Below are 137,267 nucleotides of genomic sequence, written 5' to 3'. Positions count from 1 at the left end.
ACAGCGCGGTCCCTTTTCATGCCTCCCCCACATCCTACACACACTTGTGTTGCATTCTTTTTGGCTGTACGTTTTTGATTTGATTCATCTCCCCGATTAACTTACCTTCCTATATACCATCCCCCTTTATATGAATTAATAAAACATATCTTTTCTCCGCTTTTTGCAGCGTTTCTATGTGCCGCCCCATGTTGTTGATGCTCTTTCAATTTAGCCGTCAGTTTTCCACCTGGATGAATTTTGATGTAATTCTTGGTATCCCCCCCTCCCTCCTCCTCTTAGTGTGTCCTTGTCGTGCTGTCATCCGCCTCCTCTTCTTGTATGTAAAAGCACACAAGACTCCCCCGCACTAACAGTCGAATAGAGATGGTCGAGAGAATTCAAACAACTCATGAAAATGGAGCTTTGTGTAACCGTATTTATATAATATACGTATCTATAGGAACGAACCGGAAGCTCACAAAAACGAGATGTTATCAAGTCGGGATAAGCGATGATATGCCGAAAAAGAAGCCGACCAAAAAATAAAATAAAAAACCAGATGCGAATTAGTCGTTGCGGCGGAAAAGTAACGTCAAAGATTTCACGAATTTCATAAGACGTTCAACTTTTGATTTGGATGTTCTTTGTCATTTTCAAAATGGGCGCCGCTTTGAATTTATGTGTGTGTGTGTTGTAGGGAAAGCGCATGCCATTGGATATACACGTACAGATATATAAAGCCAATGATGTAGAGAGAGAGAAAAAATTCGAGACAGACGTCGTATATCCTTGGTAGAAAAAGGGGGAGAGGGGAAGAAAAAGAAAAAAAAACAAAACATGGAAACCATTTGGGTTTTCTGTCTGCGTTGGTGAATAAATTCCGCCCCTTGTCTCGCATCCCCCTTTTTTTATATATATTTTAACTAGTTAACTTTTATGTAATATTCTCAGATAACCGGCCACTTTGTGTGGCTGCATGTTTGTCTACGTTTCCTACACGCGCTTGTATCACGATACCCGCGGTATATTCCTTTAATGTCGCTATATAGCACATTGTCAGAGGGTCTTAAGCTAATTGTAGCCTATCCTATAATGCAAATGCCATTTTTGATTGCGTTTCACAATTAAAAGGGAAAATTGTCCGATTGGAGATGCGATATCGAATGATATAGCGTCTTGGATTTCCATGATCATCGCAAAAGGTTGATCGTTTTCTCAACTAAACTTAATTTGATTTTCAATTCCCCCCCTTTTTTTTTCTTAATTTAAAAATGTTTCATTTTTATGGCCATTGTAAAACTATTGACTAGTCGAAACACACACACAAAAGAAGGGAGGGGGGGTCTTGGCATATTTCTGCTGTGAAAAAATTATCATCATCTCTCCAAAAATATTTATATATATACACAGCAAAGAAAAAAATAGAGAATAAGCAGAGCATTTTTTTTATTTCCCTTTCTCCTATTTCTTGAAAATATATTCGGCTTCCCTTAGAAAAAAGAAAAACTTCTTTTTTTTTCTTACCTCGCGAGCTGCTCTGCGGGAGACCGATAAAGATAATTACAAGGCCGGAGACCACAGGTACTATAGGGTACGTGCGTCCAAGTATACACACACACACACACACAACAGGTATGAGCCTTGCTGTTGGTGCACAGAGAGCCGGCGGACGTTTGGTTAGTTAGTAAATTTAAGAAAAAAAATAAAATAAAAAAGGTAAATTCTATATAACGCATCGAGGGGTGGAGTTTCTGCCCCTACCCTCCTTTAAAAAATGTTCAACGAAATAAAAGATCAGCGATATGCTCACTTGACGTTAGCTCTGTGTATATTTATTGTAAATATACCTGTGCCCGCCAAAAGGTGGGGTGTCGGAGAAGAGAGGGTGAAAACAAAAGAATTTTGTGTCTGATTGTCGGCGTTATTCTTCGTCTTTGTTCCAGTGGAGAAAAAAAAAAAAACAGCTTTCAGAGCGGCTATGTGTGTACTGCAAAGTTGATTTCTATCCATTAAGTTTTTAGCCCCGTAATGAAAGGTTCTTCCACATCGTCAATATGCCTCAAACCGTTTCTTTTGAAACCAATCAGAAGGCCTTGATTTGTCCACAGACTGGCCGCCTCAACTGATAAGACAAATGTATTAAAAAAAAAAAAAACTTTATAAAGCTAAATCAATCAATAACAAGTTTTTGTTTCTCAAATTTTAAGGGCAAGTGCAACTACAAATTTATGAGTCATCGTCTTAGTTTGATTGGCTTTTTGTGTGTGTGTGAAATGCACAAGCTCCGGTTGTTTAATGTGATGTCGATTATTGGCCATGACAAAGCTCTTTCTTCTTTTTCTAAATGTTTCTTGATTGCGCGCGCATATATAGGTAAACGCCGATTGAATGCTCTATTATTTGTGTGTCTTGTAAATGCAGATTTGTCTGCCCTTACGGCAAAGAGACACACAAAAAAAAAAAAAGAATCACGACCGTCATCTCTTTCGATTCTCTTGAGTTTTGGGTTTCCCCCTTTATTGTTGTTAGCTATCGTTAGATCTTTTAAAGTATTTAAAAAAAAAAGTTCTTTTTTTTTTAATGTTTAATACGTAACAGTTTGCTGAGTTGCAGTTGTAATAAAACAAAAAGTTCTAGGACCCCAACTGGCAATCCTAAATTGGATCTCTTTTATTATTACGATCTCCTCTTTTTTGCTTGGGCCAACATTTTTTTTTTTTTAAACATACCATTAAAAATTTGTTAAATTTTTCATTCGTATTGTTATTACAATCCCTCGAAAGACATAAAAAAGAAAAACAGTTATCTTTGACGATCTTTGGCGGCCATTTCTGCTGTGTGGCCTAATTTTGGCTCACAAATCGTAACGACCATCAACGTAACCCTAACAGAAGAACCATAGTCCCTATTTTTTAATGCTCTAACAATCAGAATGGATCATCGACACCAAATGTTACGCGTCTCCCACTTTATTTTTCATTTGAATTCACGACAATATAAGAACTGAACATTTAATTATTATCAGGTAAGAAGAAAATTCAGGTATACACACACACACAAAAAACGGCCTAGTCACACAGACCTATCGAAATCGTTTGACGTTGTGCTATCATCCGCATCTCATTTATATTTTTCTCCATCCTTGTTTTGGTCTCTCTCGTGATGAGGCAATTTAACCCTCACCTGTTTCCCGCATCGGTCATATATCGGATATTCTCTCCGCACTCGGTGTGATTATTATTATTACCACGGTGTATAGCGTATATATATATACACACGCTGACTATTCCCCCCAACACGTAAATGTATGTGGTAGCCCATTGTTGATGATGGACGATGATGGAGCATAAAGTGTCACGCGTGCGTTCTCACACCTGTCGGGACGGGAATAAGCCAAAGCTTTTGCCACTGGCCAGATTTCGACTCTTTCTCTCCATGAATTTTTTAAACCGCGTGAGTGTCCAATATAAAAGAACGACGTTTGAATATACGACCCCTCCGGTCGCGTCTGGCATTCACACAATCCAACTGCAATATAGCAGCAAAAGACGTTGATGTTAGACTTGATAAAAAAGAAGAAATCCCTTCTAAAGCCAAACAGCAGCTGGCGCCATTTTCATTTTTTTTTCCTTTTATATCTGTCTTCCTTTTGCTTCGTTTCATGTCTAACACGCCATTTTTTTTTTTATGAAACGAAACAGCACATTTCACCTACAGGCGACAGCGATAGCCAACTGCTTCTGGAATTCATTCGACGTTGTCACCAAACTCCAATTTCACCTGATTAGCATTTCTAAAATGGACGCGGTTCGGATATAGAGTCATTAACCTATTTAAACAACACACTCGCCTTATATTTCTATTATCATATCATTTATATATATATATATATATAGGCTAAGCATTTTTTTTTTTTCTGCGCAATCATCAGACTTTTCAAATGGCCGCAAAAACAAGGAGCCGCAAGACATCCTCGCATCTGGGTGATATGACGATGAGAAGCCAACCAAAAAAAAAACTGGGATAGTTTAAATGCGAGGCGGCATAATAATAAACAAAAAAAAAATAAAAAAAGGTTGTTATCTTTCAGTGTCTCGTTTGAGATGACGGGCGAGAAAAAAGCAAACAGCTCTCTGGAGAAAGGATGTTGATGCCCGGTGTGTGTGTCTCCGATTGCTTTTTAATGGTGAGACACGGTTGACGCGTACGCGCCGTCTGTATACCCACATCTTCCTTTTTTGAATTTTTCTTTTGACGAGACGGACTCTTGTGTACACTGAAAAAAAAAATTAAAAAAAAATATAATGAGAAAGAAATGGATTTTTTTTTCGGCTTATCCCCCAATTGGCTACGAACAGAGTCGTCCTCCTTCAATTGATTTCACCGCGCCCATTCAAAAAGAAAAATATTTTTCTAAACATTAGGGACCTGTTATTGCGAAATGTCCGCTTTTTTCTATAATTTTTTTCCTCGTTTCCAATTTTACTAATGGCTTGGCGAAAAGTGGGTAAAGTCACGTCATCGATGTAACGGGGCCATCCGCCTCACCTCCCCCAAACCATTTTTCAAATCTCGTTTTTTTTTTTTTGGAGGGTCTTAATGATAGACACAAAATGTCGATGGCCTACATACATGTTTAACTGTAACATACGAGTCCAACCAGGAAAAAAAAAACAAAAACGGACCGGACCGGAAAATGACAATTTTCATAAATGAGCTGGACTTTAGAAATCCCCAGTTTGAACCTTTCCATTTAACCCTCGTTGCCAAGTTTGTTTTTTATTTTGCGCAAGTCTTCTCCATTTCCCACGTTAAAAACAAAATGTAAATGACTACACAGCTTCTCCGAAAAGGGGTTGTATGTATACGCAAAAGGCAAACACAACACATCTTTACGTGCATAATAGCGGGAATGCAAACGACTGGTAGTAGCTTTAGATGGCATGGCGAAAAACCACTATATCTTTTCTTGTGCCTTTGATGGCTCTGCCTTGATTTTCTCAGATACTGAGAAGCCAAGAAATAGACGAGGCAATACGTTTAACTGTTGAGCCATCACTGGTCTCCAGTCCGTTGCCCTTTTTAGAGTGCGTTTTATGGCGTCTATGCTGATGCGCTGGCCTGACAGAGAGTAGTTGTTCGCGCTGACCATTTCTCTTTGATCTACAACGTCGATAGCCTTCCGAACACGAACGAGAACCAAAAGCTATACACCGTTTCCTTGTAATAACACAGTTGTTTTGCTTTTTTTCTCTTCCTTTGCCTCTAAAATTCAAAATAAATTATGTAAATTTGAACTTTAAAAAAAAAAATCAACCCTCTCTTTGGAGTCTAACATTTTAAGCTAATGTTAATATACATATATATATATATATATTTTTTAACCTATAGTAATACGCTCTTTTACCTAGAGGTAGACGCCCCGAGGGTTTGTTAGAAAAAAAAAAGGGAAGATTTCGAGAAATAGAGAGAGAGAAATGAAAGAGGCGGAGATTTTTTTTTGGGGGGCTTTTGCTACATGGCCCACAAATATTGTGGTCGACCAAGAAGAAGAAGATGGTACATAACAAGGGGGGGGGGGACCAATTGGTTCTCGTCCCCCACTCTCAAAGAAGAAGATCAACACAAAAAAAGTTCTTCTTCTTTCCATACGAAATAGATGGGGGGGTTATAGTGCTCGGTTGAGCTGATAACAAAGAAATGTCTAAAAAAGAAAAACAGGGGGGGTTCAGAGTGGTTCAACAAGAAAAGTGGTCGATGAAATGATAAAAAAAAAAAAACGTACGATGGCTTTGCAAGTTTGTTTCTTCTTTGGTCGTGTTTGCGTTGAGGGATATATGGACATATACAGTACAGCGAGAACCACAAAAACCACTGGGCATCTCACCTCTGTCTATATGGGTGAATTATCAGTGAACCCCTCTCTACGGTATACACACCTTTATTCTACGAAGGTCAATAAATCGGACTGGAAACAAGAAAAGAAAAAAAAAAACTGGAAATAAAAGAGTTTCATCTCTTAAAATAGTTGGGAAAAAAAAAGAAGAAGAGACTCTGCTCTTTATCTTAAGTGAAAAAAAGAAAATGAGAATGAGAATTAATGAAGTCTGATTTCGTTTTATTATCATGGCATTTTATTTCGGTTGTGGGGCTTGATGTACACACGAATTAAAAAAAAATATAAAATAAAATCTTTTGTATTACCGGTAGGATGAGGTTTTCGTCGGAGACACAGTAGTCGGTCCTATCGTCAACGGGAGTCGTCATCACTCGTTTTCGGGGACTTGCTTTTGCTCTATTCCTAGAAATACATAATAAGAACATTAATTTTATTTTTTTCAAGTTGAAAAACGACTCGTGTGTAGTGGCATTTTTGATTGACTTTACGATGAATTCATCATTCCGTCTTACATTTTTTTTTCCGACTGAAGTTTTTGACCGGTTGATTAGCTTTTCATGATTTCCTGATCTCCGCGCCAAATTACTGCAAAGATTATTAATCTTCCCTTTTTTTTTTTGAACAGAATTTATTGTTAAATGAATAATGAAAAATTCAGTAGAAAACAAAACAAAAAAATTGGGACGAGAAATTCAAGTTTTTGCCACGTACATCTCAAGTCCTCGTCGTCGCCGTCACGAAATTAATGATTAGGAAAAAAGGAAAAAATAAGAAGAACAAGACAAAGAACACGAGAATAAATAAGACACACGATCGAATTACAAAAATGAAAAGTTCGAGTCACTAACGGAATAAATTATAACAGATGCTGGCTCCGGCCAACCGGTCGGCTATATTCCGAGATTGGATAAGAACAGCAAAAAAAAACTAAAACAAACTAAAACACGAATAAATACACATTTTTAATTAAAAAAACAGAAGAAGAAAAAGGGCTAGGAAAAAAGAAAACGCCGTGACCTTCGGCGTGCGGCGATTGGATGACGCATCGGACGCGCGTCCAACATTTTCGGTTGCATCCGGATATGCATGTCATAACAGCCTGGCCATCGGTGATAAAGCTTCACCTCTCAATTCCCAATTAACGTTATAGGATAATGTAATAATAAGAAAACTAATAAGGAAAAAGAAAATAACTCGCAGCGTGAATATATGAAGAGAAGCACATCAAATCATAATTATGTACACGTAGCTCTAGGGTACTAACTGACTCGTTCTATTAATGTGTACCTCATTTCAGAGACGAATCACGTGCAACTTCAAACTACTGCCACGCGTTCCCGAATAACCAAATAGACAATTTTATCTTTGACCATTTCAAATATTTTAAAAAAAAGGTCGACATACATCAGCTTTACGACTAATGCGTGAAGAGAGAATGAATTTGTTATTTTAAAAAATATATATTGAATCTACTTGGAGAAGAAAATCTTGTCCAATCTAAAAAAAAAAAATCATTGACAGAAGGTTTTCGTTTTTTTTTTGGCTGCATGTTGGAAATAAAGATGACGGCACACGGCGACTTGCAGCTGTTGCGGGAAAGCAAAAAAAAAAAAATATGCGATGAAGGTTGGATATAAAAACAAAAATGCATTAACCATGTACTACACAGCACATTCTTTATATGTTAAAATGTATCCGGCTCTCTACATGATGAGGGGAGAAAAGACACAGACAAGAGGCCTATGGGTAAAAGAAAAATGAATATTAAAAAGGCCAGGCACACAGAACAATTCATGTATTCAAATGTATATAGGAAACTAAAAGGGGACGGAAAGGATCGATGGGGAGACGATACGATGATGCATCGATTTGAATGGCTAATGAAACTATGAAAAATCATTCTGTTGCATATTCAGAGATTTTGTATTTTTTTGGTTTGAAACAGTTTGTTTTCCCTCTGTCGTGGAATGTTTCCGGTTTCCCAGAAGAAGAAAACATTCCGCCATTACACCAGCCAGTGGATGAAGAGAAGGAATCTCAATTGAATCATACAACCATCAAAATCTATACGTCGAACGGGTTCTCGAATTACCAAATACTAAGAACATTCACGAACACCCAGAAGCACAGCTCATAAATAATAATAATAAAAAAAATGAATAAATATTTTTGAAATTCTTGATGCCATCGTTGGTGAATCAAACAATCTAGCTCAGCAATATCTTTATCGAATTAACATCGTTGTGTGATGTTGGCCGTCCACCCGTGAAACACCGTGAACTGCTGGATTGCCCACCCCTCCCCACCCCTTTCTCTTTGAATGCATTACATACCACCGCAACTCACAAAAAGATTCCATAGCAATTGTCGAGTGTCCTCAGTTCAGAGTTAATAAGCCGTAAATAGTTCCTAATAAAAAAAAAAAATGAATATTTCACTGGTACAAAGTAAAAATTTAAAAATGAATCATTTCTCTCTCAAATTTAAATCAGTAAAAAAAAAAATATATTTAAATTTTATAACGTATACACATTTCGTGTCGTGTCAAGTTAGCAGATAAGAATCTATTCCTATATATCTGAAAATAGATTTCATCTTTTATTCTGTGTCTCTTTCTATACCTTTATCGCTCTGCATCTATGATGTTTTTGTGTGTGTGTGTTGAACCTGTTGGTTCACTACCGGAATCGACGTTGTGTAATATAACGTATACGTACGTCAATGTCTATACCCATCGGGCGGTCTATGAGGATGGATGGAGCCTGATCATCTCGGTGGCTCCGCACGAAAAGTAACAACAACAACCAAAGAAAAAAAAAACAGTAGTTTCAAAAATAGCCGAGAAAAATACGTGAGAGGTGCACCAACCGGTTGGGTTTGTCTGGATACATATATTTTATATATACACAGCGGTACGGGCAATCAAAATCCGGTAGCTCTGTACTACCGCTGCAAAAGCAGCTTCCTGTAAAGAAACGAAAACCTTTTGTGATGGTGGAAGGTAGTACACGATTTATTTTCTTTTTCTTTTATTTATTGTTTATTTATAGCTCTAGAAAAGGCAACATGTCAAAGAGCGAAAAAAAGAGATTGAAATGCGCATTTATTATGGCTGGTTTTGTTTTATTTACTATAATAATGATTCTTGACCTGAGCTTCAATGAATAGCAATCATCAGATCATCAGTCACGTCCAAACGCTTGTTCATGCCCAGTTTTCTTTTGCATTTCAGGGCGTGTTTGATGTGAGCACAAACAACAGCAAAATAAAAAAAGAGCTGAAACCTTCAATCTGCGCTAACCAGCAGGAAAATTTTGGATATACATAAAAATAAAAATAAAATAAAGCAAAAATAAATGGAAATTTGGACACTCACACACTTACACAGAAAAATGTCTAACCTTTTAAGAAACGAAACAAAAACTGTTTTTCGATATAAAATAACGGATACACACGAGATGCAGTCAAAGGACTCCCCGCCTCATTACGTATGCATCAGGTTTTCTTTTTTCTTCTTTTCCTTTTTTCTTTCCACCCTGCCTTGTTGCTATTCGGCAATCACCTCGTCCGTCGCTCTCTCTATTCGTCTATTCTTTCTCTCTTTTAAATGCCTTCCACTCGCTATACGTAGAATAATAAAATGCGCAACTCACTTATTGCCCCGGCATCCAAAAGCCCGGCTATATCCTTCCACTATATCTCTCCTCTTTTTCTCTCTTCTCTCAACGAGTGTATAATAAATTCATTTCTTTTTCGTTGGTTCCTTTCTTTTCTTCGACCCGCTTTTCATTCGCTTTCTTATAATATATAATAGGTTTTTTCTTACATTTCTTTTTCCTTACTTCGGCTGCTGCCCTCACCGCTGTCCCGCCACTCGTCGACTCGGGGTCCGCGGAAAAGAACACGCAGCCCGCGCTTAGCTTCTAACCACATGACGCATCAATTCTGCATCACCGGTTGTTGTATAGCGCGCGGCTGCTTGCCATTGCCTAAGAAGTGGGTATAGAGGAAGGGGAGGCTTTTGTTTTCTATTTTTGTTTTTGAAACGAACGAAAAATTCCAGCGTCATTCCTCGTTGCACCGAGCCAATGAAACACATGTATAAGCGGCAACTTTTAAATAAAAACTAAGGGATTACATGTAAAACAAAAACATTTTCTACAATATACGAAAAAAAAATGGAAAAAAGATTGGGCATGGATACGTTGCGCACCTGTTGCCGATCGAGTTTCACTTTTGGACTTTGGTTTTCCATTTCAAAACTGTCACTCCTCTTATTGCTTTCTGACTCTTATGCGCATAATAGAGTCTGCTATCCTTCTATCTCTCTCTTTTTTTTTTAGAGCTCTTGTCTTTTCGTCTTACCTGACCAGAGTATACAATTTCTCCCGCAAAGAAATTCTATAGGGTAAACAAAAAGTATGGCTTGTGTGTGTGTGTGTTACATTCACTAGAATCATCATTGGCGGGCGACGGGCCAGGCTGTATCATTACGATTCATCATGCCAACGCTAAAAACAAAAAGAGGATCGACTTTTATGATACGATGCGTCTTACAAGTAATAAATAACCAGGCCAGCAGATGAGAGGCTACATCGTTGCTGCCCCCCTCCTCCTCCCACACACGGAGACGGAGACAGCAAACAAACATCTTTTTCTTTCTTTTTTTTAAAGAAAAAAAATCTTGGCGAGTTATTGTGAAGAAAGAAAAAAAAAGAAGAAACTTAAAAGAAAGAGCCGCACACGGCGTGCGATGCGGTAATAATGGATTATTCCAAATCGTGCACCACCGCTGTAGGAGAACAAGATGGAGAGCGACCATCAAGATTCTTTTTTTTTCTTTCTTTCTTAAAATATTCATACGTTGAATATCCAGATGGGCGAGGGAACTATTCTTGAATCATAAATTGTCTTATGTTCATTTATTTTTAAAATTTTTACGATGGCTGGGCATATGGTAGAGGTCGCAGGTCAACTGATGCCCAGTTATAACCAACAAATAAAAGTTGCGTGTCTTGCCAATGTGGCGAAAAAATGGAATGAAAAAGAAAAAAAAAAATGAGAGCCTGCCCAATCATGTACAACCCACCGGAGAAGGTTAAAAGATATGTACGGGTGGGGTGAGCCCCCTGTCGTAACCGACGCCACACGCACAGTCTCGAAACCTCACAACGTGCCAGTAAGACGATGCCTCGTAACAACATCATTTTCTCCCTTCTTTCGTTTTGCTCGGCTGCTCTACGTTTGAATGAACGCGACTGCGTGTTATGCCAACTTGAATTGCCTCCCCTCATAGGTCGGGTTAGGCCGTGGTTTGCGGGGGTAAATGACTCGGCAACACGACGATGGCGGCCGGGACCTACAGCGAAATTCTCAACCAACAATTGTTGCCTTATGTGTGTCTGTGGCTCTGCGAGCTCGTTAACAAGCCATCCGCCATTTGAGGAGTCAAAAAAAAAAGAAGAAGATGGCGGGTATACGCATACAATTTTACAACAAGTTAAGAGAGAGTCATCTTTCTTCATCAACTGTTGAAACGAGATGGATGTATAGTAGTTCGCAGAACGGCCAACGCTGGTGTCGCCTAACAAGGACAACAACAACACGGAGGATGGAATAGCTAGAAAGAGACGGGAGTTGTAATATTATTTTTTAAAAAATGAGACCCAGAAGAGTCGACAGAAATACGGTCGGAAGAACGGAAAATGGCTGGCCATTGTTTTTTTTATTTCAGTTGTAAAACACGAGGACAAGTCACGCCTGAAAACAAAATCTGAGCAGATTGGCAGGACAAATTCCTTTACCAGCACAAGTACGTGCAATCATATCGTATATACTTGTACAGGTTTGTCGTGATTCCCTTTTTTTTTTTTTCTTTCGGTATTATTTACAGTACTGCAATGCATCAAATCGTCGTTCACGTTCATCTTTCATTCGCAACATCACGGCGAAGTTCGGAGTTTGTCTACGATTTCAATTTCACGCTTTTTTATATTTCCTCCGTCCTCAAAAGGAGGGAATTTTCTTGAGCCTGTTGTGTTATTATTTGCAGGCCAAGAAGGAGAGGGAGGTGATCCGTGTGATGGATGAACGACCGGTTTTCAACAAAAAAATAATAATAATAAAATCTTCTTTTGGTTCCGGAGATTCTCTTGAGTGTGTGTGTTTTAATTTTTTGTTTTTTGAAAGACAGACACGACGGGAAGCTTTTGTTCTTATCGCAAAGCCCAGCCAAAAAAATTGTTAAGGACGCCCAGCGGTGGTGGACCAGCCGAAAGTGCTGCTGATTTGCTCTGAGAGTGTGTGAGATGCGCGCACATTTTGAAATACAGCGTGGGAAGTATCCTTTGGCTGCAATCCCAAAAACAAAAACAACAAAAAAAGGCATCTTCAAAAAGGAAAGTTTTAGATGTGTAGACCATCAACAATCCAGTACAACGAATATCATACAACAACCATAAACCAACACCCAGAAAAAGAAAAGGCCATTTACCACCGTGCCCTTAAGAAACACATTTTATTTCTTTCATTTCACTTGGTTTTCGTTCACTCGTCAAGTTCAGATGAAGATTGTTGACAAAAAGGAGACATAGTTTTCGTCGTCTGCTCGTTTGTGGTGGTACACTACTCGTTGTTGATGATAGAATTTTTGGGTGTGAACACCACATTTTACGACGTGTGTGTGTCAATAGTTTTCACGCTAGCGGACGAGGACCATAGTTTAACAAACAAAAAATGAGACCACTGGTTGAAGCTTTGCCATAATGAGACACGACCGTGTTTGTAAAATGTAGCCGAAACGTATGCCCTCAAAACCAACAAACAAAACAGACGCAACAAAAAAATAAAATAAAATAAAAAGTAAACGCGGCTGAGATGTGTGGCATCGAATAGAAAAAACGGCAGGGAACCATTTTGTACAGATAACACGACGCGCGAGATTTTCATCAATCCATCATTCTTTCTCACGCGTTGTTGACTTGCCTCAACGCGGAGAAGTCTTGAACAACGCTTCGTTCTGGGTTCTTAACGCAGAACGGGTTTATTATTGTTGTTGGTGTGTCTTATCGTGTACTATCTGTGTGTGTGTGTGTGTAACGTCTGTGGATTTTTCGTGTACAGACAGCACACAGAGACAAAAGAGAAATGCCGTGAAGCACAAAATCAAGGATCCCGCGTGAGACTCTACGTTTTCGCTATTCGTGTAGACCGGTAGAAATGCAGACTTAAAAATAAACGAATCAAAATGAAGGAACAACGGAGGCACATATTGCACTTCATAGTCGGGATATGGATGTAATACAATATGTATAGACCTGTCGAGAAATTCGATTGGGCACGTAAAGCTATATACTAGAATAGAAGAGGAATGCAGTCAGAGTGCGTATAATGTATGCGTGAGCTGGGCTGCGCTGGCCTGTTGCTACTGATGCGATGATGATGATGATGACCTGCACGACGCATGCAAGCGCACTTTGAATGTGTAATTCAATATCGACGATGCGGAATATATAGACGATCAACTCTCGTTGCAAGAGGAGAAATATAATGACGGTTGGGCAAGAAGAGGAGGGCCATAAGTATCAGACAAAGAAACCCAGAAGGCGAATATAGAAAAAGATATCCGTGTAATTATTATTACCATTATATTTCATATGCACGTCAGTGATGTATATATATGTCCTGACTGGCTATTGGTCGAATCGTGTTTCCAACAGCAGTCAATAGCCAAGCCAGACTTTTTTTTTTTTTCTTCCTCTTCTTATTATGGAAATATTCGACAAACATTTGAATTTTTGGCCATTTCAAAGAAAGAAAAAACTAATTTCCAGGGGGAGTTCACGAATCATTTAATGGCGATGATTAGATTCCACGTAGACGTTATTCTTTTTTTTTTGCCGCTCGACTCCCGCAAGGTCGTGACTGTGGGGCTGCTGCCGATGTTAAAAAGGCACGCTGCGCTAAGATCGGCACAGGTATGTATTTTGGTCCGTGCGCGCGGCTGACACACGCCGCAGCGCAATAAATTTTGAAAAAGAAAAAAAAAAGGAATAGCGCGCGGTCGATCGGCCAACAATACAAAAATCTTTTCACTGTACGAACATTTTTATTCTTTATTTCTCACACGTAGGATGTGTTTTTTGTGGCTCATCTGGTGAGGCGGGGGGGAGGAGGAAATAAGAGGAGAAAATGAAGGTTCCAGGGGAATTTTCTCGCTGATGGATGTGACTTGAAAGGATGACATCAGAGACATGAATGGATGGGCTTTCGATCTTCGGTTCTTCCTTCCCATCTCTTTTTTTTTTTCATTTTGCATAACAGTAAACAAACCCTCGTCGTGAGAATTCGACAACAAACAAAAAAAAAGCGAACAAGACGAAGAAGAAAACGAACTCGTTGTCCCTTCTTAGCGGGACCGACAAATGGCGACCTGTATCTTGCCGTCATTTGTCATTTGCGCCGCAACATGCCCGCCAGGTTTACTTCCTCATGGACCTTTGCTACCTCCACTCCCTAATCCTCTTTTTCTAATCAGGCATTTCTGACGGGCCAGTCATAAATCACGACGAACACAGTCACGGATGTGATTTCTGTTTGGATTACATTTTTTTTTAACGTTCAGGAGTGGCAAACGCCATCTATGGAATACTCAGTAATACGTTATTTAAGAAATGAACAAATAAATTTGCATTTTACGTTTTATTCTTTGTGGGATTGTAGATTTCTTATTTTTTTTTTATGTGACGAGGGTTGTGGGGGGGGGGGGGACGACAGATAGAAGGACCAATTAGATTCTGATGCCATTATCACAGGCTTTTAATAATAATAATAATAATATAAGAAAGATGTAAGTTGATGTTTGGATTGCGCCGGGGCCTGGCGAAGTGACGAGAAACCCCCCAAAAATATCTACTGCAACATTGCGATGGCGAAAATAATTGGCAACAACATAAAAATGGCGAGGCGGAAACGATCGAAGGGAATGACGAGATTAAAGTGGGACAATAGAGGCGGAAGAGGAATTGACGTTCGCTTATTTTTAAAGAAAGAAAAAAGGAAAAAAGACGACTTGCGAACTTAGTCGAAGGTTATGTTCTGGTAATTCGTATTGGCAGCGGGAGCTTGACTCTTCAGACTTGACCAGTATTGAAGTATGGAAGATCGGAGTCGACCGTAAAATGACTCGGGATTCCCAACGTCTTCCTCTTCGAAATCAAAATCGGCCACTTCTATCCTCAAACTACAAATCAGTTATGAAATGAATAAAATGTAATCTAACTGAATCAAGAATAATGAAAGATCAAGAAGATTATTGGACGTACTTGCGGCGGGTGTAAAAGTAAAGTCCAATACCAAACGCAATGCTGACGATGGCGACACAGGCCGATGCGATTGGAACCACCACTAGTGAAAGTTGCGCTTTACGGTCAGCTAAAAACGGATTTTCCGGTGATACTGATCAGACTCTTCTGTGCCAACTGTTTTTAACGCGAAACGCAAATACCTTCATAAATGTTGACTTTAAGCGGAATCACTTGGTAAAAGACTTGATTATACAAAACGACGGGAAGGATGTATTGGCCTGGACTACTAAAGTAGTGCAACAATTGCACTTCGCAGTTGTTGGTTTTGATTGGCAGTTCACAGCTGGCATTAGCTAGAAAAAAATACAGTTTTATTACACAGAATTTCTTTGAGATAAAGTCGCCCTATTTTATTACTTGTTTCATTCATAAACCCGTCAAACGCCCAACAGTAGTAAAACGGAGCTGATCCATTACATGTTATGTTCATGTTCATGATGTCCCCGTGTTTCAGCCAGTTATTTCCGTGAATTGAGACATTGCTGACAGGATCTGCGATTTTGGAGGAGATGGAACTAAAACCTTATGGCTTTACAACAAACGTTAAACGTAACTTACCTCGAGCTTGCAGTTCCAACGTAAATAGAGCAACTTTGTAGCCGATGAAACGCTGATAATGAATATAGCCGGATCTACGTTTGCTCCGAGCGAGAGAAACGTTTCTTGATGGAGTTGTCGACGATGAAGTTTCGGGTGTCACTGTAGACAAGGTAGTTGGAACCGATGTCGATGTTGTAGTTGATGGTGGAGTCGTCGTCGTCGTTGTTGTTGTGGTTGTTGTTGTCGTCGTTGTAGTGGTAGTAGTCGTTGTCGTGCCTAAAGGAATAAATATGCATTAGATTCATTATTATTCTTTAAAAAATAATAAATAAAAATAAAAAAACAATTGCAGACATACTAGTTGTTGTTGGGACAGCAAATGTGGCATACACATCAACCATAACAGTATGATTTTTAACTTCTGTGAAGTTGAACTTTAAAACTGGTGTTTTCGTAGTACCATAATTGACATCATTCACAAACCAGTAAAATACTAGATCTTGGGCTTGACTGAGGAAGTCTTCAGGGTCATGAAATTTAACCACAAGTTGTGTTTCTTCCCCTGTTGAAACAAAGTGGGGTGACACATGCTGAGAAGAGTTTTTCTGGATGGCAGCTATATGTCCATTCAATGTTTCTGAAGAATAAATTTCTATTTATTAAGGGTGTCTGAAATCATACTTAATATAAATACCAGTAAGATCAAATTTGGTAGTAGCTGATCCTTGAGGCATGGGAAATATAAACTCTGTTTTATAAACAGTAACATCCATTCTGTAATATCCTTTTTTGTATTGCGAACTTGGGTAGCTGGTTGTAAAGTTGAATATTACAGCATTCAAGGTTTCTGTCTGCATTTAGATCAATAATTAGTATGCCAATCCATTAATGCTATCCTTACAAATTAGCTTACAGTAAATGACTGTCCAAGTTCATCATAAAATATACAATAGAAAGGACCAGACGGAACAACACCAGAAGGGTTGGACAACTTTACTGTGAAGGTTATATTAGCATCCAGAACAGCTGGACCATTGTTAATTAAATCTACTCTTAACCTGTAACCTGTAAATAACAAACATATCAGAAAAGTTTTTTATAGTTTTGAGTGACATTGGTTTACCATAGGCATCTGAGACCAAGGGGGATGAAAAGAAGTAAAACAAAATAAAATAATATGAACAAATATTCATTTTTTTTATTCGACAGGGAAAGTAAGAGAATCTTGTATATTGAATTTTATCCGTCACTGATTTCGCCTCCTTGTTGCGACAGTGTTTTTTTCTTACATCTATTTTTTAACGAAATTGGATCATTCAGCGCCATCTGGGGGTCATTTGCTTCTTCCTTTTAAAAATGCAAAAATATTTTGATCTATTACAAAAGATTAAAGAACACAAAAATCACAAAAAAGTGGAAATATTTGATTTTATTATGAAGACGTGCTCTCAAAGATGCGTGGTTCTCAATGTCAAAACTTTAGCTATGACCTAATGTTTTATCAACTACGTTAACTACATTCAAGGATGCATTGATTTTTTCGTCTGCCACCTCTTTGGCCGTAAAACGTGACACTCACCGAAGTAATTAACAAAAATGATCTCCACAAAAATGTTTTATTTGCGGTCTATTGCAAGGTATGCATAAATTTTCTCTTTATAATCTAGTTCAGTTAAATAATAATAAAAATATAGATCAAAGGTCGTAGTGTCCAGCAGCATTCGGTTCCGGACGTTAACTCAAGAAGCATCAGCCGAAAAAATACAAAGGATCGTTAGTGATATTTCGCAATTGACTCTCATCGAGGTTGCAGAACTAAATCAAGTCTTAAAAACAACCCTTAAAATCCCAGATGCCCCAGTTATGGCATATGGTGCAGGTCCTGCTGCTGCCCAAGCTCAACCAAAAGATGTAGCATTTTTTCAGATTGGTCATAGGCTAAACTCATGATACTGAATTTTTTTTGTAGGAGGAAGAAGAAGCACCCAAGGCAAAAGCTCAGACAATTTTTACAGTCAAGCTTACAAAGTATGATGAAACTAAGAAAATTGCCTTGATTAAGGAAATCAAAACTATTGTAGAAGGAATGAACCTTGTGCAAGTAAAGTACCAGATTTTATTTTCATAATACTAGTTGGGTAACAAAATTTTCTCCCTGAATAGGCCAAAAAGTTTGTGGAAACTCTCCCTGCAGTGGTGCGAGCAGATATTCCAAAAGAAGAGGCAGAAAAACTTTCAGCTACAATTGCAGCTGCTGGAGGTATTTGTGAGATTGTTTAATATGAGTATGTTTTGTAGTCAAAGCCAATAAAAAAATCTTAAAAACAATACATTTGAACAATTTAATAAAAATATCTCCCATTTATATATATTTCTTGAAGAATGATTTAACAAATGGAAAGTGAAAAAGGTTTATATTATCTTGTAACTTAGTTCAAACCCAGGTTGATTAATGACATGATCTGATTGAAATATCAAAATAAGTTGATTGGAAGGAGAAATCAACGTATCCGGCAAACTAAAACCGGAGTGAATCAACAGCGGCAAATCCGTCAGGGGATCCATTATCTGAAAAAAACAAACAAAAAAAAACGAATAGGTATTAAATATTTATTTTTCGATTGAGTTTGATCTAATCCAACCGTTAAGAAATCTCTTCCAGGTTCAGTCTGAAAAGATTCGAATGTAATTTCAATTCGCTTGTCACTTTCAGCTGTAATAACCCATCGACACTTGGCTGATGATGGATAGTGAGCAGGGAAATCTGGAGTTTCAATGATACCATCCGTGTACAGTACGCCTCCACACGCTGGAATAGGATCCGTAGAGTAGTACAGTGCAAACCCAGGAAAGTTTAAGCTATTGTCGGTAGTGAAGCGAACAGTTGCTGTATTGGAGGTAGTCGTGAAAATCTGACTCAAACTATCATTCCCAGAGAGTTCGACAATCAGCCGAGCTGAATTAGAGATTCCATCATAAATCTAAAGATATTTTAACACTTAGGCCGTTGACATTCAATTGCGAACAACTTAAAAAAATCTTTTCCTACAGAAACACGATCATAGCCATGCTCAGTACTGAACAACTTGTAGAATTGGAAAAGGATCCTGTGGGAAGATTGGACAAGAAAATGCCATTTGCAATTAAGCATGTCATCGTAGTTAGACGGATACTTCGGAGACGTGATGTTACCGAATGAATGGGTGACAAAACCACCGCAAACTATTACAGAATTAAAACAGTTAAAAAAACAAAGAACTCTAAGAACTAAATCCTTGAATGCTTACAGCTTGTCGTTTCCGTAACATTCAAACTTGTTTCAGATATGCTGGCCTTGTCTACGGTTGACGCCTCACAATCCCATAATAGCAAAACTACTATGATTCGAACGGCAATGCCAATTGCGCGCATTCTTGAACACTCGCCGAGAAACACCGGAATGCTCCCAAAAGGTTCACATGCTTGGCCATTAAGATAATAAAAAGACTCTTTGTTTAACGATAACAAGTTGACTAGGCGATAAAATTGATCCGCAGACGTCCAGATAGAGAAAAACATGGACATAAAAAGAAACACAGGGCAATACCGGCGGTAAATCGATCTTTCCGTTCAACCATTTTGTGGCTCTGATAAGAACCGTTGTCAAGTCAGAAAATAAAAAGTTACAATAAAGTTGAGTAAAATATGGGCGAGATGATCAGCCACCGAAACCGTAAAGAGTTCGGCCCTGTCGTTTGAGAGCGTAGACGACGTCCATGGCTGTCACCGTCTTTCTCTTGGCGTGCTCTGTATAGGTGACAGCATCTCGGATAACATTTTCAAGGAACACTTTCAGGACGCCTCGAGTCTCCTCGTAAATCAAGCCAGAGATACGCTTAACTCCACCACGACGGGCTAGACGACGGATGGCCGGCTTAGTGATACCTTGAATGTTGTCCCGCAGAACTTTGCGATGTCGCTTAGCGCCTCCTTTGCCGAGTCCTTTGCCTCCTTTGCCACGGCCAGTCATCTTGAAATGTGATGTTATCTAGAGCAAAGGTGAAAAGTGAATATGAGAAATGAGGGAAAATGGTCAGATTATATACATGGTAAGCCTAGCGGCACAGCATCGCAATTCTCTGCTAATTGCTTTCTAGGCCTTTCTACTGCCTCTAAAAAAAAAAAACACCTAGGGCAGGTAAAAATAAGGAGGTTAAGTAAGCAACATACTTGATTTCAAGGCGATCCATTTTCAAGGCAACAGTCATAATCCCTACCCTTTACTTCCTAATTCTTACTCTGCCTTCCTCACTGGCCGAGTGTTGCAAGAGCATTAAACTAGGTAATTAGGGTTCAGATTACGAGACTGTTTTATGCGATAACGTTAACAAAATTGAAGATGCTCCAAATTCTTCCAAAGTCGGATGCAAATTTCGGTTTCCTTATCTGAAACAAATGTGCAGGATCAATGGGGTAGCTCACTACAGAAGGTCTCGCGCTGTGTTTATGCTGTAATTTAGCCTTTAACAATGCACTGTTTTAGATAATGCCAGTCTCATAATTCTTTTGTCAAGGACCATCGCGATATAGTTTGGCGATGTTGCGTATTGTTTATCCGGGAGCTCGTAAATTTTGGCGAATGTAATTTGAATGCCGGAAACATTGCCACGTCAAGGGTGGGGTCTTACTACAACTGCCAGTATTCCAGACTTGAAATGATTTCACGTTTACTGTTGACCAAAAAGTTCTTCTTCCTTTAAGCGCCACAAGGAAGATACGATGCTGGCGTCAAGATAACTTGTTCAGTCTCAAGGCCGGCAAGTTGGTGGAGCCAAGCAAGACAAAGGCTCTCGTACATTGCGCCATTTGTGCGGAATTGAGATAAATCGCAGGAAGAAACACGTTTCGCTAATTGTTTTCGTATGTAAATTCGATTCTATCAATCCGAAATCTTTCCCGCAACAACTCCCGACGAGAAGCTTGATTCTCACAATCTCATCCTTCTCATTTGGGATTCAGAAAGGGGAAATGTATTCAGAAAGGCAAACGTATAGAAGACGACTATCGTTTAAAACGCTTTCACGCTCACGCTCTTCAAACCCAATAGATTGCGATTGAACCCGAAACGCTATTACGTTGTTAGTTTGTTTTTTGACGTGAATCCCAGGCATGAATGTTGGCTTGATGCATGCACAAATCTTGTTATTATCGTAAAAGGAGAAGCTTTTTATCACTTTTCTATCGTCTTTAAAAGGAAAAGAATGGTGGCATTAGAATTCCAGTGGCGAAACATAGGAGACACAGTTCTAGAACAGTCGACAATTGATTTTGATCGGCATAACCTTGAAAGTGTCATCTATTTACTCACCTGCATTTAAAGTTCCCGGAGCATGAGACGAAAAAGCAAACGGATCTAGCGGGCTTGTATCTGGGTGGAGTCGTTCATTGCCTTTTGGATGGCGTCCTCAAAAAGTAGAAGGAAGATTCCATAGTCGAGTTTCGGAAAGTCCGTCAAACGACCTTCGTTTCTTCTTTTGTTCTTTTTTTTTTCTTCTCGGCATTTTGGTTTGGCTCAATGCAAGATTACCGTCCAAAAGTGAATGTTATGGACGGATAATTAATCTTTCTATCCAATTCCCCACAAGGGGATCAATACAGAACAATGTCTATAGATACTTGGATATGCACCATGGCTTTTTTTGTAGTTAGTCAACAAGCAGATATTTTATTTTGAAAAAAAATAAAATAAAATAAATAAATCTTAAGCTTATGTGTAATAATGGCAAATGAAATGTAGATGCTGGATGCGGGAGGGTGTGTCCATTTTGGGCCATCCGAGTTTGCAGGCTTCTCGCCCGGAGCGAGGGAGCAGCTAGTCAGGATGCGAATGGGCCGTCTTTACACGCGCATCGCGGGTAAGAAACCTTGCCAAGGTTGTTTCCCATTCTTTTTGGCCATGTTTTAGCTTCGGCCGTGAAATCTGCTAGTCCGGGAAATTGGAAGACGAAATAAGACCGCCAATGCTACAATCGCGGCGTGTGCCCAGAGATGGCAAGTATATAAGGCAAGCGTGCGACTCTAGTCGACACTAGTTCTGCAGCTCCTGTTCAATTACGAGTAGCAAACATGAAAGTTTTGGTAAGCTTGCTTCTCCTATTCACTTTTAAAGAAGAAACAATAATCATTCATAATATTTTCAATCTCTTCAGATTCTTGCCCTGTTCTTGGCTTGCGCCTCTGCCCAGTATTTTCCGTATGGTTTTTACGGTGCTCCTGTTCCCGTTCCAACTGCAAGCCAATTTCACGCTCAGGATGCACTAGGTCAAGCTTCATATGGCTATGTTTACCCCGGACAGGCAGCCACTAACTACCGCGATGCTTTCGGTAACCAAGTCGGCTCTTATGCTTACATCAACCCCAACGGAAAGGAAGTCCGCGTCAGCTACGTCGCTGATAGACAGGGCTTCCGCGTTCTATCCAATGATCTGCCTCAATCTCCAGTGGATGAAGGCAAAGCGCCCGTTTTTGAAGGCAAAGCTCCCGTTTTTGAAGGCAAAGCTCCCGTTTTTGACGGTAAGGCACCCGAGCCCGTACAGGACACACCTGAAGTAGTTGCCGCTAAGGCCGAGTTCTTCAAGCTGTACAAGGAAGCTGAAGCTGCCGCAGAAGCCGCCCCAGCTGCCGAAGTCGCTCCCGTCGCTGATGCACCTGTTGCCGCAGTTGTCGAAGTCGCTCCCGTCGCTGACGCACCTGTTGCCGCAGTTGCCGAAGTCGCTCCCGTCGCTGAAGCCCCCGTTGCCCCAGTTGCTGAAGTCGCTCCCGTCGCTGACGCCCCTGTTGCCGCAGTTGCCGAAGTCGCTCCCGTCGCTGAAGCCCCCGTTGCCCCAGTTGTCGAAGTCGCTCCCGTCGCTGACGCACCTGTTGCCGTAGTTGCTGAAGTTGCTCCCGTTGTTGACGCCCCGGTTGCCCCAGTCGCACCAGTTGAAGACGCCCCAGTCGTTGTCGAAGAGAAAGTAGCTGCTGCTCCCGAGCCCGTTCAGGACACCCCTGAAGTCGTCGCGGCCAAGACTGAATTCTTCAAACTGTACAAGGAAGCCGCCGCTGCCGCTGACGCCGTTGATGAAGAAGGAAACCCCACTGCCGTTGAAACCCCCGTCGTGGTCGAGAGCGTACGCAGGAAGCGTCAAATTCCTTTCTTCCCCGCCGCTTTTCCCTACGCCCCGGCTGTTTACCCCGCTGCTCTCCCCGTTGTTAGGTACGTTGCTCCCGCTCCCTTGGTAGCCAAGACCACCTTCAAGACCGTCGCCGCTGAGGCTGATCCGTCCGCCAAGACCCCCGCTTCAACCACCAAGTTTGACTTGAAGGAAAAGAGCTACGACGTCGTTACTCCTCTGGCCTACCACCTGCCCTACGCTTACAATTATCACTTCGCGCCTGTTGCTGCCCCAGCCGCTGCCCCAGCCGCCGTTGAGAGCTCCCGCAAGAAGCGCCAGGTCGTCGCTGTTGTCGCCCCCAACCAGCAGTTCATTGATGACCTTAAATACAGCAGCGTTGATTTGAACCAGGACGGTCAACCCGACAAGGCTGTTGTCCCCGTTTACCCAACTTTCCACTACGCCACTGCTGCTTTTCCTACTCTGAAGTACGTCGCCCCTTCCGTCGTTGCTCCCTTTCCGTTCGTGGCTAAGACCACCGTGAAGGCCGTCACTGCTGAGGCTGATCCGTCCGCCAAGACCCCTGCTGCCACCACCAAGTTTGATTTGAAGGAAAAGAGCTACGATGTTGTTACTCCTCTGGCTTACCACCTTCCTTACGCTTATCCCTTTGTCGCTGCTGCACCCGCACCTGCTGCCGCCGCTCCCGTTGCCGTTGAGAGCTCACGCAAGAAGCGCCAGGTCACTGTCGTTCCCACCAGCCAGTTCTTCAGGGATTTTGCGTACAACAGCGTTGATTTGAACAAGGATGGTCAACCCGACAAGGCCGTTTACACCGCTCCCATTGCTTACTCAGCATTCTACCCCAATCCCTATCCCTACATTAACGGATTCTATGGTTGAATAGTTTTGTAACACGGCACTTAATCTGGACAATTAGAACGTACAAAACCTATACCCGAATATGATTATCAACCGAACATTTGACGTGTGCTGTTCACCTTGCAATTCTACCATTTAGTGTACATTGTTTCAATTTTGTTTTGTTTTTTTCAAGGAAAAAAAAGTCGGGGGTAGCTTGTTGAAATGTGGTTGTACATGCCAACAAGAATGAGCATCCATACAATTGTTAACATTACACAAAATCAAAGACATTGCATCTTGAATTTTATGGCAGATGAGAGGCAATAAATAATCGCACTGATGTGAGAAAAATTGGACGGCATTTTACACTTCCACCGTTACCAGTTCCACGTAAAAAGATCAACGCACGCAGAAATAACAGTGAACGGGTAATTGCCGTGAAATAAAACCGGTTTTGCTATTTTTTTTTTTTTTTCAGAACGAGAGCAATGGGCATTGTTCTGCAAACCAGTTTTCGTTAAGAGTCCCGTGATTCTTCGAACTGTATTCCAAAGTTCATTGTTCCTACAATGAAACACGACGAATAAAACATGCGCAGGAAGTGCAAAAAAAAATTGAACACTATTATTAGTGACGATCTAACGAACAAAAAATACCAGGAGCTTTACGTCTGTCTCAATCGCAATGTATTGGAACGGTAGCCACTTTGGCTTCATACAAAACACCCAGTAAGAGTCCTTGTTTACGTAGCACTCATTTGGAAACGGTGATTCGTAATTGTTTACAGGAGATAGAGTTTTTTTTTAAATCCTTGTTTCAATCAATCTTTTCGATTTTCAGGTACGTTTGTCTTGTTCTCATCAGTTGCTACTGATTCCTCTTAAAGGACTTCTGCTTAAATTGCAATAACATTCACGCTTAGCAAAGCTGCTAGCAATTATTGCGATGTAATATACGCAAGGAAAGGAGATTTTATTCGACTATGTTGATGAGTATAAGCGATGCCATATTAGGTCAATATTTAATGTAACGCCCAAATTCATGGATTAGCGAAGAAACATTTCAGTCAATACACTGAAGTCGTTGTCACTCGAAACGATAAGGCCATTGCCAACAAGACAGGGCGTTTCTTCTGCTCGAGCTATAAGCTCCAGCCAGGTAGTCCACTTGAAGGTTCATATCAAAGACGTTCAAAAGCAAAGCTCACTTGACGGTCAATACCTCCAGTTGGCAGTCTCAAGGATAGCCGTAGGGATTTATAGTTGCAAATCGCCACAAGAAACACCAGGTTATGATTTCATTACTCTGTTACGCGCTTCATATCTTCTTCAATTAAAGCTCTTTTCCGTCATCTAAATGCATCAGCAAGCAAATGCTCTCGTTCAATGACGTATAACACACCTCGTCTATGTCAGTTATATTAGAACAAAAACTATTTTCTTCTTCTTGTCTGGGATGCTCATAGGATTGAGGGGGTTTACCAGTTTACCATATCAGAACATATTAGAAAGATTTCAGAAATAAATGTTTAAAAAAATGATGACACAAACAAAAAGTGTCATACACAGTCATGGGTGTGGCTCACGAGAAGACAAAAGTAAAAGCGGGGAATTGTAAACGCAAAAATAAACAAAAACAAAAAAGGGCACGATAGCCACACATACTCCGGTTTTTCAAGGTTAATACGGATCCACCCAAGAACGTTACTCTGACCATGAAATCAACAAAACAAAAAGCGAAGTTCGTCTTCGTCAAACAAAACCGAATGTACCACGCCTAGTCCTTGTTTGAAAAATAAAGGAATAACGCTACATGTTTTCGTATAAAAAGACGATTGAGAATCAAACTCGGCACTTGGTTTGCAGCTTCTGTTCTATTCAAGCAGTCAAAATGAAAGTCTTGGTAAGCCATATTGTCTTTACTATAACTATACATGTATCATAAAATAACATTAGATAGACATCAAATCAAACTTTTTTTATTTGAATTTGTCGTTCCAGATCATTAGCGTCTTCTTGGCTTGTGCCTCTGCCCAGTACTATCCTACTGCCTACTATGGCTATCCCGGTTTCACTAGCCAATATCATGCCCAGGATGTTCTCGGACAGGCCACATATGGTTTCTCTCACCCTGGACAGTCTGCTTCCCATTTCCGTGACGCTGCCGGAAATCAAGTAGGATCTTACGCTTACATCAATCCAGATGGCAAACACGTCAGCGTATCGTACACAGCTGATCACCGAGGTTTCCGCGTTTTGTCCAACGACTTGCCTGTTGCTCCCGTTGCTCCCGTTGTCGAGCTCAAGTCTCCCGAACCCGTTCAGGACACCCCTGAAGTAGCTGCTGCCAAAGCTGAGCTCTTCCGGCTCCAGAAGGAAGCATCAACTGCCACATCCGCAAGCCGCAAGAAGCGCCAAGTTCCTTTCTACCCAGCTGCTTTGCCCTACACCGTGCCCTATGCCTCCGCTTACTACCCGACCGCTCTCCCGTACACTGTTCCCGCTCCTTTGGTAGCTAAGACCACCTACAAGACCGTCACGGCTGAAGCTGATTTGACTGCCAAGACTCCAGCTGACACCAACAAATTCGATCTGAAGGAAAAGAGCTATGATGTTGTTACTCCTTTGGCGTACCACACTCCTTACTTTTACTCTTATCCTTACTACCCCGCTGCTGCACCCGCTGCCGCTCCCGTTGCCGCCGAGAGCTCTCGCAAGAAGCGACAGGTTCCAGTTTTGCCTTACAGCACGGGTTTCTACCACCCCGGTGTCCAGTACGTCGCTCCCGCTCCTTTGGTAGCCAAGACTACATTGAAAACTGTCACTGCCGAGGCTGACTTGACTGCCAAGACTCCGGCTGATACTCACAAATTCGACTTGAAGGAAAAGAACATCGATGTTGTGACTCCTGTGGCGTATCCCACTGCTTACGGTTACACCTACCCTCGTGACTACTTTTTCTTCAACGGAGTCTATGGTTTTTAAATGTCGCTAGACGGACTTGATGTGCTGGACAACGTCAACAAGATCCCCTCCTGATTCCTGCGAAAATTAGATCTTTTGAATTGCTATTGTTTTGGTGTTTTGTTGATGGGATTCATTTTACAAACACGAAAACTAGTTTTTGCATTAATAATCAAATAAAATTGGTTTTCAAACAACAAAAAACGAAATGAAATCATTCAGCTTGCTGAACACAGCTTCTTTCAATTGATAAATCTAAGATACAGCTATGATTCTGGAAAATCACTCCTCGAATAGTTTAAAATCTACAAAATTTGTTAATCGGTAATCATTAACCTGTATTCGCCGAACACGAATTGGATTCTATGTATCCAAATTTTAAGATGAACAAGTTTTTCTCAATTGCAAACATAAAAAATGCGTGGCGACAACATTTCAATGTCATCACGTACATCTCACTCTGACATATTGCATACGATAGCCTCACAGGCGTAGCATTTCACTTGGAAACACGATATTCGTCGCAAGATATCTAAGAATCCTTCCTAAATTCGTTAACTTTGGGTTTTTGTTACGATTTGGTTGTGTTTATCCCAACGAAATAAACGTTAACGTGTCGAATCTTGTTGATAGCCCCTGTCATATGACTGGCTCCTTGGAGTTCCAGTTTGTTAGGACGAGAGAGTTGGCGATAAAACATCCTAAAACGGTATTAGGGTGGAGTTTTTTATTACCATAAAACATTCCCTTGTGCAGTAAATATAATTCTATTTACTGTACTGGTTTTAAATTGCCTTTCTTGGCAATCGAACTCCGTGAGCATGATCATGTTAAACTTAAGCTTGTGAAGATTGAATCAATAAGGAAGCCACTGTATGTAACTAATCAATATACACAAGGCATCTGGGTGTGGTCACCGCGAAAACCAGAAACGGGAACAGAGTGTTTATGCAGAGATGACTCCCAACCCATCACCCCAACTTTCAAGGTTATTTCAATTCTCTCGCAAAAGTGAACGCTGACCGTGAATTAAACAAATAAGGACACATTTAGACTTGTTCAGATTAAAGGGAGTAGTCTATCGCCCGTGGTCAAATTTCGCAAGAAATTTTAGTATAAAAAGACGGACACCAATTACATTCGGTACTTGGTCTTCTGTTCTGTCCTCTACGAGCATCAACATGAACGTCTTGGTAAAATCAACGCAAATTCTCATTTAAATAACAATCATTTTAACACACGATCGTGTACGTTTGCAGATCCTTAGCGTCTTCTTGGCTTGTGCCTCTGCCCAGTATTATCCTACTGGCTACTATGGCTATCCCGGTTTCACTAGCCAATATCATACCCAAGATGTTTTTGGACAGGCCGCTCACGGTTATGCTTATCCTGGACAGGCTGCGTCCAACTACCGAGATGCGTTCGGCAACCAAGTCGGCTCTTACGCTTACATCGGACCCCAAGGAAAGGAAGTTCGCGTTAACTACGTTGCCGATGCTCTCGGCTTCCGCGTTTTGTCCAACAACCTGCCTGTGGCTCCCGAAGATACCCCTGAAGTCGCTGCTGCTAAGGCTGACCACGTGAAATTGGTAAAAGAGGCCCTGGCCAAGAAAGCCGATGAGCCCACCAGCCGCACTAAGCGTCAGGCTCCTTTCTACCCGGCTGCTCTGCCCTACACCGCACCTTACTTTCCTTTCTATCAAAATGCATTGCCCGCTGTCCAGTACGCTGCCCCCGCTCCTTTGGTAGCTAAGACCACCTACAAGACGGTCACTGCTGAGGCTGATCTGACCGCCAAGACTCCAGCTGACACCAACAAATTCGATTTGAAGGAAAAGAGCTATGATGTTGTTACTCCATTGGCGTACCACACTCCATATTTCTACTCTTATCCTTTCTATCCTGCTGCTGCACCCGCTCCCGTTGCCACCGAGAGCTCCCGCAAGAAGCGTCAGGTTGTCGCTGTTCCCGCACCCACCCAGCAGTTCCTTGATGACCTCAAGTACAAGAGCGTTGACCTGAACCAGAATGGCATGCCCGACAATGCTGTTGTCCCAGTTGCTCCCGCTTTCCCTGCTCTCTCTTACCTGCCTTATTCAGGCTATGCTTACTCTACCTACTATCCGACCACCTACCCTTTCACCAACAAATTCTATTAGAAAAATGCAAACGGATTGACATTACGATTATCCAACAATTGTCGAGTAATAACTTTGTTGTTCCACATGTGTAGGGATGATGGCGGAAATTATGATTGGGAAATGATTACACTTTTGTTTTGTTTTTTTCTGGAAAGGAAATGTATTTTTCATTTGATTTTCAAAGAGCTATAAGGAAATGGAGTGGGTGATATTCGGTCCGATTTATAATGGGGAACCGTAATTTCTACAGTCTGCCAAGGAAAACATATTTAAGATAATGTCCGATGTTCAGTTTGAAGAAAACATTTGGGGTGATATTTCATTTGACACTTTTTCTAAGTCTACGGCCTACTGAGTCATGTAGCTTTTTAAAAAAATTGTTTTGTATAAACTGTAACTCAATTGTAGTTTAGTGTGTGTATGCGTACACTATTCGTAAATAGTATACGTTGCATATGTGCAAAAAGATATGCGGGTTTTGGAGAGGGTCATGGCTCGATAATTAGCTGCCTACCCCACTTTGTTGGAGGCGGAAGATTAACCAACAACTTAGAAGCTACCAGTTCTCTACCAAGTAAGCGGATTTGATCTTTATCATGTAGTGAATGATATACTACTAGATCGAGTAATATCTATGAGGTGTCGAGTTGTTGTGTAGGTGTCATACGTGTAGTATTGTTTTTTTCAGTGCGGTAGTGCCTGCGTGTCATATATATCTGGGCTTAATTTTTAAGTCTCAAAATTTGCTCAGAAAATTTACATCTTGAAATTAGCTAAAACCTGCACGTTGTGATCAAAATTTCCCTCTGAATGCGAAAAAAATATTATGTTTCTCATCAACCAGTTGTTTTTGAAATAAATGGGACTAACGCGTTGCTGGTGCGCCAGCACTGCCACTCCGATTTCTACGTTTATTTTTAAAACTATGAGCCTCACGTTAAAAAGAACTTGCGCATCGTGATTGTGATTTAATTTCAAATCGAAATCATGTATGTTTTACCAAATCTAAAATTTTGCCAAAAATGAAAAAGTGGGAAGGCTATAGCCTTCTCATTTTCGCCAAAATCTGAAAAAATCGACATCTCTTAGAATTCAATAAAAACACACACGTTATACTCAAAATTGAACGCTGATTTCGGCTGGAATATTAGTTTTCCCGTTAATTACTTCATTTTTGAATAAAAACACGAGCGTAGTAGTTATAGCGCAAAGGCCTTTTAAATTGTAATTACTCAATTAGTAGAAGTCCCACATAAAAACAATGGGTATTTTTGTGATCCTCGTTGAGTTTTGAATCTAATTCGCGAACAGTTTCCTATATTTTTTAGTATTTGAAAAAGAAAAGAAATAAAATCGGGCTTAATTTTCAAATCTCAAAATTTTGATATTGGGAATTTCATGAACGTGAGTCGCTTGATGCCGATGACCTCTTTACGTAGATGGCGGTACTATAAGGTAGACTGAAAGTTCTTTAGTTGGTTGCCTTTTCCCAAGATGGCGTGGAGGATGTATTCTTTGTTGGAAAAAAGGACGACTAACAATAGCCTGCGCGAGATAAATGTGAACAGAAATGAGAGAATTTTCCGTTTAGATTTTAGTTAACAGCTGCAGGACTTGTGCCGATGGGAAGCATCAAGCAGAGCGAAATAGATCGATTCTTACCCCTTAAGTCAATTAAAAATATTTTGCTCTTTTGCTGTCCCGCTTCTACTTCGACACAATTATTATGACAACAAATTCATTTGCATGAAATGATCGATGGAAAGCAATCAGCTCATTTAACCGACCCTTGTCGTCCGACAGGTGTTTGCTTAGCCTCCGTCCTTTGCGCAGATTAAATTTCAAAGTATTAATACAAATTTTGCGTGTCTCTTTCGGGCAGTCCCAAATCATCACTGAACGTTGCCAAATAAATGTACCAGTTAAATTAGCGCGCAACTCGTCGGCTGCTAAAAGTATAAAAAACAAAACAAAACATAAACAATAAAACAAAATAACAAAGAAAAACTAATCCCTGATGGGCTATATAATACATGTTTTGTTGTGTCTATCCAAATAATATGTGTAGCTGGTTACAGACTCAACTTGTTGTCCTCTTTTGTTGCTCTTTTGTTTTTGTTGTTTGCGTATATCGAGACAGTGAACCACGTCGCTGTTTTGTTATTGTGTGCTGCTGCGCGCGGTTTAGAGCTTATCTAATTTTCCCGTGGCGTTGAGTAGGCGTGTCGCCGTGTCTCATCCATCTCCAAAGTATTTAAAAGAGAAACACGAGAGAGTGAGTGAGATTGAGGGGGAACGGGAATAAGGAATCCAGCGCGCGCACATACGTATATGTAGCTCACTCAGCTGTGGTAGTATCCGTTCAAGACGTTCCACATCCCATGTATATATATGAACATCTAAATACATTACGAGCGTGCATAAAAGACGTGGCGTGAAGCAACTCAATTAAATCTCTTTTCTCTCTCTCTCTCTCGCCCCGTCGCTATTTCTCTCTTATAGGTATAGACTCTGGAGCTAAAGAGCGATGTGCGCACGATGCCGCCTCGCTTCATATATCCATGTATATATCATTGCCCTTTTCAACCCAAACTAGTCAAAATAATCATTTCAAAAAGGGAAGAATGAGGCATGGATGTAAAAATAATTTTTTCTTAAAAAACAAAATTATTAAAAGCCAAAAATATAAACATAAATAAACCTGTATGGCAACGATTGAATCATCCATTGGTCTTTCTTCTCTTATCTAACTTGAAACAACCCGAAAACCTAAAAAAAAAAAAAGAAATTAAAAAAAAAGAAGGAAAATAATCATAATAACAGTTCAACACTTATTTCGACAGGAATGCTAATTGAGTTGTTGGCCGTTTCAAAACCCAGGTGTGTGTAAGCTAAAGGGCTTTACAGGTACCACTGGAAAATGTGAAAGTTTTCCTCTCTTCTTTTTAAGGTGAGAATCAGTTTGAAATTGTTTTTTTTTTCTTTTTACCAAGAAAGAGAGGAGGAGCGCACAGCGGAGGATCCCGGTGTGTAACACAGACCAACTATATATGTAACATTGAGGGAGAGAGAGAGAGAAAGAGCCAGGAGGGGTCATCTCTTTTGGGTTATTCTTTCTTGTTACCTTGTAGTTAAGACAAGTCTTTTGACGCGGGCGGCAACAGCTTTTGTGTCTGCTGTTACGACCCCCGTAGTACAAAGAGCACAAAAGGAGTTTGCCTGATTGAAAAGAGTGCAAGGTTTTCCCTTTTTCTTTTTTTTTTTGTGTGTGGGCCCCCCGACTACTCGACTTGAAAGAGTCTCCCAACATTTTCTTAGTAAATCTTTCGCCTCTGCCTCTTTTTTTTTGTTACTTTGTGAACCAGCCTTTGATTGAATTGTTGTAAAAACATTTTGTTTCTTCCCTCTTCAATCTGCTCGTTTTTTAAATATTCTTTTATTGGCCCCCCTTTTTTGTTCTTCTTGGCCAACAACAGCACCGCCTCAAATCAATTGGAGTCGCTGCAGTTGGTTGCCTGCCGCCGCCGCTATATACAGTCATCCCGACCGATGATGGATCATCTTTTCTTTCAAACGTACAGAGAGACAAGAGACGCGAGCCCCAAATCCGTTTCGGTGGCTATTATTACATACAATATGTAGACAGTACGAGGCGTTTAAACTGCGTGACGAGTTTGCCGCCTACAATAAACGCCGACGTCGCCGCCGCCGCCGCCGCCAGCACCAACATTTCAATGTTCCCACAATATAATGCGTTACATTCCACCTAACTTTAAACTCATGTCGGTCTACATTTCTACCTTTAGCGTCTTTGAAATTTAGGAAGAGCAGAACAGCAGCCCGGCTAACCGATGAACGATAGGCGTATGAGGACGCCATGGAATTCTTCGGGTCGCCACTCACGTTCGCCCTTTTCTTTTGTTCTTGTGGGTTCGATTCTTTGTAAATATACGCTCTTTTCTATACTATCCTCGATCCCGCTCCCCACTTTTTTCTCCCCTCTCTAGACGATGGTGTATATTACTCGGTCGGTAGCGGAGAGGAATGTATTATACAAGATGTCATTTCAGGGTTCTCTAGAAGCTGAGCTCAGTGTAGGAAAATAAAAGGATCCAGGGGGTAGAATGAAACGGTTTTACTATAATTAATGGCGGCGTCGAAAAAAGAAAAAAAAAAAATTATATTCTCTTTTGCTTCTCTTTTGAGTTTCTTTTGATTTGAAATAAAAACGGACGAGTCAAAGAAGAAGAATGAAAGAGAAACATCCAACGTCCCTGCATAGCCTTTTGTATCCGTCTAAATGTCCCTGTATAATTTCAATTCACTGGCAATTTTCTCGTAATGGACAGAATTGGCTATATAATCTTTGATGAATAGCTATTCCACTATGTATACTATAATATGTGTGTCTGTAGGACAGGCTCGTGAATGAGTTAATAACGTTTGAGTTGTAGCCCATCTCGTCCTCTCTTGTGAGTCCTTAATATTTCACGGTAACGTGTACAACTATACGCATGCACTGTGCTATCCTTTATGCATATAAGTTTTGTATTATATTTGAGCCTGAAACGATTTATGAATACCTTGTTTTCCCAAAATGGAATACGTCGAAATTATTTTGTTATTATTATTATTATTACTCTAGATGTAGATGGCCCTTTTTGTATTATTCCTCATTCTTTTACTTCAAAGCCAGACACCGTTTTCTCTCTGTTATTTTATTAACAGTTTGGATTTATCATTCTTAAATTTTTTTATTTGGAAAAAGGAGGGATTGAGAAATGATTTAGTCAAGCTCTCGATCTCTCCATTGATGCTAGTTATTAATTTTCTGTCCAAATAAATACCGCGGCATATTTCTCTATTGAACAAAAGGTCGTGTAACGAATTTGTGGATGCTAAATATTTTTAAAAGAAAAGCTTAGTTCGATTCGTTTTCTATACACCGTGCGATGAGCTTTCACCGATGGTGTTCATATACGCAAGTTGGCCGCCATGGAGAATAGGACACGCAATATGTAATGCAAGGTAACTCTCGAGTCGGTGTGTGTGTCTAGCGTATTTAATAATTTAATAATAATAGCAGTTAATACTGCAGTGCTCCACGAACAAGAGAAAGAGGATGATGAAGTCATCTGCAGTGTGGTGCCCGCTCGGGTATCTCATTAAAGGAATTAATGAAGTTGTTGTTAGAAATCGTTTCGCATGAAAACCGCTGATTAAAAAAAAATGAAAAAGGGAAAATGAAATAGAAGAAGAGACGAAAAACGCAGGAGAATGGAAAGAGAAAAAAACATTTTGATGATAATAAAACAGTTGAGGCGAAGTGCGCCAGCTGCGTAAAGTTTCATGGAGGCTCAACATTGTAATTATAGCCCATGTTTTTCTTCTTTTTTCTTCTCGTTCTTTTTTTTTTGTTTTGTAATTAATTCCGTAAACCGGTAAATTAATTCATTCTTTCATTTTTCCTTCAAGGAGAGGAGAGAGAAAAGAGATAAGGTGGTACTCGTAATAAATAGGGCTACCATACACTTTTTACATAGGACAGAAAGAAAGGAATCAAGTCGGCGCCGTCTTTATCGTAAATCGACTGCTCCGCTTGCTGGATGGCTGAAGGCCCGCGAGTCCGCCATCAACGGTCGTCCGCTGCTATATAGTTCGAATCCCTTTTGTTGTCTCCTCCTCCTCCTGTCGGCGTGAATGGCCACACAATGGCGGACTACGGCACGCCGCGCAGTAAAATTTATTTTTTTAAAAGGGAGTTTTTCACTTGTTTTTTTTTTTTTGTTCCCCTTTTTTCTTGTTTCAACGACGACAATCAATCAATGGACTGCTTCGTTCACTGGCGAATAAAATGAAGCCATCAAAGCTGGTGGCTTTTTTTTTCTTTCTTTTCTCCACCCTTTATCTCGGCTTTGAATTCGGCCTCTTATACGCCATCAAAACATCATAAAAAAACACCAACAATAACAAGCGTGATAACAACGGCGACAAGAATGACTTATATATACAGAAGGGAATAACATTCACGCACTATAAAAAGATGATCTGCGGTGATTATCTCAGCCTGCAGTCCATTATGTATTGCCATTACGAGCCAGTTTTTCTTGTTCTTTTCATTTTGTTGCCGTGCTGACTCAAATGAAATCATTACGAGCACTCGAGAATGATGCATAGCAATCCAATGTAACGGATCTATTATGCAGAGTATTGTTTAATATCGCGTACTTGGTGCCTTCCTCCCATTGTGAATGTATTTCTTTAAATAGAAAATATGGCCGAAATCATCAGCGCCTAAAGCATCGCATTATTACATTCATTCAATGACAATAGTTTTTGTTGATTCGTGTGTTATTCAACAACATTGTCCCCCTTTTTTTTTAATCTGGGCTCGTCGTGTTAGAGAAAACAAAAATTCGCTTCTGATGAAGAAAGAGATGTCGAATTTCACACAATAATAATAGACGTAAGACAGTGTGCGATGTCTACGCTTCAGATTGTGCGCGCTGGCTGCCGGTTTACTTGCGCATTGAAGATGGATTGATTGTGTGAGTGGCCGTGTTGTGTTGGCCGTGTTACGAAGAGAAAAAAAAAAAGTGGGGAAAGTTAATAGGAAAAGACTGTAAAGAAAAGAAGAAGAGAAGAGCAGCCAGAGCTGTGATTATGTGAATCAGCAAGCCAAACGATTAATAATGGGTTGTGTGAGTTTGGACGTCATCCCCGACAACGAGCCGGTGACGGATGGCTGCCCCGTTACCATGATTCTCGTATATCCGGACAGGTATGTGTATACTCGTGTAACACATATACACACACATACGTGCTTCATACGGTTACACAGAGTACCTGTACACACATACAGGTAGGCAACGGCAGCATAGCAATTATTCAATAATCAGCTGACCCTTTTCTTTTCTCCTTCTTCTTCATTTCTTATTTCCGTTATCTAAACTTTTCCTTCATTTTTGTTGTTGTTGTTGTCGAGTTGGAAAGTTATTCTCCACCGGGCTTTTTTTTCTTTTTTTTCCGTCTATAATTATACACACCAGAGCTATATAGTCGTCTCAATATATAAACACAAGCAGCCAACACATCAACTCTGTACACACACACTGGTACACGGTCTGCTTAACGCTAAGGAAAAATGCAAGTCAATCATCAACAGCGACGAACGCACAAGTTTGGGAAGTGACGTGTGAAATCTTGTCGGACTGCCGTCGTTTCCCCCCGCACGGAATTTCAGTTCAAGTTTGGCTTCATTTTCAATGTGATGCATGGGCTTCATAATAGCAGGAAACGGACAATTGCTGTTTGTTTAGTTTTTGTTTTTGTTTTTTGTTTTTTTCAACAGTGTGAACAGAAGCAAAACAGAGCTCTTGTCTCGTGTATATGTTTGAGTCTTTTTAATTCTTTGTTTTCATTACTGGCCGCAGGACGAAACGCTCCACTGAATTTTTGATCCCCACGGCCCAGATGAATTGATTTATAATTCAACGAATTTAAATTTGCATATTCAAACTGGTCCGGGCAGCACGCGAGTGTATTGTTTGGTTTTTTTTTTTTTTTGTATGATGATATTTTAAAAAATCAAAAAAACAAACAAACGGAGATGGATAGAAAAGGGGGGGAGGGGGACTAACGGACGAGATGTGGAGGGGGATGGACCTGAAAGTATAGGGTGGAAGGGAAGGAGTTATTCGTGAGGTGTAGACAAACATTTATGGAAAAAAAAAAAAAAGAACTTTTGGTTTTTTAAATATACAACTTATTGCACCTTATAATATGTATGAGACATTGATATATAATTTATTTCATGTGGAATGCAATTTGACGAGATGAAAGGGGGAAACAATGAACATGAACAAAACAAAAAGGTAGAAGAAACAATTAACGTAGAGAACGATGCGTCGTAAAAATGCACACACACACACACACACACACAAAATTAGCGACAATTTGAAGACAAGAGACTCTCGATACTAAAGGAATGATTGCTAGTTGGTTTGGCTGATGCTTGCGGGGACGAGGACGCTGCCGCGTTAACGACAGGTGGGTTAAGCAACTCGACTGGGAAATGCCTGATGACCCTGTCATCCGACGATGAAGAAGACATGGACTGTTTTATATGTTGCTGTTGTTGAAAAATGTTCAACTTGAGAAGCGATTGGTTGAAATGCTGCGCGTTATCCTCGTTGGCGATATCGACGTCTCCGACGACGTCCACATCGACATTGTTGGCGCTGTCGCAGCTCATGGACGAATCATCACCGGATGAGTTACTGGCGTCCATTCCGGCCATCAAATTGCAGCTGGAAGCGTCGTGAGTTGCACTGCCCGAACCACCGCCACCTCCCAAATAGAACTTGCTTCCGTGTTTGCTTCCGCCAGCTGATTGACCCGACAGTTTGTTACGATGTTGAGTCTCCCACTCGGCTCGTAGACTGGCCATATCAACGTGAATGCCTTTCAGAGCTAATTTCTTTTGTTGCTTCTCCAACGATTTCAGCAGCTTCTTCTCCTTACGATCGCGCTCTTTCCGTTCCAGCTCCTCAGCCGGTATCGGCTCACCGGAACAAGTTTGCGGATGGGCGTTGTGAGCAGGCCGACCTGGCCCTTTCTTCGTGTGTTCCTTCTTGCGCCATTTGGCTCGGCGGTTTTGGAACCATACCTATTTCATTCGAAAGAGAATAATCGTTAGTCTGAGTTAAACATGCCTATACGTTTAGGATGAAGGGCAAGGCCTTTGGTTTTTTAGCAATAAATGTTCCACTGACATATCTGGACGTGAAAAAATCTCTTGGTATCGTGAAGAGACAAGTTTAGGCCTGGACTGATCGAAGGAAATCAAAGAAATGTTTATGAACTTACTGCAACTCGAGATTCCTTGAGGTCGAGTCTCATGGCTAGAGCCTCTCGCATGAAAACGTCGGGGTAATGACTGGCCTGAAACGCTCGTTCCAACTCTTCCAACTGCCAAGTGCTAAAGTTTGTCCGTGAGCGACGGCGTTTACCCGTTGGATCGTCCAAGTCGGGATCTGTACCCAAATGAAATCAACGTTATTATTCAAATTCAAAATTTCGCTTTTTTCGTGGGAAGCAGAATGCAAGACGTTTATTTCAGTTTCTTTGCTATAGTTCAATAATTCTTAATGCTTTTCAAGTTTCAGAAAGGTCATTAAAGCCGATAGGATAAAAGGGTTCACGTTTCAAAGACGTTTTCCTTGGATCGTTCACAAATTGATTAACTTTGTTCCAGCTCGTCGTTTCGTAAAAGGAATTTTACTCTTGTCAGCTATAAATTTAAAGTCGTGAACGATCCTGATGCAATCACGAACCAACTCATTCTTCCAAAGCCAATAACAGTCGTACATATATTTCCTCCTGAAGTCTATGTTCCCCAACCAAGAATGAATTCTTTTTACTTTGAATTCTATTTGCTCCCCCCGATTTCCATTTCGCCGCTTAAAATAAATAACTTCAATGACGACGATGACGCTGGAACTTCGTGATTATTCTCCGGTTGGAAGCATCGTGACGGAGCTATATAGATTCCTATACAGAGGGATCGTCAAACATTCAATAATTCATGCATAACTCCATCCCTTATTGAATTGGCAGCACGACGGAATAATTGAACTCCCAACAATTTAACGGCCGACTCCAAACGTTCCGTAAACAACTTAGGCCACGAGCCAAAAGGCCTATACACGTAACACCTGCACTGCTACACTGACCTGTTTTGTTGAGGTCGGTGTTTTCATCGAGGCTCGGTGAAGTGGGTGGAGTGTGCGGGAGTAGGCCGTTACTTCCTCGTTCACCACCGCGCTCCGTGACGCCACTGCCGGCGCTTCCGCATGCCGGCGATGGAAGTTGTTGCTGATGATGTTGTTGTTGTTTCTGTAACACCATGGGCTGCTGTTGCTGTTGATGATGCTGTTGCTGTTGATGCTGCTGCTGTTGGAATTGCGGTGGGTTGGCGTAGGGGAAAACGTTGTACGCCGACGGACGAGAGTTGACTGCACCCGTTCCCGACGGATGATGAATTCCGAACGGCAATAATGAGCTCAAATTAGGCCGACCGATGCCCAACATTCCTGCCTGAAACGACATCGATGACTGATTGGCCAGCATTCGTAATCCGCCTAATCCGCTGAGGCCGTTTAAAGTTCCAAACGGGCCGAAAGGAAACGCTCCGGCCATGGATAAAGCGGCAGCGGCTGCAGCGGCTGCTGCCGATGGTCGGTAAAGTAGCCCATTGGATGTTGTTAAACAAGGACTCTGTTGATGATCAGGAGCCGGCACGGCAACCGGAGGTGATGCTGCTACTCGACTGTTTCCATTGTTGTTGTTGTTGTTGTTGTTGTTAGCTGATTGTTCCCTCATCATCTTGTCCGATTGAACAATCATTTCTTCGAAAAGAAATGTTTGAACGGCTGGCAACTATCGAATGAACTGTGACTGTTTTTCTTCTCTTGGTTTCACTAGAACTTGTATAGGACACTGTTAAGATTTTGATTTAACTTGGATGAAAATCACTTGGCCAAACACTTCACTTTTTCCTGTGTGGCTGGAACTGATGTTGTCGAATCGATGGTTGCAATGTTTGTAACACACTTTGATGTGGCACCGCACAAACTCACGTTTGGATTAAGAACAGCACAAACACAGTTAGACTGAAATGAAAAAGTCTGTTGTAAAAACTTGTGAGTTGGAAGATGGTTGGTGTTATGTTTGTACTGGTGAGCATGGGGGGGATCAGACGTGCAGCCGGCTGGACGTCGCACGCATGAGTGCAGAGGCGGTGGCTGACTCGGCACTCTCCATCATCGTTTTCTCTACCTCCCTTTTTTTGTGTGCCTTAACACAACTATGGTGGCTGGTGGTCGTGAAGTTAACAGGCAGCAGAGAGGGGGAGGCGGCTGGATAGAGGAGGAACTCCACCTATCCAGCCACGAGGCTCCTCCTTTTTCAATTTGCATCCGACCAATCGGCGACCAGACGGCCCGATTGGGCGCGGGCTCTGTCCAGATTGAATCATTCGACAGCTACAAATAACAACAACAACAAGGACGTAGCGAGAAAAGTAAAAAAAAAAAAAATACGTATATGAAAATACTAACACAAGTTATCCTTGTCTCTATGTGTGTATCTGTAGCGATCGTCCATCAGTTTCAGCTTCCCCTTCCTATCTCATTTGATCATTTTCCATTTCGTATATATGTGAGCGCTTTCTTGTTCAGAGTGTGGCTCTTGAGTAAAAACCCTTTTTCTTTTCGCTACATCATCCGACCATTAGATTTATTCAATCTTTACGAAGAATAATCATTACAGGAGACCGCGAACATAATTTTATTTCTTAAAACAAATCAAGAAAGAAAAAGATGTCAAGCAATTTCTTCTGCGTAGTTGCAGCCTTTAGATATACAGTGCCAATACAAGACCCCCTGGTGGTGCCTAAGATCAATCCCGTGTCAAAGCCAAGGAACAAGGCCATTGCAGGTCCATACAGTCCGGAAGCAAAGAGACATCATTTTCCTTTTTAGCAGAAAGGAAAGTGCAATGTACCTGTGGACACGCACAGGTGTAGACTACGTATAGCACTTGAGAATGTAGACATGACGTCACCTGTCACAGCTGCGCCCATCTAGGCCCTTACGTCCAAGAGAATAAAACACGTTGAAGAGGATTCCGTATTATTTTTAATGGAGATAAACATTGGAATTAAATCTGGAAATACATTGAAGGGTTTTGTGTAAAAGAATATGTTGATGCAGCTAAACGTTGACGGAGATTGTCATAGGCGAGTGAACGTTGATAGGAAGTCGTCCAATTTCCTGGATACGATCGAAAATAGCTCATGAAAATAAACTTAAAAATTGAGACTGTCTTCGATGGGACGTGTTACTTTGTTATGACCGGATGATTATTCGAGCCCATTGATCAAATTCGTGGAGGCTCGAAGCGTCTAGACTTTTGTAGTACAACAAGCCAACCGTATACAAGTTCCCATAGTTTGTGTTAATAAATAACTCGATAGGACGTGTGTGACCTATGATTTTGGTTAAAAGTAAACACGAACGGACGATTGGCTCAGCCGCAAACAGCATAGTCCTAAAATACATAGTAGACGGCGTTATCTTCCCTTCTGTTATCGGCAATTTTATGCTATTAAGGCCGTTATAATGGAATGGGAATTTTATTTGCTCATCTCTTTTTTTTTCTCTCTCTCTCTCTTCAATAGACGATGGGAAAAGAGGAAGACTAAAACGAATGGAATGGAAGGATTTATAGAAAAAAAAAAAAAATACCCCATGGAGTTTGAGGTATTCCTCAAGTATAAGATGTGCGTTGTTACGACAAAGTCAGGTACGTATATATGAACGGTTCGGTTTGAGATATTTGTCCCCGTATACAAACCCAACCTATAATACAATATTGTGTAATGTCGTGTGCACTAACATAACGGACGATGATTTTACGCGCACGTCTGGGAGAAAAGTCAATTGCCGTGCAATCATTTGTGGGACTTACAAATTGGTTTGTTCTACAGCCGTTCCGTGCAAATATGTTTGACAGTCCAAATAAGTGCCAGCCAAGAAATTCGACGTTTCACAGTCGTTTTGTGCATTTTTCCCATCCATTCGTCAAACTGCAATTGGAGATGAGTATATGTTAAACACATTTTCTCCATGAGTTACGCAAAATTAACTAACCGCGGTTGCCAAAACAAAAATAAAACGAGAAGCGGACGCCTTGCAGGAAATGTGGCATCACTTAAACCAAATTTCGTTTGCCAAGTCGAGCGCTGCCATAACACTCGGGAACGTAAAAAAACAAAACAACGCGAAGATGAAAACGATTTTCTAGGCCTAGATGTTTATATATTCATACGCACTTTAAGACGTAAGAGGCTGTACGTATACCCGAATTGTCAAAAAATGTGAAGAAAACGGCTGTTCTCTCGGAAGAACATTTCTGTTTTGCCAACACACACACTTTCAGCATCAGGGAGCAGAGAAAAGCGCATTAGATTAGGACGCGTTTACATCAACATAAGCAGGTCATCTATTTGTTGATGGTGGTATTATTTCAATAGGTCACGTGCCATCGCCCTCTTTTTCTTTCTATGTAAGTATTATCTCCTATTCTTCTTCCTTTTGTCCTCTATTTATTATAACCACCCTTCTCTCTTCCGCAAATACAAAGAAGAAGAACAAAAAAAAAATGGGTGGCGTTTGTTGTTGTATATCGGCACGTGTCACGCGCACCGAGACGTCTGCTCCCGACCGGCGTCAACCTCACCCCCTGCCCGGCCACCCTGGCAAAAAAAAAGGGGGGAAAATCATGTCACGGATAAAAGGATTTACCTATACAGCACACCGCAGGATGACGGCAAGATGGATCCTCTTTATTCCCACACACAAGCTCGCCCCCTCTTTTCTCTCACTTATAAAAACAGCTATAGTGTCTCGGTTGTTGTTGTTGTATAGCTCAAATGTCATGGGATAATTCGTGGTGCAAAAGATGGCCAACCCTCTTTATGTATACACCACCCACTGTCCGTTTTTTGTGTGTGTGTGTCCCTTCCACGCTGTGTATTAGCCAACTCTGCGCACGTCTACACACAGAGGTAAGGATCAGTAGCGTGTCAGATGAAGCACAACTAATTAACCAGCCCCATATATAACACGGCCCTGTAGGGGGGGAGTGCCATATATAGCATAAAAAGTTCCAGGGATATATTAGACAAGAGGCTCTATGATTCGGATGTGACGACGAACAGAGCGGAAAAATAACCCCCCCACTTTTTTTCCCCCCATAGATCGGACGTCGATTCCATCCCGTTCTCATGCAATATAGCGTCTGCGGCGCGTGTGTGCGCGCAGATTACGCCTTGTATTACAAGTCGGCGTGATCATCAATCAACTCATTTGCATTATCAGGGCCCCAGGCGTGGATTAACTGGATAATTGGATGCTCTTTTCTTGTTTTTTTTTCTTCTCTTCCAATGGCCGTCTTGTTTAATACTTTTATTTGCAACTGTTTTTATTTATATTAGATTCTTATATAGCCATCGGTACAAAAGGAGCCGTATCATTAACATCCTCATCCCCACAGCATCGACATAAATATAGCTTTTACATGTGTATAGATATCCAATTATCCAATTATTAATATTACATCGATATTTTTCTTCATTGCCCAGGCATTCCTCGCATTCCATTTTAGACGCAGTCTATGTATATCGCCGTCCGTTTAGCGTATATTTAAATTCTCCCCGTTGTGATGGTTGTCATGTATATTTTTCGATTGGAAATTGATTGTGATAATGATGAGGACTAGGACGCGTAGACGTCCTGGAATGGGAAAAGAATTCCCAGGGTAAACAGTTTGTCTGGAAAAAAAAAGGGAACCGTGTGATCTATACGTTTTTGTTTTTTTCCAAATAGCGAAGCTGCTTATTTTCTTATTAAAATATTACGATGCATTTATTTTTGATTATTTATATGATTATGTATAATATATAAACATAGAGCGTATACGTATATAAATAGAAGAGAGGGAATAATATACATTAACACGCGGGCAGAGCTCCGCACTGCCTCTTCTCTTCGTTCCGGCACGTCCTTTGATGTATCAGCGGCGGCGTCGGAACCGATCGACGGGCGCGATGTTGGCGCGATAGTTGACTCATTTAAATGTAAATAGGCACCAGAAAAGCCCCTCCATGTTAGTAAAGAGGAGGAGGAGGATATAACACGAAGAAAAATCGAGGGGGGAGTGCGTATCAACCGAAAAAGGAAAGACCAAACAAAAAAAGGAGAATTGGAAGAGAGCTAACACACACACACGAAGGATATAGAAAATGTCTAGTGTTATTATTGATACGCTACACAAAAAGTAGAAGAGAGAAAGAAAAAAAAAATACAGCAGCAAAAAAAAAGGAGATATTCAAAATGTCCATTGGTGCGACGATTGTTGCCGGCTGTTAAACATCCGGTTTGATATAACTCTAGTGATCCGATATACATGTACAAATAGTGAGCGTCTGTGTTCTTATTTCTTTTCGATCTGGTTAGAATATGACACCAAAACATACAAGCGTCTCTTTTGATAAAAAAAAAAACAAAAAACAGACGCCAGGAAATAATGTATGCTGTATGCAAATATTTATTTCCGAACTAATGTTAGGATAAGAGAAAATATATCTGGACGATCTAAAAAAAAAGAGATGGGAGAAAATAGACAGTCGTTACGCAACGAATTTTCTATTGCACCAACTTCCGTGATTCGAATCGTGTTATCGATCGAACAGAAAAAGAGCATTTTAAGATTGAACAAAAAACACAAAACAATAAGGAAATGTGGAGCAACGTGATCGTCGCAGATCTCGGACCAATTGTTCCACCATTTTTTACTTTTTCCGATTAGAAAAATATATTGGTATTATGTGTAATAATAAGGAGCCATCTTTTCCCTCAAATCGATTCGATCGCGAGAACACGCACCCCCCCCCCTTCTCCGTCCTCCTGGAAAGTTTGAAGAAGAAGAAAAATTACATTCGTTTCTTCGCGTGTTTCATTGTCGTCTTTCGCATAATCAACTTCTTTTGTTTTTTTTTCATCATTCACTCTAATTGTGAAAGTTCCTCCATTCCCCCCGCTTATAAAACAGCGGATGATGAAGAAGAAAAAAAAGAAGAAAAACTTAAAAAAAACAAAAACAAAAAACAAAAACAGCGCAGGTCGCGGACTTTGCTGTGGCCTCTGCATATCATCGCAATCATCGCGTTTGGCTTGAAAGCCGTCCTACTTAATAACATAGACGTTGCTGCATATGTTTTGTACATTGCACTCGTGTTATAGGTCTTATATGTGTTAGTCGCCATTGCAGGAAAGGAAGTAAAGCTTTGCGTGACTGACTGATGAAAATAATCACCTGGCACTCAGAAGGGCCATTTTGTTCTCGGCTATTATTATATTATTATAGTAAACCGACTTCCTTTTTAACTGTTTGCGCAGAAATCTGATTCTCGGCTTTCCTTTTCCATATACGTCCAACGGTAAAGTAACCTAGACGTGTGCAATCACCTTCTTCATGGCCCATTTTTCACACTTAAGAGTTGAAAACAGTAACGCGATAAAATTGATGATGGTTGACGAAGAAAGGCAAAACATTGCGGGAAAATGTAACGGCCATATCAAACGCAGTTTTATAACAGCAAGTGACTCGAGAAATAAAAGGTGAGACTCAATTAAGGTGAAAACGCTAAAATGATGTGTCACTCATTAAAACTCAAATGAATTCGTGAGCGCACTTTAAGACCTTCGCAAAACTCTTAATTCCTCTATAAATATATTTGACTTCACATCCACCGGAGCAAAGGTGGGGCTCGTTGTTCGTCCAGAATGCAACCTACAATCAACTTTAAAAGAAACACGACTCCGCTCAGGTGGAGACTCCCATAGACATTGGCTAAGACTATATCACCTGGTCTATCTGAGGAGGCAGCAAGAAAAGAGAAAAGAAAACACCGAATAAAGAGAGAGAGAGAGGAATCTCCATTGGATTAACATAATTGTATGCTGCATTAACTCTATATATGCGTCTAGGATAAAAAATCGTGTTATAATAGACCCTAGTTCGGTACGTATTTATTATACACGGAGGGGAAAAGCTGAGAAAAGACTGAACATTCGAAAGGCATGCGTGTTGTCTTTATTGTGTTGTGTGTGTTTGTTGGGCTTGTGATTTATTTGCCACCACAAGTTGTGACATTTCTACATAGAAGATATACCGTCAAAAAGCATCGCAGCATTTATACAGACCAAAAAAAAAAGATAAAGAAAAGAAAGAAAGAAAAAAACATTCCTCCAACTGAAAGACACCAAAAAAATCGCCCTCAGGACAAAGTTGTAATTTCTTTTTTTTTCTCATCTGACGGAACTATTACAAACGAAATCTGTGAGCGCGAGAAGAAAAATAAAAAAAATAGGGAGAACTGGGCGCAGTTGGCGTTAGACAGGGGTAAAAATAGTTTAAATGAAAATAATCAAGAATCAGAATTGGGAGAGTGGCTGCTGCTGCTGTATATACACGCTGTCTAGTGATTTATGGTGCACCTGTGTCCGTACTAAACAGCGGCAGCAAAACAACATTCGTTCTCCTTCCCCGAACGTTGGATGGTAAAATATAGGTATACCGGCCATCCATCAGTTGGGACGGACAGAAGGGCAAGATCGAGATTGGACCCGTTTTGATGCTATATTCAATGCGCGATCTTGCGCTGTGAATTTGTTTGCATGGACATCCATTTCGATTCGGTTTTTAAATTTTTGGAGGACTTAATAGCAAAAATGGTGCGGGAAAAAAAATTAATGCATTTTCAGAAGAGAAAATGTTGAGAACAATTTCAAAGAGTCTTATATTTTTGTGTGTGAAAAGAAAAGAAAAAAATAATATTCATCCCGCGTCAGTCGGTTTAAGTGTTGATTGCTTCTCCAATTTGTTGAAAGACATTTTGTCTGGATGATCTGTAACTTGCACATCTAGTTATTTTCCCAATGATTTTTATTTTTTCAGCTACGTCACCCTCTCAAAAAATGATTTACTGCAATAATCACGAGGTTGGCGAACCTATGGGCGTCAAAAGAAAACAGTTCCATTTGAGGTTGAGAATCTCTCACAGCCTCGTCGTTGTCGTTCGACCGCAGAAACCACTGGAACCAGCAACAACAGCCAATCACCACCGATTAAAAAACATTACTCGATTTGCTGCGGGGAAAACCTTTCGGCATATGAAAATGTGTTCTTCTTTTTCTGTTTTTTTCCTGCATTTTTATTATTTATGTTGATGTTGCGGTAGTGGTGTCCGAAATCGTGAGAGAAATCGGACCGTGTCAGCTGGTCATCGTTCAGCAATCGCTTGCCGCAAAATGATATTAACAAGTTGCGTGTAGGCGCAGATGATAGAAAAGTGGGCAAATAAATTTTTTCTTTTTTTTCGGGAAGGATAAAATGTATATCTAAATACGAAGCGCGTTGATGGCGAGACAAGACACACAACAAAAGAGAGAGGAAGAAAATAAATCAATCACGGCAATCCTTTTGCTTTGCCCCTTTTCTTTTTGTTGTTGTTTTGCTTGCTGGCTATACATGTTGATATTCAAACTGCTGCCGGTAACTTTCCCGTTTGGTATATCAATCAGACATTATTCAAATTTCTTTAATGTCTATCATCATCACGGCGAATGGATAGGAAAAGAGAGAAACAACAAAATAACGAGGGAAGAATAAATATATCCCCCCCCCCTTGTGTTTACGTATATGTTCTATCCCGCAAGCCGCACTGGAATTTTTGAATATAATCAACTACAATTTTCAATATAGAAAAGTGTGTTGTTGCCCACGGTGATACAGTGTATACGCAAACACACTGTGAGGTGCAACTGTACATTATTCCGCTACATGTTTCAGCTGCCTTTGTGTGTGCTTAGATAACATGTACGAGTCTATTTCGAGAGAAACGCATCAATTGCCCGTCTGTTTCGATGCCTGCGCTATGTTAATTCAATCACGCCGTTCTCCCGTTTATATGTTGGTTTGCTCCTTTCAGCTGATTTTCTTCCAGCTTGGCATCTGTGTTATTAAATTTTCAAACAAAAAAGGGAAGAAAAAAACATTGTTTCATCATCGAGTGGTGGAAAGAAGCCAAATCAAAATAAGAGGGGGGAGAAAGAGAAGAAAAACCGGTCGGCAATTGAGAGGAAAATTCATTAAACAACAATCCAACTAACAAAAACGTGAAAAAAACAGAAAAGAATATTAAATAAGGAGTACGTACATATCTCGTGTCCGAGCGCAGGTAGTCCATCTGACGATATAATCACAGAGTATATAGCTGCACACTAGACGTCAGTAGACACACACACAGGTGTGTCCTGTATTATTATTATATACTGAAGGGGATAGAAAAAGAAAAAAGGCAACAACAATAGTTTTTCTCTTTTATATTGCTGTCTTGTCTGTATTATTTATTTGATTTCAATCATCACGAATGATTGTTTTTTTTTTCTTTTTCACCGCTGGGCGCAAAAATTTTTCTTTGATTAAAACAAGAAAAAATGGCCATTTCTTATTTTTCGTCCTCGTTTCGTGATATCCTTTCTGATTTTCAAATTTGCTTTTCAACTGTGTATCTACATTTTACAAATTTATTGATGCCAATGATTTACACAGCAGACACAGCCCGGGATCCAGTGCGAGATTCAAAATAGTCGTGTGCATTTTTTTTTTTGTTACAAACAACGAAGAAAAAAAAACAAGAAAAAAGAAAAGAAAAAACTATAGGTGTAAATGTATTTAGATCTAACCTATTTATACGTGTACTATGGTATAAATAAATATGACCACATAAATCTTGTTACTAGTCACGATCATCTCGACCGACTCACGATGATTCCAATCTCGGCTGCCATTCGCTTACGGTTGGGGTCTAGTGCGCTATTCATAGAAAAGAAAAAAACGTATAAGGAATGAAATGAAACTTTCCTTTCTCATTTCCTTATTCTTCTACTTGAATTATGACGGGACGACAACGACAACTTGCGCCATAGCGACGTGCGCTTTGAATATATTCTTAAATGTGGCCCCACTCGCCATCCTGGTCTTACTCTTCAGCTGGCACTCGCAAAGTGTTAAAGAAGTAAAGAGAATTTTTATGAAGAATTCCCATAGAGACCATTTTCAAAACTGCGCTCAGTTCGCTCGCGCGTTAATATCTCACACATGAAAAGTGGTGAACGGCGCTGCAAGGTGGCGGTTGACAAACTCCCGCGGCCAGCACGCATTACATGATTTACTGTTCACATGACACACACACACACACACAAAGCATTCCTGACGAAGAGGGGGGAAAGAAAATGTCCATGTCTTTCTATACGGCCGCACAGCAAAAAAGTTGACAATGTACTAAGAACGATAGGGGGGGGGTTATTACACAACGAAATAGTACGCGTCTCCATGTTGCAGTCATCCAAGTACTTCATCATAGCGGCAATAAAAAAATAATAAAGAAAAAAAAAAACATTTATTTTTATTTTTCTCTGGTGGGTGGAATGAAGATTTTTTCATTTATTTGTTAATTTGTTGCTATTCACAGACGTAGATTTCAGTCCATATATTCTATAAAGTGTGAAGCTTCTCTTTGAATGCAAGGAAGCCGAGTCAATCGGCGGACACGTAGGAATTTTCCTTCTTTTTCTTTTCTATCGCGTCGCGTTGTATAACGATGATGATGTCGGCTTGTGCGCTATCTGCTGCTGTGATTCATCGTAAACGGAGAAGCCCGAAGGTGTTTCATTTTGCCGCTGGCGTTTGTTTTAAGATCACGCCAACTAAAATGGGGGGAAATAAAACAAAAAACAAAAAACACGCAAACATGCGATGCAATGCTGATGTGGCTGTTACCCCTCGAGAGAAAGAGCCGCGCATCTAATAACAATCACCATGCATCTTGTTCCATCAAAATCAGTACGGACCTAGGTGTAAATTTTTCATGGCACCTTTCAACTAGTTAAAGCGCGGCTAAGAAAAAAAAAAAAGAAAAAGAGACTTCTACCCCAACAAAACCGAAACCCACCAAACAGAAATGGCGGTTCTTTCCCTCGAACTGATGGGGGCTCAGTCAAGTTTACACACGTTAGGAAAAAAAAAAGAATGCATCATCATCTTTTCGGGGTTTTTCTAGAGGGGGGAAGAGATAAAAAGAAATGATATCCACGGTGAAGAAAACATCACCGCCGTCAAGAGTTGGAGCCGCAAGGGTCTAGTGTCAATGATTCATCATCCGCAGTTGATGAGACAATTATCCATTAAATCAAGACGCGCGATATTTTGAATGAACGACATGCACACACACTCACACCTTTGAGCTACACGTCGACACGGGATGGACCGTAAAGGAGAAAAAAAAAATGTTTTGCGTATTGATGAGTTTCGAGAGCGCGGCGTTGTAGGAAGGACACACGCAAAACAAGGGAATGAGAGAGAGAAAAATAAAGAAGATATGAGAGGAGGTGCGATGAAGACGTGCCGGGAATGACAGGTCGTTCGTTACATGATGAGCCTCGTCTGCTCTTTTTTTCCAGGCCTTAGGCTTCATAGATGAATATGGCCGGTACTCGACTGCGGTCCCTTTAACTTTAACCTTTTTTTTTTCTAGACAGGCAGGAAGCCCTCCTCTTCCATCTGTATAAGGACGGACCAAACCCACACAACACGAGAGATATTTGATTATTTAAAGTGTGCTGTATAACAACCTTTTTTGGTGTTGCAGCCTGTGTATAATGGATTCCAGCGGTCTATCTTTCTTTTTATTCCGGAGAGAGGGGCCTCGTGTGTGCTGCGAGAAGAAACACATAAGAGGTAGGATCTTCATGGGAAGGCAGAGAAACATGGCAGGTTGGCGTTTGGTTATTGGTTGATATTATTTATGTGTATTATGCATACACAGACAACAACTCTCTCTGGCTTTTTAGGCCCTGCGGGCTATTCGACAGGGAGGAAACCTCGGTGTGTTTGTAAGCAATGTTGTAAATCTATATTTTCCATTTACTTCTTCGCAACGCCTACGCTAGTCGCCCAATTGATTGCGCCTTCTTTTTAACATCTTTCTCTCGTTCGTTTCGTGATCTAGTCGTATCGTATTTTCAGACCATTGGCGTTCTGATCGTAGCCCACGAGAAATACATCTATCTCTCTTCGTATTCGAATTGAATGTCTTTATTTTCCCACTTTTCAAAATGTAAGAAGAAATCAGTTTCATTTTGTATTTTTCTAAATACTTTGTTTCGTACAAGGGAACAAAGGACGTCTGGAATTTCGGAAGAGGAAATTCAATTCTTTTAATCACATTCAACATCCGTGTCTTGGAAGATGCAACTGGAATTTATTTATTTTTTTAAATATTAAAAGCCTCTTGAATATTTCATTCCCGCTACGAAATTCTGTACAAAATTTCTAATATATGAAAAGAAGATATCAAGACTGTTGCTGAGTTATAGACAACGAACGGTGCCATTACCAATAAAACAAAAATTCAATGCCAGAAAAGAAAAAAAAAAGGGGAATATTTTTCAATCCGAACGAAACGAGCGCTCGAGGATCGAGAGAAAAGATTTCATCAGGGCCTGAAAAGATTGATTTAACTGCCGCTATAAAATTTTTTGAAAATATACGACGAAATAATAAGAAAGACGCAAAATCATGCACGATAACAGAATTCTCTGATTGGCTATGCTATTGCTATGCGTAACATAAAAAAAATATATATAAATATATATTCAAAATAAATTGCTTTGAAAAAATAAAAAAAAATAAGAGCCAGTGATATTATTCAAACGGCGTCTGGATTGTACTCTAACAGGACGGGTCTATTGGAAACGAATCGGTGCCGTCCAATCAGACATCTGTATATACAAAAAAAAAAAACGAAATCAGTCGAACTACACCACAAGGTAGTGAATATCCATTCAAATGGGGATCCCCACATAGCGAGTAATAGTTATCCTAGTTAAGGAATCAAGTTGTAAATAAAAATGTTTGCTGCTAGTCATAAGGCTGCCCTCTTGCCTGTTCTATGATATAACATGTACAATAACATAGAGAGACACACAAAAGGACGCGCTTGATGTGGTTTGTTCATTGTTACACTCGACGGGTGGTTTGTCGGTGCACACACAAGTCGGAAAGCGCATACTGGGCCCTGCAATTTTTTCTGCATTTTTCTATACCAGCAGAGGAGGTCGATAGACGAACAAAAAGAGGGTATGGTTTGATGAGAGGGAGGGGGGGGGATCTTTTGGCGGTCCAGGAAGCAGATGGTGGCCGATCATGTTTCGCCACCCTCGTTGCACACGGCAATACGTTTTTGATAAATGTTGATAGCTGATTGTGTGCTAGCGTCTTTCCTCACTTATTCGAGTCAATGAGTTTTTATTATTATTGACACATTTACACTGGTTGGCTCCCCCCTTACGAATAATCAGCGTGTCCTTTTTAACTGCTGTTATACTCGACCGATTACACACACAATCTGTCAGTTGATTACTCCTTTAGATATTCCACCCTTTGCTCTTGAACTCACCTCACATTTGAAAAGCGCTAACGGGACTGACGTTTTTCAACTCCAACGTAGAAAAGGCCAACCCTCTCATGGACTGAACCAAGTGCGTGTGTCATTCAAAACAGAAGTCGGCCCGATTGGATTCGGCTTGTTATACGGCCTCCGTTAGGAAATCAAGTGACCGTGACTGACCACATATTTGTCCCAACATTATTCGGTGTTGATGGGATGAGTAATACGTAATCACTGATTTCTCTCGTTATAGCAGTTTTTATTACTCAATTTTCTAAGCCGTTTGTTTTGTGTTTTCTTTGTACGTTTGTGTGTGTGTGTGTGAGAGAGAAATAGACGGGGAATTCAACTGTGTCAGGTGATAAATCATAAAGAAGTAACTCATCTTCCTCAACTGATATATTTTGGCGCCCAGCAAAGCCAAACTCTTGACTGTATAATTTCTCCCAGAGTTTCTTGTTTTTCTCGGTTTTTATTTCTTGGCTCCCCTAGTCGGTGTTATAAACCATATAGATTGATAACCAATCCAATGTGTGGTAATACAGGGTGTAGAGTGAGACATTCCGCAGCCGAGATGTGATGTAAAAAAATGGACGAGATTTATATTCCTTATACCCCTCCATCCGATCGAAAAAACAACACAACACCTTTGCATTATTCCCTCCTTCCCCCCCTACACCGATATATACAACAACTCCACCCAGCAATCCGCACCGTGCCGTATGCCAGTTGTTGGACCCCCTCGATCATTCATTCAACAATCGGTCGTTAAGTGACCAATAGCGAAGAGAAAAGAATGTTGTGCGTGCCTGTGGCTGGATAACTTCCAAAATTTACGACGTCTAGCCCTTTTCATTTTCTATCTAAAAAGAAAAAAAAAACAGAACATTTTTGGTTAAGATTTCGTTAAATCTCCTCACCAAGAACAGATTTTGGATTATGTATGATACGCCCCCCCCACCCCCAAAATAAAAAAAATATATTTCAAATTTATGAATCATGAATTCAATCCTGACTTTGTGCTTTAAAAATGAATGTCTACATTGCAGAAAACGATGCATATTCGTGACCTATATAACTTATACCGTACGAAACGTCGTCCTATTCATTTCACTACAATATTAATCCACACACCGATGTAGCCTATACAACTAATTCACTTAAATTCTCTTATATTCAATGCCTTGGTTGGTTTTTCATGCGTTCCATTGGGCTTGACGATGAAATTAAATCAAAGAGTTTGGATAGAGGGGCCACGATGCAAATTGCTGGACAAGTGATGCGCTTTCGCTGCTGCAGTTCCATGGAAAAACTTAAGAAAAAGAAAAGGAAAACATACGAATAGAAAGAAATGGTGAAGAAGAGAAGAGAAACATCATGAAATATGCATGATGATGATGTTCTCTCTCTCTCACACTATAGGTCCTCCCCTCCCGTGGCGAGCTTTAGCACCTTGAGCTCGTTAAAAGACTTGGCTCTTACAGGTGCGAAAATGCTCACACACACACACACAGTGTGTCTGTGTTTGTGAGAGAGAAAGAGAAAAGGAACAAGGACAGAAGAAAAAAAACATCGCCCCACAAAAAAAAAAAAAGGCTCACACAAAAGAAAAGAAGAAAACTGTTAGGGGGATGAAGATGTTAAGAAGATACGCCGGGAGATGACACGAATTCCTGGAACCCCTACGAGAGCGCCAGCCCTAGATGTGTGCGCGCTCGCTCCAAGAGAGAGAAGAGAAAGATAACGTGTGTTTATATTCTAATTACGCTCCTTGTTGTATATATTTCACGTCAATTATTCGTTTCTTTTTCTTTCGATTTCCTCTGAAAGGGAAATGGAAATCCAAGTTGAAGATCTCAACAAAATAAAAAATGGGGAGAAAGAATCGATAACGCGCCCTAGCGTCGGAATGGAAGTTGAGCGCAGACGCGCCGGAATTCCTCCGCTTGAAACGTTCAAGTTCATCCAATCGGAGCGCGTGCGAAACTTTAATGGCGATCTTTAATGTATAATAAAAAGGATATCATTAGAACGTTAGTTCTCTTTTCTTTTCTTCTGTTCAAGGAGCAACATCTTCATTCAGTTGGGCTTATTCATTTAGGAACAATCCATTGCGCATTCATTCCTTCGTTTAAAAAAAACAAACAAATGACGCAATGCAATTGTCTTCACAATAATGACTTGCGACGGCCATTTGTTATGCGCGGTAATGAGGAGATAAAGCGCAACCCATCCGCTACATTAATGAATAATCATACAAAAACAATAATCGTAAATAAGCGGCCAGCGCTCAAGAGGCTCCAACAAGATTGTTGTTGTGTTATTTTTCATTTTTGCCCACGTTTTAACGCAGGAGAGCGAGGAATGTGTGTACATGAAAGATGAAGAGATCACCTGCTGCTGCTGCTGCTGCGCTACATTTTACTATACCCCCGGCCACTATACACAGACATCGAAAGAGAGGAGGGCACACAGGTATACTATAACATTTCTATTTGGCACGTCTAACCAATTTTTATTTTATATATACACCCACAAGAAGAAGAAGAAGAAAAAATAAAGTTTTCTGGTGGAGTAAAGAAGAAAATAATAAATAAATAAAGACGGAACTCGGCAGGATGGACTCATCACAGCAGGTGAGCTGACGCCTTTTCCCCCTCCATTTTCAGTTTCTTTTTTCTTTTTCTTGTTGTTTTCTAACGTCAGGTTAGAAACCGAACGAGAAAGAGAGGAATTCTCTTTTTCTTTTTTCCATCGCTTACAAACACTACGGAGAAGGGGGCCCCCCTTTAGGGGGTGGTGGGTTTGGTGTTGGGTCTTGTGATTTAATGCGGCGTACATAAAATATAAGACGTGGATGAGGAGCCTCGTTACACGCCGGATCGCGCCTCCTCTTTCCTTTTTTCTTTTTTGAAAAAAAAAATCCTATCGGTCGAGTCGGGCTCTATCAACTCAGCGGGAGTTTACAACACACACACACACACCGACACCCCCGCTAGCAGACGACGCCGGCCGCCTCCTCTCTTTTTGTACAACACATTCAAATCAAGTCATGATCTTCCTCCTTTCCTACCTTTACCTCCTCCTTTTTTTCATTCTTTTTAACTAAATATAAACTCTCTCTCTCTCTCCTCTGTATTTACCTCTTTTAGATACACACACAAGCCGAAAAAAAGAAAAGAGAGATAAACCTGTTGGTAAAAGAAGACATCAATTGACGTCATCTAACGAATAGAGAAGCCTTCGCTTTAACCACACGACACACACACAAGACACACCGTGCGTGCGCGCTACACACAGCATAGCTTCAAGCTTTTTTTCTTATTTTTTCAGAGCTGCAAAAGACGAATGGATATTATCTTGTTTTTCAATACAAGATCTCTATCATATGATTACCTGCGATTTTTCTTCGTTATTTGATTTTTTTTTTTAACTCTTAGAAGAAGCTCTGCCGCTGGCCATTCTGCTGCTGTTGCCACGGCAGCTTAAGAAGAAGAAGAAAAAAAAAGTGGGTTTTCCCTTCAATATACTAAATGGCCACAGTTCTTTTTTCAAAAAAAACACATCGAAACATCTAAATTTGACTCGTGTCTTTTTCACGGACACGCATCTGTTTATATATATAGATAGAAACCTCAACTGTGAGGTGGACTATAAATAAAAAGAAAGGGCAGGACATCTGTAGTTGAATCTTGGGAATATACGTTCAAATATACATATAAGAACGCACCGGACCGAAAGGTATCCCAGCGCAAGTTGACCATCAGTTTCTTGTGATAGGTCCATTTTCAAACAGTTGCATCAGACTAATGAAATGTCAGGATACATCAGGGGAAAAGGAAAAATAAAAGGCCGGAAATAAATGTATACAGCTTTTATACCGTATATACATAGTCAGGCACGGGTGGAATTATTGGGGACTGCAATCATCCGTCATCCATTGGAATATCCAGTAAATTGCAGGGCCGGTATATAAACTATACACAGACACACGTTGCCCAGCAGGGAGTATATACGTACATTGTCAGCACTTCCCTTTATTTTTTTGCTGCATGACGGGCGGGCCGCAATGATTTTTCCACGTGTATAGAATATAATAACAGCGTTCCAGGTCTTTTGCCTTTTTGTATCCATTAATCTTTTTTTTTTTTTATTTTTCTTTATATTTTTGCCATTGAAAATGTGAAAAGCAACAACAAAAAAAAAAAGGGAATTTGAAGTTTCCCAAGAACAACTGAATTTAACGCTTGAGCCGCTTGTTTTGGAACGTGGCCTGTTGATGATGCGGATGCCTTTAGCAATGTAACAAGCCAGCAAAAGAAGACACACATACTCCGCCTCCGCGTCTTCTTGAATTGCCCAGCCACGACAAGGGTTGTCTGAGAGGGCGTGAAATCAATTGTTACACACCGTCTACCTGCACGCAGTTCTTCTCTGTACATAACAAACAACACCTTTGGCTAAAGAGAAAAGCGGAATAAATGGACATGATCAACTCAATGTTTTGTCTCTCCACTGGAACCTTCTTGCTCAGTATAACGAGGTCTTGTTTATATACTATATAATAAAGAAATAGAAATTATAACCTGATTTTCATTTCGTATCCATTGTTTCCTTTATTCTTTTAAACAGTCCGCGTTTATAGTTTAACAATGTCTTTATTTCAAATGTCTTGGCTTATTATTGTTAATGTCAGGTTGTTGCTGTTGTTGTCGGAATTGAAGATGGGTTTTAGTTGCTGGTCCAGCCTCATCATTGCTATTTTTGTCGGTGGGGAAAAAAAGAGGAAAGATATAACAATAAAAAAAAAAAAAATGAAGCCCCAAACATTAAAAAAATAAATAGCCGACCGGCCCGGGACGACCTGTAATATATTTTCAGATAATTAAAGAGGGTCGTGACTTTCATGAACAAAAAAAAAACCAAAAACTATTTCCTTAGAAAAAAGTGTATGTCGAGTTGTTAAAAGCTTTCAGTTTGGCCAGCGCGTCAGGCGCATATAGAATTCTGAACGAAGACAAAGTCTAATTTAATGGAAACCTATCGCAGATTACGGCGTGATTGTGTCTGGATATACTGGAGAGCGACATGATGTAAACAAGGCACGTTCCAGAACAACCTCGTCCCCAAACATTTAAGCAGCACATCAGGATTATCATTTTATTTTTATTTTTTAAACAAGGATATCTTAAACGTTCAATAAAAATTTAACTTAAACGCTGAAGCTATAGATATTAGAGTCCCTGACATGCTGTCCATAATAAATTGGAATTGAATGGGTAGCAAAGATTTGCATGTGATGCCTCTTTGCTCCCGAGAGTACATCACATTTGGCATTTCGAATCGAATCGATGGCGATAACAAAGAATTTACCAACAAACAGACAATCCGAGGGCACGACAACATTTCGTCGACGCGCTCCTGCTGTGATGCCCAGATGCAAGCGATTCGAATCGATTTGAATCTTGCCCGATTTGCCCTCCCTCTCCAAACATCAGGTCCTTTTCATTTGCCCTGCCACACACTTGTAATTCCATGCGGCCCATATGATGCACAGCCCAACGCATTTCTCTCCTATTGGTTCATCTGTTCACAATTTTTAAACGTCTTTTATATTATTCATTCATTTTTTTTTCTCGATTTTAGAAAATGTTTTTTTTTCTAACCCTCTCCCCATTTTTGGTTAGCCCGTTTTATTATTCATCCGAGTCCTAGTGTGTTTATATGTATTTTATACATATATAGAGAAAGACAGTTACGACACGAAGAGCAGCAGGAGACGTTTTTTTTGTGTGTGGCTCGAACTATGCACACATATGTATAGAAATCCGGGATGCGCGCATAATTGTCACGGACTCGCGCTCTACAAAAAAAAAAAAAATTATGGAAAAAAAAAAAAAATAAGTTTCTCGTAGAGTTTCATGAATAAAAGTATGGCACTACATTGTTACACCACAGCAGCACAAGTTGGGCATTTGTATATATATACGTCAATACGATATAGACAAGTCCGTTGTTATTGTGTATTGCCAAAAGGGGATAAAAACGATCAACACCCCCGCAAAAAGCCATTTGTTGCATAGTCCTCCCCCCTAAAAAATAAAAAAATCAGTCTATAAAAAATAGTATAAACTCAGCCCCTCTATACACTCCTCTCTTATATATATGCATACACTTCTTTTTGATTGTATAAATGCTGATGTCGAAGGGGGCGATTGTCTCCTCTGGTTTGTGAATAATATTTCTTTTATTTATCTATTTTTTTTTACTAGAAAAAAAAAGAAAAAAGAAATTGATCAATGAGAATCGCAAAAAAAAAAAATGAAAATCGTGGAGGGAGTCCCTCCAGAAAAGGGCATCGAGGGGTGTCACAAAAAAAAAAAAAAGAACAAAGTCAAAAGATAGTTGAACCTTATCGTTGAGGACGACATATCCTGGTTCTGTCGTATACAAGAGAAGCTCTTTTTAAAGGAATATGGGCTGCGCATTACGTATGTATGAACCGTATATGTGACTCCTACATCGCAGTGTGTATAGTCAAATAAACCACCCTGAAAAAAGAAAAGAAAAAAAAAACCTTCACTCTGTTGTGTGTTATTTCTTGTCTCGAGAGATCGATAACGATCGTCATGATGACGACACGTCTATATACATACTATTTTATTTTTTAAAAGACCTCAGTTGTATAAATGTGCGGTAGTTTTTATTGGTCGTGTTTTTATATTGACTCGATCACCATCACTTTGAATAACGGATGGCACTTTGGCTTGCTATTCTCGTGAGAGAAGAATTCGAATAACAGGTTACGTAAGAACTGATATTTGTTTGGATGTTTTTTTGTGTTTTTTTTTTTTTTGAAATCATTCTCGTAAGCGAATTAGAAAACAAAAGATATTCGGGGAATGTGATGAGGACGGATAACGTGGTGTAATGATCGATTGAATATTGGTGTGAATGAAAAGAGTTGCGGCTAACCTTTAAGTCATGTCCTTAAATGGTTATACATCAATCCACCTATAGTCTTTTGGCTTTGGTAATAAAAAAAGAAGGGCCGGCAGAACCAGCAATCCCCTCCTCATCATTTTTCTTGATTGATTCGATTGACCTCTCTGTTAGCCTTTCTTCAATCCATCCCCCCCCAAAAAAAAAAAAAAAGGTCTTTTTATGATTTATAGGGACAGAATGGCGTACCGGCAAAGTTTGCACCGCAATTCTTTGAATTATATTTTTCTTAGTTACACCTGGACGAGCCCAATTATCACTTGCTGTTGTATTGTGAGGCTATACAATCGTGTCCTTATATTTTTGAGGCAAAAAACGAAATTTAATTCTCTGAAATAAATAAAAGGAATTGTATTATCTATAAGGAAAAGAATAATATGAGGAGTGAATTATATGAAAGAAGAAAGACAAAGTGTCTAACGGAAGGCCATCTGGTGCGCAGCCGCAAGTTTTCCCAACGATATTATATAACGTTCGCTATATACAATATAGACCTATATACTCATAGTCTCCTCCCACTGTTCATTCACTTTAGCCGCCATCTTTATAGTTAGCACACACATAGCAAACCAGAGTCAACTAGCGACAGATTGCCGACAATTAAAGCCAACAGCTTCATTAGCATACAGCCATTTACAGCCAAACTATTGTTGTTATTACAAATATAGTATATAGTTCGTAGAAAGGTCGCTGGACCAACTCTATTAATGGCTCCGCTTGACCATCTATCAGCAATGAACCGACCTTCCCCTCTCCCCCCCCTCCCAAACGTGTCCAAATTGACAATAAAAATGTCCTACAACTACTATTGATTTGTGTTGTATACATGTGAGGGGTATAATGATTATTAAGGTGTCTGTCTCTTGATATAAGTTATACTATAACCATAAATGACATATCTATTTAATGTAATATGAATGTGAATATTATTAGTTTTATTTCTCTGCCTGGTGACGTGGACGGAAGGGGGCGAGATAAGGGGGACGTTTCACACCGCCCTATGCGCTACCTATACATAAGACTGAACATGTCAACTGTGATGAATGTTCTTTTTTTTTTTTTGTTCCAACCAAAAAGATGGCGGACACAATCGTAATTTTTTTTTCTTTCTTCCTTACCAATGCGACAAATGTTTGTGTAGATATATAGTCGGATTGCTATTCATTGTACGTTCCCTCCTTAAAACTCCAGCTCGGCCGTATAGGAAATGATGAATAAGTTCTGACTGTATAGAGGGACACGCGAGAGCAAACCGGTACATCTAAGGGCTACATACTTTTAACACTTACCACACCTGTTTTTCGTTTGTGTTTTTAATGATTACACTTTTTCTTGTGTTCTATAGGGATGGGGAGGAGTGCCAACTGAAAGTCTAATTTCAAGCTCCGTTGAAGGCAGCCCGTCGCCTCGGTAAATGCGCATTTCAATCCATACGTTCCCGAGTGTTGAGGTTTTTTTTTTAACCTTAAGGATATAAGGCGTTTGTTAAAGGCTATGACATTCGCCTGCTTGATGGAGAGATTTTTTTTTGATTGAATTGTTGTGAATAACGGGACATTTTCTCTATGCAACAAGGTGGAGTTTTAGATTGTTGGCAACATTCGGTAAACGCGGACTTGCGTCAAACTGAAATGAGAGAAGCGCTGAAAAGCCGTCAGACGACGATCAAAAATAATTCGCGATGATGTATGGCTTTTATACGGTATAGAAACTCAATTCTGCTTGTTTTGCTGACTGCCGAAAAGAAATTGCTCACGTCACTAGTTGCAATTATAATGCGTCGACGTCGGCAACTCGTTCCCTAATGTCAAAAATTCCCCCAAAGTTCTTTTTTTGTTTTGTTTTCTTATTCCTAGAATTTTAGTCTACATATCTCCAAGTACAGTTTATTATATATATATCGTAGATACAGCTTTTATGGAAACCCTTTTACACATAACATAAAAGAAGGAGAGGGGGAGCCTTTTGTAAAGGTGTGAAAGTGGCTTGTTATGATGTCTGTATACAACTTAATGGACGACGTGTCTTCTTTTTAAGAGTCTCTCTCTCTCTCTCTCGGGATGCGTGTGTATTAAGCTCAACAATATTCGCTGGGATCCCATATATATATATACCACAGGAAAAGATGAACAGCGGAGAGGGTGTTATATATATACACAAGACAGATGGGGAGGAAAGGGATCGTTGTTTTTGCCAGACCACCGCCGGGGTTATAATGTACAAGTCCATCTGTCTGCGTGACAATAACATTAGGAGCTACTGAAATTCATCGATCGCCATCATCGCAATATTTGGCTGCTTTATATCATATAGACGTGGCAAGATTATCTATGTTTATTGATCGTATATAGGTCTAATCTATTTAATCATCAAAGTTTTCTTTCCATTTTTTGTTTGTTTTGTTACACCATTTCAGGCCCCAAAAAATAAAATAAAATAGCACGGACGAGTGAGCTTTTCCATTTGCCGGCCCGCCAATTTCAATGACTCTTGCTGGACATGAAAGAGATAGAAAAAAAGGGAATCGGTCGTGTGTTCTTGGCATTTCAACCCTCCTCGATTTGACGTCCGGTCTCTGCTGTTGTCGCCTTATTAGGACGCAGCCAACTGTAACGTCCTCCCAGTGTTTGCATCCTGTGGACGCCAGTTCATTTGGTCAGAATGAATAAACAAATAAAATGACGATAATGGTTTATTGTAATTAAACATATATATTAGAGAGAGAGAGAGAGGGACTGAAAGAGTCGATATATGGGCATATAAGAAAATTGTTTGGTTGAACTGGATTACGTGACCCGTGTCCCGTATTCGATTCGTGAAATTTCGATCCATATTTCATTTTCATTCATTCAAATTGGTTTTTCCCTGATCTCGTTCATTTGTTTTAATTTTTTTTTGGTAAGACCCCAAATTGGAACGTGCGAAACAAAAGGCAGAAAACAATCGAAATTCAAAAGGCCAAATGAAAAAAAAACAACAGAATAATGCGAAAGGAAACTTTCCATTTGACGCCATATTAAGTCAAAAGGAAACAAAAGGTGAAATATACAGATCGGACAATGTATCAGTGGTTCGCTTTAATATATACGTATAAAGTCGAAGAGTTAATTAGATGCACAGACGATCGAACCCGTACGTCCTACATATACACGTAATATTGATGACTAATTATTGGTAGACGCTCGCGTGCGCCATTCGTTTCATAAAGAATTTTGATATAAAATAAAAATACATATATTGCATAACCAAAAGAGAAAGAATTTTCCGCTGGTCAGAGTCTAACCTCTGGCAGTATTTAAATGATATGCAAACTATAATAAAATTAAGAAAAAAGAAATTCAGCTATATAGCGTAAAAAAGGAGAATTCATTTTAATAAATATTATCTTCCACGCGAGTTTACGTGTCATCATTCCATTTGGTTCACTAATTCCGTGACACTCTTGGAACCCTCCCTTTTCCATCTTCAAAAAAAAAAAATCAAAACAAAATTAGTTCTAGCGAAATATATTAAAGCTAATCCCGACCGAAAATTGGGAGGTACAATCCAATTTATCTGGAACGAGAAACCATTAAAACGCATTTCTATTTTTTTAAACTGCGCGTTTCTTTAAAACAAAAACAAAAAACATTTTTCGTTTTTCTTCTTAAAAAAAATGGGATCTTATTATACAATATAGAAATGGGAAAATTTAATAATTGCAACCAAATCGCATCCAATTCTCTTTTCCGCCTTGTAAATGCAGACGTCCAAAAATGGCATCCAGAATGCCCTTCCATCGTATGAAAAAAAAAAACAAATTTATGTCCGCTCCTCCCGGCACGCACAGCACGGACGGGCACGCACAATTTCAGCACGATTCAATCATGACGTACGCTTACACGCACAGTATATCCTTTTTTTTCGCGTTCCATGATGGCTCTATCTGCCGACAGCGTTTGGGTGTCTCCCCTTGGCAACGGAATAATTTAACGCAAAAAAAAATAAATAAATAAATTCTAAATGATAACCGAGAAAATTGGTATAATACAAAAACAAAAATAAAAGCAGTTAGGACAAGTTCGAGTCGATAACAAACCGATGATTAACTCGAAGAGGTGGGGAGAAAATTTAAATAAGGCGGATACACAAAAAAGTTTTGGATTGCAGGGTTGGTTTTTTCTTTTTAAAGGAGGGATTGGGATTTAATCAAATTGTTTTAATTTAATGACACGCCGGAAAATGTGAACGGACTTTGTTCCACAAAAAAACAAAAAAGGGAAAATACCTCCCCGAAGGTGAAGAGAAAAAAAAAAAACCCCAATTCCTTTGGTGTGAAGGATATGCGTGATGTACTTAACGTATACCGAGCGGCACATATATCAGCGCATCGTTGATGGAAATGAGTTATTACGAATACACACATACCTCGACCCCCCTCTTTCTTTTCCTGGACAAAGGATATTCAAACAAGTCCGGATGTAAGTCGAAAGTGGAAGACGAGTGAGGAAGGCCGACATATTCACGTACGGTAGTGGACTTCATTGCCACGTGTCCCCTAAGGTCATGAAATCATTAGCGATAAAGGATTTTGACTGATCGTGTGAGATTGAAATGATTTAAAATGTCTAGCTCTCGAGTTTCTTGCAAGGAAAAAAAAAACCTTTTTTTAATTTGATTTGTTTTTATTTCAACCAAGAGGAAATGGAGCGGAGTCGTTCGTGTTGACGAGCCGAGCAGCAGGACATCACCTGATTATTATTCATCACAACGTGAGCCAACAAACTCGGACGACAAAACTAAAGAAACTTAAAAAAAAAAAAAGCCAACAAACTCTTGCGTGGGAGGAACGACGTGCATTGCAACTGTGTCTTGTATGGTATTATATAATTATACATATGCAGCACGCACAAATAACACCATACCAACGTACCAGTACAAATATACCTGGAAGGTCCATGTCTATATGGCCGTACAGTGGCCTGACTTCCGCTAAAATCTTTCTCCCACCAAACGTATTTTTGTTCTAAATCTTCCGGACTGTTTTATTTTTCATGTCTTTCAATAGACTGTATGATATAGGGTTGCAGGAATGATATAATCAACACGCATAAGACCCAAAAACAAAAACCAACTGGATGTTTTCTGCGAAACTTTGAAATTATATATCAATTTCGTTTTCTATTTCATTTTTATAGTTTTACCTGGGCTGATGAAATAGACGTTCTCGTCTATCAGGGGGTCGGGGAAGATATGGGCATGCCATTATTAAAAAATTGCGTCTGGTTGCTGCTGGTGCTCCGAAAAAAATTTTAAAATTATGGATATGGTATTTTTATATGCGGAGATTCTGGGTGGAATGATTCAATCGCTGGACGGCCAAAATTTATTGCACGTATCTCCATTGTTGTTGTTGTTTTGTTTCCTTTGCTTTTGATTATACGTTGCCGAGAGGCAGAACAGCAAGGCCAGCCCACCATTCCCGTTTGGTACGATTGTGCGGGAAAGCTCCTCCCAAAACTGATGAGATACTTTCGGGAATTTCGATTTTTGTTTCAGATTGGAAAAGAAAACAAGTCAAGGTTTTCGGTTTTTAATTTTTTTTTAAAGACTAGATAGATAATATTTTGATTGAATTTTGCTGTAAAAGGATTTCGTGTAAACCACAATTTCAGAATGTGATGTTGCTATATACGAACATAAGTAAAACCAATACAACTTTATTTGGTATTAGCTAGACGCACATTTAAACAATAGTCCAACGAAGAACGTTGTATAGTCCCAAATCAAATCAATTGCAAGTGATACCCAAAAAAAAAAGAAAAGAAAGGCCAACGATAAAAGTCTATACATATCGATGAAATAAAAAGAAAGAGCGCGCTCTAAACCGAGAAGACGTTTGCCCTTTCGTTCACGATCGTTTCTTATTTTTTTTATTTTTTTTTTGCCGCAGCCTTTTATACACAATACACTTGTATATTATATTTGTCGCCAGAGAACGTACATACACAATCCTACATAATAATAATAAAGAGCCTAATAAAAATGGGCGCCCGCTCTATGTGTAACGTTCGCCTGCCTTTTGGTGGTGTTGATAGTGTGCTGGTAGTTTTTGGTGACGTGATGATTGGATGGGATTGGCTCGAGTAGGCATCCAGGGAACAATTGAGATGGCTCGTGCTCGCTGCAATCGTTTGTTCGCCTTCATTTTCTTCCACTCTATTTTATACCACTTTCAAATAGGGAAGAGACAGATACATAAGACTATACAACAAGAGCATGGAATCAAATATACAATCCCTTTTCCATCATTCCCTAGCGCGTCGACAAAATCCCTTTTGATTGTATACATATAGAAGAAACGCGTAGCAGCACGTAACAGAGACAGAATATCAGCACGAAAAGTCGACTGTGCCACAGCCGTCTCATAACTTTTTGTGACCGAGCTGCGTGATCGAGCGCCATTGTCAACCCTCTTTGATATTTTTTATATATTTTTTGTGTTTTGTTTTCGTAACGTTATACATCATGAAAAGAGAATGGAAGGAGGTGACAATATAGCTGAAAGCAGAACAACAGTGTTTGTACAAGGATGGAGTGGAGGAGGAGTAGAATCAGTGGGAGGAGTCAGCTTTTCACGATGTGTGTGTGTGTGTGACAGTGTGATCAATACGACACGCAGAGCAACGTCAGCAACGTCGACGTTCAATTGGTGCAGTCGTGAGAATGGTGAGTATATCTTTCATCGTCTTCTGCGATATTTCTGTATAAACAATGGTTTATGATTGCGGTTTTTATTAGATTCCAAAGTACGATAAAGTACAATAGATGAACGAAGAACTCGACCTTTGATCATAAAGCTTTACGCGGAAAAAGTTGTACTTTATAGCGTGTCATTTTGCACGCACAACTGATGATGAACGATGGCTACACACCGTTCGATACGACCACTACACGTGTATACAATCTATAGCTATAACCTAACCTATTGATTACGTGCTATTTATCTGATTTTGAAAGCTCCAAAAGTTGAAAGAGGTCAACTTTATTGCATAAATCACGATTCAACAGATATTGGCAGAGCCTCTATAGCAAGTTAACGCCATCATTGTTTGCGTGACAAGAGGACAACACAAATCCCAGAACAAAAAATCTATAGTCTATGTATAAATTCGCTATAGTTTGTAGAGAGATCACTACACCCTCTTTTGTACATGCTAATATTTACAAAGAAAGAACGACATATAGATGCTCTTATCTTTTTAAAAAGAAATTGATAGGACGTTTCGGCGTGATTAATACGAGACGTGACGCTCTCAGAAGAAAATTCATTCAATCTTCGATGGGATCATCAGATTTCCATCTGCTTCACAGTCTCAAGCACCCCTCGCCCCATTTTTATTGTATAACAAGCCTCCCCAACTGATGCATGTAACGCATATTATAACGCACGTGTACACAAGTGTTGAGGATTTAGTGGGATTCTAAAAGAAGATTTAAAGTTTACATTTCAAAAAAAAAAGGGGAATGATGAACGTTGAATTTCTTCGATTTGTTTCACCGTAACGAGCGATTCTATTGTACGGGATTCTTTTTAAAGCATCCCAGCGGTTGTGTGACAAGCCGGAGAACAAGTATACAGTCTTGCGATCGTCTTTTGTTTGTTTTTTCCAACCCCAACAAAGAAACAAGAAGACGGTCAAGAGAGCATTTCGATCGACCACAGCAACTCCCTTGCGATGTTGCAAGTGTAATATATCTATATACGTAATATAAATCCTCGTTTCCCCACCCACTTTTTTTTGGCTTCCCCTCTTTATATAAAGCATCCTCCTCTTTTCCCATTTTTTTTTCCCCAACTATTTGTCACCGAGGATTTTCCGCACCCGTAACGACACCCAACGCACGGCACACGTACAAACACGTTTTTATAGAGAAGATAGAAAAAAAACAAAAAACAGGGACTTTTATTATTGATCCTTCATCTCTTCTGGTTTGTTGTTTCACCCTCATCTATACACTATGACCAGCACCAGATAAAAGAATTAAAAAATCCTTGTTGGGTCCTAGATGTTGTTTTATTTTTGCTTTCTACTGGTTTTGCGTTCCCCACAAGTGAGCAGTGTGTGTGATGTGTCCTTTCGTTATTGCTTCTATATATAGTGGTGAGCGTATATACGATCGCTATAAAAGCTTATGGTATACAGAGAAAAAACATCGGTCCTTTTGAGTTCCACGCGGATTACCCAAGTCCCTCATCATTCCCCCTCCATATATAAATCCCCTGGTTGTTGATGGCCCTCTTTGCCACTGATTGTCTCTCTTCGCTCTCTTGGTTGTTTGTGTGGTGTCTGAGTGTATTGTATTCATATGGATTAAGAGATGTCAACGTAATAGAAGCCACCATTTTCTATCATCCACAGCCATACTAATTCTGCGCACATAACTTTTTGGCGTAATGGCCTATACTACCCCCCAAAACAAGGACACTTCATCTCTCGCCCTTCTATATATTTTATTGATTGGAAGAGGATCCTTGTAAATCGATTTTTTGTAGTGCCCTTTCTTTGATCGTATATAACACGTCTAATACCTTACCGTTCATATATAAATCTTAATTTCTGGCAATTTTTACGTGTTCCTGCAATATTAGAAGGATGTCTATTTAATATATAGGACCAGTTAATGACTTGATGGCAAACATATAACTGTCTCGGTGAATAAGACGTAAATGAGGACTGTTTGTACTTGCACACGTCCGGTCATCCCCTAAAGACGTGAGTGTTTCTGATGAGATTTGCCTTTCGTTTCGGATGACATATTAAATGAACGTGCGCTTTTCCACCCCCTTTATTCGGCCCTCTGTGTATATCTAGCGTGTTTATTCGAGTTGACAATCTCATTGGACATCGAGAAGAAAAGGGAATATAAACTCAGCATCAAAGATTATTCAGAGGGAGGTCTTGTCGTTCAGACAGCGGTCACGTGACTTTGTCTAAAGATCAAAAGACAAAGGAATGAAAAGAAGAATCTTTATATATATATTTTTTTGCTGAACGTTTGGATCGATTATTACATCAGCTTCGATTTTTACGTATACGTAGGGCCTTTCTTCAGTTATGCCGCATGTCTTTTGTTTGTTTTTGTCTTCAATGTGGAATGCCATTTTCCTTGTAGCTGCGACAGGTAAACGTAATTTACATGAGGGAGTTGACCAAGTGACACGATCGCTCATACACACGTTATTATTAGCCTATAGTCCAACAACGTTTTCTGTATACACGTACAGACTCGCGGCTACGACGATTAGTTCATGAAAAGAAAAATTCTACTTGATCCAAGTAATCAGCGCCAAAGGGATAGAGTCTTATCTACCGCTCTGATCTTTCTCTCGTTTAATAGACTGCTATACGTGTTATGTGTAGTCCATTTAACGTGTTGTTATCCTTTAGATACTGTATACGCATCTATAACAGTGTGCCCTCTATTCAGAATTCATTTTTTCCTTGTATTTTAATTTCTTTTTCCTTTCAAACTTTGTTTCTTAAAAGAATGAGACGTAGGGGATATCTTGATCTATCACGGCCCAGGAGGGGGGGCAGCTTTAGCCCAGTCATCCCAAAGACCAGAAGGTTGTTTTCGATTTAAATAAGATAATCTATTTCCCCGCCTTCTATATAATTCTCTTCGGCTCCTCCTCCTCTTTATAAATTCCTCCTGTTCTTCCCCTTCTCATTTCCTAAAGACGAATTGTAATATACAACTGTCCAATTGCTTTCAAAGCAGCGGAAAATAAAGTGTTGCATCCCTTTTTTGTTTTTTTTTGTGGCTTCCAGTCGACTTTGAACTGAGCCCGCAACACAATAAACCAATCGACTAAAAACCTTTTTTCATTGGCCTTTTTTATTATTTATAATTTTTTTTTCCTTTTTACTTGAGGGAATTCCTTCATCATCGTCTTTACACACAACGTGATGGAAAAAAAAGAAGTCGAATCAATCAACATTCTTTGTGTTTAGAAAAAGCCGCAAAAGTCGGATGATGACGTACGCGATTTTTCATTTTAAACACGAAACAAACAGCAGGGCACACGCGTGTCCCGATTGATACAAGTCGACTCTCTTGTTCTAATGACTTTCATCAAAGAATGTTCACGTTATTTCTCTTTCCGTTTCGATGGCTAGTGAGACACAATTGAGTTTTATCGCACAATAGGGGGGGGGGGGTTTGGGGGGGAACAAAAAACAAGTGAGCGATGTGGGGCGGAGGCCAATGGAAGGTGAATAGGTACCAAACAGAGTCATCGTCCTGACGTTAAGGGAACAAAGCGACACACGCATGAACCGTTAATCACAACAAATGAGAAAAGGGTCGGCACGGCATGTGAAGCATTTAAAAAAAAAAAGAATAATTTCGTAATAATAAGAAAGAGGAAAGACAACAAAATTTAAATTCACGGTAGAACGTTTCAATTGAGTTTCACCATTTCCAAGGTCCTTTTCAAATGAGGAGGCAGGGTCAGCTAAATATGCGCTATTATTTTTGCTTACCTTACCTCTTGAAGAAGTGGATAGTTTTGACAGCATCGATGAAACCGAGACCTTGAAAAAAATGAACTGGCAAAAGCGGAGAAAAAGGTCAGTCATGTGGAATTTTTCTTTTGCTTTATGCAGATTAATGGCGGCCCTAATTGTCACCTGAGGTCTTGTCTCACCCCCCCAAAAAAAAAGGGAAAATTGCGCAGTAGAAGAGGCAAATATACAGAAATGACGACGCAACAGCAGCTAAACACGACAGGAAAAAAAATGAAAATAACCAAAATGTGCACAGGTGTGGAATCATCGTAGGTGAAAAAAAAAAAGGTAAAATGTTATGACTCTATTACCATAAATCAAACTGATGCAATTGAAACGAAATGGGATGACACGATAGGTTATATACTATTATCATAACTTGTATATAGGAGGCCATTGCAATGATGAGAGGTAAAAAGAAAGAAAAAAAAGGGTCGAATAATAATATTTTTTAAAAAAAAAACTATGAGGGGGAGAACAAGACAAAACAAAAGAAGAGAATTCAAAGTCATAACGCCTGGGTCGTGATGGCTTCAAACTTCTTTTTTTTTCCCTCTATTCTTACAGAGAGAAAGTAAAAAAAGGCTATATATCTATGATGATGATGATGATGTGAGAGGCCAATCTGTTTTTGTTTCCCTCAATTGTCCCGGATCCATTAATCACACGCTCGACACGCGGCCAAAAATGAAAAAGAAGGGGGCAACAAAACGGCTAAAACAAAAGTATACGTGGAGGTTAGATGGGATTTTTAAAAAAAAAAGGTACCAAAAAAGGTGAAATTAAAAATAAATAGGGTGGCAGACGAGGACAAGCGTGTACATGGAAAAGTGGATTAAATATTCAAAACAAAAAACGGATTTAGACACACACACACAACAAATTGGATAAGAAACTTTATTAAGTGTGAAACAATAAATTTGAATGCAGGAAACGGTTAGGGAAACAAATCGATACATCATTTGATTTATTTCCTTCGTTTCGTCAAGATGAAAACAACAAACGATCTAACGTGATTATTCGTGCACCGTTTTTTTTTTACGACTTCCGGCTGCCAAAGTTTTTTTTTGTTTTTTTTTCTTTCTCACATGTCGGCAGAAGTGCACAACACTTTCATTTCCACTCGACTTGCTTTTTAACTCACCTGGCATCCTCTTCATTAAAGTAAGTTTTCCGATCCAGTCCAATTTGTACACGAATAATTGCAGTTCATCGAATGACCCGCTAGTTCTCTCCACACACACACAAAAATGAATGAATTTATCAAATTCAAACATTGTCCAGGTACTTGTTTACTGTGCAAGTGATTAGACATTATTAAATTGTATCCTGGCCACCGTCTTTTCCAAGTCCAAGTGTTAGCCCACAACAACATGAAAACTACGGTAAAAGAAAAAGAGGTGAAGTTAGAGAAAACTTCTATAAAGGCGAAGGGAAATGAAAGCTCGTATAATATTCTTTATGGCACGAAAAACACAATTTTTTTAATTGTGTGTCTATATATTTTGTTATTAGCTCTTAATGGTTTTTGTTTTTCTTCTTCGCACACCTCAGAAATGCAGACAAAAGTTACGACATAGTCTTTTATAAAGACCCTATTGTTCGAGCACCAAGTGTTGATGCTTTTGGCACACAAACACACTAATGCCCCGTTTATGTGATAACAGCTGATTGTGCATTCTTCCACGTACTGCTCGTGCGATAAAATAAAAAAACAAAAACAAAAACACCTTTCAGCTATTAGAAACCAGGTCCATCGTAATAGACACACATTTGTTCACTGGCATTTGCGTATATGTGGTGTTAGATTACTATATACATACCCCCCTATATGATACGCTCGAATTATTCATATACACTAACACACCCCCTTACATTATATGGAGGATGACTGGCAAAGCCGGAATGATGGAAGACTTTTTGGGTGTTTGATGTTACTTGTCAGCAACTCGGGTGTGAATACCAGTGGCACATATTTATACGTAAATAAGTTCCTTGTCCTTTTCTTTTTCTTTCAGATTTAAGAGTTTGTGTATGGTTGATGTATATACACGATTTGCCCTACATCTAACGCAGAAGGGCTGTTGATGTGATCGGTGGATGGTGAGATGATTGTGTGTCCTTGTCGTGTAATTAAGTAGCAAATCAGAGCACGGAATGTTCCACTCCATCAGCTCGGATAATCAGCTTCAGACCACGTCCCACCTGCTGGCCTTATATTTCCTCCTCACTATAAATCCCAAATGGCTGCGACTGCTTAAAGATTTATATATATTCACCTGCTGTCGTTACTACATAAGCCCTTAAAGAAAAAGAAAAAAAAACTCTACCAATTGGATCATCAAATTTCATCCAACCGTATAATAATAACTCAATAAACAGCAGCCAGCGCGAGTCAGCTGACGTGTTCCGCCCATTTGCACCCGTTTGCTTCTATCCGCTCCCATCGTTTCTCTCCGCATTTCTAGATGAAGTTGTAATCCAATTTTTATATCCATACTCACTACACACACTATGTGTGTGTCTGTCTGTGTGTACGGTCATGAAAAAATAAAGTTAGTTCACATCTATACCTGAGAGTGAAGTGCGTTTACCGGCCATAATGTTTTCCACGCAACAGTTTTGTACGCGGTGGCCACAGCAGGTAACCAAAAAAAACAAAACAAAAAACATTTATTTATTTACTATTATTATTATTTCTTCCCCCTTCTTTCTGTTCTATCCGCATGACGACTCTATTATTCTCTCAATTTTTTTTTTTTTCGTGGTATACAAATGAGAGCGCGGGGTACCGCAACATGTCGGTTCTTCCAATTTCTCGTTTCACCCCACCACCACTTTCCAACCGCAAGGCTGTACACGCCCTTCGCTCAGCAACCAGGTGCGATAATTAATAGAGTTATGCAGTCTAGTAGCTCAAGAAGCAAAACATTATTTTTTTTCGGTTGACCTCAAACGAGTCGGTGCCGTACAACTTATTTCTCATCAATTGGAATTCCCGCGCTGCTTGGACGGCCCACCATTTTTCACGGTTTTCATTTATTACACACACACACACACAGCGGCAGGTATATAACATAAGCTTACCTATATAGGGTAAATACATAGACACACAGTAATAGAAGGCTTTTTACAATTTTCTGTTCTTGTTTTTGTTGTTGAATGTCAAGACGAGCGGCGGCAAAGTGAAGAAGGAGGAAATGGAAACATTAAGAAATAATCATCTTTCTATATTGCGTTTTGCTGCAAGTGCGGGAAACGCAAAAAAAAGGGGGAGAAATATAGAACAATTTTAGTTTTTTTTTGTTTTCACTTGTATAATGGTTGGTAGCTGTGCATGGCGGCGGCATCGGAGAGGAGCCCCCCTTGTTCTAACATAATCTGACTGACGTTTAGTACATCCAGTCGGCATATACAACATCCGGTGCTATCTCCTTTTTCATTAAAAAAAAACAAACAAATAGACGAGTGAAAATGAAGATGTTACCTATGGTAGCTGTTGCTGCATATAGCACATGTTGTCACGACAACAGCTAATTAAGATACACAACAGAGATACAGAGACCGACCAGACATACAGCGGAAGAAAGGGGGAAATTATAAATAAGATAATTCAATGCTGGTCCGGAACTTTGGAGAAAGAGATGATTACTGGCGAGTTACAGACTGCAAGCTTTATTTATAAGTAAAAACTAATTAACTCGGCTGTGACCTGGTTAGATGTTGTTAAGACACCAGCACTTAATCAGCAAATACAACGGACGGAGGCGTGTTTTAGCAATCGCCGCTTTTGGCCATGTGATTCAAAAATGTTGAAGAAGGAAAATTCGATGAGCTTTCTCTCTCTGCTTATAAACATGCAGACGTCTAATCGTCACAAAAGCTAATGAGATTGCAGCTGGGAGTTCATTTGCATTAATAACGGGCGCTAGTTTTCCAATCAAAGGAACTAGACAAAAGAAAAAAAATGGAGAGAGTGGCAGAGATAGACAGCAGGGCGTATAGAGCGTTGCCACGGTAACAGCATATACACATATTCCTTGATCCCGAAAGGGCTGGGCAAAAACTGCTGTTGAGATTGCCGACATGCAAAACCGCGTCAATTTATCGCATCTAAACAATGACGGTGGAAAATTATTGATACTAATCATAGCCTGCCAAAACAATATTATTACACATATTTTTTCTTTTGTTTTGTTTACCTCCTCGTTCCTTCTTAGACACACGCTCACCAGGCTCACCTCTTATATTCATAAATTAGCCGGGAGGTGCACGAATCCTTTTTTTTTTTTTTAGTTCAACATCGTCTCACTCTCTCTCTCTCTCTCTCTCTCTCATTTCATTTTTCTTTCGCACAATTTTCATTTCTTTTGGACTTTCAAGCTTGAGGCGCTTCTCAACAACAACACAAAATTCATTTCTTCTCTCCAACTGAAACTGTTGTTGTTATAACACGCCCGCCGATATAATATTACCTGAATTTTCCTCGAAAAAACATGCGCTTTCGCTTCTGCCGCTATGTTATTGCTCGGACAACATACAGCACCACCCGGCCACCGGTTATATAGCTCCTCCTGTGGTTGTGTTTGACCGAAAAGAAAGAACAAACAATGAAAAAGTATTTAAGAGTTAAAAAAAAAAAAAAAGATATGTGTATTTTACTTTCAAGACCGCCTTCACTGTGAAACATCAACAGACTCCTTTTTCTTAAATTGTCTGGCGAAAAAGGAAAAAAAAAAATCTTTTGTGTCTAACCGATGGCGGTGAGCTTAGTAATTACCGGTCGTAGATATGTGTGTTACTATGTGTGTTGTCAGTCGGGTTTTTTTTTTCTTCTTTCTATCCGTCCCCTCCTTTTGAAAACTACCTCCCTTTTCACAAACGATGACTTCATTATAGATATCCCCTTGAACTTTGTTAATGGAAAAAAACGGAGAAGAAAAGGCCAGACTTTCTTTTGACACAAAATCTACAGGGCATCAGACAATTTTTCTTAGTTGAGTTGTAATTTCTTGTCCCCCCCCCTTTTAAGAGTGAAACACGTTTTCGGTGCGGGTCTTTACTCGCTGATTGTAATTGAAAATTCGAACCATTTGTAGGATAAGTTTTTTTTTTTTAAGAAAGAGGATAGATTGTTGAGCGCAGGATGCACATACACAAGATGTTGCTCCTCTGACTTGATTTCGAATGACTTGCTGCGCTCCCCCCCTCAGTGTTTGAGAAACAACATTTGAAAACTCAATTAAATCAAGGTGAAAAATGGTGGGCACGAAAGAAAAAGATGAGCGATTCTATTGTTCATTGTTTCTAGTTTTAGAGAAGGCAAAGACTTTCTTAGTTGTTTTCTCCAAACCTTTTTCGGTTTATTATTTTTCCCTCTCTAACATTTCAGGTCGGATCCTGAGCTCCATCTCTTGTTTTTATCACTAAGCTACAAACACAAAAGGCTAAGGTAATGCGCAGGTGGGAGATGAACGACCGTGAAAACAAAACCGACAATAAATACTGACATCATTTTTTCGATTCGTCAGAGGGCGTATTTCATTTAACCGACCAATTTGGAAAGCCCCAGAAAAAAAAATGTTTTTTTTCATGGCTAAATTTCATTGAATACTCACGAAGAACAAAAGAAAAAAAAAAATAAATTGAGAATTAGGTAACCAAGGTTTAAATCAAATGAATCGCACACTTAAGAAACAGCCGACACTGATTGGCTTAGGGAGGTCGCTACACACCGAGCGTAGCGACTTGCGTGACAGCTGTTTAACTGCGTGAATACTTGATTCAGGTTCCACCTTAGTTGGAATGGTCACTAAAATGTACACGTAAAAAAAAAAAAACGACGGGAGGTTCTTTGCTGGGAGCCGACAGACACACACACACAAAAGTACACCATTCAAAATTCCAGTCCGGATAGATTCGAATGGATGAATTTAACGAATGCAGCCCTCCCGACTTTATTTGGATGTGTTCAAATGTGCATTCAAACTTCTTTTTATTATCATGTCATGAAAACTTGCCTAGCGGTTTGTTTTTTTAACGATTGGAAATATCCGCATTGAATTATGCGATGGACGCTGTTTACCAACTCAACGAAAAAGAAAAAAAAAAGAAAAAGACACTCGGATTATTATATGAAGGTTGCGGCTGTTGTCCTTAGCCTTGTCATCCCTGTCAAACCGTGAATAAAAAGTATTTAGACGGAAAGTAGTTAACATTTAACGACCGTTTCCAGAGAAACGAGCCAGATCAAAGTCACATCCCATGGCATCCAGCTCAACCAATAGCTATCGAGCAGAGGCGGAGTCTCCCGGAATTCTTCCTTTTTATTTCCCCAACAGAGAAAACGTGATGGCGCCCAACTGACTCGACTCGATCATTTTAATATTACCATCAGCCGATGGCCAAGTCCTTGTAGGGAAATTCAATAAGGAAACACCAACCAGACGCACCGATGTGGTTATTTTTTTTTCTCACGCAACAACCACCACAAAACGAGCCTCGTCCAATCGGACGGCAATCTAAGGAAACAGCAGAACGTTACATACCGTAGCAAAGTTGAAAGCGAAAATGAAATTGTTTAAAATTATTTTTCCGACTTGATAGTTTTCCACGAATCACGAACTATATTTGACGAGAAAATGTTGATGCATGTACTAAATCTTATTTCCATATTGTAAACAGCATTTTGGAGGATTAGAAATGTCTGAGCGTAACTGAATCCTGCACAGAGAGCAGGATCAGTTCCACTTGTATGGCACACTTTGGTGAGTTAGAATGGGGATCAAAGGATTGACTTTAGTTTTCGGTCGACTCTTCGGATGAAGATGATTCAATTTTCAAGATTTCTTCGATCACGGTAGTATTCCCAACGTCAAGAGCTCCGTTCCAGCTGTTCATAGTTTTGTTAAAGGCCTCCATCTAGAGTGGGAAATTTAAACAAACGAGTTTAACAAGTGAAAAACAAAGAGAACGTGAAAATGTTATACTTCAAATTTGAGAGCTTCGATCTGGTAGAGAGCAGTTTGTAATTTCATATCTTGGATCTGCTCCCTCGTTTCATCCTTGCACTTTTGCAGTGTCTGATTCATGGCTCTGTTTTGCAGACTTAAAATCGTGATTCGATCCTTCTCCGATTCGCTTTCGATCATGGCGACACTCTTCGCTATGCGGGACAATTTATCTTCAGTGATTTCCTGAATTGAAAAATCATTATCATTCGCGTTACATGACATGTAAACAAACTATAGTAAATCATTCAAAAAATAAGTACCGTGCGCTGAAGTACCCGATCGTATTGGACTTGGATTTCAGTCAAGTTGTAACGAAGTTGATCGACTGTTAATTGCATTTCTCTGGCTTGTAAATCGTCTTGCTCTCCATACACTTCCAGCTGTTCGTGCATTCGGTAATGACGAGCTTCTAACGAGTCGAGGACAGCCTCATTGGCTTCAACTTTCGACTCCAGTTGGTTGTATTGCTGGACAAATCCTTCCAGCCGTTGTTCAATCGGTTCCATTTGTGACGACTCGGCTGTTTTGCTCTCCATTTTTCGCTCGAGATTTTGTTGAGCATCACGAACGGATTGAAGGGCATTCTTCAGTTCATTGACTTTGTGGTTCCAGTGACTGTAACGTCCACCAGATCGGCTGTGATGGCTGTCAAATGCACTTGCTCCTCCCAACTCGATCGAAGCGTTCCATTCTTCTTTCAGCGATTGAACCTGTCAACATCAATTTAGTTCATAGAGGTTTTCTTTTCGAGCCTCTTCCAGTTTTCTTGATGGAATAGTCCATTACCTCTGAGCTGACGCGAGCGACATCCTTCAGGCAACGCTTTTGATTTTCAGTCGTTTCACTTAAATCGTTGCGCAATTGGATCATGTCGGCGTCCATTCGCTGCCGTTCGACGCTCTCCTCCGTCCATTGATGGCGCAATTGATGCACTTCATCCTGGAATTATGCGAATGAAAATTAAGTAAATTTTTTGTTTTACTCTTGAATTATAATAATGTTAATACTTGAACAAGACGAATTTGCTTCTGGACTTCGTCAGCGAGCTGAATAGATTTCGAAACATTCAAATTCTGATTGATTTGGTTGACGTCCGTTTTTAGACCGCTGACAGATTTCAATAGCCATTGGAGCGTTTTGACAGCGTTTTCGGATGAAGTATCCCGGACAGTCCGCACTGAACCTTCGGATGTTCCAATCAGAGATTCGACTTTGCTCCTAAGTTTTCCAAATTCAATTCTACATTAAACAATTCTAAATAAACTGACAATAAACAACTCACTTGAGAAGGTCCAATTCATGACGGAACGATTCAATCGTCTGCGCTTGATGATTCTTATGAAGACTCAGCTGTTCCAGGGAAGTTTGGAGGCCCCTCATTTGCGCGTCAAATTGAGACAGAGCTCGGCTTTCAACTTCCAATGCATTCAGAGTTTCTTTGGCCAGTTTGACTTCTTCCTGCGACGCGTGACTCGTTTCGCTCGTCCGTTCTTGACGGCATCGAACCTCTTTGAGATCTCTCACTTCACGGCTCAATTTGCCTACCGTTTCCTCCAATTTGTTGATTCGCTTCCATTCCGTTCGGCCAGAAGAAACGTGGCTGCATCCCAAAACTAAAACCAACACGAACGCGAAACAGAACTCCATCTTCTAACGTTCTCTGTGACGGTATGACTGAATGCGACGGAATTGTTTGCCGTTTAAATGTCCTCCCCCCTATACTCCTCTTGTTGTACTTCTGTATCCCCGCTACTACTACACCAGGTGGCCTTTTTTTGTGGGTCCTTTTAGAGTCCCCCCCCCCCTCTTTTTTTTGCCCTCTCTACACCACATCTGCCATCGATATGTTTTAGTACATGCCTGGTCATCGTTCCCTATAATTTTAGAAAGAAAATGTCTCGAGAAAGAAAGCGGAAGAAAGAATCGCAAACATTTAGTCGTCGTTTAAATGCTGGGCGGCTTTGTTTTGCTTTGAAAAGGGTCCAAACCGATAGAGTCGAACCATCACTACCGAGTTAATTTCATGCTAATGAATGGCACTTGAGTCACTAACGAGAAACAGATTGGCGGAGGGAGGAGGCGGCGGGTAGATAATCTCTCTAGCGACATTTGGACCTTTTTCTTTCAATTTTGGGTCAACGGATGTGCGGGGAAAATCGAAAGAAAATACAAAAATATCGATGGTATGGATTAAATTAGAATAACAACGTCGATAAAGCATATGTGATGCCGTACGCAATGCCTATAAAAAGAAACGCGATAAAGAAGGTATTTTTCATCATTCCCCGCCACCAGGTGTATGTGTTTAGAGAAGGGGAATGAAAAACCGTTGGCGATATGCTACGTACTACCTTTATTGTATCCGTTTATGAGATTCAAAACAAACCCACCTCCTTCCCCTTCGCACAACAAATAGAAACCTTTCAAAAGCTTTTTGTGTGTGTGTAACAGAATAGATCCGCGCGCGTGCTAGTGCCCTTTAAACGCAACGAAAATGGTAACGGTTAAACTCCCTTCTGTCATGTTTTATCGAAGGTTTTTTAAAAGGAATTACATACATGTTGCACACGCATACATAAACTACTAAATTTCTTTGTTCAATACAACGGAATTTCAATCAGGAACATACACAATCCCTTAAAACGTGATCCATAGGACGAAAATCATTTTTGGCAATGCTTCCGTATAACACCATCATTCTTTTTGTTCCCCGCCAATTAGCGGGGCCGTCTAAGTGGGTTAATGGTTTTTTTCAGGAAGATAAAAAAACAAAACAGATATATCGGTGGAAACAGATTAGCTTTTTTTTCTTCTCGGTTTTTAATATTAGAATACTGCGAAAAACCCTCGGGGTTGACAGGGCTAATCTTTCAATCTAGCGATCCGAAGAAAATGCGGAGGGACAGAGGAAAGTGGTCCAACTCTTTCGTAGATTGACGGGCTATCTGGGTGTGTTGCCAGGCGTTGGCTCCTCGACCGCGGCTCATCTCAACACTCAATACGCACCATTTTGAGCCGCTCAAGTCGACTTCATAGTCAACACAGCCTATCGCACAGTAATTTTTCATTTGTACCACAGGGAGCAGCCACGGGAGGGAACATAAGTGTCACTTACCATTTTCCAGTAATTGACAATGATCCGAACCGCAAATTTTCCAACAGATTTCTCCATCCTCGTAAGTTGTTCCAGGGCAAGATACTGTCGCTTGAAGAATCACCAAATTGGTTGAAGATAAATCGAATTTCCACGATAGACAAGCTTCCGAGCTTCCCTCTGTAGATTTCAATGCATTGGAATATTTATATGCACGAAGAATTTATTGAGAATTGAGAATTTTACCAGCGCGAGCTAAATAGGCCATTTTCCAATCACTTTCAGTTTTACGAAAAATGGACTTCGCTTGATAAGCTCCATTTGACCATTTATCCGTTACGCTGTCTCCGTCTGAGCGACGCACATACTTGTCTAGACTGGCACTGAATTTAGATGTTTGGTTTATTACAAAAGGCAAAAATGCATTGGTTGCCAAACAAATTCTTTCATACCTATATTCCAAGCAGAATTCCCCATTAGTCATTTCTGCTTCTGATGGAGTCCAAATGACCGGCTTGTGTTCTTGTTGAAACATTCCCATTTCACCACGAGTTTGTCTCCAGCTGACAGCGCCACTTGTTCGACCCTGTTCCTCACCCTCTTTGACTTTTCGAGGTAGGAGAAATTCAGCCAACTCTCCAACAAGCCGTAGAGTCAGCAGTTCTCTTTGAGAATCACTAACCGATGACTGAAGCTGTCTAGAGAGTCTATTTGTTTGCTGAAGAAGCCACTCTTCTGAAACTAAATTTCTTCGTTTGATAACCTTAACGACAATAACAGAAAATCAGTTGCATTCACGATCGCTAATGTACCAAATGAAGAAACATACTTCTGCATGATTTCGGGTATAGCGCCACGTCACATCTTGTACCTCATCTTTTGAAAAGGCAATTACATAATTCAACTTTTTTCCCCAACCAACATCATAAAGAAGGGGCTTATCACAAGCTGCTTCACAGGAATCACAGTGTAGCCTACAAGAAACATCACTGTTCATATCAAATATTTTAAATAAATAAAAGATTGTATACCATCTGTTAAGTCTTTCGGAATATACTTCCGTCCACACATGGTCCGTCCAATCTAGGACATACCTGACATCATACTTCAATGCCCTGCAAATGAGAGTGAAGCAGTTTGCCCATTCACCACACCTTCCTCTTCTGGTTTGTAAGAGTTTTTCTATTGAGTTAAAACATTGTTATGACACATTTTATGCTAGAGGTTACTAGTAATTACCAGGGTCATTGTATCTTGGGAATCTATCTGTAGCACTACACAGATTGCACTTGAAATTTTCTACCCGGTGTGCACCATAGCGCAGATCATCTGCACTGGGGACTCCTGATCCAACACTTTGCATAGACTTGTTGCAGGTACTGCAATGAGCAGTATCGAACCAAGTAAAGAAACTCTCTTTAAACCAGGTTAACAACTCTATCAGAAGGGCGTCTCGAAGAATTTTTGAATCTGATTTTGAGTTGCTTGGACAGTTTTGTTGAGCCCGAGCCAACAAATCGGAAAGGGGGACACATGCTTTCGCTTTCGATTGCAATTGAGTATTTTCATACTTGAGGACATGTCGGCTATTAATAGTAAGACGATGAAGGAACTCAATTTGCAGGTCAGAGTGAGACATTTTTAGATGACGTGTGTTATGAAATGCAGACGTTTTGCTCCAATGGCCAATGGTTTGTTGTCATATTCATTCATTATAACAATAATTAATCTAACCGCTAGATGGCTCGGATCGAGGCGCGACCATTTTGATTCGAATATTTTCTTTTGTGTTAGATTCTGAAGGGGGCACAGTAGGATGCTGATGAGTTGCCACGATTTACTTTTGATTTTATTAAGTCATGTATGCTTCTATAAATAGAATTTTACCGCCAGCAGCTTGATGGTTGAATGGTTCATTCGCGGTCGCGCATTCGAGGCGTGAACACGCGAACAGGCGTCACCGTTGAAGCTGAATCGTGCCTTTTACACATTTGCATCGTTCTTCATCCCCATGGAAAGTTTTAGTGTCGAATTGGAGCAGCCCCAAGGCGTCTTTCTTCCTGGCCAAAATGTCAATGGCTTTATCCAGTTTAAGACTACTGCGGCCGAGAGTTTCAAAGGTATTTTCCTTCTTCTGAAGGAGAAATAAAAAATTAAGCAATTCATCAACAACAACAAATACATAGTTTCTTTCTTTTTTTTTTTTTATTTTGTAGGTCTTACAGTCGAATGTGTTGGCAAAAGTCAAGTGCAGTGGTCCGAGACTGAAACATCAGGCCGCGAAACGGAAACTGTCCACTACCAAGCCAGTGAAAACTATTTTTATCACAAAATCCTTCTATTCGCAGGTAATTATGAGATGAGGTCGAAAGTTTATTTGTTTTGTAAATTTAGAATCAACACCATAGCGCATATATGTGTTGCCTTTCTTAAAAATAGCAACTTGTCGCCCGCTCTGCGGTCTTCGTAATATCATCTGTGATGGAAGATATCGCTGAGATATTTATAGCTATTTGAAATCCATCCAAGCTTTGGCGCATATTCGGGTGTGACATAATTTATCAAACTCTCATATGCCAGTATTGACATCGGTCCGTTCTGAAATGATTTCCCTCAACAAAATCTAATTCACGGACAAGTACAATTATTATTCACACCTTTTACGCAGGAAGTGACACAGAGTTCCAGCCAAACGATTATCGCTACGCCTTCTCGTTCACACTCCCACATCAACTGCCCCCGTCCTTTGAAGGAGCTCATGGATCCTTACGTTATTACATTAAAGCGGTTTTGGGCCGGCGCTGGATGCTTGACGCCGTGTTTAAGCGCGGATTCTCCGTCAACACCATAGTCGACCTGAACCAAAACTTCCAGGCTTCGGTGAGGCTTCGGTGGAATCGCATGAGACAATTTTATGGTTGGCGAGTCGGACAACTCTTTCACGAAACCCAAATACTATGAATAGAACACTAGTTTCCTGCTGGCTGGAAGGGTAAAACATAACGACGTTGCCGTTATCAAAACTCCGTGGGAAAACACATCCACAGCCGCTCACTCTCATTTTATGCTCTTTTTTGTTGTTGTTGTCTTCATGACTTTTATTTTTTCGTGCACTATAACGTGTGGGGGCTCCCAACTCCCGTAAACTATTTCATCTATTTCTTTGTGTCTGTGATGTGTGCTACGTGGCAGATTCCAGTGAAGAATGAGGAGACCAAGACTGTTTGTTGTCTGTGCTGTCAGTCGGGACCCATCACGGCGATCGCTTGGCTCCCGAAATCTGGATATGTTCCAGGGGAAACAATTCTCTTTTGCGGACGAGTTGACAACAAAAGTCGATCGAGGTTGCTCCAAACATCAGTCCGGCTGGTTGAGGTATCAATGCCACTACCAACTCCCACGTACATCTATATTTGTTAGAAAAAGATTTACGTAATGGAAATAGCCGTGAGAAAACAACATTGTTTCATTAGCGTGCCTTACGTTCATTTATCCAAGTCAATTGAAGTTCTTGTTGGATGCGAAAGTTGGCAAGGATAACTAGAGTCGTATATATTCCCCTGGCATTCTTTTTGTAATAGTAAAACGCTTCTTTGTTTCTTTCCAGAGGACAATATTTAAAGCTCAAGGTAAACAGAAGGAAGATGAACGAGTCATTCGAGAAATCACGCGAAGCCAGCAATCGGCCGACAGAGAGAATCTAGAACTTTGGAATGATATTCCGATTATTGTGCCACCTTTAGCGCCATCCGATCTGCATCATTGTTCAATTATTGACCTTCGATATTTTCTCGAGGTTATCGGTCATTTTTCGTACAAGTTTTTAGATCTTATAATTGTAAAGTTAATTTTTAGTTTGTCATCGATCCGGGAACCCTGTCGTTCAATTTCAAGGTCCCCATTGAAATTACAATTGGTACAATTCCGTTTAAAGAAAGTTTCCCCACATTCCAGCCGCAAGCTAGTGCCCCATCAATAACGGACAGAAACAGTGCGAATAGCATGGCAAACACAATTGGTTTCTTGCCTCCGTTCATGCTGAATGAGTATCCAAATCTCCGTAAGCTTGCATACGTAGCATCATACATTAACGCAGATAAAACTAACATTTGTTTGAACCGTATTTGACAGCTCCTTCCACATACGAATCTGGGATGTTTGGTGGCAACTTGAGAGAAGAAGGAGACACAGAGCATCTCAACATTGGTTTTGACACATTATTTAAACCTATCTATATTAGCTATCCCAGTGTCGACAATCAAAACTCATCGGCTTAAATATGATCTTACAAATGTTCTTATTCAACTGATAATATATTACTGCAAAGTACAGCCCTTAATAGGATACACATTTCGAGAATTGCAATAGGTTCGTTCCCATAAATCAAAAGTTTTGGTTGGTCGAGCCTCCCCGTACAGCTAGATGGAAACTAGCTTCCATCCCTTATACTTATTACAAAGCCGATCAATGCGAGATTAACTGCCAATTAATCAATATGGCAAGAGCGAAGCCACACACAGTATACAGAAAAATTATTCAAGTACAAACAAACAAAGAAATAAGTTTGTTCGACGGATGTTAATATTTGTCGCCCGTCAACATGCACTCTTAACCACTTTATAGAGTTTAGAATTCTCAAAGTTGCCCATGACGGATGATTAGCTCACGGAAATGTCGGCAGACAAAGTCGACTTCAGTTCAGTGAATTTTCAGCTTATTTCAGGCCTATGTCTGTGCATTCGTCGCGGGTGGAGATATTTACGTTCAAGGTCTAATGTTTCTGATACAATCGATAGCTGTTTATAGCTCGAGAGAACAGAATTGGACTTTCCAAAACTTGTTTTTGTGTAAATCAAATGTTAGCTTGAAAATAAAATTTTTTTATTTGGCCTAGAAAAATCCTACTTAAAGCATCATGAATCTTGATACAAGTTGAGTCTGTATACAATGATTCTGCCAAACATGTCTGTGCTTTCAGGGAATAAAAATTTTAAATTGTCTGTCATTAAAGGTGAATTAGGTAGAAGGAAAGTTTGGATCGCATTAATATCATCTGGATAGTAGGTCTTGACTGTTTCTACCTTTGCAACTCCAGTATCTACGCTCATTCTTTGCAGACAAATGTTTTTTGCAGCAAAACCTCCTTGAAATTGAATTTCAAAGTGAGTCACTGCCATGTCTTTAACAAACTGAACTGCAATCCATTGAGGGGTTCCCTATCAAGTTTGAATGTTTTCATGCATATAATTTGAATAATGTTGTTTAAAGGAAATACCTGATCTGAATTCCAGCAGGTTTCATTGCAGCCATCAAACAAGAACTGCTTGCCGTATGATTTTACTTCACGCCCCAATACGGAGCTTACCCTTATAAATATAGAAAAATTAAATTTTAACGTTCTAAATAAAATACTTTAACATACTTCGCCGTCAAATCAGAATTAGGTATAAGAGTCATGAATTATGTTGGCGATAACACAGTTCGTAATGTTCAATACTTAAGAGTATTTTTTTAAACAGGCAGTGATCGTCTGCTCTTACGTCAGTAAAATGAAACAGTTGAGCATCGGGAGTCGCATTTCGTCAGATTCTGATTAAAAGTGAAAGCGTTCATCGCATTACAAATCGAAATCCGGATTTCCAAACAAAAATGTTTGTTGGTTAACCACATGCTCTTATCTAAAACAATTTACGTTAGTCTGATTGCTGGGGGGGAAAAACTGTCGAGTCAACATGAGAACAAATCTGAGTCATTTCCTCGTGCGCTTCCAAGCCCGATTTTACGCCACAATTGCCCTGACCGACCAATTGTCCCTCAAGGTATTATGGATTAGGTTACAACCATGATAAGGAGAAAGAGTAAGCAACAAATAAAAAAAAAAAATGCATCCGTTGGAGGTCGATTGTGGCCTGTGGCAAACAATTACGTGTATGGTTTCTTCATGTTTCTACTGCCAAAGACCAGTGGTGACCAGGAAGTGGAGGAACTTGTATTACATGGCCATGCTGAGATTTTCCAAAAAATATGAAACCAAAATGTGTGTGTGCTGCACTAGAAATCCCACACTTCCTTGAATGTGTCAGGAAGTTGGTGGGTTACTAGTTGAAGTGCTGCGTGAGTCCCATTTGCTGGGTCGTGTCGGTGACTAAATAAAGTTATATATTTCCCCTTTTTTATGCTTTAAGTTAAAATTGAAAAAAAAGGCGTGACCAGGTTCCATCGTACGTATCATCGTTCTTACCCCCTTGATTTATTTGAGTTCAATGACACTGATGTACGCGTTAACTCACCCGTGGGTGTACGGCTCAACGAAGGTAGTCAGAAAAATCTCAAGCGTGACAACGCTTCTACTGTGTTAGCCCAAAGTTGGGAAGTCAATTTGAATGACCACTAGATGGCAGGAAAGAGCCCCGCATGGTACAGAAAGTCACATTAAAATCTCCCCTTCTGCCAAGCTTGGTCTGCTGGCGAGACAGTGAGCTTCAGTCAGTGTTGTGTTGGCGTGATGGCTGATGGGCCGAACTTATTATTCTGCTTACGGCTGCCCATCGGCTTTCGCTAAAGAAACCGAAGGCTTTCTGAAACAAAAACTGAAGTTCGTCGTGTGTGCGTCGGTGTGATTGTGGGCGTCAGCCAATCTAACCAAAGTTCCATTGCCAACAAAAGATATTCTGAAAGAAAACAAAAAATCATTTCAACTACAAGGTGAGTCAAAAAAATAAAAAGAGAGAGATGCATCAACATTATATGGCCGAAAGACATGTTGAGGGCCTCTTGTTGTTTCTTTTGTTCCGGCTCCAGCACTTGCCTCGAGGTTCAGTGTGAGAAAAAGAAGGGGTGGTTTTCTTCCTTCTTGTCTGAAATTACAACCCGAGGGTTTTTGACTGCCCCCCCCCCTTCAATTTACCACACAGACCAACTGTTATCTGTTTTATTTTTTCTTGTGTATTTTACTTTAAATAAAGATAACTTTCAAAAAGGGAATGGCCGGTTGATGTGAAACGATTCCTTGACCTTGAACCGCAATTGTCTGTGGTTACGGGCGGAAATTGACTTAAGGATATCGACCTTTTATCCAAAGTATCTTGGCATCAAGATGAATAAATCCGGCCGTCTCTAAAGTGCTCCATTTCCCTTCATTTAAAAGTCTAAACTGTCAACCATTTCATGGACGGCCATAAAAGCTGCAACAACTTGAGCGTATGTCTGCTAACAGAGAAATCAAAACTTGAATCGATTTTGCTTCGTAAAATAAAAAAGGAAATCTTGCAAGTTCAACAAAGTTCATCGTATACAGCAAAACTTGAATAAGAGCCACCATCCTCACATTTTTTTTTTATGGGAAAGACACACAGTGTAAGATTGCGTGACTGTTGGTCGGGCGGTCGGTAGACGGTCTGGTTATTGATTACATCTCTCTTGCAGCGGCCCGGGATCAATGTTTTTATATTCGTAACAAAGGAGGATTTGTCAGTAAGAATCAGCCTGATTGCCATAAGAGAGGAAAGACAGACAGAGAGAAGCAAAAACTCAAAAAAGAAAGGAGAAGAGGAAACCCTAATAAGCTAGATGAGTCTTGGAGAAAAAGATGCGGGAGGCGGTCCGGGATTGATTGGATTTCCTGCGATGTCAACTCGGACACTGCACGTCTAGCGGGAGGGAATGTGATGAAATCCGATCGATCAAAACACACGCCTCCCTTTACTTTCTCTCTCCCTTTACACAATTTTTTTTGTTTGTTTTCTATTGATTTTAGAAATACTGATGAAGAAGATGCCACGGCTGCTGCTGGTTGGTTTGCTGGTGCTCTGTTTAATGAACGGCTGCTCTGTCATCGGCCAGTCGGACCCGTCGAGTCGGACGGATGGATCGGATCCATCGGGAGCCGATGGTTCGTGGTGGCGAACGACGCCGTTCGCCTCGTTGCCCGGCATGACGACGCAGCAGGTGTTGCGCAGCATCCTTCCACCCGACGTCATCCCGTACACACCAGTTAGTTCACCGGAAGAAGCGACTGGATACATCCGTGATTACGTATCTACATTCAAGATGCAAAGTCGCGGAATGGAACATCTCCATACTTACACCAACATGTTTATGGCCTTTGTTATGCCCAAGCATCTAGTCCCACCCGGTAATTTCCCTTAAGATTCCCTCCGGGAATTTTCCTTTTTCTAACTTTAATAACTCAACTTTATTGAAGCCGAATGGTAAGCAAACATCTGTCGTGTTTGGAATGGCTGCTATTATTATTTCCTTTTCTGAAAAACTTTTTTTAAACGTATGAAACCATCTGGGACGTTGTCGTCGTGGGGTTGCTTGTCCGCGTGGGGTACGGCTGTTCTACTATTAGTTACTGAATGCTGAGCTTAGAAATCTTGACGCCGATTGTTTATGTATGATGGAATGTATATCGTTACACCTGGCCTGTTTGAAAGCTTCGTTACGCTGGAACGTTATTAACAAAAAAACTCAATTCGTTCGACGCTATGATGACGAAAAGGAAATCGGCGTCGTTAGTTTGGGTTTTTAAAAAATAATAGGAGAATTGGGTTAATGGTTTCTAGTGAGACAGCGTATCATTGTCCATTCTTATCACGGTGGTTGTGAAACGGCGCTGTTCTCATTTATCTTGACGTTGACGACTGTGGCACTCGGACCATTCAATCCGCACAGGTTCTATCGCTGTAGCGGGCGGGAAAGTTTACGCAATTTAACGGGAATTCTTTCTATGTTTGGACTTGGTAAATCCCGTTTGGACGACCCCTTGACCTTCTTTTTTTTTTTTTTTCGATTCCACCATTCCAAAGTGGCTTCTACCGGTAGCTTGCACCTCCGTCGGAGAAAAGAAAAGCAATGTTGTGTTATCAACATCCGGTAGTGACGTTACGTGCAAGATCAAGGGCATTTTAATGACTCAGTTTTCTTTTTCGTTCACGCACCAATCATCATTCCGTTTATTTAACCTTCATCGTGCTAGCCTACGGGCGGGTTGTTGAACCTCTCGTTGGCTCTTTCTGAGCGTGAGTCGTCGTCATGGTGATGAATGCACCTGTGTGCAAAGCTGGTGAAGAAATGGGAGAATCAATACTTTTTGTTTCGTCATGCATACGATTTGAGTAAAATAGCAACAAAAAAGCCCTGGGAGTAACTCTGTGTAGCGTGAATACGGTTGAAAATGGTCCGTTTCGTGACGTGATTTTTAACGACTTGGAAAAAGACTAATGTTGTGGATTGTCGACATGGCGGAATATTTAAAAGTAGAAACTTTTCCCCCTTTTTTCTTTCAATTGATGAGCCAGATTGACACGAACGAATGTCGCGTGACCAGGAAGTTTTTTGTCATCGACTTCGAAAGTCATTGATACCATTTTTATTTAACGCCCTTGAACATTTCTTTGTCTTTTTTCGCCATTCATCTGTTTTTCCGACTGCTTTGACACTTCTTGCTTTCAATGGAAATCGAGAAATTGGCCTTGATGTATTTGTTATCTGGGAGTGATCTGCACACTTTCATTGAACGTGATATCATGTCCACAATCACGCTCAACATAAGAAACTGAATGAATGGTCCTTTTTTTTCACCCTTAAGGTATCCAACTGAGCACGGAACCAGAAGTGATGCTGGATCAAGTGCAAACCAAATGGCAAGTCATTTTAAAACATTACGCGGGAGTCATCGCCGTTGCCGCAGTTGGACTGTTGCTGGCCGCCATCATCCCCATCGCTGGCGTCTTCGTCTGCTGCTGTCGTTGCGCTGGTACGTTATTATATCTCTTCCAGTAGATCTTACTGTAGAGCTACCGACCTTACTACTACTACTACTACTACTTCACCTCGTGAGATACTAGAGAGAAGTTATCGATCCATTCCGGAACCAATTTCACGCAAAGATGGAAACTTGCGCAGTCGATGTTCCTTTTCAAAATTAAGTTGATCGCCGTGATAGCTTTCCTTATCTTCAATGGCGTGCAGCGAAGAACGATTTTTTTTTTTCGATCGATAAAGACAAATGTTGCCTAGCATTTTTTGAATAAAAAAGCATCACATATAAGAGACGTGGTAAGAAACGTAGTAAAAGGAAAAGAGGTCGTTATCAGCCACTAACGATCAGATCAAGTGTGCTCTCCTTTACGTACGTATGTCGTTGCCGGAATGCTGATCCGGCCACACATACACTCCAAGTGCATCCCCGGAGACTTGACATCCATCTTCCTCCCCACGAGTCTCCCTTAGGCTTATGGGGTTTAATCCAATGGCTGACGAAGCTGCTGTGTATAGTAACAGTATTGTACTACACACAAGACTGGAGCTGGCCTTACTAGCTACTACTTTGTATGAGACTTTAACAAGCATTGATCCCCCCACCCACTAGACACCGCACAGAGCTTTTGAATAGAAGAAAATCCTCCCGAGATTATGGTGTTGGAACTCGTGTACTAAATTTCTGTTTTGTTTGCAAATAATAGGTCGTTGCGGTGCTAAAGAAGAGCCATTCGAGAAACGAGGTGACAAGTGCCAACGAGTCATTTTGGGACTTTTCCTTGGTCTTTTACTTCTACTTGTCGCGTAAGTTGTTCGTTGCCAGTCTTACAGACGTGTATAATAGTAGCAAGTTGTGTATGCGTGTGTTGAGTACAAGGCGACAACGATCGATGACGTTTATTTGTATTTTTTCTGTTTTTTTTTGTGTTCGATGCCGACACAGTTTCGGCGTTATCTGCGCCTTCGTTTCCAATGCCAACACACAGGACGGCGTTAACGCCCTGCCGACTGCCCTTCGTCACACGACTGAAGATACAGCCACTTACTTTAATCATACTCGAAAAGTACAGTTTCTTATTATCATCTCGAATTAATTTGGCATGTCTACAACTTCCACTTTTTTCTTCTTCGCCCCCTTTTTTTTTTTGCATTTGTTGTAGGAGTACGTGACATTGTTGACGACAAACTATCGTGAACTGGAAGCTGCCATCGCCAAAGCACTCGACGGTAATATATATATATACAGTAAAAAGGGTAAAATAAATAAATAAAAAAGAACGGAAAAGCTCCAACAGATCATTTCACGCACGCGATGACATGGATTTATCTCAGTGTTATTGTCGTACGTGTACTGGCTGTGTGCGGAGTCGTGTGTAAATGCGCTTGCCGCTTTTTTCTTTATGAGACAAACTTGTCGTTTTATTTGATCGTCAAGTTCGTTTATTTTCCTTTCGCTTGATCTATTGGTTTGGAGCAGCAGCATAAACCAAAGCAAATAGATCTATCGTCATGGATTTTCGGCCTGTATACTTTATATGCCCTCCTTATTTCTTGTTCACGTAACAGACAGTGGGCGACTGGTGACTAACGAACTGAAGCACGTGTCACGAGCCATTGCTGTTGACAACTTGACGGCCATCGTTTCCAATTTGGCAGAGATCCGCCAGAATCTAGCAAACATTGAACAAGATACAGGCCTTCTCCAAGACAAAGCTAATCAACTTCAGGTATCGTCTCTATCCGCCTTCTTTGTGTGCGACAAAGAAAAAGAAACCAGCACAAATTGCCATGTATCTAATCTAATTGTCTTTGTGTGCGTGTGTGTACTTTATTTGTAGGACGGTTTGTTGGAGGTGAAAAGACAATTGAAGCAGCTATTGGATCGATGCGCTAACCAGCCCATTTGTGCTAATTTCCGGCAACAGTACGATCTAGATTCCCTCTCCGTCGATCTTCAATTCCAAGAGGTATGGGCGTTCCCTTTATTTTATTTTTTTTTTCAACGTTAACTTTAATGCCGATCCTATAACTAACACGGCGATTAGTAACGATTATTGTACCACACCTAACGTCTCAATAATAATGATGAATTGTTTTCTTAACTTTCTCCTCTGCCGCATCGTGACACGCAAATTAAAAAGTTTGTCGAGAATTATTTGCCCAAGGTAAGAAACCGTTGTTTTGGTTGGCTGTCGGCACGTCCTTATTCTTAATACCGCCGACACTCATGAAACTTTGTGTGTGTGTATGCGCGCGCTAGTGTTCCTGGCTCACTCTTCCGGCATGTTAGTTTTTTCTGCGCACCCTATTTTCCTTTTTTTATTATGTTTCATAACTTCAAACTGCAGTGCATTATTTTTATAAAGAAAAAAAAAATGGCAAAGAAGCATTTTATTTTATTTTTATCAAATGTTTGATAGTTGCCGGATGTACAGAGGATAGCGCGCAACATTTCTCAATTGATCACTACCGGAGTGGAGAGTGAAGTCAAGCGGGGTCGTTCCGCTCTGGAGAGAATCTCAAACGATGTCCAGAAAGCCGTCGGAAGTACTCTACCCTCTTTCAAGCAACACTTACGATCAGCCGGTAATTTTTCGTTATCACGAAAATCTGAACATCATTTCTACTAGTGAAAAAGAAATGGAGAAAGTCTTTTTTTATTTTTTATTTTTAATTTTTAAAATATTTTTGTAAAGAACATGTTGATGGTGGCTTGTAATCATTAGACCGTGAAGACGCAAGTGCTGTGCACAAGCGATAATGACGACCACATCTTTTTTTTTTATACCGCAAACTAACGATGCGTATCATGCTCTATATCTGTACTTTCAGGACAAAGTTTGGAGCGGAATTCCGAGGACATTTCCATCCTGATGGGTCGTGGTGTCGAAATGGCTCGCAGCGAGTCTGTTCAAGAGTCTATCAATACCCTACAGAGTTACATCGACCACTACGGTCAATATCGGTATAGTAAAAGATGTATAGGGCCATAGGCTAGACACATTGTATGTCTGCATGTTTCACCATAAAAAAGCACTGTGTCTATTAAAATGAACTTTATAGTGTAGATGTAACTTTCTTTTTCTTTTTTTTTTGTATTGATTTATGTCTTACAGGTTCTACATTGATATTGGTATGGCAAGTCTAGTACTTTTGATCACGCTCTGCTTCGCTTTTGGATTACTCTGTGGCTGCTGCGGCAAACGGCCTGTCGACCGCTACGATGACGATTTCGGGACCCGAGCCACTGGTGCTTCTTGTCTCATGGCGTAAGAACAGAAAACTTTTTACGACACGCACGTTATTTACCGAAATCATTTGTCTTTGCAAGAAGAAGAAGAAGGAAGACATCGATTTAACAACTCGCTCTTTTTGTTTCTTCAATAGGGGTGTTGGATTGGTGTTTATGACGTCGTTTGTTCTCCTAGTTCTGACCGTCGTTCACTTCCTGGTTGGTGTCTTTAGCCAAAATCTATCGTGCGATGTACTGACCCGTTTAGGGACGGGAGAGGAACCCCAACAGCGTGAGCTCTACGATTTTATCGACCGCAACATACCTCTCACGGCACTCAACCCACATGGTGTAGTCAAGGACGACCTCGTCACCGTCTCCAACATCGTCAAGTATGTGTAACATCACCACAAGGACTGCGTGCGGGTTTTTACGCACTTTCGCCATTTGCAGATAAATTTTCGAATGATAACCAAATCAACCCCTTTCTCCTCATTAGGGATTGCCACCAGAATAGGACGCTGTACCAAATGTTGAAGCTGGAACGCGTGCTGAATGTTTCGTCGCTAGGCGATCCTTCCCGTCGCTTAAATATAGAATCGGAAGTCCGTCGCCTAACGAGCAACATTCGTTTTACCGGGATGAACTTGTTAACGAACGAAGCGAAACAGCAATTGCGAGATTTCGCCGCATCCGACCTGATGCGAGTTAACTTTACGGCCTATTCTATTTTGGTATGATTGTTGTTTTTAAATAATGGCATTGAATGATGGAACGGTGAATGAATCTTTATGTCGACTGCGGTTTACACAGCTGGAACAGAATATAACATCGGTCAACCTCCAGGAAATGGCAGCCATTCTGAATAGCACCGCCGTTCAAGTGCAGCAATTCGAACCGAATGTAAGTCACAGTCAAGTAAAAACCTTTCCCAAGCGACGACACGTAACGTATTACTTTATTAGGCTGCCAATACTCTATGGGACAATGCCATCTTCCTGTCACGGCTACAAAAGTCTGAATTGATTCCAATGAAAGAGGCAGCCCAGCGACTGCGCAAGGCAGCCGCCAATTTAGAAGAACGTGTCCGCTTCAATCAATCTAGCTTGTCGGAGGCTATTGAAATGCTAATTGGCCAAGCTGAATCCGCTCAGACTTTCCTCGAGAATAAAGGACCCGAGCAATTGTCTAAGGTATAAAAAAAAAATTATAAAAAGAATCCTCGAGTGTGTGTGTGAACGGCAGAGTTCATGGATCCGAGACAAATTGATGTATCGATCCGGTGCATCTTTTTTCATTTTTGAATTTTTTTTTTTTTGTTTACACGGGAAATATTGATTGATTCATTTCACAGTTGGCTGTTGAATTTGCCAAGGAGTGCGAGCGGCTCATCGACAAGTATGTCCAACGCGTTACCGACCACGTTCTCTTTAAAGTCGGTAAATGTTGGCCGCTTTCTCAAGCCTATAATACTACATCAGCCGTGGTCTGCCAACATATCTTCTGGCCTTTTGTAAGTTCACTGCTTTTCCCGCCTCTTTTTAGGATTTAACTTTGCTTTTTCCTTACAAAAATGAGTGCTTTGTTCCTTCTTTTGTTTTTCCCCCCTGTAATCCTATTGATTTTTTTTTTCACTTACTGATTTGGTTTCAAAAATCGGCAGTGTGCTTTTATTCCGCTCTCTTTCGAGAGTGATGAATGGGTTAGGAATCGACGGCCCTATAGAAAACTGCTGGACTTGTACTTTATTGTATTTTTCTTTATGGTTTTTTTTTCCCTTTTTGTTTTTTTATTATTATTTTTTATTTCAAGAGCAAAGTTCTGTTTTTTCTCCAGTTTAGTGAATCATTGTTGATCGATTTGTTTGTTGTTGACTTTTCAGAATGGATTCTGGGCCAGTGTTGGATGGTGCGTCCTCTTATTTCTACCCTGCGTCGTTTTGGCTATGGTGCTGGCCTCTCTCTACCGGAAGACGGATCCTTATCCGGGCTCGATTGTCGAGAGGTAAGAGCGTGTTAATGGGTAAAAAAATGCTTCGATGGTAAAGGATCTCACTCTCTCCCTCCTCCATCCTCCTCAAAAAAAAGAAGGAAAGAGTTTCTTCCTCTTCTTTTATGATTTTACGATTATTTGAGGCCATTTCCTGCTGGATATCTTTTTATTAGGCGATGCATATCAAAGATAAAAGAAACATTCCTGTTGAAGAAAATACTTTCGTCATTCGGTTGAATTGGTGCCAAAGAACTGCTCCATATATTGTAGCACGAAATTTTTTTTTTATCTCTTTATTTTTTTATTATTGGATTTTCTTTCTTCGGGTATATTCTCGTTAGTAGTTTCTTTTGGGATTCATTCGTTCTTCGCCCCTATTTTTAAAATATGGTGATGGCGAGCAATAATTTCGATTATTTTATTTTCTTCTTTTCAATGGTGGTGGTCTGGCTATTTTGCTTGTCTCTTTTGAAAAGAAAAAAAACATTGAACGATGGTTTATTTTTTTATTTTTTCTGGGTTTTTTTTCTCTCGCTACTTTTTTTTTTTATTATACATATACCATTCCGGAAATCACAAAAACACTTTTCCTTCCGATATATTTCTTCAGAGAGTACTTGTATGATGCTTATGCCGACCGGGACAACATTCCATTGGCCTTAAACAAGTAAGACTTGATGGCTGTCTTCATCTTTTTTTTGTTTTTTCTCTTGTTTTGATTAAATTAACTTTACTGCATGTTGAAGGCTGAATAGTAGAACATTTCTGCACGTACTGTGTAAGTGTGTGTACACGTCTGAATATATGTCTGTCTTTCCTTCTTGTTTCTTTTCCCTCCTATCAGATAAAAGTCTCGTCTCTGTTTTTTTTTATGTTCCCCCGCTCTCAATCTAATTTCAAACACTCTATTTAATAACGCGGATTCAGTTTAAATTTTGTTGTTATTTCAAAAATTCAATTTCGTTTAACAGTCGCGATCGTAGGGGAATGCCGTCGTCGGGTAACAATCGATCGGGTCACGCGTATGGCCACGTTTACGGAGGTGCTTACGAAGATGATTACAGCATCTCGCAGCATCAAGCGAGAACGGGCAGCGGCAATCGTAGTGGCTTGATTGCTACTTCAGTTTCGACAAGCGGAGGAGTGGCTGGCGGAGCTTCAACTGCCATTGTGGCGCCATCGGAACGCAATGGAAAGGCACCTGGCCGCTTTCAAGATCCAGCTCCAAGAGCTTGGGGTGATGGAAGCGTCCCACGTTATGTAGCCTCTCCTACGCATGCCGCTGCAGCTGCTGCAACTTCACCGTCCGCAGGAACTCCGAGTATTGGCGGAACACCGTCCGCACCATCCGCCGCCGACTACGAGAGACCTCCGCCCTATTACTATCCAGGACCAGCGTGAGTATTGTCAAGAACTGCTGTTACTCGCCTTTCGAGTTTCTCGAGTTGATGGATTCTGAATGATTCTCGTCTTTTGATTGCAGCGATAAGTGAAAAGCTTTGATGATCTCGTCCTCGATTCCATCAACGTCCGGAATGACGTCTCTGTTTCTCCACTTCCATTTCGAGTTGTTGCGTTTTTTTTTTTTGTGCTTCGTCGCCGGATTGATGACAAAGGAGAAGCGGAAGTACTGATTGTTTTCTTCTTGGTTTCTTTTTTTATTTTGGCGTTCGTTGTTGCGTTGCATCTGGTGCGCGCGCACCGAGTGCCTAAGTATGTGTGTATACAATCCTCCGAGGAACGATCGCGTGTGTGAGTGAGTGTAAGAGAGAACGTGTTGTACATTATTCATGAGTTTTAGAGTTTCATCTCTCGTCTCATCTCTTCAACAGAAAAAAAGTCGCAACTTGCACATGGATGCACTCCTCACCCTCAAAACTTCCTTCCCCTCCCTGTTTCATGTGATTTTTCTTGGCAATTTGTCTCTTTAAACGTGTGATGACATGTGCATTTGCTCCTACTTTATATGTGTATAACAGGATATAAAGGCGTGTTTGAGCATTCGAAACACGTACTTCTCTCCCATCTCTCTTTTTCTGGTTGAACTTTTCCTTTTTTTTTGGTTTCAGCCATTGTTTCAACTTCTTTCTTCATCGTGAGACCAAAGCCAAGACTTCCCTCTATTTCTTTCACTCTCTCTCGTGCTTCGGTACTTTTGATGGACACTGAGGAGTTTTCGTTGTTATTGTTGTTGATGAAATCTCCTCCTCCTTTATATATATATGATTCAATCAATACTTTTTCTCCTTTCAAACAAAACAAAGAAGAAAAAAAGAGAGGAGTTAAATCTTTTTTTATGCTCGGAGTAAGCGAATCTCGTGTTTTATTTTTTTTTCCTCCCCTCACAAAATAAATTCTGCAAAAGCCATTCATTACTGAGGGGAGAGAAGACTAAATTTTTGATCGTTTGTTACATACATGTCCTGTTCCATTTTCTTCGTCTATGCCGTCATTAACTTACATTTTGTATTATGTATAACACGAGCAACTGCTGGCACTCTTTGGAGAATCTTCCATCTCTTGTCACAGATGGATGGAGATTGCGAATTCTCGGATTCATTTTTTTTTTTCCATTAGCGTACTGTTTCATCATGATTTTTCTTTTCTCTTTTATTTGGAATCTTTTGTAATGTAATATGACCCAAGCGGAAATCTCGTTTCGTTTGGGAAGAGAATCATTTCGCTCTTTGATGTCTTTATACCCCGCTGCTCACCTTGAATGGTGTCGTCTACTTAGTTGAAAAACAAAGAAATACATCCATTTGAAAGTCTCTTTCATACCTCAACAGCATGTATTTAATAGTTTCTTTTAAAAGGCTGGTAAATTGGTAAGTTGGTCAGGCCGGCTGAGTGATGAATCATAGCCGAGACTTTGGAAATCTTTAAATGTCGTGTGGAATTCGACAGTGACGTAACCTAGCGTTTCCATTCGGAGAACTAAAAATACAAAAAAGAAATTATCTGTAAACTAACGTGAATAAAAAAAAACAGCAACTTGAAGAACTTTACCATCACGACCTTCATTGAGAGCTATAGTTTTGGGATCAATCAATTCTGGTCGACGTCCGGTAAACCAGCTGGTCCATTTGTGCAGAAGAGACTGCGACTGTGGGCGGTAGATAGCCAGCGTTCTCGTGAAATGTCCAGCACAGATGGGTAAAATCGTTGAACCGTAGCCGTATGCGACGTCGGCGTTGCCCAGCTCATCGGGACCATAAACACTGAGAACCAGCCTAGGCCATCCGTAGGGATTCGTGCTCTTCCACGATGATTGTAAAGGAAAATTCCACACCAATTCTCGGCTTCCGGATGGCTTCTGAGTGGCTAGCTGACTTAACCCTTCTTCAATACCCTACACGTCGTAAGTTGGAGTCATTCCTTAATAAATTCCGAAAGTTGCTATAGTGTATATATTTACGTGACAGAATATCCAGTCAGCTCCGTGGTGATAACAAGTTTTGACGTAAAGTTGGGAATTGAGTGGGAATTCTCCATGCCGAATTTGACCCTGGACAGAATAGTAGAAGCTGGTTGCTATCAGCGGCGTTGATGTGATGTGTCCATTTGAAGTTTCAGTTGACGTCATTTTTTACACTGAAGTATGCTTGAAATGGAAGAATATACGCCACTGTAATCGTAATCATGCTGGTTTGCTTTCTTGTTTTGACTTGGCATTTGTCAGTTACCATGGTTACATACTGTATTGCGCGCCACCCATATAGCTTATGAAGCAAATGAATGGGGGCATTATTCTATTATTCAAAATAGAATTTCGGAAATTTCGTTTGCTTGCATGGAAGCGATTGTACGATTGAAGAAACGCGGAAATAAAAACACTGCACACACATGTCGGCGCCAGTCAAAGAAGGTTACCAAATGCGTTATCAGGTAACCTCGGAAAAAAACAATGGCAAACATTGTTCTTTTCGTATGGTTTCTACAATCAAAATATCATTCTTAGCTGATAGCATATGGTTTCAATCAATGAAGTGTCTTTGAATAAAATTAACAAAGTAGGCCTACGACTATCTTTTTTCGATAACGAAGAATGAAGCTCGGTTACCTGCTTGTTAGATCTGAACAAAGTGCAAAGAAATACATTTGCTACTAAAAAAAAAGATTAAAGTTTTGAACTGTGTTAATTTTTATTTCAATTTCATACCTTTATTCAGTATTTTGCAACACATACGAACAAGCGTAAGGCATAATATAGACCAGAATGGTATTCGGATTAGTAGAAGTAAAATTTAACCATTCTAGCCCTGCCAGAAGGAAACAACTTGCATCCATAACTTTTCACTCGTATTCGGCAATCAAGAACCATCATATAGACACCAGCAAGCAAGGCAGCGATTTCCATTAAAGTCTGAGAGAACTTGCTGTTTTCCAAGAGTTCAGGAATTACTGATACAGTTGCAATGTAAATGAATCCACCAGCTGTGAACGGAAGGATCCAAGCAGTGGCAGCAGCACCGATTCCTTCCGCAAATAGAGAAACGGCACATCCTGTAAGCGCACCCACCGCTGTGATGAGCTGCAAAAAGATAGCCTATTGAATAAGAGAAAGAGAGCCATTAATTTCACAAAACAAAATATAGTTTTATAAGAATTACTTTTTTGCGATCACAGCCTGATTGGATGAGAATAGCAAAATCTCCAATTTCGTGTGGGATTTCATGCAACAAAACTGTGACTGTAGTTACAATTCCTGTAGTCCTTCCAGCCAAAAACGAAGCCCCAATAGCTAAGCCATCAGTGAAGTTGTGGGTAAAATCAGCTGCCAGGTTTAGATATCCAGCTACCTTGATATCTCCTGAAAACAGAAAAATGAAGATCAAGTGTCATGTACAATTTAAACAAATGAGAACATCTACCTGAAGGTTTTGCAGGTTCCTTAGCAGCCTTCTCCTTCTTTTCTTTGGTTTTTCCTTCTTTTGGGCTTGTCTCGGTTTTGGATTTGGTATCTTTTTTTGGTTCAGTATGACTGTGGCTGTGGCTATGACCATGACCACCTTTGACGATTCTAACAAATTTCTCAACAGCTAGGAAAGCAATGATACCACTCAGGACCCAGAGGCCAACAGTCATGTCATGTCCATGAGAATGACCATCTCCATGAGAATGTCCATGAGAGTGGGAATGATGTTCCTCATCTCCAGAATGAGCCATCAAAGCGTGTGGAATCAAATGTAAGAATGCATCACCGAGAAGCCCACCAGAGGCAAAGCTAAGCAAAACTTTGAGTAGAGGTTGGCGTTCAGGGCTACTGTCAATAGGGATGAAAAAAAGCACAATAAATGGTGCAACACTAATGAGAAGAGTGGAACCAATAGCTTCTGTCCACAGGGCCATTGTTGTTCTTTTTGGAACTTCAGCATGCTGTGTCTGTTCATGAGGGTGCTCATGATCATGTTCATGATCATGTGAATGCCCATGATGATCATGTGTGTGTCCATGGTGATGAAGATGTTCGTTCTCATCTAGTTTTCTAGCTGGTGGAGGAGGCGGTTTTGGAATATTGGCTTCCTTCGAATATTTGAATGATGGCCGCTCTTCGATATGATCGTGCGAATGTCCGTGATGATCATGTGCGTGTCCATGGTGATCGTGTGAATGTCCATGGTCATTGTGAGAGTGAGTGTGGCAAAACTGTGGAAGGGATAAAAAAATTCCTACTAACAGTATAACACTGAATAATCGAACGACAAACCGGCGGGTAAGCATTTTGAGTTTTGACAGCTCGAATGCAAAGCGCACCCGAGTCTGACGTGTAATAACAGCTGTGAACTGAATCTCAACTTTCAGTGATGCCAGACTTTTCAATAAAAGTTAAAAGATGATCTTTAAAAATGAATTTAAAAAAACTTAGCCGTTAACAACATTTTATTATTCTTTAGTATTAAAAATTTCATTTAAAACAATCACAGGACCAATTTTAATTTAAAGCTACAGACAAAATAATTTTACCAGCGTTGCTGTTTGCTGATCCGAATAAAAAAACGCTTTTATTTTTCCAAAGATGAATTTTCCAACGATGAACTTACTTTGAGGAAAACCAATGTTTTAGTTAATTTTTCTACCTTATTTATCATTTATTAAACATGAAAAAGATGCGAATAATAGCACAATTTTAGAGGAAAATATATATATCTTGAGTTTTACAGTTGTGCATTCCAGCAGACGACAGGCGGATTCCCGGTTGCAGTGACACCGCGAAATTTTTGCCCATTGTGTTACTTAGAAACGAGTGAAGGCTTGAAAAAAATAGATTAGTTTAGTATTGCCGTGATTTGGATTATTCTCGTATTGGCGTTATTAGGTTTATTATTTCGCACAGTGGATTTTTACCTACCATCTGAGTTCGAAGAATTTTTAATAAGTTATCGCTTCGCGTCAAACTACGCGCTCGAATTGTTCGACCGTGATTGATTATTACCCTACATACACAAAAATTAAACCAGCGTATTTCTTCCTGGGTCTAGTGACGCAAGACCTAGTAACTTTCTATTCTGTAACCAAAGTGTAACAGAAGCAAAACCTTCGGGATTTGTTCCTATTTTGTCGTACAGTGAACCCAAGTACCAAGGACGAAAACGTTTTTCGACTTCAATGATAACTATCAATTATAAAAGTGCGTTGTGAAAGTTCGTCGTGTAAATTTAAATATGGACTCATCAACAATTTGTTGATTAATTCTCAAAGTATTCGTTGTTACGATGTGTATTCATAGTAAAACCATTTTGTCTTTGACTAATATGGATGGTCAAGTCTTCTAATCTCGATGAAAATAGACATTACTTACCCTTGAAGGATGCTCATCGTTTTTCGTTCGTAATTAGGACACAAAAAAAAACGAAAATGTATGGGTAGAACAGTAGCTATACTATTAAAGCACTGATGCTTCCCTTCAGACTAATCCGAATTGTTCCTCGGTTGCGGGGTTGTGGAGAGAAAGTAGAACGCGATGAGAACCGGCATGAAATCGTGAATTGAGCGGAACACATCGTCTGTGAGGGAAAAAAAGAAAGGCTATGAAACTCGATGTCCTATTTCTTCTTCCTCTGTTCACTTTAACATTCACACTGCAACGTGCCACCGAGGAATTAACAGGTCTTTCGTTCGACGTCCACCAGTTTCTGTTCGCTGTAATTCTCCACAAAATCCGTAAGCAATTTTTTTTTACTTATTTTATTCACAGCCAACTAGACTACCACTGACTATTTTGTTTAATAGCTCTGGTATTTTCTAAGAACTTAGACTTTTCTTAATTCAGAATAAGTGCACGCACAACAAGAAGAAAATATTTGATCAAAAATCCGATTTTCAAAGTTCCAGAAAACATCCTGAATTCGTGGAAAAACCAATTTATACTGAACTAGTAGAAAGAAGAAGAAAAAATACTTTAGCAATCAAGTCATAGAATTTTCCTGTTTCATATAAAAATTTAAAAATAGAACGTGCTCTTTCCAAATCTGATCAAGATTATTTCATACATGCGAATTTTTATTGTTTTTAACTTGAAGGCTCTCACTCCCTCTATGTCGTCTGAAGCTATGAGCACTTGTTGGCGTTGTTATTATCTTTGTCGATAAAATTAGACATTAGACACTACTCTTGCCATAGGACTTTGCACCCTTGTTCGTTGAGCTCATGAGAAGTGTTCCATTAGAAGAGAAAGCCAGCGTTGAAGGCGAAACTGTAAATGACCAGCGAGCAATAGAAATATTGGGCTTTCGACCGTGTCTTATGTGTGTCAATGAACTCACATTTTTTTTGTTTTATTAGGGTAATACGAAGTATGTAGAAAGTGGCTTAGCTATCTGACTAAATTCTTCGTTTTATAACGGATGAAACAATCAAAATTTCCAATTATTTTAGGGATTGGCAATGAAGGCTGTACGAGTGCATACATTTGGAGGTCCAGAGGTCTTGAAAGTTGAAACTGATGTTCCAATTCCTGTTCATACTGAGAGCCAGGTTGAATTACATTTATCAAATGCATAATACATACAATTTTAATAATGTGAAATCTGTCTTAAGGTACTCATTCGGGTTGGCTCAGCTGGTGTAAATCCAGTTGACACCTACATCAGGATGGGATTATTTGCTCAGTTGCCAACCTTGCCTTACATTCCAGGCCGTGATGGTGCTGGGACTATAGAAAAAATTGGTTCAGAAGTTGACAATCTCAAGGTTGGTAACCATGTTATTATTCTGTCAAACAGTGCCCTGCCCAAGGGAATGGACCATTGCAAAAACCAGGAGCCACAAAAAAAAATTAAGCCAACCACAGCTTAAGTTGTGGTTTATATTATTTTTATGAAATCACTTTTTTTCTAATATTTGTTTTATTCCCTATTTTACATTAGTTCTTTTTTCTTTATTTTCTTGGTTTTGGTCGAATAGGTCGGTGATCGCGTTTTCTTTTCCGGGGCCAGCGGCTCTTACGCAGAGTATGTCGCTTGTGAATCGCGTTCAGTGTTCCACCTGGCTGACCGCCTCTCCTTCGCCCAAGGGGCTGCCCTAGGTGTACCTTACTTCACGGCCTACCGTGCTATATTTATTAAGTATAAAAGCCTGTCTACTTTCACCTTTTCTTTCATATTTTCATCGGAACTAATGGTAAAATTCTTCTTTTTTCTACTCCTCGTTTTGTTTTCCGTTTCAGAGGGAAGGCAAAGGCCGGTGATCGTTTGTTGGTACATGGAGCTAGCGGAGCTGTTGGATTGGCCGCCTGTCAAATAGCCAAAGCACACGGTAATGAGCGACAATAAAGTATCTTGTCTTAGCTCGAAAAAGACCACCTACCATTACCCAAGAAAAGCTTTTTTAAACAAAGTGGCGTCATTTTCACTAATGCATTCTTCCTGGAAAATGACTTGCGTTAACAGTTAAAAAACTTTTACGTTTTGTAACGTTTATGTCCCATACTCGTCAGGTATGACCGTCGTCGGAACAGCCGGATCACCCCAGGGAATGGAACTGGTGAAAAACAATGGAGCGCATCTGGTATTCAATCATAGGTATGGACACCACTTAACATTTTCCTCCCTTTCTCGACACTCGAATCAACTCATCTCCTGTCGGACCATACCGATTCACTCCCCAATTTCCGGAATGTGGGCCTCTCCTCTCTGTCGCTCACCCTTCTTCTCTTTGTGAGCCAACTTCCAATTCATCATCATCTTTTGTTTATTCACAGGGAGAAGGGATATTTGGAACAAGCTGCTGAGGCTGTGGGCGGTGACGGCTTTGATGTTATTATCGAAAACGCATCAGACATCAATCTCGGTCCGGATTTGACCGTCATCGGTCCCGGAGCTCGCGTTGTGGTACGTCACATAGGGTGGAATTCTGTTTACACATTTTATCTGACATCTCGTTTTGGTATTTCTTCATTTTTGTTTTGTTTTTTTCGGGTTGGGCGATGGGGGGATATATAGATTGTGGGCAATCGAGGCAACGTCGAAATCAGCCCTCGTTTCCTGATGACAGAAGAGGCTTCTATCGTCGGATGCGCCCTTTTCAGATCGACTCCGGTATGGATAAAGCGAATGAATGATGGGGCTTTCAAAAAAAAATAAATAAATAAAAAAAAAATGTTTAAAAAACAAAATTATTTTTTTTTTTCCTTAAATGTTTGAATCGTGTGCAGGAGGAGTGGCGTCAAACTGCTGCATCGGTGGTGGCCGGTGTAGAAATGGGCTTCCTAACGCCGTTCATCGACAAAGAATACCCAATGGAGACTGTTCAAGAAGCTCATGCCCATGTCCTCAGTCACGAAGGAGGATCTCGTGGCAAACTGGTCCTGACAATGACGTAGATGTCCTCGGTGAATGAAGAAGTAGATTTTTTTTTTCCTAAGCATGTTTACGTTTTTTTGTTTCCTTTTTCCTAAAATTTTTCCGTTTTGAATGAACGCAGCCTTCGGACACATTGCCACTGTTTCTCTTCTCTTTTTACCCTTTTTCTCAGATACTAGGTATAATGGATCCGTCCTCTTTTTTTTGTTTAAATTCCTCTTCTCTCTGTTTCGAAAATGTATGATTCAGTCATGTGTGTGTACGTCTGAAGGCTTTGCTAAAGGAATGTTGCAACCAAAGGAATTCACTACCGTGAATCGTGCAAGTCTTTATTCTGTCTCCCGCCCCCTGCCTCATCCCATATAAAGGATAGAAATATATTTCTCCCCTATACAGAGTTTAACGAATCGATTTATAAAGTAGTCGGCTGAAATTTGTAAACGTTACTTTCGTTTCCGAGTGCATTGTCAACAAAGAGAGATTTTTCCTCCGCGTGTCGACTCAGACAGTTGAATGAGACTTTAGCGTCTTGCGGTTTCATGCACCGATGGAGATGATAATGTCACGTGACACAAAAAGGGAAAAAAGAAATGCACTCACGAATGTTATACGAAACAACAACAACAAAAAAGAATTTGCCAGGTGTTCACACGGACGTTTTTATACTTATGGCGTGAGCTCGCTGTGAAAACATCGTGAAAAACGGCTTTTTTTTTTTCTTTTCTTCTTCAGTAGAGACGAACACATTAGTACAATTGTTACGCAATATCGGAGGAAGACTGGAAAAATGGCACGAAGTAGTCATTTACGTGTGGGAAAGGAGAGAGAAAAAAAATGTACAAAATAAGGAGTTCAAATCCAATCGGGGGAGGAGCCCCCCAGATGTTGGTGGCCCGCGGGTAGGAACTTGGAACATAGAAATACGTGAGCAGCACAGCAGCGGTTTGTGACTCGACTGGGGGGAGGCAACGCAGTCGACTTGAAGGGACAACGTTAAGCGGATCGCTCGTATCCCCCTTCCAAGTCTTTCACTGGGCCGGCTAGAGGGCGGTTCAGTTGCACTCCGACTCTCCGTTTCGACAGGTCCACAAAAGAGAGAAAAGATCGGCGTTTGACTAAGCACCGGCTTAAGTTGGGTTCTGTGTTTTGGTTTTCGTCTTGCGTCTTGAGGGTTTCCGTAGTGCGCGAATTTTTCGCGAGGAAGATCATTCCTCTCTTCTGGTCCTCCTCTCTCCGCGCACATCGATCGTGTCGGAGTAAGGATGTGTGTCGTTCTGTTGCTGGCCTCGTTACTTCTCCTCGTGACCAGCCCGGCTGTGACCGGTCAGGCTCAGCTGATCGGTAGCGATGACGGCACCAATCAACAATCTGGTAATCGGTGCATCGACGAGGAACAGAATCCACAGGTAAAAAACAATCCAACAATTTGTCAACTGCTATTCTCCCAATGATTTGAAGATGTTTGTCAAGAACCATTTTTCGGTGTTGGATAGGAGGGGGGGTCAGTAAAAAGGAGGGTCTTCATTAGTCGAGTGGCACTTGCACTATCGCACGCCTAGGGTATATACGGATGGTTTCTTTTCAATTTTTAAATGACAAAAGTTTTTTTTTTTTTTAAGTATTTCTCTTATAGGGTTATCTTATTTCTTGTTCCCCTCTTTTTTCTTTTTCTCGCCCTCTTGGTGTGTCGAGGGCATCTCCGTTTTCCTGAAGAAGTCCGCCAAATGCGAAATTACCTCCCACAGTAAGTCCACCCTCTGTGGGAAACACATGGCACCATTTAAAAAGCTCTCGTTTTTCGGCATTTTTGTCTTCTATCTCCTTCGACATGTTGGGGTGCAGCAACCCATGAGAGACGCTATATTTATAAGAAGTCCCTGTCTCTTTCCCCGCATTTTAAAAACTCTAAGTTCAAAGGTCGGAAGTTGTATGTGTCCCTCAGTTACTACTCCAAAATGATTTTGCCTCCCCCGTCGTTATATGCCAGGCAACACGCAAACACAAACCAACCCCTCCACCGCTGCTGCTGTCGTCTCTTGCACTGAAAAGACTATGGCCGTGTGTTAGTGCTATATACAATCTGTGATGAGTTATTTACACAGATGTCTTCAATTGCGCCAGGGGACCCTATTTTTATGTCTATTCCTCTTCTTCGTCGCTCTTCTTGCGCCCTCGCTGTTTTTGTTGTTGTTATAAAAATCTTGTCGACAGTTTTTTTTCTTTTTCTTTCCGTTCTTGGCTCATCCCCCCAGTCCTCACCGAGGGTGTCAGTCGTCCTTGTCGTTTGCCGGTGAAAAATTCTAATCGATTTCCCACATAAATAACCCGAAGAAAAGCCGTTCTTCCGCCACCATTAAAGACGGAAAAAAAAAGGAAAAAATAATAATAATAAAAATAGGGGGAAAAAAAAGCCATACAATTCTTATAGCCGTTATTTTATAGTCATTCCTGACATGAACCACGAACATCTTCTGCTTTGTGTGATCAAGGGAAAGAGAGGAAGAAAAAAAAAAGAAGATTCGTCTAAGGTTCGTTTCTTATTTTTCCAAAATAGAGAAGAACATTTAGGATATCTTGAGAATTGACCTGTGAACTCTTTGGCTGGGTTTTTCGTGTTGATGCATCGGCAATCTCTAAATAACACGCGAAGACATTCAAGTGTCATTCGGAGTTACGCAGACGAAAAGCTCATGTCTGGTTTTGATGAGATCCAGTTACCCGCAGACCCTCACCATCCGAACGGAAGAGGGTAAATTATACTATGTATAGCCAAAAGAGTATTATCCGTTCTCCCTTTTCTAGTTTTTTTTTTTTACTCCTTTTCAGCTGTTCATCTTGGGTGGTTCACTCGCAACACTTTTTTTTTCCCACAGCTATTTCATATTTTCTGTTACATTTCCTTTTCTTTTTTTCTTCGTTTTTTCGTGTGTGTGTGTGAAATACTAAATTTTTTACCTATTTCTTTTCTGCTGGAAAATGATAAACAAAACCTACCAGCATTAACGCGACTCAATTAAAAATATGCCAAGCAGAAAGCAAAAAAATGCAGTCACAGAAAAATTCAAATCAACTTTTACCAAATGGCTTCGATCGGAATGCGAAACCAACAAACAAACAAAAAAAATTACCGGTCTTACGAGATTTTCTCTCTTCGACTATTTTATGCGTGAGCGATCACGAAAGTGGTTCCCGATAAATCAAAATAAATAAAGAGAGAAAACAATTCGGAAAAAGAAAACTCGTTTTTCAGATATCTGTATGTATTTCACGCGTAAGAGCAAACAAATGTAACGAAACACGCTATGCGTAATGCATTCCAAAAGAAAGAGATTGTTCCCAAAACTTATTTCCCCATCCCCCTTCCACTTTTTTCTTTCTTGATCGTGCGCAAGATTTTCCATGTCACGTTCGCCAGCAAGTTTTCAGTCACGCATTCAGAAAAAAACTTGAAGTCTTGAATCCTTATCAAAAAAAAAGTCTGGCATACCGCTAGGATATACAAATGGTCTACTCAATGAGGCCCTCATCGCAACTTCACGTTTGAATTGATCCTTAAAATTTTTTTTTGCGAAATGAATCGCTTATGCAAAAGTGATGCTTTTGCTCGCACGTTTTTCTTCTTCTGATAAAACGACGATCAAAAACAACAAATTGGAGGTGTCCGGTGAAATGGGTCTTATTGGCCGTTTGAGTTTGATGGATTTACGCAAGACCAGGCTATTTCATATGGAGAACTCAGCGAACAATAACTAGCGATGTATGCAAATGAAGCGGGCCATCAAACTAGACGGCCCTTCACGTTAAGTTTGCGGCGGCATCCCGCGTGCCTGCTAGCTTACCTTTCTGGGAAAGAACAAAATATCTTGGCCAAATTCAAATTTGTTCTTTTTAATCGGACAATGTTTGGTGGCCATTGACTTCAGTTAGCCAAGGGGTGATTGCATGTCCATCCTTGGACATCACTGCAGTTCAGACTTGCAAACGATGAGGATGAGTTCCACCCAATCAGTATCCGATACCCTTTTCTTTCTCCTTTTTGATTTTTTGTTGTTTCTACAAGAAAAGGTAGAATTCTTTCAACTCATTTATGTCTTGATTTTTGTAGCGATGCATTCCGGATTTCGTGAACGCTGCTTTTAACGGACGAGTCGAAGCGACCAATACTTGCGGCTTGTACGGACCGAGTGAGTTCTGCACACAAACGGGAGCCAAAGGACCGGAAAAATCGTGCGATATTTGCGACGCCCGCGTATCGCACCTGGCCCATCCAGCTGATTATTTGACTGACTTTAACAACAACGACAACATCACGTGGTGGCAATCAGACACGATGCTGGAGGGCATCCAGTACCCAACTCAAGTCAACTTGACGCTCAATCTACGTAAGTTATTTCTAGTGGATCTCAGTAGATTTCTTTTTAGAGGCATAATTGATTCGCCAAGACCCCCTACCTTACAAAAAACTGGCTGTGCTGGCCTGAGCTAATGCGTAATGAGTTGCCGTCACTCTATCTCGTTACGCCATGGTGCGTGTGTTTGCCTGTTTCGTGAGCTAATGACTTTTTGGCGCCTCCTGGTAAGGAGCTAGAAAAAGACCGCCAACTTCTACATAGCACTAAACAAAATGAGAAAATCAGTATGGAAAAAAAAATTAGAGGCGACCTCCAAGAGAGTCCGACACGCCGAGTCAAATTTGCATGCATATGAAAAGCAAACTCTATGGTTAAATCGGACAAGACAGTTTATATATACTGGGCTATCAGCGATGCTCTATTTTACCCTTCCCTGAGTTCTTCCATCTTTATCTGGCAGTCATCGAGTCTTGAAATGAGAACGGCACAAAATTCGATCTTCTTTCTTTAACATTCTCAAGGAGGAGAATTCTGTAAAAATGAAAAACAGTTGAATATTTTTTAACGACCCTCTAGCATTGATCTTGTGAGCAAAATGGAGGGCTCCGTTGATATGCAGCAGGTCAAAAGTAATACGAGATGAAACACATGTGGCTCCACTCAAGACTAGTTTCGCTACAGACTCTGATCTTCCTCACTTGTCTTCTCCCCTACATAATTTTAAACATAAAATTTTGAAAGTTTTCCAAAAAAAGAAATTTTATTTAAATATTCCGTGTCATACACAGTAGCAATTTCATGGCACTGTGGGTGGGGATGATGGCTATCTTTCTTCACAATTGTATTACTTTGTTCTGGGCGTCCAGAGTTCAGGAATCTGCGAGAAAGTTTGTAGACAATTAAAGATACAGGACCAAAAAATAAATAAATAAAATTTGTGCCAACCACACTTTGTATGCACGACGCTTCGTGTCGAGACTCCCGCAGTCGTCTTGTCAACTGACGCGAGGAATTTTCGTCCTTCGTAGCTCGGAGGAGAGAAACAGAAACAAGGAGAGAGCAATAATTTCTAGCTGCCATCATGTCCACTTTTTATTTTGTAAAGATATTTTTTTTTTTTACAGAATTCACCTTTCTATTCTTTTTCTATTTCAGTGAACAGTAGAAGTGACAAAGGCTTATAGGAAAATATGGGAAAAAAAAAAAAGAAAAAAAAACTATTAATTATATACTCGTAACTCTTGGGGGTTGCTGTTTGAGCTGCCGTTGCCGCTCTGAGCTTGATTAGTGTCGAATCACGACCGTGCACGCTAAAGAATGCGCGGGTACTCGTTTACATGGCTTCGCGTGTGTCCCTTTCTTCTTTGTTTAGCCCCCATATACATTACCTTTAACCCTTGAGATATTCTTTAATCCTCGGTCCTCCCTAACCCTTAAAAAAGAAAGAAAGAAGATAACCATTATAATTCTAGACAACCAGGTGTCTGTCCGTGTGTTCAACATGTACAAAACCCGATCGTATAACACAGAAATTCTTTTTCTACTTTAACAAATCCGTGTTTTTTTTTTTTTGTGAAGAAAAGAAATAACTATACAGCCCATAAAATTGCAAAAAGGAGGTCGCACCGTATAATAATCTCTTTTGTTCTTATGGGTGGTCAGCTGAATGTCTTTCGCTTGTTCATCTTTTTTTTTTTTTGTTGTTTTATTTTTCTTTATGGTTATTTCCATAAAATAACTGGGGAATAAAAGCTGCTAGACGCATGAATTAAATGTCAGCTCTTAAAAATTTTTGTTTTTAAACAGGAAACCTGCAACGAGTGATGTGATTAGAACCAAAAGTCAAATAATATTCTTTAGCCACAAGTGAACAAATTTTCCGTTTGAGTTGACGGGTTTATTTTGCAATATGTTTAGACATGACTAAATGTTTGTAAAGAGTTGTGTGCACGCGAAAAAATAACAAAATGAGACGCCTTGAAGAAATGCAGAGCCCGCGGGAAAAACAGAGAGCCGCCTTAGCACCAGCTCTCTATATGGGGAGATTTGTTTATTAGTTTAGTCTACGGCCTTCGTAGTCTTCTATTAGAAAAATGTTTAGCTTCAAACTTTTCTTCCTTCCTTGTCTTATCTACTCGTTGCGTCTATCGATGGTCAAGCTCCTTCAGCTTGTTATAGACTGGACAGGCACCAGCAAGTCGGTCGAGTGCGAGAAACTTTTGACAGCAGTCGATCTGTTTCGTTGGGGAAAAAAAAAAGTGGAAAGGAGGACCAGCGACAAACGAAAGAAAAAAGAAACTATGTTGGTTTCTACGGAGTATATAATCGACTGTTTGTTACAGATAATGAAACATAGAGAGCAAAGGGAAACGACATTTTTTTTTAGATGGGCGGTAATAGCTGGGAGTGATTAGTTGGCTTAGACTTCCCGACAATCATTCACTGATAAAGAGTAGAACTTCCGGTGTCATCTTGTTTTGCCTTAAGCTCTTATGCATTTCGGTTTTAAACTTTGATTAAAATTTTAATCAAATCAAATTAAATTTGTACATCTTTTTTCGTTTAACAGGGAAAGCTTTCGACATTACATACATCCGAGTCAAATTTCAATCTCCGCGCCCAGAGAGTTTCGCCCTCTATAAGCGAACGTCGGAAGATGGACCTTGGTTACCCTATCAGTTTTACAGGTTGGTCGCTAGATGGCTGTTAGGTTAGTGACTCATTTTCAAACTGTTTCCCATGTTTACAGTGCGACTTGCCGTGATACATATGGACTGCCTGACAGCAACTTCGTTCGAAGAGATGACGAAAAACGTGCCCTTTGCACGTCTGAATTCTCCGATATTTCACCTCTTACTGGAGGAAATGTTGCCTTTTCGACATTGGAAGGAAGACCGTCTGCCTATAACTTTGACGAAAGCAAAGAACTTCAGGTATTTGAGACGTAAAACAAAAACAAAAATTTGTTTTAATGTTAACGTAAACGTATTGAATGTATGGCAGGACTTTGTCACCGCCACGGACATCCGAATTACTTTGGATCGTTTGAATACTTTTGGTGATGAAGTCTTTGGTGACCCAAAAGTACTCAAGTCTTATTTTTATGCCATTTCTGACTTTGCCGTTGGTGGCAGGTAAGCTGTACTAATATTCCCTTTTTCCTATTCATACAATTTAAGTTGAATAACTGCTGACAGTTTAAATGACTGTGATTTCTGATCGTTACCAAAAGTGCTTTATTTTTATGTCTGGAAAGAAAGGTGTAATTTTCTGTTCACAGTTTGAAAAATGAGCATGTGGTAACAGTTTATGCACAAAGAAAAGCAGTTGAAAGGCTGGTAATGGGTATTCTTCATCTTTCTAATATGTTTTCTTATTATGCCGACAGATGCAAGTGCAATGGTCACGCCTCCGAGTGTGTGTCGAGTTCATCGGAAGATGGCAGCTATTCGAACTTGGTCTGCCGTTGCGAACATAACACAGCCGGCCGAGACTGCCAAGAATGTCTCCCGTTCTATAATGACCGTCCATGGGCCCGCGCCACTGCCGACGATGCCAATGAATGCCTTCGTAAGTCAAAATGTGTTCATTTATCTCTCTCCACATTATGCGTCGTCGAAACAGTCCCTGCGTTTAGCATACCGCTCTACCCTTCGTCTTTAGAAACAGAGCTTCTCATTATACATTCAATAAGGTAAGAAGGGGAATGTGGAAGAAGGGGGGGGGGGGTGTCCTGACAAAGCCTGTGATCAACAGACTGATGATACGTCTTCGTCACCTTTCGATGGAACTGATTCTAACGGACAACTCCATGCCCGGAATTGGAAAGATCAACCATGCCTCTCGATAAGAGTCTTCGTTTTATTTGTTTACTTTTATTTAAAAAATTTTTCTCGATAATTTTTCTACGGAAAAAAAAAACTTAAGTTCCACATCATTAATCCATAAGGCGTTGTCTTCTATAGGGCGTCTTCATCACAGTCGGTGAAGAAAAAAGGGAAAAACGAGAAAAAAAGGCAAGAAGTTGAAAGATTACCTCAGCGGCTGCCAACGCCCTGACGGTTTCATACGATTCCCCTTTTTTTTTTGTTGGATATTCTAATCTTAAATTTTTCGTTTTTTTGGGTTACCCGTTTCCTTGATATTTGTAGATATCTCCAACTGCGCACACTGCGCAGCACTGACTTTATCAGGAAAGCTCCCGAAAATTTTCCAGGTAGCCAGTGCCGCTGGTTTTATTTGACCCCCCAAAAAGGGTCAACGTTTTATTGAAACTATTGATTCCTCTTCGGTCTGATTCTTTGTGTCCCAAAGGCAGACCGACTCCATAAATCCTTCTATAGGGGTCTCATTAAGTTTACTATATGTGAGGCTACACAACAACTGCGGTTTGTTTTCATCACAGGGTTCGGTACCACTTCGGCGTCATTTCGGAACTATACTTGTGGTATTGTCTTCAAATCCGACGACGTAATCCGGCCAAATCCGGTGTTCATTTCTCCTTCCAGTGCTGATTTTGTCGTATAGGTGTTAGAAGTCCGGGATGTTTCCGCCGATGCCGAATTTGTGTGTATTGATTGGGTAATGTTTTCCTTCAGGTGAATTGGCGGTAATACTTAAGCAAACTGTGTTCCGCCTTTTTTCGTCAAAGTTTCTTGAAGAAGCCATCAACAATTCACCGAGAACTTGCGTTCACTGAATTTGAGGAAGGTTTCTTTTAATGCTAGGTCATCCGTTGTTGACTAAGCCTGGGCGGTTGCGTTTGTTTTGTCGTGCGCAGTCCAATAATCAAGACGCCATCACAATCAGCCGAGTCACGAGACCATCCAGCGGTTAGACTAAGAAATCTAGTTTTTTCTTTTTCTTTTAGTTTAAAAATTCCTTTTAAAGAAAGGTAGCTGTCAAGTGAATTGAATATTCTGCCTTTGACGGAGCGAGAATCTTCCACTATGTGGTGGGGGTCAAGCTTTTACCTGACGTTGAAGAAAAGCTATTACGTAGCAATTTCCCGGTGCTTTCACTTGGGCGGACCTTGTCCACACCCTCGTCCTTTCGGCTGAGAATACGGTGGAAGAAGGGGGGTTTCGAAGTGGGGGGTTTGTTTCTGTTCTTGAATATTTTACACGACTGTTTAATAGCTATCCCCCTACCTTGACGTACGGAGTATGTAGAAATGAAAAGGGTCGAAAGATAAGGTTACATTTAAATGTCCTCGCCAAGAAGCATTCCTTTTCCTGTTTTGACTTCTGATTTTGATTGATTCAGACCAATTATCTCAACTAGATCGACGGTAGTTTCTATCTTTCGGGTTTTTTTTATTATCCATCTCTCTTTGGTACTCATCAGGACGCTGATGGAATGCTTTCCAGATTTCAAAGTTTGAATGACTTGAGACCACCTGGGGAAAGTGATGAATGGTATCCGGCCCTCCTCTCTCTCCCCCCTCTAAAAAGAAAAAAGAACTCCTCGTCAACAACAACCCCCCCTCTCTCGCTCTCTAACCTTTTCTCTTTTTTTTTCATTTCTTTCTCTCAAAGCGAAACAAACACATTTAATGAACCGACTCGAATGACGCCATTGCAATCTGAACGCACACTCGCGCAATTCCTTTTCAGTTTTTGTTGTTGTTGTTGTTGTATTCTCTCACTCTGTTCAAAATTCTTGTCGACATTTCGGGCTTTTGTTTAAAATATCCGACAAAACCATGTGTGCACAAGAGCTTTATATTCACCTGGTATCCAATGGTTATAAGTGGAAGCGGCCGGTAAGGTAGTAGCTTCAGTCGGGGACGAGACACCGTACAGGGCGGACTTGTGACCTTTCCTTCGAAACACATTCAGATTGCTTGTTTTTGTTCTTTCGACCGTGAACGTAATTGTCAATGGATCCGTGAACCATTTCTAACGTGAAAATAATTGGCGGCTCATGTTAGAAAACAATAGGAATAAACCTACAAGAATAAAATGGGTCGGCACTCTTGCTTAATGACCGTGGTCTTCTTGTTCGTGAGTTTAGTATTGCAAACAGTTTCAGCGACATCGTGGGATGGCAACACGCCATGGTTCACCGGTTCCTGTAAGCTATTACACAGTCGTTCATTTTTTTTTTAAAGCTATAGCTGTCTGCTACTTTTTTCAACTTTTTTGTTAGTTTTAGTAGTTACGCTCTCATCCAACGATTTTTTTTTCAGTGGGGGGGCTATGTTCTAGGAAAAGGCTCGAAATAAGTTGGCTCGGCATGTGAATGGAGTCGTTTGTTTTCCCTTTTTTTTTTTTAACAAAAAAGAAAAGAGGCTTCCCTTTCTGTGAAGATTTCAAGCGCATCTTTTTCAACTGTTTGCAGCGAAAAAACCAATCACAGTACAGTAAAGGGCAGCCGTAAAAGCTCGTGTTTTACAGCCGCTTGTACGCTGTGCACTCTGAAGGGAGGACAGGCCCAAGGGCAACTTCTATAACTTTTGAGTCCCAAAACGACAAACTTCTCTTTAAAGAATTTCTAATGGAATTCACCAAAAAAGAAAAAAACAACCCCAAAATATGGGCAAAGACAAAGAGGGACCAACTGCATTTTTGTTTGTTTTGTTTTTTTTTATTTAGTTTTAGTCAAACTTTCTTCTATGGGAACAAACAAAGAGTCTCTAAGTTGTTTTTCCGTTTTAAAAAGAGGTGAAAAGTATGCCTTTATTTGATTATGCTAACCTTCTCGTCGATGGAACAACAGGACATATTCTTCTTTAGAATCGTGCAAGGCGGAGGCAAGCAACACCCTACTCTCATTACCGATTCCGAATGGTGTATTGTCTCCATAGCGCTCACGCTGGAGGATGTTTCTAACATTTGAATTTTATACGGTTAGGGTGTGCGTTGAAACGGGCGGGACCCGCCTTAGCACGCCATTTCTGATGGGAATGGTGCGTGTGTTTCTACTAATTACTGTACTATACTTCACTCCGTAGCCGTTTTTGTTTTGTTCCCTAGCTCGTACGTTTTGTAAGGTTGGCTTAGCCGACGACACCATCCAAGTGTTGACCTCTTGTCGGTCGGCTTTAGAGGAAGCAGCACAACGATGATTAACCTTTATTCATTCTTTCTGTTACACAGCTTGCAATTGTAATGGATTCTCCAGCCGATGTTACTTTGATCAAGCACTATTCGACAGCACCGGCCATGGTGGCCATTGTCTTGATTGTACGGCCAATCGCGACGGACCAAATTGTGAACGTTGTCGGGAACAGTTTTACCAACGGGAAGATAATTATTGTGTTCCCTGCAATTGTGATGAGACAGGTAATCAATCATTTACACCTTAGTTCATTAGCACACTGTAATCCAATTAAAAACATGACCGACCTCATCATATCAAGAAACCGACTATGAATTATAACTTTAGCTTAATTGCCTTTTTGTTTCTTCTTTGGTTCTTAATTAAGGTTCACGAAGCTTGCAGTGTAATCGCGAAGGTAAATGTTCGTGCAAACCGGGCGTGACCGGTGACAAATGTGACCGATGCGAAGAAAACTTCTACGATTTTGGACCGCAAGGGTGCCGCCCTTGTGGCTGTAACGTGGCAGGCAGTTTGGGTGGCCAACCGCGCTGTGATTCCGAAACGGGCAGTTGTTCGTGCAAAGATAACGTGGAAGGCCAACGCTGTGACCGTGCCAAACCTGGCTACTTCAATTTGGATGCTGAAAATCTTTTCGGTGCCACTCCGTGTTTCTGTTATGGCCATTCATCTGTTTGCAGATCGGCTACCGGCTACGCCCGCGGGTTGACTGAGAGTGTATTTGCCCGTTCTGATGAAAAATGGACGGCCTTAGAACAACCTGGAAATCGGCCAATCACATTAGCTTACAATTCGTTGCTGGGCAACATCGGAGTCAGCGCACCCGGCCGTGATGCCGTCGTTTTTTCAGCTCCCGAACGTTACCTGCATGACCAACGGACGAGTTATAATCAACAACTTCACTTCACCTTGCGAACCAACGAAGCTGGAGCTCGTGCTTCCATCGATGACGTTGTTCTTGAAGGATCTGGTCTGACCATTTCGCAGCCCATCTTCGGTCAAGGCAACCAATTGCCATCGACCCAAAATCAAGTCTACTCCTTTAGACTACACGAACATCCGGATTACGGCTGGAATCCACGTCTTTCGTCTCGCGATTTTATCAGCGTCTTGGCCAACTTGACTGCCATTAGAATTCGTGGTTCTTACACTCCCCGTGGCTCGGGCTACTTGGACGATGTCAAATTGGAAACGGCTCGTCGTGGAGGTAGCGGTTCACCTGCCAACTGGATCGAACGCTGTAATTGCCCTGAAGGTTACGTCGGACAGTTCTGCGAGTCTTGCGCTCCAGGTTTCCGACACGAACCAGCCAATGGGGGTCCATTTGCTCGCTGTGTTCCCTGCAACTGTAACGGACATGCCGACATTTGTGACGCCGAAAGCGGTCGCTGCATTTGCCAGCATAACACAGCCGGTGATAATTGCGAGCGTTGCGCCCGCGGTTTTTACGGCAACGCGCTACAAGGATCGCCTAATGATTGTCAGGCCTGTCCGTGTCCAAATGGTGGCGCTTGTATCGAACTGGCTGATGAGACCGTAGTTTGTCTCGAATGTCCAGTTGGTTATGCTGGTCCTAGATGTGAATTGTGCAGCGACGGATATTTCGGAGATCCAGAGGGCCGTTTCGGCGCACGACGGCCATGCCAGCCTTGCGACTGTAATGGAAACGTCGATCCTAACGCCGTGGGTAATTGCAACCGGACGACGGGTGAATGCCTTAAATGTATTTACAACACGGCCGGCTATCGTTGCGACTCTTGTCTGGCCGGCTTCTTTGGCGATGCCCTGGCCCTCAACAAAGGTGATTGCCGGCCCTGTCAGTGTTTCCGCCGTGGTACTCTGCAGTTGCCGTCCGGTACTCTTCAATGTGACCAAGTTAGCGGACAATGTGAATGTAAACCGAACGTCGCCGGCAACAATTGCGATCGATGCCAAGATGGCTTCTTCGACTTGGAAAGCGGAAATGGATGCCAAACATGCAACTGCGATCCTGTCGGTTCCCTCAATCGGACATGTAATGTTCGCAGTGGCCAGTGTTTTTGCCGTCCTGGTGTAGTTGGTCTCCGATGTGACTCTTGCGCTCCAAACCAATTTGGTTTCTCTTACAACGGTTGCAAACCTTGCGAATGCGATACAATTGGATCGCTATCCCTTCAGTGTGACGATCCGGACGGCCAATGTCGATGCAGAGATAATGTCGAGGGCCGTCGCTGTGATCGTTGCAAAGAGAACAAACATGACCGTGAAGCGGGATGCAAAGATTGTCCACCTTGTTACAATTTGGTGCAAGAGGCCGTCGATGAACACCGAGCCAAGTTGACTGATTTGGCAACTATTCTGGAACGTATCATTTCCAACCCCACCATCATTGCAGATCTTGACTTCGATCGAAAATTGGCTGAAGTACAGGATCGTGTAGATCAGCTTTGGGTTGATGCCAAGTTGCAGAGTGGTGGTGACAAAAGCATTAGCATCCAGTTGGAAGAATTAAAGAATAGATTAAAGGTAACTTAAATAAAAAATAATAGAAAATCCATGGTTTTTTGGTTTTTCTAACTTTGATTGGTTTTTTATGGTTTTGCAGCAAGTTCAGCTAATGATTGGTGAAATCGAAATGCGGACACAGAGTTCACGACGCGCCACCGCCGCTGGAATCGGTAATTTAACTGTGGCCGAAGCTGCAGTCGAACGAGCTCGAGAATCTCTGAAAGCCGCTCAGCGCTATTTGGAGACAGAAGGATCTGACGCTCTACAACGAGCAATCCAGCGTTCAGAAAAGTTTGGCCAGCAAAGTGAGCGCATGTCACAGATCGCCCGTGATGCACGTCAAGCAGCCGATCAGCTTGACGAGGCCGCAGTGTTGATAGAGTCAACAGCGCAGGAGGCCCTCAACACTTCCAGTAATGCTTATCAGTTGGCTCGAGAAGCCGTCGACCAGCAAAAGAACACGACCGAAGAAATTGATGGACTTCGCAGGGAGCTGACAATTACTGAACAGACTCTCGCCCGAACCCAGGCCATGGCTAAAGAGGCTCTGACTAATGCCCAATCGGCTTACACTGAAGCTCTTAGTCTGCTGGGTGATGCCTACAGCTTGGTGGTTCCTAATGTTGAATGGCAATTCATGAAGCGACAAGCTGCTCAACATTCAGAGGAAGCGCAACGGATCAAGGCGGAAGCCGATCAGCTAACGGCCGAGAATTCCAACATGTTGGATGAAGTTAGTGACCAAATTATTGGAGCTGGTGACGTGCTGGCCAAAGGAGTTGCACAGCAGCAAATTGCTGATGAACTACTGGCAGATGCCGATGTTGCCTTAGGAAGGTCTCAGGAAGCCGTCTCGTTGGGTGACAAAACTCTACAAGAGGCTCAAAAAACATTGGAAACGCTCGAAGGTATCTTTATTGGTTGATACATTAGAAAACAGAATACTTTGAACGGTATTGTGTGATCGATTTCAATAGGTTTTGACTCGCTGGTGCAGGAGAGCAAAGAAAAAGCTCGCGATGCTCTAGGTCAGGTTGGCGAAATTAAGAATCTGATTGAACAGGCAGAGGAGAGGACGCGAGAAGCACAAAATGCCCTGGCTGGCGCTGAGTCCGATGCTAGAGTGGCCCGTGATTCAGCAAACCAGGCACAAGAACACGCAGAACAAGCTTCAAAGGTATATCTATTCATTTTAGACTATTCTCCGCAGTATTGAGAAATCTTGGTGGTGAATTTTTGATAGGACGCTGTACTGATTCGTCAAGGAGCATCAGAAACACGTGATAAAGCCGGCCAACTGAAAGATACAGCCGAAAGTCTTACTTCTAGTGTGGCAGATACGGCTAACCGAATGAGAACTTTGGAAGCCGAGGCTGCCGAAGATCAAGGTCTCGCGAAAGAGGTAATGTAAAATGAGCAATATCATTTTCGGAACGTTTCACGTAATCGTGTTGCTACAGGCATTGGAGAAGGCTAATCAAGCCAAAAGCATTTCTGCTGATTCGACTGTTAAAGTTCGTGAAGCTATTAGCGCAGTGAATGAGATACTCATTTCCCTTAACAATATGGGAAACATAGGTAATTATTAATCCTTCATTTCGTTAGTCCGTGGTTAGTTGCAATCTTTGATCTTTTAGATACTGCGGCTTTGGATGAGTTGGAGCGCAAGTTAATCATTGCTGAGCGTGATTTCATCGAGTCTGACATTGAACGACGCATCGAAGAGATGCGGACAGCCCGAGTCACCCAGGTGAAAATCCGTTGAAACTTTGCCAAACTATCTGGAAATAACTTTTGTTGTATCTAGAATCAATGGGTACGAGACTACGAAGAAGAGTTGGCACGCCTTCGACTAGAGGTTGATAACGTAGAGGCCATCAAGGAGGCCCTACCTGACGGCTGTTGGAAGAGACTGAAATTGGAACCTTAAACGACAGATGATTCCATTTGTTGTCATAATCACAACAAACTATTTTTCCCCACTTTAAACTAAGTTTTTTAACCATAAATTCGGCAGAAATCACAAACAATTTTTATCCAGGGAAAGATTTACATGGGGACAAAACTATCGCCTAGCTCGTACGTATATAAATCGACTCGGCACTTAGTCAAACACCATAAAAACCACAATGAGTTCAGACATTAGGGAGCTTAAAATGAAAAAGTTCACTTTACATTATTTTAGGTTTTGTTTAGTTTTTCCGATCCCATTTCTTTTCAAAGTTTCTTATTGGCGGGAAGTTCCCATTTTTTTTTCCCTTTCATTTTTTGTTCACAGCATTACCGTGCTTCCCTCTCCAGAGTGCCGTTAATGTCGCAAGTGCCTGTTTGATACAACTATTCGCCATGTGCCAAATGATTCCTCCTCCTTTTTACCTTGCTGCATGATCGACCACAGAAAAGAAAAGTGTGTGTAGCCATTGCCTAGGATTTTCAATCAAAATTCTTGTCTGAGAATTTTTCTAACGAATGTAGTTTAAAATTGCACCGAGGGATTCTCTCTGATGAATGCCAAAGACGGACGTGCTTGTTTCTTACTCGTCATTTTTCTTACAAACATGCCGTTTATTTGTCGACGTTGAAATTTCTAATGGCCAGAGAAAACGTTGTAATGGAAAATGGATCGATAATTCGAAATTTTTTGGAGAAAAAAAAATGTCTTTATTCCATTTTTTTTTTCAAGCTCCCTCCCCGTTTATATGTTTTCCGTCTCGTACAGAGATAAAACTCCCTTTCTGTAAAATACCTTTTCTAAAAAGCCATGTTTGCACTCACTGCCGCTGTTTCTTGACTCAATACATGACCATTTAAGTGATCACTTTTATTTCCAACATTATCATTCCATTTCACAGGAGTTCACCAAAGAAAAGCCGAACAAAAAAGAAAAGCAGAACTAAATATTCAGATATTTTTTGGTCAAGTGAATCTACAGATAAAAAAATTATTTTTGAAATATTTAAATGGAACAAAAATGCATGCCTGGATTTACCCCAAAATTTCCGTCTGCAAATCATGGTGTTGCATACAATGTTTGACACGTGGGAAAAGGTGGAGGTGCCTAGTGTTAGTAGGTTTTCACAATCGTAGCTCATTAGGCATAGGACGCAGCAGCTGGCCAGGTAACATATAAATCGAATCGAATAGAAATAACAAGTAAAAAAAGTACTTCAGTGGTGCCTTATGACGTACGTATTTCCCTTTAATACAAATAACATAGAAACCCTCATTGCCAAATCTCGCAAACAAACACAAAACTTAAACTTCTCTGCCGAAAAAATTGACATTCCTGCCCCCGAAAAACCCGTTCGCCTCACAATCGCGAAACCACTCCGTCAACCAGCACGACGTAGAAGATATAAAACAACCCTCCACAACCGAATCAAACCACCCGGCTCTATCGGGAACTTCCTGAATGGAGTAAGGGCTCCTAGTGATAACGAGTGAGTAAAGTTTAAGGATGTGAAAATTTTGCAAACAATTTCCCGATAGGGATTCTATCAAAACTATTCGCTTGTGCCCATCCCAAAACGGATTTCGACCAACTTTTTTCCGAGACTTTCCTACATAGATGGAACCATATTCGCGGGGTATCGGCACTATAGAGTTGGCTAACGTCCGAAGTTGCCAGTTCGATTAATTGTGAAAAAAAAATTGGACACAAACTAGTAACAGTTTTTGCATGGCGGCTTACGGAGTTTCGCCCGTTGTAGTTTTAGTTTTAATTTTTTCCATTGAAATTATCTTTCTTTCCATTCATAATTGGATCACGAAATTCCTTCGTTATCAGGTAATCTTGTAATTTTTATTTGACCTCGATATAGACTGTACTTTATTTATTATTAATTTTTTTGTAGACGTGTTTACTTTCTGTAGCAGACAAAAATGGATGTTGTAGAGGAAACTGGCGGGCTGATAAGGGAGCCCGCCAGTTTTTGTCTGCTACAGAAAGTAAACACGTCTACAAAAAAATTAATAATAAATAAAGTACAGTCTATATCGAGGTCAAATAAAAATTACAAGATTACCTGATAACGAAGGAATTTCGTGATCCAATTATGAATGGAAAGAAAGATAATTTCAATGGAAAAAATTAAAACTAAAACTACAACGGGCGAAACTCCGTAAGCCGCCATGCAAAAACTGTTACTAGTTTGTGTCCAATTTTTTTTTCACAATTAATCGAACTGGCAACTTCGGACGTTAGCCAACTCTAAAGTGGACCTATTGTAAAGCGTAAAATGGAAAACCAACGCCAAATTCCAGGTAAACCACGTGAGTGTAATTTTAACAAGACTTTAATTAAGCAGCTGTTCTCATTAAGCGCTAAACCTGAAATGAAACAGCTGATAAAAAAAAAAAAGTTTCCGAGTTGGTTATTTCTCCCCTAGATGTCTTGAAAATATGCAGCATGGCACCACCTACTTTGAAACCCAACTGGAACCGCTCGCCAAAAAAATTTTGAAGTCTGGCTTATTTTGTCGGGCTTGTCTTGACGGAATTTCCGCTAGATGGCGATACAATACTTTTCAAAAATAATGGGCAAAATTGAGGTAGTCAAATAGTTCGTCTGCTTCGGAAATAGTTTATCTGCTTCAGGAGTGCGGAAGCACGTAAGTTTCTAATTTTTAAAAGAAAATTCGGTTTTTATAATATAAAATCTCAGTTAAAAAGTAAAATCCAATGTTTTTTCTACCGATTCGGGTAGAATAACAAGGGACAAGTCAAGTGTTTGACCATTATGATCTTGTGATTCATAATTCTAAAGGCCTTACTTTTATATTGTCTAATGTTTAACAATGTTGGTAGTGAAACAAAACTTTGTTGTGGCTTTATGAGGAACCAAGATCCCTTTCCCAAAGAGAAAGAGACTTAACTTGACACAAACATATCTACTTAACACATTGTGTTCTCGTGCAATTCATTATAGTTTATTTTTTTATCTTACTACATGTTTCCCAGATGTAGATTGATACTAGGGGCCCTCACTCCGTTCAGGAAGTTCCCGATAGGGTACGGCCTGGTCGCCAATTCGCCATAATATCTCGGAAACCGTTTGCTCTTCCGGCAAAACAGACTCCGTTTACATGTCCTATGAGGCGTGCGCTGATCATCAACGCCTTCATCCCGCCTTTCCAATTTTGTCAAATTCGGCCAAAAATGACATCTCTTAAAATTCTCCAAAAATCAGACGGCATAATCGAAATTGAACGCTGATTTCAATTTAGTCATTGGTTTTCTCTTTAGACTAGCCGTTTCAAAAATTAACGAAAACAGTTCTGTTAGCGCACCAACTTCATTTATGGTTTTTAACATGTAAATGAAAAACTATAGGACCAATAGAAAAATAAACCTGATTTCCGTGATTTTCATTCAATTCTGAATCTAAATCATGTATTTTAAGCCAAATTTGAAATTTGGCCAAAAATGAAAAAGTGGGAAGGGTATAGCCTTTCCACTTTTGTCAAAATCGGCAAAAAATGACATCTCTTAAAATTCTCAAAAAATCAGAAGGCATAATCGAAATTGAACGCTGATTTCGATTTAGTCATTGGTTTTCTCTTTAGACTAGCCGTTTCAAAAATTAACGAAAAAAGTTCTGTTAGCGCACCAACTTCATTTATGGTTTTTAACATGTAAATGAAAAACTATGAGACCAATAGAAAAATAAACCTGATTTCCGTGATTTTCATTCAATTCTGAATCTAAACCATGTATTTTAAGCCAAATTTGAAATTTGGCCAAAAATGAAAAAGTGGGAAGGGTATAGCCTTTCCACTTTTGTCAAAATCGGCAAAAAATGACATCTCTTAAAATTCTCCAAAAATCAGAAGGCATAATCGAAATTGAACGCTGATTTCGATTTAGTCATTGGTTTTCTCTTTAGACTAGCCGTTTCAAAAATTAACGAAAAAAGTTCTGTTAGCGCACCAACTTCATTTATGGTTTTTAACATGTAAATGAAAAACTATAAGACCAATAAAAAAATAAACCTGATTTCCGTGATTTTTATTCAATTCTGAATCTAAATCATGTATTTTAAGCCAAATTTGAAATTTGGCCAAAAATGAAAAAGTGGGAAGGGTATAGCCTTCCCACTTTTGTCAAAATGGGCCAAAAACGACATCTCTTGAAATTCTCCAAAAATCAGACGGCATAATGGAAATTGAACGCTGATTTCAATTTAGTCATTGGTTTTCTCTTTAGACTAGCCGTTAAAAAAATTAACGAAAACAGTTCTGTTAGCGCACCAACTTCATTTAAGGTTTTTAACATTTAAATGAAAAACTATAAGACCAATAGAAAAATAAACCTGATTTCCGTGATTTTCATTCAATTCTGAATCTAAATCATGTATTTTAAGCCAAATTTGAAATTTGGCCAAAAATGAAAAAGTGGGAAGGGTATAGCCTTCCCACTTTTGTCAAAATGGGCCAAAAACGAAATCTCTTGAAATTCTCCAAAAATCAGACGGCATAATGGAAATTGAACGCTGATTTCAATTTAGTCATTGGTTTTCTCTTTAGACTAGCCGTTTCAAAAATTAACGAAAAAAGTTCTGTTAGCGCACCAACTTCATTTATGGTTTTTAACATGTAAATGAAAAACTATAGGACCAATAGAAAAATAAACCTGATTTCCGTGATTTTCATTCAATTCTGAATCTAAATCATGTATTTTAAGCCAAATTTGAAATTTGGCCAAAAATGAAAAATTGGGAAGGGTATAGCCTTTCCACTTTTGTCAAAATCGGCAAAAAATGACATCTCTTAAAATTCTCCAAAAATCAGAAGGCATAATCGAAATTGAACGCTGATTTCGATTTAGTCATTGGTTTTCTCTTTAGACTAGCCGTTTCAAAAATTAACGAAAAAAGTTCTGTTAGCGCACCAACTTCATTTATGGTTTTTAACATGTAAATGAAAAACTATAAGACCAATAGAAAAATAAACCTGATTTCCGTGATTTTCATTCAATTCTGAATCTAAACCATGTATTTTAAGCCAAATTTGAAATTTGGCCAAAAATGAAAAAGTGGGAAGGGTATAGCCTTTCCACTTTTGTCAAAATCGGCAAAAAATGACATCTCTTAAAATTCTCCAAAAATCAGAAGGCATAATCGAAATTGAACGCTGATTTCGATTTAGTCATTGGTTTTCTCTTTAGACTAGCCGTTTCAAAAATTAACGAAAAAAGTTCTGTTAGCGCACCAACTTCATTTATGGTTTTTAACATGTAAATGAAAAACTATAAGACCAATAGAAAAATAAACCTGATTTCCGTGATTTTCATTCAATTCTGAATCTAAATCATGTGTTTTAAGCCAAATTTGAAATTAGGCCAAAAATGAAAAAGTGGGAAGGGTATAGCCTTCCCACTTTTGTCAAAATGGGCCAAAAACGAAATCTCTTGAAATTCTCCAAAAATCAGACGGCATAATGGAAATTGAACGCTGATTTCAATTTAGTCATTGGTTTTCTCTTTAGACTAGCCGTTTAAAAAATTAACGAAAACAGTTCTGTTAGCGCACCAACTTCATTTATGGTTTTTAACATTTAAATGAAAAACTATAAGACCAATAGAAAAATAAACCTGATTTCCGTGATTTTCATTCAATTCTGAATCTAAATCATGTATTTTAAGCCAAATTTGAAATTTGGCCAAAAATGAAAAAGTGGGAAGGGTATAGCCTTTCCACTTTTGTCAAAATCGGCAAAAAATGACATCTCTTAAAATTCTCCAAAAATCAGAAGGCATAATCGAAATTGAACGCTGATTTCGATTTAGTCATTGGTTTTCTCTTTAGACTAGCCGTTTCAAAAATTAACGAAAAAAGTTCTGTTAGCGCACCAACTTCATTTATGGTTTTTAACATGTAAATGAAAAACTATAAGACCAATAGAAAAATAAACCTGATTTCCGTGATTTTTATTCAATTCTGAATCTAAATCATGTATTTTAAGCCAAATTTGAAATTTGGCCAAAAATGAAAAAGTGGGAAGGGTATAGCCTTCCCACTTTTGTCAAAATGGGCCAAAAACGACATCTCTTGAAATTCTCCAAAAATCAGACGGCATAATGGAAATTGAACGCTGATTTCAATTTAGTCATTGGTTTTCTCTTTAGACTAGCCCTTAAAAAAATTAACGAAAAGAGTTCTGTTAGCGCACCAACTTCATTTAAGGTTTTTAACATTTAAATGAAAAACTATAAGACCAATAGAAAAATAAACCTGATTTCCGTGATTTTCATTCAATTCTGAATCTAAATCATGTGTTTTAAGCCAAATTTGAAATTAGGCCAAAAATGAAAAAGTGGGAAGGGTATAGCCTTCCCACTTTTGTCAAAATGGGCCAAAAACGAAATCTCTTGAAATTCTCCAAAAATCAGACGGCATAATGGAAATTGAACGCTGATTTCAATTTAGTCATTGGTTTTCTCTTTAGACTAGCCGTTTAAAAAATTAACGAAAACAGTTCTGTTAGCGCACCAACTTCATTTATGGTTTTTAACATTTAAATGAAAAACTATAAGACCAATAGAAAAATAAACCTGATTTCCGTGATTTTCATTCAATTCTGAATCTAAATCATGTATTTTAAGCCAAATTTGAAATTTGGCCAAAAATGAAAAAGTGGGAAGGGTATAGCCTTTCCACTTTTGTCAAAATCGGCAAAAAATGACATCTCTTAAAATTCTCCAAAAATCAGAAGGCATAATCGAAATTGAACGCTGATTTCGATTTAGTCATTGGTTTTCTCTTTAGACTAGCCGTTTCAAAAATTAACGAAAAAAGTTCTGTTAGCGCACCAACTTCATTTATGGTTTACATGTAAATGAAAAACTATAAGACCAATAGAAAAATAAACCTGATTTCCGTGATTTTCATTCAATTCTGAATCTAAATCATGTATTTTAAGCCAAATTTGAAATTTGGCCAAAAATGAAAAAGTGGGAAGGGTATAGCCTTCCCACTTTTGTCAAAACGGGCCAAAAACGAAATCTCTTGAAATTCTCCAAAAATCAGACGGCATAATGGAAATTGAACGCTGATTTCAATTTAGTCATTGGTTTTCTCTTTAGACTAGCCGTTTCAAAAATTAACGAAAAAAGTTCTGTTAGCGCACCAACTTCATTTATGGTTTTTAACATGTAAATGAAAAACTATAAGACCTATAGAAAAATAAACCTGATTTCCGTGATTTTCATTCAATTCTGAATCTAAATCATGTGTTTTAAGCCAAATTTGAAATTTGGCCAAAAATGAAAAAGTGGGAAGGGTATAGCCTTCAAATTTCAAATTTTAAAACCTAGAAAATCAACTTCTAGTTGCAAGACGAGGCGCTAAACATTTGTAGCTAAAACTGTCGTTGCTCGTAGGGTCAGCCTGTACTGTTTATAGCAAGAAAAACACGGAATAAAAGCTGCAACACTCTAATGCATGCAAGAAAAACATTTGAAATTTTTTGAATAATACAGTTCATTTTTTACTTTTTGCGAATTGTCACGGAAATTTCCCGGAAGTAACCAGAAATAGCCAATATCTCCGGAAATAATGATCCCATAACAAAACGAGTAGAATTTTCGTGATCCTCATCAAATTTGGGGTTGGAATGACATGGTGTTTTTAGTCAAAAGTCGGATTTGACCAAAATCGTGATTTTGGTATAACAAATTCACCTTTCAAATAGCTGCATAAAATTTATTCCAGCACATTCCAACTGCTAACAATAAGGTATGGTTGATGCAGCTACATTTGGTATGGGAGATACATCTGTAAAAAGTTAAACTGCATGTATATTGTAACTCCAGATACAGAATGTAATGAATAGTCAAAACCACTTCCTGCTGATTCAAGAGTTGTTAGATTTGATATTATATTTAGCTTGTAATGACATACAAGATACATGATGGTTACACCACTTTTACATGTGAGACATTATGCACAGAAGCATGTGGAGTCACTGAAAAAATATATAATTGTTGAAACAAATTTTTATTAGTTTACTCCATGCTTACCCTGCTGGCTGCTGGGAAGATTTAGGGTAGGGTAGGGTAGAGTTTTCCTTACTATTGTTGAAAAGCATTGTACTTTTTTCCACATTTCAGTTATCTGCTGTAAGTCAAATTCCCAAGTTGTAATTAAGTCTCCATATCAAGAATCCTCCTTTCTTATAATGAAACAATAAAAGTAGAAAACGCGATGATCCCTTGTGCTATATTGTCTCAGCGAAATCACAAAATCGATTCGCTAAACGACAAAACAAAAACTAAAAAAATTATCTATTAATTATTGACCCTCGGAATGTCGGAAACGTGTCTTTGTCCAGAATCACGAACGCTAGGAACGCCATCTGTTATGAGATGGAATCTTCATTTAGTTGGAGAAAATCATACTAAAAGTGGTCCCTTTAATTTCGATGGAATTTGGACCCCCCCGCACCCGTGTTCGCGAAGTTTCCGAATCCCTTGGCCTTGGAGAAAAAATCACACAGTATAATAAAAATTGAACGATTTCGATTTAAGTTAATGGTTTTCTCGTTAAATAGCCTTTTTAAAAATAAACGAAGATGAAGTGCTTTTAGCGCACCAACTTTGTTTTTTACGCTTTATTAAAAAACTATAATGCTAATGGAAAAATAAGCTTGTTTTCCGTGATTTTCATTTAATTCTGAATCGAAATCGTGTATTTTAAGCAAAATCTGAAATTTGGCCAAAAATGAAAAAATGAGAAGGGTATTGTCTTCCCACTTTTGTAAAAATTTGCAAAAAATGGCATCTCTTGGAATTCGATAAAAATCCCATGACATAATCAAAATTGAACACTGATTTCGATTATGTTATTGGTTTATTTGTTGAAACAGCCGTTTTTTTAAATAAAAGAAAACAATTGTTACTACTAGGGCACTAACTTTGTTTTTCGGCCGAATTTAATCGTAAGCGAATTATGCAAACAGATGCTACAGTGAATTCCCACGAATATGTTTTTTTTTTTTAAACTTACAGTACTTTTTGTCAAATGTGTTCGCTCTTTTGCCTAGTTCTCCACACGCAACCTGCGATTTTCTACCTGATTGCCTTGTTGACTTACAAACTATCGAATACACAACATGTCCGACAAAGTGTAAAATCATACTCTGCGCTAAAGGGACTGTAAAGAACGGTATGTATACAATCACATCAATAACAAAGATATTTATAAGAAAACCATCCTCCTCTTTTAACCCCAAGCTTTTCAGGTAAAATTTCGAAAGTAAAATGGATCATAAATCATGGCGTGATTTTTATATTGTAATTTTATCCGAGGAGGAAGACCACTTCTTTTATTCTTGGAAAATTAATGTGTTGTCAGGTTACCATCGTCCCTAACATAAATAAAAATTCATTTCAAACATATGCATGTTTAATTCTGTATTAACAAGGTAAATGGTGCTACAGCCCTTAACTCTATCCATTCCTGTTGAAAAACGAGGATTTATGTTTACTAAATACTTCAGAATATACAGCATTCTAAGTTATAACGAACCATAAGCCTTAAACACCGAAAGGGTTTCATACAGCTCCTTTACTACAGTCTATACAACTGCTATGCGTATTGGTAAATGAAAACAACCACATTGAAAAAGACATTTCATTACCCTGATCATTGATTATTTCATTTCCTGTATCAGCCTTTTATAAAATAAATTCATCGTGTAAAGATACAAGAAATAAAAAGAAAATCTGTTAGCACCCGCAAAAGATTGATTGGTGATGCATTCATCTTGGATTTTTGCCATTCCATTGAAGCAAATCTCACGTCACGAACAGCTTCCTTGACAACAGGAAGAAAAAGGGGTAAACAGTGAGAAGATGCTAAACAGGCGGCGGTATTTGGAAACCAACGATTGCTTTCTATAGTTGGAATAAAACACATAAACATATTTGATGATTTATCCCTGTTTAGAAAAAGCTTCATGGGTTGGACGCGTGCAATGGATTTCAAACTGGCCATCATTTCAAGTCGGCGATGATGGCTATGCGGACCTCCTGCACTCTTTACTGGATAATAAAACGCAGCGCATGTGTGTGTATCCTTTATTGAGAAGCGCCAATATTGCGGATATAATTGGTAGATATCTCGCATGCCTCCAGCGTCATCCAAAACATTTTGCCAATCGTCTCATAAATCCCGTCAGACAATAGTTTTTCCTTTTTTTTTTTTTCATTTCTGCTAATAAATTCTAAGAAGACATTTGTTAAGGTTGTTGGCAAGACAGGGGTGTTCTGAATTCTGTAAGTAGGCTAGACCAGCAATTTTGGTTACGTTTTTTTTTTAGTTTTTACGTCATCGGTGATAGCGCAACTGATTTGGGCTGTGGGATCCTCAATCTCTTCATTGCATGTTAGGGGTTATGTCTTTTCCGTCAGCCTGGTCGAAAGCTGTAGGAGCGTTCGAGGTCCGTGTCATTGGTTTCCGCGATTTCCCTAACACTCGTCGCCTTTGCCACGTACCTGGAAATTCATCGGGACCTAGTCACGAATCTTTAAACCGTTTGTCCAATTTCGGAAAGTGATTGAGCTATTCATCTCTGCCTCAAGAGGTGACAGCTCGCTGAACGAATACAGCCGTTCAAACTAAAAACATTCAAAGGTCTTAGATGAAATGAAATGTGTGCTGTGGCTTTACCAGCACGAACTCTTACAAATAATAGTTCCGAACAGCGACATGGTTATACGCAGAGATTTAACAAGAAGATGGAAGTGGGCGTGTGAAGCGGAGAAAGAGGAGTGCAAGCATGATGACGATTTGTAGAGCGGTAACCGCACCAAGACGTGCACTTTCCCGCTCCGACAATCCAGCACGGAAATAATATACTTAGAAACGGTTCAAATCTTTCTCTTTTTCTTTCTTTCTCAGGTGCATAGAATGGAGGACGAATATGGACATGATCCAACTCTGCGATTTTTCGCCTTCAACTAAATTTGGGAAAAAGCAAAAACTTTCCTGTGCCAATCAAGAGATGGAAACTGCGCAGTTCTGCACATCAGCATGCAACGTGACTATATGGTCTGCCGAGCAGGTAAATCTCCGAGCACGTGAAACTGTTTCCACGCTACGGCAAACAGACGTAATCACAGAATTCCGCTACCACACAGTAGGTCACCCACGATTGACTGGTGTGATTAAGCGTTGTCCTAGCACGTAGTAGATCGTACATCATCAGAGCTGTTTACATTTGACTTCGTGCAAAAAAAAGGGAAGAAAGAAAAAAAGGATCAAAGAGAATAATAGGACACAAAGATCACTTGGTTTTTTCCACCGGATTGGAATGATGGAGTGTGATATGAACAACAACAACAACAACAACAAAAAATACCTGCATAAATATGTTTTAAAAAAAAACTTTCGCGGATGTAATAATACCAAAGGGTGTTTGCTCGAGCGATGCATATATGATACACATGGAATTCACGCAGCAATACACGGACGTCAGCGTTAAAGACCAGGTCTGTATGTTGGCTGTAAAACAGGAGAAAGCTGTGACAGCCCATATGGAGTGAGTTCCCGATAACCTTGCCTGTAGCTCTCCTTTGCTACCAACAGTAGGTTGCAGTATTTTACCGTCCGATGGCTGCCGAATGACGTCAGGAGAAAATCACATTTCGTGTCTCCACCTTTCTTAGCTCCATAACGTAACGAAGGAATCTTTGCAGCATGCAGCATTTATGGGCGTTACAATGAAATGGCAGCGTTCAGTTAGTACTAAACGTCACCAGTCCGAGACCAATAACAGGGGCGAGTTACAGTTTACAAGAGGTTCTCAACCGTTATGTGTGCAGCTCACGTAATGACGAGCCTCACACAAGAAAAGCAACGAATGCTTTAAATCTCAAGTTGGGAAGAGGGCCTGTGGCAGTAATGTTTTCCTTTCACCGTCGATACTAGAGGGAAGGAAAACCGGAGTTTTGCTTGAATTGTTTCTAATCATCTAACCAGTTCTAATTCTTCGGGCTTAATTTCAGTATGTAATCGCTGGTCGATAAACGGTTGCAGGCACCGTGTTTCTTCTCACCTACCAAAAAAAAAAAAAAAAAAATGGTAAACGTAGCTCCTCAAGCTTAGCTGTTATCTATCCAGAGGCCGCAGTTTGCTGCCTTTGTGATGGATAAATACGCAAATAGCACGCAGCGATATAATGAAAAGGAAGAGAAAAAAAATCTAAATCCATTATCCGGATAGAAAAACCCAACCGAACCAAACGGTCATGATAAAGAGAGAAAAGAAAAAAAAAAAAAGAAAAAGAAAAGATGAAATAAAAATCGAGACAGGTGCGGGCTGCACGATTAGAAAGTTAATGACCCCGGAAAATCATCTTCCATTTCTCATCATTTTTATACCGATTTTCTTCCATCATCTTGTGTGTGCGGAAGACAAAGAAAAGAATATAGGGGAAGAGCTACAACTTTTAAGAGAGGAGATGATAAAATGCCTGCAAAATGCGATGATTCCCATCGCAGTAGGTCTGTGTGTCTAATAAGTATACATACACGCCATCGGAGCGCACGTAACACGGCACCAAAAAGACAAAACGCCCGCAACGGATGACGTCAATCTCAACGACCAATATTTTTAGGCAACTTTATTTCATTTTGGGATTGATAAGTAAATACTTGGCTGTTGTCTTACGTCATGCGTATGTATATGGGGTTCATAACCCGATCGTTAACGACTGGACAATCTGTCGATGGGTTTAAAGATGAAGGAAGAAGATAGAAACAAAACAAAAATAACACACGCAAACGATTGTGGGGCTTTGACTTTTTTACACGCCGGTGCCGCCGACAACGCAAGCCGCGGCCATATAAAAGTCGTGAGGAATAAACAGTCTGGCAGGCAGTTTTTCACGAAAGGACTAAAGAAAAAAACCAAAAAAAAACAATTTATTTGCATATCAAAGTGGACACGCTGCCATGTATGCGAGAGACGACGAAGCGATGTCAACGTTTGTCGGAAGAAGAGAAAGAGGAAGACTTTCACCTGTTTTCTATGTCAGCACAGAATTCAGGAGAGAAGACAAAAAAAAAAAGGAACGAATAAGCAAAGGTGAATAGAATGCCCTTTTTTTATTACATTCTCTTTCTTTTTTAAATACATAAGCAGTGGTCGAATTCGAAAACCGAAGAGTCACGACATGATGACTACGAATGCCAAAAGACCTCCCCAAAAATTTGGACACGACCAACAGGTGGATACAGAATAAGGGCTAGACTTCTTCACAATTAGTCATCCTCTTTTTTCCTACATTTTCAATGAATATGCAAATAAATTCCAAATTATTTAAAGAATTTCAATTGCAATGCTGGTGGTGGAGCTAGAACGCGAAAGAATTATTATTATTTTTTTACTGTATCTACGATATTCGGCACACACGAACTGCTTTCTCCACGAGCAGCAAATATCCAAGTCACTTACATTGCATGCAAAAGTCGTGAACAACTTGAACGCTCCCCGCTAGCAATCCCACCCTACTTCTCGTTTTTTTAGCAAACAAGATCCGACATCAACCACACGTTAAAGTCAACAATCCAATCTGAGATGTATGATATGGCATGACAAAACAATAAGCCAAACACGGTAGAGAGAGAGCTCAATAATTGAACTGGCATTTAGAAATCGATTAAGTCGTAACCGCAGTTGATGTTGTTCTCCCATGTCGGATATGGGAATCAAAATGACAATACGTCGAACCCTTTCATACACATACTTTGTGGTCGAGTGATCGTTTTCTTCTCTATGATTGCCAGCAAACGGGAAGAAAGAAACCGTGATATCATTGGGCGTGTTGTGGGAAACACCAAGGCATGAAATCATTTTTGAAAAAATCAGTAAAAAAAACTTACCTTTTTTCTCGGTTTGGACGGGCGTATAATAGACTTTCATTGATAGAAAGCGATCCGAAATTGAGTAGAAGACCGTGAATCAAACAACACGTCACCCTTACACTTTTTTCTGACATCGTCTGACTATGTCAACGACGACGATAACAGTTGGCCATCTATTGAGTCATGCAAACACCTGTGCCCTACCGCTGTAAACTTAAAAATGCCCTTCAGTTGTCGTCATGTGTTTAATGTCGTACGCTATAATACCTACAGCATAAACAAGAAAAACTACACAATGAAGAATATAATAAGAAAGCAAAAGAAACAGGTTATATCCTGGATCAAGAAGTCGAGGAAGAATTTGTTATCGCCTGTTACGAGTAGCTTTCTGATCGATTCTCTCTTTTCCTGGCGCGTGTGCACACAAGTGCGAAAGTGCTGTCGCTCCCAAAGAGGTGAAAGCACCGTTCAAATATGGCCAATGTCTTGACTGTCAGACTTGAAAATCATAAAAATCACAAAGCGAAGAGGACCGGGACGAGCGGCAATCATATAGACAGAGAGAGAGTGCAAGCAGTGCTATACGTAATACGGAACTGGGATGTCAGAAAATGAAAGGGACACTACAGTATTTGTAGTTTCTTCTTTCTCATTTTATGTTCTGGTAAGAGGATAAATATATGCATGCGGAATATGAGTGGAGAAGAGCCTTTCTTTCACGCTCCGTTGTCATTCCGTTAAATTTGGCCTGATAGCTCTACTTGACATTTAGCAGCCTGTATTAGAAAGCGGACTCATTTACGACAGCACGTAATAGACGTAGAACGCGGAACCGCTTTCGATAAACGCGCATGCACATTTGGTTTTACTAAAGTTGTTACATATTTTTGTTTTATCGTAAAAGAAAATATCAAGAAGGAGGAACAAAACGAATATATGGAATGCGTGCCAAAAAACAAGTGAAGCTTTCCGCGGCCGTGCGCTTGACGAAATGAGTTTACCTGACTGCACATTGTACAATATTTACTGGGCGTTTACATACGATATTAGCTGATTGAATTACACGTAATGAACACACACACCGCTCAAGGGCGGTACTCGTATTTGCATAATAATCGACGCCAATAAATAGTTTCTTTTTTCTCAGCTAGCTTTTACGATCCACCAAGTCTAACCAGATTTTGTGTTAACTTTTTCTTTTATGATGAGAGAGGTATTTGGTGTCCAGAGGCGATAGCACAAGTATTATTTTTTCAATGTTCTTTCACCGATCGACGGTCACCCCAAGGAAAGAATCTTAGAAGTAAAAGTTTATCCTCAGCGACCGAGCGTTATCTCCAGCTGCACGATGGACGTCATTGGAGGGAATCGAGGGGAAGTGTAACAAAAAAAAAAAAAAAGTAAAAGTTTATACTGGACTTATATAAACATACACGTGTACCTTGATGTTTATGAGTGTATGTTGCTCGAGTCCGTGGTCAATTATATTTCAAACTTACCAGACCAATCGAATTTTTTCTCCTATCGCAGCCTTCCACGTTGCCATGGTTGAACGCAAACGTTTTTTTAACGCATGTTGCGTGATAGCCTAGACTATAGGGGGTATATAGTCTTATTATGGCAACCGGCCAAGAAGAATCTCTGGTTTTTGTACCAAAAGAAAAATCATCAAGGACGTCCCGTATGAATAAAATCAATACAAATAAAACGTATGAAATCAAGGTGGGTTTTGAGATTTCCCCCAAAGTCTATAAACTCAGCGGAAAACTGCAATTGCCCTCAATTGTGTTTTCTTTTTCGTGTTTTGGGCTAGAGATTTCCGTGTCACATGCTATTCTTAAATGGCCTCCTCTCAATTCGCCACACAAACATAAACACACACACACACACACACACACACACAGAGAGAAATACAAGTGATGCGTTGCAACGCGTTCTCCAAAGTCGTTTATTTTTGTGTTGCTCCTGCCGCGCTCCCGCGTTTGCTCGACTTTTTCGGGAATGTGGGTTAAAACCCCACATAAAGTACACCGAAGTCGTGCGTGTGTGTTGTTGTTGCCGCTGTTATGGCCAATGAAACAGAACGAAACAATCGAGATCACCGCCCATATAACCAACTCCTTTTAGGTAATTGTCACGCGAGTGCATAACCTCCCCTCTTTCTCTCCCCTCGTGAAATGTGAGCCTTACTTAATTAATGCCTCACCGGTTAAGCTACAGGCATATGAGCTTTTAAAAGAATGAAATATGCACGTGGTTGGCATAGGGAAAAATAGTTGTGAGAGACCCTTTTTTTCCACTCTTTCAATCCTTCTATTAATGAGGGAAGAGGAGAAATTCGACCGTGACAAAACCGTGAATTTACAAGAGACTTGTTAAAAAAAAAAACCCGGAAAAAGGCATTATTTCGCAGCTAATGTGAGCAATATGTAGCCAAATAACATTATTCATTTATTAAACTGTAGGAAGACAACAATCGACAGGCAAAATGACGACGATAATGAACTAACTCCGATGCAGCACACCTGTCCCTTGACTAAGTCCCAAAATCTTAAACGCTGTCTCGGACATTAGCGAAAACGAGGGGGCCACGATGTATTGTGCAGATGCGCTTTCTCCTCGTAGAAGAAGAAAATTCTTCGTGATCAATGGATAATTGTTCACGCTTGATAATCGAATTGGCAGCGCAGTACCGCCGCCATCATTCTCCCAAGGAGAAGAGTTGGTTTTTAATGGCAATATGAAAGAAAAAAAAAAGCCAATGTGTTCTATGACATGAGGTGAAGGAGCAAGTTAATGGTACGAATTGCGTGCCTAGTGATAATCTACACAATAAGAAAGCGGATATAATTGGGTTTTAGCATTTTGCATTACCGTATAGTGTTGCAGTAGAATGGGTTCGCATCTTCTTTTCTTATAGCATTTCTCCCGCGGGACCGACATTCACCAAAAAGAATAATGCCTTTCCGCATCTTTTTATGTTACCATTACCGTCATAACGCTAGACGGCATTAACCAAAGTTT

General features: G+C 40.1%; 16 protein-coding genes and 4 long non-coding RNA genes across 27 annotated transcripts; 9 read left to right on the top strand and 11 right to left on the bottom strand.

The window, feature by feature from the left end:
- Positions 1–14,566: 14,566 nt before the first annotated feature.
- Positions 14,567–17,094, bottom strand: LOC116917114. The gene is made up of 9 exons (XM_032922487.2): positions 16,910–17,094; positions 16,700–16,851; positions 16,481–16,637; positions 16,145–16,423; positions 15,805–16,062; positions 15,604–15,738; positions 15,387–15,539; positions 15,205–15,313; positions 14,567–15,122 (listed from the first exon to the last, which is right to left on the bottom strand). Exons 1-9 carry the CDS (start codon positions 16,977–16,979, stop codon positions 14,960–14,962), a joined length of 1,476 nt encoding a protein of 491 aa, XP_032778378.2. The 5' UTR covers positions 16,980–17,094; the 3' UTR covers positions 14,567–14,959.
- Positions 17,095–17,266: 172 nt separating this feature from the next.
- LOC116917116 (39S ribosomal protein L12, mitochondrial) lies at positions 17,267–18,114 on the top strand. Its single transcript, XM_032922489.2, has 4 exons — positions 17,267–17,423; positions 17,481–17,697; positions 17,756–17,887; positions 17,950–18,114. Exons 1-4 carry the CDS (start codon positions 17,383–17,385, stop codon positions 18,064–18,066), a joined length of 507 nt encoding a protein of 168 aa, XP_032778380.2. The 5' UTR covers positions 17,267–17,382; the 3' UTR covers positions 18,067–18,114.
- Positions 18,115–18,185: 71 nt separating this feature from the next.
- On the bottom strand, positions 18,186–19,350 carry LOC116917115 (bone morphogenetic protein 1). The gene is made up of 4 exons (XM_032922488.2): positions 19,074–19,350; positions 18,836–19,008; positions 18,429–18,767; positions 18,186–18,354 (listed from the first exon to the last, which is right to left on the bottom strand). The coding sequence occupies exons 1-4, from the start codon at positions 19,348–19,350 to the stop codon at positions 18,199–18,201; spliced, it is 945 nt and encodes a 314-aa protein (XP_032778379.2). The 3' UTR covers positions 18,186–18,198.
- Positions 19,351–19,402: 52 nt separating this feature from the next.
- On the bottom strand, positions 19,403–19,845 carry LOC116917118 (histone H4). The gene has a single exon (XM_032922490.2). The coding sequence runs from the start codon at positions 19,793–19,795 to the stop codon at positions 19,484–19,486; it is 312 nt and encodes a 103-aa protein (XP_032778381.1). The 5' UTR covers positions 19,796–19,845; the 3' UTR covers positions 19,403–19,483.
- A 1,896-nt stretch (positions 19,846–21,741) lies between these two features.
- On the top strand, positions 21,742–24,073 carry LOC116917113 (cytadherence high molecular weight protein 3). Its single transcript, XM_032922486.2, has 2 exons — positions 21,742–21,903; positions 21,975–24,073. The coding sequence occupies exons 1-2, from the start codon at positions 21,892–21,894 to the stop codon at positions 23,820–23,822; spliced, it is 1,860 nt and encodes a 619-aa protein (XP_032778377.2). The 5' UTR covers positions 21,742–21,891; the 3' UTR covers positions 23,823–24,073.
- Positions 24,074–25,524: 1,451 nt separating this feature from the next.
- LOC116917111 lies at positions 25,525–29,041 on the top strand. Its single transcript, XM_032922485.2, has 5 exons — positions 25,525–25,685; positions 25,784–26,764; positions 27,646–27,734; positions 27,789–27,939; positions 28,006–29,041. The coding sequence occupies exons 1-5, from the start codon at positions 25,596–25,598 to the stop codon at positions 28,903–28,905; spliced, it is 2,211 nt and encodes a 736-aa protein (XP_032778376.2). The 5' UTR covers positions 25,525–25,595; the 3' UTR covers positions 28,906–29,041.
- A 2,982-nt stretch (positions 29,042–32,023) lies between these two features.
- LOC116917112 lies at positions 32,024–32,652 on the top strand. Its single transcript, XR_006643769.1, has 2 exons — positions 32,024–32,126; positions 32,364–32,652. It is a non-coding gene; the product is annotated as an uncharacterized LOC116917112 (long non-coding RNA).
- Positions 32,653–36,409: 3,757 nt separating this feature from the next.
- On the bottom strand, positions 36,410–39,717 carry LOC116917109 (homeobox protein unc-4). Its single transcript, XM_032922483.2, has 3 exons — positions 38,622–39,717; positions 37,756–37,922; positions 36,410–37,555 (listed from the first exon to the last, which is right to left on the bottom strand). The coding sequence occupies exons 1-3, from the start codon at positions 39,292–39,294 to the stop codon at positions 36,833–36,835; spliced, it is 1,563 nt and encodes a 520-aa protein (XP_032778374.2). The 5' UTR covers positions 39,295–39,717; the 3' UTR covers positions 36,410–36,832.
- Positions 39,718–76,165: 36,448 nt separating this feature from the next.
- LOC116916993 (paramyosin) lies at positions 76,166–78,356 on the bottom strand. The gene is made up of 6 exons (XM_032922326.2): positions 77,875–78,356; positions 77,600–77,810; positions 77,379–77,531; positions 76,853–77,302; positions 76,569–76,775; positions 76,166–76,500 (listed from the first exon to the last, which is right to left on the bottom strand). Exons 1-6 carry the CDS (start codon positions 78,237–78,239, stop codon positions 76,378–76,380), a joined length of 1,509 nt encoding a protein of 502 aa, XP_032778217.2. The 5' UTR covers positions 78,240–78,356; the 3' UTR covers positions 76,166–76,377.
- A 734-nt stretch (positions 78,357–79,090) lies between these two features.
- LOC116916994 (peptide-N(4)-(N-acetyl-beta-glucosaminyl)asparagine amidase) lies at positions 79,091–81,464 on the bottom strand. The gene is made up of 7 exons (XM_045169882.1): positions 80,926–81,464; positions 80,718–80,868; positions 80,516–80,660; positions 80,139–80,449; positions 79,933–80,069; positions 79,708–79,866; positions 79,091–79,638 (listed from the first exon to the last, which is right to left on the bottom strand). The coding sequence occupies exons 1-7, from the start codon at positions 81,323–81,325 to the stop codon at positions 79,463–79,465; spliced, it is 1,479 nt and encodes a 492-aa protein (XP_045025817.1). The 5' UTR covers positions 81,326–81,464; the 3' UTR covers positions 79,091–79,462.
- Positions 81,465–81,561: 97 nt separating this feature from the next.
- LOC116916996 (arrestin domain-containing protein 3) lies at positions 81,562–84,017 on the top strand. The gene is made up of 7 exons (XM_032922329.2): positions 81,562–81,806; positions 81,903–82,034; positions 82,355–82,566; positions 82,879–83,061; positions 83,294–83,482; positions 83,542–83,746; positions 83,818–84,017. The coding sequence occupies exons 1-7, from the start codon at positions 81,698–81,700 to the stop codon at positions 83,961–83,963; spliced, it is 1,176 nt and encodes a 391-aa protein (XP_032778220.1). The 5' UTR covers positions 81,562–81,697; the 3' UTR covers positions 83,964–84,017.
- A 533-nt stretch (positions 84,018–84,550) lies between these two features.
- LOC116916999 (nuclear receptor 2C2-associated protein) lies at positions 84,551–85,470 on the bottom strand. Its single transcript, XM_032922335.2, has 3 exons — positions 85,109–85,470; positions 84,962–85,052; positions 84,551–84,902 (listed from the first exon to the last, which is right to left on the bottom strand). The coding sequence occupies exons 1-3, from the start codon at positions 85,141–85,143 to the stop codon at positions 84,600–84,602; spliced, it is 429 nt and encodes a 142-aa protein (XP_032778226.2). The 5' UTR covers positions 85,144–85,470; the 3' UTR covers positions 84,551–84,599.
- Positions 85,471–85,663: 193 nt separating this feature from the next.
- On the top strand, positions 85,664–97,461 carry LOC116916992 (prominin-like protein). Of its 3 annotated transcripts, XM_032922321.2 has the most exons (21): positions 85,664–86,391; positions 87,443–87,820; positions 89,279–89,446; positions 90,156–90,255; positions 90,395–90,515; positions 90,612–90,678; positions 91,018–91,178; positions 91,290–91,418; positions 91,593–91,616; positions 91,872–92,037; positions 92,284–92,416; positions 92,568–92,720; positions 92,839–93,075; positions 93,183–93,417; positions 93,497–93,586; positions 93,649–93,876; positions 94,038–94,196; positions 94,566–94,687; positions 95,286–95,342; positions 95,647–96,072; positions 96,159–97,461. In XM_032922321.2, the coding sequence occupies exons 2-21, from the start codon at positions 87,451–87,453 to the stop codon at positions 96,166–96,168; spliced, it is 3,156 nt and encodes a 1,051-aa protein (XP_032778212.2). In that variant the 5' UTR covers positions 85,664–86,391; positions 87,443–87,450; the 3' UTR covers positions 96,169–97,461. The 3 variants fall into 3 exon arrangements, with proteins under 3 accessions (XP_032778212.2, XP_032778216.2, XP_032778214.2); XM_032922325.2 differs by lacking the exon at positions 95,286–95,342 and having other exon boundaries at positions 85,666–86,391; XM_032922323.2 differs by lacking the exon at positions 91,593–91,616 and having other exon boundaries at positions 85,667–86,391.
- Positions 97,247–98,261, bottom strand: LOC116916998 (B9 domain-containing protein 1). Its single transcript, XM_032922334.2, has 3 exons — positions 98,094–98,261; positions 97,685–98,027; positions 97,247–97,612 (listed from the first exon to the last, which is right to left on the bottom strand). Exons 1-3 carry the CDS (start codon positions 98,259–98,261, stop codon positions 97,485–97,487), a joined length of 639 nt encoding a protein of 212 aa, XP_032778225.1. The 3' UTR covers positions 97,247–97,484.
- A 540-nt stretch (positions 98,262–98,801) lies between these two features.
- On the bottom strand, positions 98,802–100,465 carry LOC116916995 (zinc transporter zipt-7.2). Its single transcript, XM_032922328.2, has 3 exons — positions 99,550–100,465; positions 99,289–99,488; positions 98,802–99,224 (listed from the first exon to the last, which is right to left on the bottom strand). Exons 1-3 carry the CDS (start codon positions 100,397–100,399, stop codon positions 98,907–98,909), a joined length of 1,368 nt encoding a protein of 455 aa, XP_032778219.2. The 5' UTR covers positions 100,400–100,465; the 3' UTR covers positions 98,802–98,906.
- A 462-nt stretch (positions 100,466–100,927) lies between these two features.
- On the top strand, positions 100,928–104,871 carry LOC116916997 (quinone oxidoreductase). 3 transcript variants are annotated; one of them, XM_032922331.2, is made up of 9 exons: positions 100,928–101,839; positions 102,554–102,652; positions 102,716–102,868; positions 103,082–103,242; positions 103,344–103,432; positions 103,614–103,698; positions 103,878–104,007; positions 104,119–104,214; positions 104,331–104,871. In XM_032922331.2, the coding sequence occupies exons 2-9, from the start codon at positions 102,563–102,565 to the stop codon at positions 104,496–104,498; spliced, it is 972 nt and encodes a 323-aa protein (XP_032778222.1). In that variant the 5' UTR covers positions 100,928–101,839; positions 102,554–102,562; the 3' UTR covers positions 104,499–104,871. The 3 variants fall into 3 exon arrangements, with proteins under 3 accessions (XP_032778222.1, XP_032778221.1, XP_032778223.1); XM_032922330.2 differs by lacking the exon at positions 100,928–101,839 and adding an exon at positions 102,228–102,461; XM_032922332.2 differs by lacking the exon at positions 100,928–101,839 and adding an exon at positions 102,229–102,471.
- A 582-nt stretch (positions 104,872–105,453) lies between these two features.
- On the top strand, positions 105,454–121,194 carry LOC116916991 (laminin subunit gamma-1). Of its 2 annotated transcripts, XM_045169880.1 has the most exons (14): positions 105,454–105,884; positions 108,584–108,860; positions 111,400–111,517; positions 111,580–111,763; positions 111,834–111,964; positions 112,219–112,400; positions 115,931–116,116; positions 116,260–118,397; positions 118,477–119,287; positions 119,357–119,556; positions 119,623–119,781; positions 119,840–119,957; positions 120,017–120,129; positions 120,187–121,194. In XM_045169880.1, exons 1-14 carry the CDS (start codon positions 105,741–105,743, stop codon positions 120,307–120,309), a joined length of 4,884 nt encoding a protein of 1,627 aa, XP_045025815.1. In that variant the 5' UTR covers positions 105,454–105,740; the 3' UTR covers positions 120,310–121,194. The 2 variants fall into 2 exon arrangements, with proteins under 2 accessions (XP_045025815.1, XP_045025816.1); XM_045169881.1 differs by lacking the exons at positions 105,454–105,884; positions 108,584–108,860; positions 111,400–111,517; ... (1 more) ...; positions 111,834–111,964; positions 112,219–112,400 and adding an exon at positions 114,619–114,905.
- Positions 121,027–121,882, bottom strand: LOC116917001. Its single transcript, XR_004390970.2, has 2 exons — positions 121,369–121,882; positions 121,027–121,305 (listed from the first exon to the last, which is right to left on the bottom strand). It is a non-coding gene; the product is annotated as an uncharacterized LOC116917001 (long non-coding RNA).
- Positions 121,883–122,487: 605 nt separating this feature from the next.
- On the top strand, positions 122,488–123,393 carry LOC116917000. 2 transcript variants are annotated; one of them, XR_004390969.2, is made up of 3 exons: positions 122,488–122,642; positions 122,768–122,989; positions 123,339–123,393. It is a non-coding gene; the product is annotated as an uncharacterized LOC116917000 (long non-coding RNA). The 2 variants fall into 2 exon arrangements; XR_004390968.2 differs by lacking the exon at positions 123,339–123,393 and having other exon boundaries at positions 122,768–123,290.
- Positions 123,394–127,665: 4,272 nt separating this feature from the next.
- LOC116915748 lies at positions 127,666–136,313 on the bottom strand. 2 transcript variants are annotated; one of them, XR_006643095.1, is made up of 5 exons: positions 135,685–136,309; positions 134,262–135,584; positions 128,397–128,493; positions 127,869–128,151; positions 127,666–127,769 (listed from the first exon to the last, which is right to left on the bottom strand). It is a non-coding gene; the product is annotated as an uncharacterized LOC116915748 (long non-coding RNA). The 2 variants fall into 2 exon arrangements; XR_004390261.2 differs by lacking the exons at positions 127,666–127,769; positions 127,869–128,151 and adding an exon at positions 128,224–128,341 and having other exon boundaries at positions 135,685–136,313.
- Positions 136,314–137,267: the final 954 nt, after the last annotated feature.

Source organism: Daphnia magna, linkage group LG2, assembly GCF_020631705.1.
Source record: "Daphnia magna isolate NIES linkage group LG2, ASM2063170v1.1, whole genome shotgun sequence".
Classification (NCBI taxonomy): Eukaryota; Metazoa; Arthropoda; class Branchiopoda; order Diplostraca; family Daphniidae; genus Daphnia; species Daphnia magna.
Note: the sequence above shows the minus strand (reverse complement) of the source record. Positions and strands in the feature narration are given on the sequence as shown.

Bases quoted from the DNA above. Each gene is read 5' to 3' on its own strand.
- LOC116917114 (XM_032922487.2), bottom strand. From the start codon at position 16,979: ATGAATATTTGTTCATATTATTTTATTTTGTTTTACTTCTTTTCATCC. The intron at 16,638-16,699 runs GTAAGCTAATTT...ATCTAAATGCAG, and splicing joins AACTTGGACAGTCATTTACT to ACAGAAACCTTGAATGCTGT. The intron at 15,739-15,804 runs GTAAGTTACGTT...CCAAAATCGCAG, and splicing joins GTTGGAACTGCAAGCTCGAG to ATCCTGTCAGCAATGTCTCA.
- LOC116917116 (XM_032922489.2), top strand. From the start codon at position 17,383: ATGATCTCCACAAAAATGTTTTATTTGCGGTCTATTGCAAG. The intron at 17,698-17,755 runs GTAGCATTTTTT...TTTTTTTTGTAG, and splicing joins CCCAAGCTCAACCAAAAGAT to GAGGAAGAAGAAGCACCCAA. The intron at 17,888-17,949 runs GTAAAGTACCAG...CTCCCTGAATAG, and splicing joins AAGGAATGAACCTTGTGCAA to GCCAAAAAGTTTGTGGAAAC.
- LOC116917115 (XM_032922488.2), bottom strand. From the start codon at position 19,350: ATGTCCATGTTTTTCTCTATCTGGACGTCTGCGGATCAATTTTATCGC. The intron at 19,009-19,073 runs GTAAGCATTCAA...ATTCTGTAATAG, and splicing joins TGTTACGGAAACGACAAGCT to TTTGCGGTGGTTTTGTCACC. The intron at 18,768-18,835 runs GTAGGAAAAGAT...AAATATCTTTAG, and splicing joins ATGGCTATGATCGTGTTTCT to ATTTATGATGGAATCTCTAA.
- LOC116917118 (XM_032922490.2), bottom strand. From the start codon at position 19,795: ATGACTGGCCGTGGCAAAGGAGGCAAAGGACTCGGCAAAGGAGGCGCT.
- LOC116917111 (XM_032922485.2), top strand. From the start codon at position 25,596: ATGTTTTCGTATAAAAAGACGATTGAGAATCAAACTCGGCACTTGGTT. The intron at 26,765-27,645 runs TAAATGTCGCTA...AATATACACAAG, and splicing joins TCAACGGAGTCTATGGTTTT to GCATCTGGGTGTGGTCACCG. The intron at 27,735-27,788 runs GTTATTTCAATT...TAAACAAATAAG, and splicing joins CCATCACCCCAACTTTCAAG to GACACATTTAGACTTGTTCA.
- LOC116917109 (XM_032922483.2), bottom strand. From the start codon at position 39,294: ATGATTGTTCAATCGGACAAGATGATGAGGGAACAATCAGCTAACAAC. The intron at 37,923-38,621 runs GTCAGTGTAGCA...ATTTGGGTACAG, and splicing joins CACCGACCTCAACAAAACAG to ATCCCGACTTGGACGATCCA. The intron at 37,556-37,755 runs GTAAGTTCATAA...CGAATGAAATAG, and splicing joins TCAAGGAATCTCGAGTTGCA to GTATGGTTCCAAAACCGCCG.
- LOC116916993 (XM_032922326.2), bottom strand. From the start codon at position 78,239: ATGGAGTTCTGTTTCGCGTTCGTGTTGGTTTTAGTTTTGGGATGCAGC. The intron at 77,811-77,874 runs GTGAGTTGTTTA...TGGAAAACTTAG, and splicing joins CATGAATTGGACCTTCTCAA to GAGCAAAGTCGAATCTCTGA. The intron at 76,776-76,852 runs GTACTTATTTTT...TTTTCAATTCAG, and splicing joins ATCGGGTACTTCAGCGCACG to GAAATCACTGAAGATAAATT.
- LOC116916994 (XM_045169882.1), bottom strand. From the start codon at position 81,325: ATGTCTCACTCTGACCTGCAAATTGAGTTCCTTCATCGTCTTACTATT. The intron at 80,869-80,925 runs GTAATTACTAGT...TTAACTCAATAG, and splicing joins CCCAAGATACAATGACCCTG to AAAAACTCTTACAAACCAGA. The intron at 79,639-79,707 runs GTAAGTGACACT...ACTGTGCGATAG, and splicing joins TTGTCAATTACTGGAAAATG to GCTGTGTTGACTATGAAGTC.
- LOC116916996 (XM_032922329.2), top strand. From the start codon at position 81,698: ATGGAAAGTTTTAGTGTCGAATTGGAGCAGCCCCAAGGCGTCTTTCTT. The intron at 81,807-81,902 runs GTATTTTCCTTC...TTTATTTTGTAG, and splicing joins TGCGGCCGAGAGTTTCAAAG to GTCTTACAGTCGAATGTGTT. The intron at 82,035-82,354 runs GTAATTATGAGA...CCTTTTACGCAG, and splicing joins CAAAATCCTTCTATTCGCAG to GAAGTGACACAGAGTTCCAG.
- LOC116916999 (XM_032922335.2), bottom strand. From the start codon at position 85,143: ATGACTCTTATACCTAATTCTGATTTGACGGCGAA. The intron at 85,053-85,108 runs GTATGTTAAAGT...TATATTTATAAG, and splicing joins AATTCTGATTTGACGGCGAA to GGTAAGCTCCGTATTGGGGC. The intron at 84,903-84,961 runs GTATTTCCTTTA...CAAACTTGATAG, and splicing joins CCTGCTGGAATTCAGATCAG to GGAACCCCTCAATGGATTGC.
- LOC116916992 (XM_032922321.2), top strand. From the start codon at position 87,451: ATGAAGAAGATGCCACGGCTGCTGCTGGTTGGTTTGCTGGTGCTCTGT. The intron at 92,038-92,283 runs GTAATTTTTCGT...CTGTACTTTCAG, and splicing joins GCAACACTTACGATCAGCCG to GACAAAGTTTGGAGCGGAAT. The intron at 94,688-95,285 runs GTAAGAGCGTGT...ATATTTCTTCAG, and splicing joins CCGGGCTCGATTGTCGAGAG to AGAGTACTTGTATGATGCTT.
- LOC116916998 (XM_032922334.2), bottom strand. From the start codon at position 98,261: ATGACGTCAACTGAAACTTCAAATGGACACATCACATCAACGCCGCTG. The intron at 98,028-98,093 runs GTAAATATATAC...TACGACGTGTAG, and splicing joins CTGACTGGATATTCTGTCAC to GGTATTGAAGAAGGGTTAAG. The intron at 97,613-97,684 runs GTAAAGTTCTTC...TTGTATTTTTAG, and splicing joins TCTCAATGAAGGTCGTGATG to TTCTCCGAATGGAAACGCTA.
- LOC116916995 (XM_032922328.2), bottom strand. From the start codon at position 100,399: ATGCTTACCCGCCGGTTTGTCGTTCGATTATTCAGTGTTATACTGTTA. The intron at 99,489-99,549 runs GTAGATGTTCTC...TTCTGTTTTCAG, and splicing joins GGAACCTGCAAAACCTTCAG to GAGATATCAAGGTAGCTGGA. The intron at 99,225-99,288 runs GTAATTCTTATA...CTTATTCAATAG, and splicing joins CAGGCTGTGATCGCAAAAAA to GCTATCTTTTTGCAGCTCAT.
- LOC116916997 (XM_032922330.2), top strand. From the start codon at position 102,432: ATGAACTCACATTTTTTTTGTTTTATTAGG. The intron at 102,869-103,081 runs GTTGGTAACCAT...TTGGTCGAATAG, and splicing joins CAGAAGTTGACAATCTCAAG to GTCGGTGATCGCGTTTTCTT. The intron at 103,433-103,613 runs GTAATGAGCGAC...CATACTCGTCAG, and splicing joins TCAAATAGCCAAAGCACACG to GTATGACCGTCGTCGGAACA.
- LOC116916991 (XM_045169880.1), top strand. From the start codon at position 105,741: ATGTGTGTCGTTCTGTTGCTGGCCTCGTTACTTCTCCTCGTGACCAGC. The intron at 119,288-119,356 runs GTATCTTTATTG...CGATTTCAATAG, and splicing joins AACATTGGAAACGCTCGAAG to GTTTTGACTCGCTGGTGCAG. The intron at 119,782-119,839 runs GTAATGTAAAAT...GTGTTGCTACAG, and splicing joins ATCAAGGTCTCGCGAAAGAG to GCATTGGAGAAGGCTAATCA.